Source organism: Zootoca vivipara, chromosome 6 (assembly GCF_963506605.1).
Source record: "Zootoca vivipara chromosome 6, rZooViv1.1, whole genome shotgun sequence".
Classification (NCBI taxonomy): Eukaryota; Metazoa; Chordata; class Lepidosauria; order Squamata; family Lacertidae; genus Zootoca; species Zootoca vivipara.
This window is the reverse complement of record NC_083281.1, coordinates 37,845,697-37,953,506: the sequence shown is the minus strand read 5'-3', so window position 1 is coordinate 37,953,506 and position 107,810 is coordinate 37,845,697. Positions and strand designations below refer to the sequence as shown.

Genomic DNA, 107,810 nt, shown 5'->3' with positions numbered 1-107,810 from the left:
GGGGGGGGATTTATATTTAATAAAAGGTGAAACTTCAATACTTGTCTATTCTCGCTACACATCCCTTCCAATCCCACTTCATGCAAACTCCTAAAACATCTGGATGTGTAAAAGTGCCGCTTTCACAAATGGCCAATGTTTCTTCCTCGAGGAGAAGGGGCATTTTATGTTATTACTGTATTGTCTTTTTAATGACAATACTGCGGGTTGTATCCTACCCAGAGCGGTCCCATTGAAACCAATGAGCATCACTAAGTTAGGTCCATTAATATCGGTGGCTGTCCTCTTGAGTATATTTGGTTGGTTACAACTTCAAATCCACTTCTGCATTTGTAAGGGGTTTGGCGACTTCTCCTTAAACTTCAAAGGAGCGACTGTGAAAGAGCGGGATGGATGGGAGAGAAGGACCCGAGCCCCACTAGAGCCTGCTGTGTCCCGGGTGGGCCGACATCTGGGGAACGCGCAGGGCAGAAGAGCGGCGTCCCCAAGACTCTCTTCTGGCTGTTGGTGGACGGGTGGGGAGAGCGGCGGCTTTCTACGTACAGCTCTTAGCTTTAATTTTATTAGGCCCAACAAGGTGATAATTCTGCCCCCACCTCCCCGCTCCCTTCCTGCTGCTTCTTCCGTATCAAAGACAGCAAGGAAAGCGAAGGCCCCGCAGCGATGGAAAAACATCGATCCGCCCAGCTAGCTCGCAGAAACTCTCAAGCGAAGCGCGACTTCCGCGGCTGCTGAAATGGACAAGGGCTTTGCTGCGCTTGGGAAAGCGCTCCAGTTTAGGACGCGTAGTAAGAGAGGTTGGGGGGGGGGAGTTGGAGCCTATTTATATTTATTTAAGGAAGGTTGGCTCCCTCTTGAAAACGAAGGGCGTTGGATAAACGGCATCCCGAGGAGAGAGAAGGGAGTTACCCTCCACTTTTAATCCACCCTGAAGTTGCTGCTGTTGGGTGGGTGTGTTTAAATCAGGCCATATTCCCTTTCACAGTCGTCCCCCCACAGCCAAAAGTTTGAAAAATTAACTCTCATCGCTGTTTTAATCGCATTGCACGTGGGAGCCAAGGCAACTGTTTTTTCACGTGACGCGTTTTCAGTCCAGGGATTCAGTCACGCAGACTCAAGCGCGCTATCCGCTAAGTTCAGTGTAATTAAGCAAAGGCTGGAGCTGCTGGGGGTATTTAGGATCGGAGCCTTGCAGCAAGTTTACTCGGAAGTAAATCCCGCGGGGTCAGTCCCCGGGGAAACGACCCATACACACGCAATTCAAGGCCCCAATTTGGATACTGAGACGCTCCTGCTATAGGATTGTGATGGGCTTAAACCTAGGGGCGCGCCTCCTTCTCCCGTCCTCTCCACTTTCGGAAATGAATTTTAACATCGTTTCTTTCTCAGGTGGGTGCGAAGGAAAGGGGTGAGGGGGAGGATTGGGGTGGGCAGTTAAGGGTGGGAGGGGGACTGGAGTCTTTGCACATTAATACAAAAAGCGACTGTGACAATTTAAGTGCTGTATGTAGGGTTTGCCTCTGGAATCTGTGCCCGCAGGATGACACCCTTACAGTGCAACATCTTCACTCAGAAGGAAGTCCCATTGAATTCAGTGGCACTTGCTCCCAAGTGAGTGTGCGCTGGATTGCAGCCTTAAGATTTTTCTTCATTGAGTCCGGATCTTGTCCTGTTTGCGCCATATATACAAAGGCAGGTTGTTTTGAAAAGCTGCCCATCCAGAGAGTTCCGAAACGGTGCTTACATTTCTGACCGGAAGAACAAAATCGATGCTAGAATAACATTGGAAGCGCAGTTCCCTGGACGCTCTTCGCCAGCCGGGCGCCCTCCAGATGTTGGCTGAGGCTGATGGGCATGGGCGTAGCCAAGGGGGGAAAGAGGGGCAGCTACCCCCTCCCCAAATCAAGTAAATCAATAAAAATACTTAACTAACTGAGGTTCTGCTCCCCTTAACATGAAGCCTGCCCCCACCACACATAAGTCCTGGCTACGCCCATGCTGATGTGAATTGTAGTCCAAAATATCTGGAGGCCGCCACGCTGGCGAGGTCGTCCTTAGTTCCCGAGGACAAATCTGGGGGAAGGCCCACGATGATTATTTCTTAAGGACCAAAAGAAAACAGGAGGGAGTCCCAGTAGATCCCCGCCTTCCGTTGCAGGTGGCTTGATTGGCCAGCTCATTTTTCAATCTTGCAAATACCTGAGAAAGCCCAACTAGCAAACAGAGCATTTCCCCGCGCGCTGGTTAAGAGTGTCTGCCTGAAATATCACTACCGGTAGTATCAAAGACGTATCGCAGCATGCAGAAATTATCTCCGCACAGAGCAGCTGGAGCCCGAATCCCAGAATCCTTGGAGACATCCCACCCTCTGTAGAATCTATGACGCTTCAGCTAGATACAAACGTGTTTTTGCACGCACACACCCGCACGGGGGACGCTCACAACGTTTTAGGAGTGCGCAAGCTGTGTACCTGTGCGTTCAAGAAGTGTCATGTACAGTCTGTGTGCCTAATAGCTAAGTGTGCAAATGTACAATTTCACACAAGCGCCTGCACACAGGTAGACAGCTTGTACCTCGTGTTTCGTGTAACGTGCGAACACGCTGCGTATGTAACTGAACGCACGCGTAACTCGCTGGTTAACAGCCGCCCTAATACAGCGTACCCAAGAGGCGAGTGCCTCAGCTCACACTCGCTCCTGAGTAAAACACCACCGAAGATAGAGGAGCTTACCATTGAGTAAACGTGAATGGGATCCCGCTTCACATGTACTTCAAAGAGACACAAACGTGTATTCTCTGTCCAGAAAAAAACTATTTGTGACTATGTAGGAATGAACGTGTTAACCAGGCATTATAGAGGGGCGCGAGGGAGAGAGCGCCACAATTAAGCTATACAATATTCAGAAGGAACCTGAAGTATACTACAGTGCGTGCAAATAATCTTCCCAGCGACCTGGCCCTTCAAAGGTCCCCCTCGTTACTATCTGTCTTCTTTTCTGTGCAAGATCCCGTTCTGATGTGCGCACAATTTGCTTATCTACTCATCTATTGTATAAGCTGAGACTGTGATGTGTCATTTCACTGGAGAACTGCCTAGCGCCTTCTTCAAGCCCATCCACCTCGCCCTCCGTTTAGTCTCCTCATCAACACACGCCCTGCTCCCTGGCCGGCCAGGCACCCATAGGTGCCTCCAGGAGGCGCAGAAAGTTAGTCTCCTTCAGCACCAAGTCTTTACATACCTCAACACACGCGTTAAAAAGTACGAGCACGAGTGAAAGGCGAACGAGCCTCTCTCCACAAGAGCCACCTTCGCAGGATGAGACCCAAAACCCATTGAGTGGAAAAGCAAGGGCGTTCGTTGCAAGAGCGGCCCGTTCCTGGCACTCGCGCACCATACATGTAAAGCACCTCCCTGTCCCCTCAAAAAGAATCATGGGAACTATAGTTTGCTCCCCACAGAGCACCCTTAAACTACATTTCCCAGGATAATTTTGAGATGTATGCTTTTAATGTGCGATATGGTGTGTGCACAAAGGAGGTGATGGGCAGTCGTGGCCTTCCTTGTCGTTTTGCCTCAGCAGCCTCCGACATTCAGAGGTATACTGGTCCTGTACATGCAGGCTCCATTGAGCTATCATAGTTTAACAGTCTTGATAGACTTCTGTATAAATCAGGGCTTCTCAGGTTAAGCATGTGCAGACTACCCTGGGACTAAGCCTCCTTGAACATAGCAGGATTTGCTTCTTGGTAAGCACGCTGAAAAGTTGGCGCTGTTGACTCACGCGTCTCTTCCCACTAAAAGAAAAAGCTGCAAATGTGACGATCTGAAGCGCAAGTCTTTCCTCGGCTAAAGGATGGTGTTCCGGCCCTTTGAACGTTTCTTCCCCACCCCTTTTCTGAAATTCCCCCCAAGATCTACAATATCCTCTCTGTCTCTTTTTGTGCTTTCTTTCAAAAACAAAGTGAAGAGGACCCCGGGATTTGTGGACAGTTGGAAGCAATCCGAAAAGACCTGGAGTCGACTCCACCCGCCTCCCTTTGAGCTGGAACAATGGAAACAACATCTGAAGGCGATGTTCAGATACTGCCACCGTTTATTTGGAAGTTCAAAGAGGAAAAGAGGAGAGCATAACTAGGCCGTGTGTCGCCGATTTGGAGGAGGAACACTGGACTGATACTCGCTTTTTATTCAGGTCTGCGAAAACAAGCTGAGGTGGAAGGATAGCATTTTAGGACCAGCTTATATTTGCGGATTTGTTTTCCACCACCGGCGTGGACAGAGCAATGAAGGGCTCGTCCTAAAGCCGGACAGGGAAAAGCAACTTTTCAAAAGGGAAAAAGGAAGTGGGGCGCACAGTTCTCTACATGTCCCTGCGAAGACTCGCTGACTCCAAAACTTCTCTGGACACGTTCCATCCCAAGGCGACCGCTTTGAAATCTCAACCATGTCATGGTGGGAGAAGCGGAGGCTGGCGATACAGGTTTCCTTGGGAGTGAGCCTCCGGTTGAAGAACCCATGCGAAGATTTGCTTCTTCTGACTAGGGAGGAAGAGGCCTGCTCAGGACAGCGCGGGGAAGAGCGCGAGGGGGATTCTGCTGTCGAAACCAAACAGGACTAGGCGAGCGAGTTTTTGCGCGTCGAAGGAACTGCAGCAGAGTGAAAGGGGGTCGTCTTGTAGCGCCTGCATGCTTTCTTGGAAGTACCGTAAGTCCTGTGCAAACGGAAGGAAACTTTCTCCTTGGTTGCTGTTATTTATTTATTTGCAAAGGTGCTTAATATATTTATTTGATAAGATTTATATACCGCTTATTTTTGGGGGGGAGAACCAAGCGGTTTGCAAAAAAGCATCTGTGTGTGTGAGAGAGAGAGAGAGAGAGAGGAGAGAGAGAGAGAGAGAGAGAATGAATGAATATCCCTGGGGCCGCAGGCGCATAATCTAATATCGACTTCCTGGCAATCATGTACAGGATGGGGCTGAACCCGCGCTGCACTGTGGATTGAATTGCGCCCACGCATACCCAATGGAGATACCTATTTGTATCTTTAAAAGGAGGGAGGCGGGAAAAAGAAACAGAAAAACACAGCAAGCGGCTCCTGCAGCAGGAACATAACACACACCCTCCCCGCTTCTTCCTCTGCCAGTTGCCACTCCCGCCACTTAAAGTGGGCTTCATTCATTTGATGTGGCTTCTGAATCTCTTAGAGACCGTTTCAATAAATCACTGCGAAGCCTTAGGACATGGTCGCGTGGCATTTCTTACAGCTGGTTCCTTTTATTTGGGCGAGGGGGTGGGGGAGAGATAGGGGCAGGTGCAGGGGAAGGGAGGGGAGACAGGGGGAGAGCCTTCAAGGGGGGAGGGGAGGAGAAGAAATAACAACCACCACCACCACCACCACCACAGGCTCCAGTCAAATTTAGAAACACTCATAGCTAAGGTGCAATGCTCAGCAAACTTGCTTAGAAAATGTGGAAGCCCCAGGGATTTTCGCTTTAGTGCACGAGGCTAGGATCAGGCACCAGGTCCCATGAATTTCACCCGGCTGCAATTTTAGGCATACTTACCTGGGACTAGGACGCACTCAGCACAGGAGGGAATTATTTCCAAGTAAGCAAAGATAGGCTCAGGAATAGGATGGGGGAAAGGAAGCCGGAGTTTGGCTGGATCATGGCCATAAATGACAAGAAAACGGCAATAAACAAACAAACCATATTTGTTCCAGGAGCCGGTGCTGCCTTCGAAGCCTTAAGGAAGCTAAATGGAGAGGTACAACTTTAAATAAACACTAAACTAAAAATAAAAAATAAAAATACAATGTATTCTTTTAGCATTTCGATCAGGGTTTTTCAGTAGGGGAATATTTTTCGATTTTTTAATATGTGCGTTTGGCTATTGCTTTAATTGTGATGAATGCCAAGACAGAGAATCTATAGTCTTTTTATTATTATTAATGGTTCGCTCTGCAGGCAAATCAGCGTCACGAGACCACTAATATAGACGAGGACAACGATACCCCTCTAGAAGACAACCAGCGAGGGAACGTTTTTTGCATGGGGAACTCACAATTCGGATTACCAGGGCTTGGGGTGGGTTGTTGGCGGTCAGGAGGAAATGTATCCTGCTCTGATTGAAGTCGGTTGCTTTTAGGTGAAATATTGAAAGGGAAGAGACTTAAGAGGTCTTAAAAGGACTGCCGGAGGGAAAGGAAAGTTCAGGAGTCCTCATCCGGTTCGCTTTCCCATCCCTGAGCTTGCTCCTAGTTGACGTGCAAAGGAATTCCTCTAGAGTAAAAGGCACGATCCAGGCAAGGCACTGGTCTTCTAAGGGAGCTCCACTGATCTCACTGGGAGATGTGAGCTTTTCCCTAGATGCCTTCCATTGAGTTCCCTCCGTGGAGCTGGTGTCTAACTTGTGCTGGATCGAGGCCTTTAAAGGGACGCCGTTTTGCGTCTGATAGCTGCAGCATTTCCATAGTTCAGCTCCAGCAACCCAAATACTTCCCGCGCACCATCTCATGATCTTAGCCCTGCAAATATTATGATGTCCAGGTTACAGATGGGGGGCTGAAGCAGAGAGAGTTTGGCCCGGCACCCCTTGGCAACTTACAGCGCCACGCACACCAGCTGTCTTATTAGTTCAATGGAAATAATTACTGAGCAAATAAAAATAAAACACTGTTTTAGCAACTTACATTAATTACGAATAAATACAATAAAATACATTTTTGTAACTCTATTCAATATCTCCCTCGATGCTTTGGGCTCACTTAAATTTAAGCGCCAGTGACTCTCGAGGAAGTCCATGGCAGGTTGCCGGGCCTCCATCCTTCATCCTATGCCCACTTACTTGTCAGAAAGTCCCCTTGAGCTCAGTGGACTTACTTCCGAGGAATCGTGCACAGGATCTGGAGCAGCAACCTGAGCCTGTGCATGTTTCCTCGGAAGTAAGTCCGTCTGACCTTAAGGGAATTTACTCCCGAGGGGTCGTGCCTACGCGTTGGCATCCTTACGTGGAAATAACCACCGCGAACATACGTGGAGCTGACTCCCAAGCAAAAACTCAGGGAAGAAACAGGAAAGCGAGCGTTAAATGAGAACGCCGCTGCAAAAAGAAGGAAAACCGCCAGCCTTAACAGCCACGATCCTCTGCTGCAGGTTTGCGCGGATACAAAGCCGACTTGCGTGCAGCGGCGCTTCCGAGGAAGCACGCGCACCTTATTTGCGAGGAAGCCGCTCACCTCTCGCACCGGCCGCTGGCGCGCTTGCCTGACATGTCCAGCCAGCGTGGCTGAGCTAGGCAAGGGAGGGCTTTGGACCCAGCCAGGATGCGTCCTGCTTGCTTACCTGCAGGTAGTAGCGCTCCTCTTTGATGTTGCCCGACTTCCAATGCATCCCTGCGGTGCAAAGGTGCGAAGCCAAAGCGGTGGAGACAGGACACCCCCGAGCCCAGCTCTCCTCTGCCTCCTTCCTTCCGTCTTGCCACTCCTGTGAGATTCAGGCGAGTGTCTCTCTCTCTCTCTCTCTCTCTCTCTCTCTCTCTCTCTCTCTCTCTCTCTCTCTCTGCGTGTGTGTCTGAGTGGGCAGGAAAGTTGCACCTTGGAGGCGATTCGGAGCAGCCCCCCACGAAAGGGGCTCAGAGTCCAAGAGGCTGCGCGGAGCCCTGAGGGGGCAGCAGCTGCTCTGGCACATCGGAGGCTTCTTCTTCTTAAGCCCTTCTTCCTGGGTGCTGCGGGGGGATATTTGCTCTTCCAGCCCAGCCAGCCGCCCCCCTCCCCAATTCGGAGCGACACTTGCGAGAGAGATTTATGGCTGCAAGGAGCAGAGAGACGAGTCGGCCTTCGTGGGGATCGTGCAATCCAGACTTTTCGCTCTCCTTACAATACCCTTTCTCTTGGGCTGTTGAGGCTGCTGTGGCTGCTGCTGCTGTGGAAGTTGAAAACAAACCCTAACAAAGCGAAGAGGAAGCCAAGAGGCTAGGAGTAGATGTATTGGGCGGTGGGGGTGGGCTTAGGTGGGTTTAGGTGCCTTCCAGGGGCCTTGTGCAAAAATGAGCAGAGCAATACATCTGAGTTCCCTAAGAGCAGGGGTCAGCAAACTTTTTCAGCAGGGGGCCGGTCCACTGTCCCTCAGACCTTGTGGGGGCCGGACTATATTTTGGGGGGAAAATATGAACAAATTCCTATGCCCCACAAATAACCCAGAGATGCATTTTAAATAAAAGGACAGATTCTACTCATGTAAAAACATGCTGATTCCCGGACCGTCCGTGGGCCGGATTTAGAAGGCGATTGGGCCGCATCCGGCCCCCGGGCCTTAGTTTGGGGACCCCTGCCTAAGAGCACAAGAAGAGCCTGCTGGGTCAAGCCAATGGCCCATCCAATCCAGCGTCCTGTTCTCACAGTGGCTGAACAGTCACCTGTGGGAAAAACGCAAGCAGGATTCGAACACAAGAGCCTCTATCCCCTGCTGTGGTTTCCAGCAACTGGTATTCAGAAGCATTGCTGTGCATGGCTGGTAGCCTTCGAAAGCCCCATGGGCGTAGCCAAGGGGGGCAGGGGAGCAGCTGCCCTTCCTAAATCAAGTAAATAAATATAACTAACTAACTGAGGTTCTGTTCCTCCCCACCCACCGAACATAAAGCCTCCTCCTCTGCTCCTTTCATGTTTGTATACTAGGCTAGTTTTGTTCACACTCCAGGGGTAATTGCGCAAGCAGTATCACAGGTTCCAAGGACACATTGCAGCAAGGCAACAATGCTCAAGGAGGGTGCAAGGCAGGACTGGGGAGGGATGTAGTTCTGTAGCTGCTGTGGCCTCCGCAGAGCCCTGAGGGCTAGATGGAGAGGCTTGGCTCCCTGCCTGTAGCTTCCCCATCTCTGCTATAGTGGTTGCTTAGAGAACAGCCCTCACTAGGGAAGCAGAGCTGACTCAGAATGGTCCGGAAGACACACCCACTAACTTCTTAGCCCCGCCTACAAATCCCAGACATAGAATCATAAATGGTAGAGTTGGAAGGGACCACGAGAGGATCATCTAGTCGTCCAGCCCCCTGCAATGCAGGAATCTTTTGCCCAGTGTTTCATCCCTAAATAAATAAATCCCTAAATAAATGTTCAAACCCGTGACCCTGTGATTAAGAGTCTCACACTCTACAAACTGAGCTACATGTGGATGACGTGTGCATACCAGCAGCAGTTCAACTTGCATTTTCAATTGACTGTAACCACCAGCGAGAGAGAGCAGAGACGTCTTCATCCGATGCACACCACCAGGGCTGGCCCCCTCAAGTATTTTATGGGGGGGGGGCTGAAGTGACATCGGACCCTAGGAGTTGGCTCCTATGCACACTACAGTACTGTACTTGCTCTGTTTGCCTGTGCCAAACTTCTGTTCAGTGAAGCTGTTATCTGCGCATGTGCAACAGCTGCAAGAAATGTACACACCTCATCTTAACCGTGCCAGAAACTGGGCAGAGGGCCAGTATTTCCATCAGTAGCAATCGTCAAGAAACTACAGCAATACTTAGGGATGGTACCGGTAGCTAGCAATCAAACAGAGCACCGGCAGTGGAATAAATGGTAAATGTGTCCACAGCCTTTGAATATGCTCAGAAGCACTCTTGCCTCTTCCAGAGATGTAGGCAATGCTAGTCTGCTGCAGCACTGTTCTGACACTCTAATAACTGTGCCACACTGTTTCTCTCTCTCTATGACCTAAATTAAATAAGGTGGATTGCTAAACTTCAATATCATTGATTGGAAGAAGCTGGGAGTGGGGCTAGATCAAGCATTTGCTCCCCCTTATGACCAGCTAAGGGACGCGGGTGGCACTGTGGTCTAAACCACAGAGCCTAGGGCTTGCCGATCAGAAGGTCAGCGGTTCAAATCTCCGCGACGGGGTGAGCTCCCATTGTTCGGTCCCAGCTCCTGCCAACCTAGCAGTTCAAAAGCACGTCAAAGTGCAAGTAGATAAATAGGTACCGCTCCGGCGGGAAGGCAAACGGCATTTCCATGCGCTGCTCTGGTTCACCAGAAGCAGCTTAGTCATACTGGCCACATGACCCGGAAGCTGTCTGCGGACAAACGCCTATAGAGCAAGATGAGCGCCACAACCCCAGAATCGTCCACGACTGGACCTAACAGTCAGGGGTACCTTATGACCAGCTAAATGCTGGCTGTTACAGTGCCCAGGCAGCTCAATGGACAAGACTAGGAATAGCATAAGCAGTCAGCTACTAGGATTGTATGCTGCCCTCCCCCAAGCTATATTGACACAATGATATAAATATAATACTAGTCATAATAAGTATTTGCTAGATTCCCAGCTCCACCACAATGTTTGCATGCCATCTTTACCAGGTGTTTCCCATTGGTCATAATTATCGCCAGTTCCCTTTCCTCCCACCTTTTCATCTTGTGTTTGTGTTTTGGTGGTAGTGATACAATATTTGGGGGTACAGTAAGGGTTCCATGGGATACAGACTCCAATGGAAGTAGCAACAGGAAAGTATCACCAAGAGGATTTTCTAAGGATTTTCAAGATGAGTCCACTTTAGGATTTGCATGGCTCTTATAAGATTACCTCTACAAGTCTACATGTACTCTGATCGGGATTTTTTTTTTAAAAAAAAAAATCTGCAGCAAGAAAAACTGAATTCTGCAACCTTTTGCAAATTAGATAAATCTGTATAACCATAGTTCACATTATGTATTCTGTTTCTGCTCGTTACAGGAAGGGAGAAGGAACTATGCAGGCCACTTGTTGACCACCGGAAAATTACTCAACTCTGTGGTTTTTGAGATTTAGCCAAGCATTGTCCATACACTCTCAAGCATATTATTGCAACCATGAGAGCTAGCTGGTTTTAAAAAGAAAAGAGCAAAAGCAGGAATTTTGCTCAGGAATTTCATACTGAATATGTGCTTGTGTGGAATGGGAACATCTACACAGCCTAGCCAAAAGCATACTTCCGCTGAAATTCTGATAACTGCAGCTTTCAATGGCTATGTTTTGCTTCTCATGTTGTTTTGGAAAGTGCAGATTTGATACATTCCACTTAAAATGCGAATATATGGTAATTTCCACACCATCCCTATTGGTGGGAGATGGGAGTCCAGCAGCACCAGAACCCACCATGTTTTGTGGACTTCTCTTTACACTACAGCAGATGTGGGGGGATCTATGGCCCTACAGTTGTTGCTGGACCCCAACTCTCTGCCAGCATGGCCGGTGGCCAAGGATGATGGGAGTTGTAGCCTAAGTCTAATAGGATCTGGAGGACCAAAGGTTCCCCAGCTCTGGTTTATAACAACAGCATGCCAAACTAGAGAGCTGATCAGAAATACTGATGCTTCTGAGAAATAATTGCAAGTGGTCTGAAACACTAGGAGTGGGGAGCCTTCCTAAAATAGTGCCACTTGCTACACAACTAAGGTCCATTAAAAATTACTCAGGTGTGGTCAAGAGATCAGTGCTCTCTTTCTAGGCCTCTCTGACTTCTGTTTTTTTGGGCAGGAGCTGCTGTTATACTAGCCTGTCCACTTCATTCCAGAAATCTGCCTGCTTGAAAAATGGGAGGGTGGGTCATTTGCGTGTGAAGAGAGTTGGGAGGGAGGAAACACTTTAGCTTAAACTGTAATACACTATGATGTGTGATAGACATTAACAAACAGAATCCCACATTAAATTTAATTTCATTCCACTCTTCCTGCCCGGAGCGATTGTTCCCTTCATTTTCATTTTTCCTCTGAATTCCCACAACTCAGGCCTCTTTGAATTCCAGGTTTAATTAACAATGCTCATTAAATGAATTTTTATTCCTTTCTTTTAATATTACTCTGCCACCTGTCTTTAGACATTGAGGGCTGACTGTTTATTCTAATTTATTTCTATTAAATATGGCATTAAAAGGAGCAATGAAAGCAGGGCGGGGGAGAGGCAGGGAAGGGGGGGAGGTAGAAGTGAAACCAGAGGAGCTATTCCTCCCTCCCTCCCCGGTTCCTGCTCTCTGCTCTGTCTCTAACAAAGACAACCCAAAATGAATTTCAAGGACACAGTGCCTGAAAGTTCTGTGGGATTGCATTTGTTTTCCACCAGATCTGTTTCATTTGCTAAAATTGGATCAGACATGCTATATTTTGTAGGGATTTTCCACCTAATTCTTAAAGCCCATTGCTCATCTAGTAGTCTGTGTATGATTCCAATTCTCTTTTTACAGGGAAAGAGTCAGAACAATGCAGTGGGGGCATAGCTGTCAACTTTTCCCTTTTCTCACGAGGAAGCCTATTCAGCATAAGGGAATTTCCCTAAAAAAAAGGGAGAACTTGACAGCTATGAGTGGGGAGGGTGTGGCAACTGTGGAGAAAGAAAGGTTGTGGAGATGTAGCAATGTGGTTTGTTTTGTTTAAAAAGCCAGAGGTGGACCATGAGAAGGAACAAAAGCTAATACTGTTCTCGGCTCATCCTGATTTGTCACCACTGCCCCCACTTGCAATGGATCTTCCATATACAGGGGGAGGATATCGCTGAACTGGGATGAACAACAGGAAGATGTTTTTGTTGTCGTCATCACCATCACCATCACCATCACCATCACCATCACCATCACCATCACCATTTATTATTTATACCCCACCCATCTGGCTGGGTTTCTTCAGCCATTCTGGGCAGCTTCCAATAAAATATAAAAAATACAATAAAACATCAAACATAAAAAACTTCCTCATACAGGACTGCCTTCAGATGTCTTCTAAAAAGTCTGGTAGTTGTTTTTCTCTTTGACATCTGGTGGGAGGGCGTTCCACAGGGCCGGTGCCACTACCGAGAAGGCCCTCTGCCTGGTTCCCTGTAACTTTGCTTCTCGCAGTGAGGGAACTGTCAGAAGGCCCTCGGAGCTGGACCTCAGTGTCCAGGGCAGAACAATGGGGGTGGAGACGCTCAACTTCATGTCCTACTTGTAAGTTTACAGAGACTGCTTGCTGACAGAAACTCAGTATTGGACTAGAATGATCTGTTGTTGTGTTCCATCTGAATACAGTGTTACAAAACATACTAGTGGAAAAGATGAGAAGCAGGATGATCCCATTAGTTCAACTAGTAGACTAGCTCCTCCTCTCCCAAACCCATTTCTATTTCAGTCATTCATTCATACATACATAGAGTAACTCTCATGTAATTTAAAGGATTGGTGCCTGAGTTGGCTCCCCCCCCTTCCTCTCTACCTCCTTTCCTTTTGTGTCATTTCCTTCAGGCTGTAAGCCAGCAGACAGGAAACTGTCTTCTTTGAATTAATTGCATGCAAGCCATTCTTGGAGCCTTTTGGCCTAAGGAGTAAGATTAAATATGCTCTTAACAAACATTCTTGGGGATGGCCCAGTCACATATTTCTAATAGGAGACAGGATTGGGTATTTGTTGTGCATGCTTATATAGCACATCTTCCAAATGCCCCACACTGAGCAAATCCTTCCCATGTAGTCTGTGCAGAGGTGGAGCTAGCTGCTCCGACACATGGAGCGGCGCACATGCTGCACACCCGGGGGCGGGGCTAGCCGCTCGTGGGGGCGGGGCTAGCATCCCAGGGGGGCACTGCCCGCAGCTAGTGGCAAGCGTCCCAGGAGGGCACTGCCCATGGCGAGCATCCCAGGGGGGCAGGAGGGTGATGTCAACCCCCCGGAATGACACTCGGGGCAGACCGCACCCCCGGCACCCCCTTCCTCCGCCAGTGAGTCTGTGACAACCACCAGTGCATCTGCCATACAAGTGTGTCCCATGGCAGTCTTGTGTTAACAGGGGTTAATGCTTTGCCACCTCAGCCATGATGTCCCCCCCCTTTCCTGACTGTGTTCATAAATGTAGCTGGGTGGCTGGGAGGCTTGTGCAGTTTCCCATGTAAGCGTCCATGTAAACATGTAAGCTGCTTTACAGAGAATCAGACAACTGCCTCAGGTGGACCATTGCTTTGAATCATTGAATCATAGAGTTGGTAAGGAGGAGCCCAACTGCCTGCAATGCAGGAATCTTTCACCCAACGTGGGGCTCGAACCCACAACCCTGAGATTAAGAGTATCAGGCTCCACCGACTGAGCTATAAGAAGCTTCAGGCAGAAACTCTCTACAGCCTGTCAGGAATAGAATTGGAGGTACTGATTCTGGTGAAACATGTGAGCTTTCTATATAATAATAATAATAATAATAATAATAATAATAATAATAATAATAATAATTGCCAGCAGTGCCCTTCAGCTCTCTATATTGGACAAAAGGGCCAAACCCTATGCCGAAGGATAAATGGACATAAATCTAACATCAGGAATCACAAGACAGAGAAACCAGTAGGTTTCAATCTCCCAGGACATTCAATACAGGATCTCAAAGCAGCTGTCTTATTACAAAAGAATTTCAATATAGACTTGAAAGAGAAGTTGCTGAATTACAACTTATTACTAAACTGGAAACTATGGAGAGACTTGGTCTGAATAGAGATATTGGATTATTGTCTCATTACACATGCTAAAGCTATTTTTGGTCATCTGCATACTGTACCTTGCTTTTTCCTGTAGGACTAATTGCAGTCTTTAACAGTCCTCTACAGGTTTACCATATCCATTGAGTCAATCACCCATCTCCTACTACCCTTCTGGGGGAAAACCCACCCCACTCTCCCACTATATATAAGGGTCTGGTGACTTCTGTTTCAGTGTATATAAAGAAGTGTGGATGCACATGAAAGCTTATACTTAGAACAAACTTAGTTGGTCTCTAAGGTGCTACTGGACAATTTTTTAATGTATTTCAATTTGTTGTTGTTGTTGTTGTTGTTGTTGTTGTTGTTGTTGTTATACCACCCTTCATCCATAGATCCCAACTTGAATATATGAGCAGGCAGGTTGCCCATCTAAATCATGAACTTGAGAGAAAAAATTCCTCAGGGAGGGCAAGCCCTTTTTTAACATAAGAGTGACCCCTAGTGGCACACCCTAAGAAGTACCCTATGTTTTCTTTCTCTACTGCCCAGCAGCACAATGCACCAACTATTCAGAGTAAAGCTTCTCTCTCTATGTCTCTCTGTCTCTATCTCTGTCCTTACCTGGGACTTAGCACCACAGAATTCAACAAGACTTAATTCCAAGCGGGGGATATGGGGGGAATTCGATTCAGTTCACAGTTAAAGGCAAACCTATCAAATTTGTACTTTCCAAAAACAATTTCTTTTGAAATTGGCACTTTGCTTGACTGGAGAGCTGTGCTTCCACATTTTGCCATTTGTGCAAAAATGCATATATTGGGGTAAAGAGTGGATATGAATGCATTATATTAGCAGGCATGGCTTGCGAAAATGTGTGTATTTGTCAAAATACAAAAATGTGCTTATTAGAAGAAATGCACACTAAAATGTTGACAAATTGTAATAAAGCGTTGTTGTTTTCTTAAGGCAGATTGCCGCAGAAATGTGGAGAACTGAATTTAAGACTGGAGAAATGAGAGAACCACAGACGGACAGATTCATCTATCCCTGCTTCTGAGCAGACCTGGTTAGGATTTCCCTGTTAAGTTTCCTTAACCTACTTGCTCTCACTCTGCTCTTCCCATTCCTCCTCATTATTAAAGTACTGTCCTACTCATGTGAAAATACTTCATGTGAAATACTCATCTCTGGTAACAGCTCTAGGGTGACTTGCCCAAGAGAACAAGAAAATAAGATGCGGAGAAATTATACTGTCAATGAGAAATGCCTTTAGTCCCAGAAATGTCTATAGCCGCAAACATTGACTGACATTGTGGCAGTGAGATGTCCTATGGAGAGATAGTGGGGGGCAAAAGAAGACAGCCTGAGACAGCAAAAATGTAAAGCAGGGATGGGGAACTTGTGCGCCTCTGAATGTCATTGGACTTCCCCAGGCTTCCCACCCATTCTGGACAGTAAAGGGTTACCAAGTAGTGGAATGACTCCATCACCCAAGCTTGCCATTGTTGTCCTGTAAAGGATGGCCAAGGCTTCCTGTAGGGCTGGGACTTTGCCTGGGCAATAGCAGCCTTTGTCATCTCTTGAATTGTTTTCCAGTTCTGCCCCCAGGGCGATACACCGCCTTACACATTAAACTGATTCAGAGCTTGTTCCTTCCCATAAATGAAATTACACCGCACGCCTAGAAAAGAAGGCAGCCTAAAAAGGTTATTATATGCATGACTGTGTGCAGCACTGTTCTCCTGAGCAGGAAGTGATATGAGAACAGGTATGTAGTAAAGATACACTTTGAGCTGGTTATTCGTGTAGAATCCTTCTTATGAACAAAATAAAAGCTGCTTTATAAAGCCATTCCGCCGGTCCACCCAGCTGCATTGTCTATTCTGACAGGCAGCAGCTCTCCTAGATCTCAGACGAAGGTGAACCCATCCTTTAAAGCCGGATCTCAAACCTGAGACGTTCTGAATGCAAAGCAGATGCTTAATCCCTAAGCTATGGCCCTTCTCCTCCATGCAAAGATCATGGAACAAGGATGCTCTTTGCCAGGTTGTACCAGTGCAGCACCTGGCACTGTGATGCTACATCCACCAGCTTGAGGAAGAGCTTAAATAAAGGCAGAGAAGTCAACTGAACCATTGTTGTTGGAATCCATCTGTCTCAAGAGACAATGGAATGCGCCTCCAGGGGTAGTCAAACCGCTGCCCTAGCAGTGCTGAAGTGACCAAACCTGGGAAGTGTGTATGAGGTCCTGGGCTGCCCAGATAACAAGACCACCACCCCTCAGCCTCGCTGATGTGGTCTAAAGGAAAGCAGAGCAATACACTTGGCACCAGCTTGGCTGAAGCAACTGCTAGGAGGTGGCGGACAAGGTGCCACTCAACAATCTTAGGGAACCCCACTCGAGATTTGTGTAGGGTTTACTCCTTAGCCTTAGCCTTCTTCTCCTGGAGTGTATTCCTTCTCCCAGATGAGCTACCTTCCCAGGCTGATCTGCCCCTTAGTTCCCTGTACAGCACATGAAGAAACTGCCTCCTTGACCGTTGGACTCACTATTGGGTCTTGTCCACTCTATCTGCCGGTGCCTGTCTTTGTTTGCAGGGGAAGTCCCTAACTCAGCATGGGTTTGAGACCCATTGGCTACCCTTACCTGCTTTAGCCGACCAGTCAAATCCATTCCCAGGCTGTGGATGCTGTCACATTGGACACCTGCTAGGAGCCACAGGTGAGAGCCAAGAGCACGGCGAGGACCAAAGGTGGCCAAACTACCCCAGGAGCATGACGTGTCCTCCACCAGAGGTACTACCCCTCTCCTAACACCCCATGAACCCGTCAGCTGAAACACAACTCCCACATTGCAATGCCTACTCAGAGCTCTGAACACATCGCATCCCCATAGGTGCTTCCTGGTACTGAAGCGAAATATTTAACTGGGAAATAAAGGACCTTGCATGAACTTCCCTCAATTTGGGGGGCAGAAAAGAGGCAGCACGGTGCTTCCTGAACTCACAAGTACACACAGGTCTGTGATTAGGAGCAAGAGCAATGCTATTTAAAAGGTTTTATAGGCTTGGATGGGAGATGGCCGCCTTCATCTGCCGCTGAGAAACTGCACGTCATCCTGGGGAGCCTAAGAGTGTCAATGGCCCCTTTGTCCCACTTCATTCCACCAGTGCATAAACAAGAAAGAAATAGTCTGTGACCAGAACACTGAGAAGACTGTACCTGCTTCTTAAAAGGACTTTTCTTCCCATAAAGTTGAATTGTGCTTGAAGAACCAACCAGCTTCATAAAATTGCTCAACTGGCACGAAGACAACGGCCAGATAGCCATACTTTTCTCCATCAAGTGCTGAGTGAGTTCTAATCACTCTGCCCTCTCTTTGTAGGTTCGCAGTAGGGAGCTGCTACCCGACAGATCGGATGGATCTGGATCAGGGCTTGTGGCCATCCATGGACTGGCTGGACTCCAACTCCCATCACCAAGCATGGCCAAAGGGTTAGGGACGATGGAAGTTGTAGTCCAAGCCAACCGTGTAGGCTCCCCAGTCACCCGACCCAAAGACACACCACAGAAAATTTTTAAAGATCCAGTAGCTAATATGTATTGGGAGAAGCCCATCAACGGCTACTAGCCATGTCCAGAATCACTGGGACTTGGAATATTTGCTGCTATGGATGAACTGCAAAGGGTTGAGACCTCCATGTCCTGCTTGTGAACTCTTCATAGGACATCTGGTTGGCCACTGCTGGAGACAAATACTGAACTAGAGGAACCTTTGATTTGACACAGTAGGGCTCTCCCTCCCTCTCCCTTCCGCTTCATAGGGATTACAGGAGTGAATGAGGGGAAAGGTGACGCTTGCTTCAAGCAGACATCCATTTGGTGAACAAGACCCACACATCAGTAAGAACCAGGCATTTATTACAAGACAAAGCACTTTTATTGACTGAACTGTAAACACCAAGATATTAAGCCAAGGCCACAGCTTCAGGGGCTAATCCAGCCTCCAACTCATGAACATAATATTTACTGGCTGCATGCAAGAGCCTACATGCTGAGTAATACAGAGAAGCGAAAAACAAGCAAACGTTTAACACTCCGGAGAGTACAGATCCCAATACTATATATTTGGCCCTGGAAATCCCTCTTCCTTGAAATGCAGTTGATTCAAAAGGGAGTCAATTCTTTTTAACAGCAAAATAGCTTGCACCCTCCCCCTCATTGCCTGCCCCATCTCCCCCCACAGGGCCATCCAATGCCAACAGCCATGTGGGAGCAGGTAGGCAAGCAAAGGAGACCTTGGATCCTGCTCCAACTGGGGATGTCATCACTCCAGTCCAGAGTGAACTTCCTCCCTCCCCAATGGTTTAAATCACATTCAAACTGTCCCTGCTTTTTTAAAAAAATTGTAAGCCACCTTGGTGTTTTGTTTTGTTTTGTCCAGAAAGGCAGGTACAAATTTATTAAATAAAGACATCAGCTACCATGTGGGAAGGATCCCAAAGGCTTGTATGTTATTCAATACTGTTTCACTGTGATTTTATCTTCAATGTTACGTGTAAGCTGCCTAGGAAGAATTTGTATCCTTAAAAATTGAATATTCAAATAAATAAATAAATAAATAGGTAAATAAATAGTATCCTCAAGAAAAGAGCTCCAACAATGGCACAGTCCTGAGGTAATCAATAATTAGATGGCCAGAAGTCTATCCAGTATGCCCTTCATAAGGGCATTACTTAAGTCTATCCTGAAGCCTGATTAAGGTAGCAAAAGGACACCTTGGAAACAATCACTATACATAGTTAAAAACATTCCTTCCCTTCCACGCTAGAATGCCACCAAAGTTCCTTTAGCATTTGTTTACTCTCCCCTCTAGAGGAAAACTAGCTTTTTCCACAGTGCATTAGAGTCAACTGAACAGCACTAACGTGCACTGGCATACATTTGTGCAATTGTTTCATGTTACTCTACGATATCACAGAGAGCTAGGACACATGCTTTATGAGACATCATATTTTGTTTTAAAACTTTGTGCAGCCTTCTGGGAAGAGGTGCCCGACACATCCCATGCCCTACTGATTAAGAGATCATCCATCTGCATGAAACAGGATGATAAAAAACTGCTTCAGGGAAAACATTTCCCCCCACCCGACCACAACGTGTTCTGAGCACTGCTCACTGCTCAGAGAGACATTGTTCCAAGGCAGCCATGCCATACAGGCTGGCCATTTCCAGACCCCGGTGCTGTTGGATCATCTCCAAACACGGCTGGCTAGCTCGGGCCAGCTCCACCAGGATGCCTTGGAAAGCACGGACAACTTCCAAGTCTACAGACGACGGCGCCACGCGGCCCAGCAAGGCCAGCAGCTCCTGAAGCCAGCCGGAGCGCAGGACATCCTGCGGCAGCCACAGGAAGAGGGGCACGCAGCTAGCGAAAGCCTGCATGCCCAGAAACCACAACTCACGGATGGCTGGCCAGGCTGCCTTATAGGTTGGAGAAACACTCATGGTCACCTTCTCCCCATCGAGGTCAGTCTGGGCTACGTGGGCTTCTGCCAGGAAGCGGATGGCAGCATCAAAGAAGCCCTCAGATTCCGCAGTCCCCTGCAGACCTGAGTGAAAAAGAAAGGAGGAGAAAGGGAGAAAAGAGAGAGAGAGAGAGAGAGAGAGAGAGGTAATGTGAGCATTCACCAACAACATATGCTTCCTTCCAAGGTCTGGGAAGGTACAGGAAGCAGTGATGGTCACCGACTTGGATGGCTTCAAAAGAGGATTAGGCAAATTCATGGAGGAGAGTGTTATCAATGGATACCATCCAGGATGGCTATACTCTGCCTCCACAGCTGGAGGCAGAAATGCTTCTGAATACCAGCTGATGGAAGCCGCAGGAAGGGAGAGGGCTCTTGTGCTTGAATTCTGCTTGCAGGATTCCCCACAGGTGCCTGGTCAGCCTCTGTGTGGCTTGGATGCTGGACTACTGGCCTGAGCCATCAGTCTCTTCTTAGGTTCTGACGGCATTGCCTTCCTACTGCTTCCTCAAGCTGAAACCCCTCTAGGAATATTTTAGCTTGAGCCAGGTCAGTACAAAGAAGAGACCCGAGTTCCCCCTTGACCCCTTCCTTGGTCAGTTTTCAAAACTGTGTTTCCTGAATAGGCCAAGAAGTGGTACACCACCCCCTCCCTTTTCAGCGTGCTAAAGGTGACACTAATCAGAACTGACTGCAGGAGTACATTCAGTGCCATAAGAGGGTTCACCATTGTAAGATGCAGTCCCAGCCTCTTGCCTGGGAGGCCTGGGGCCAGACTCAGCCATGACTCTCACTGGCTGACCTCAGGACTAGCCAGTGGCACTGGGTACAGGAGGAGGAGGGGGCTTCAGCTCCCCCAATATTGAGGGGGTCGGCACCCTCTACGCACCCCAGCCTCTGCCTGGCAGCCCAGCAGCCAGGAGGGGGGTGGGATGAGCAAGCGCAGAGATAGCCCTCCGCATGTCCCGCCTTCACCCGCTGCCTGCCGGGCGGCATCACCTCTGGGACAAGCTGCTCTTTTCCAGCTTAATCTACCTCACAGGGCTGCTGCAAGGACAGAATGGGCCAGCCCCTCCATGTGCATTATGCCTAGTTTTTAAGAGGAGGCAAAGACACAAGCTTAATACTTAAAATAAGTACATTTTAATTAGCCCAACTGGGATGGCTGTGTGGGCTTTGGGCCACTTGCTGTGCTGAGTGATCAGCGGCTTATTCTGAGGGAACTGCCTCTGTGATGCTTCTCTTTCTTGCACCCTCTCATCCCAGCTCTTTTCCTTCTCATTTGACTCCCCATATAATTAGAGCGCACTGTTTGTCAATTCCCAACTCGGGAGGGTGGTGGAGGAGGAAAGAGAGAGTCTCATGTTGGGCAACTCGAGAAAGAAAACGATACTATATGGAGTTGCCATGGAGATGGATGGTAATGAACCACTTGTCTGCCCACACAGGCCTAGCTTTCACTGAGCTAATAAACCTGTGCCTGGGCTATACCACTTCAGGCTACTGCGGGGGTGCTCACATGCTGTTCTATGCAAAAACAAAAAACTCAAAATAATCCCCACACAGTGAAAAATTAGTGCATCAGGGAGGAGGTTTGGCTAGAACCCTTGTCTTATATGTCCTGGTTTTCTACCTGAAAGGGTTTTGGCCTTTTGTTATGTAAGGAGAGCATTCAGGTCATGTGGGCACACACCTGCACTCTGAAGAGGTACAGCCTAGCAACAGATTTGCCGCTGAAGAAAAACTAGGGCATGGTTACATTTTGTTGACTTCCTACTCAGTTTTGGCAGTGGAAGCTGACAGCGCTATTTCTTGCCTGGGTAAGCAAACAGCCTCTTGGACATCATGAGTCCCAGTGTTGCCACATTGGCTGTCAGGCTGAGATGTTCTCTCTGTGGCAGCAGAGAAGGAAGGGACTTCAGCAATGTGTCCATCAAGGTCGCAAAGCAATCTTCTCGGCTGCAGGTGAGAGAGAGCGAGCAAAACAAGAGATGCTTTCTGAGTTAATCATATCTGCAGTCCACCCTTCACCCATGGTACTCAAGGTGATGTTCATAAACTTCTCTATTTTTGTTCCCACACCAGTTTGAGGGGTTGGCTAGGACCCCTTGAGCATCATAACTTGAGTGGGGATTTAAATCCTGGGTGAAGAATTAAACCATCATCTCCTCAGTCACGTGTGAATTCATTTGTTACATTTTTAGGTGTACATCTCTTACCAAAGAAATTCATTGAGCAAGAACTTGATGGATATTTTAAGTATTATATTTCATGCTCTGCATTTTGTATTGTATTACAAAAATTATTATACATATTAATATAACAACAACATATTTTCAAAAAGAATATGTGAATAAGAAGTCTGCATTTGGAAACAGAGGTTTGCCTCTGTAACATGTTAAGGTGTTGCTAACTCACTTGCATTCCTCCTCTACCCATTACCTGATTAAATCTGGAGCAGTCACAACCAAATTAAGGAAGATTTCACAACACGTCTGAAGGCTGGTTTCCACAGTGGTCGATGTAGTCAGGGTATCTGTATTTGAAATAAATATCTCCCACCGGTACAAGAAATATTGGCACAGGAGTACTGGCGCCCCCTCTGAAATGAGGATTCCACGGGGTCGATCCTCTGCAGTCAAGTGGCTTAAGCCAGGTAAGAGGAATCTGAAAGGGGACATGGAAGTGTTGGAACTAAGTTAAAGGCAGAGGGTTTTTTCCATTTATTTAAAGCATTTATATACCGCAGCTCTTAAGACAAAAGTCCCTCAAGCAGTTTACAACAATAACTAACTAGATAGTCCACGGTCTCAAGCTTTTTACAGCAAAGTTTAACAAGGAAGTTGTTATACCTGAAGGAGCATCTCCACCCCCATCGTTCTGCCCGGACACTGAGGTCCAGTACCGAGGGCCTTCCGGCGGTTCCCTCGTTGCGAGAAGCCAAGTTGCAGGGAACCAGGCAGAGAGCCCTCGTTGCGAGAAGCCAAGTTGCAGGGAACCAGGCAGAGAGCCCTCGTTGCGAGAAGCCAAGTTGCAGGGAACCAGGCAGAGAGCCTTCTTGGTAGTGGCGCCTGCCCTGTGGAATGCCCTCCCATCAGATGTCAAAGAGAAAAACAGCTACCAGATTTTTAGAAGACATCTGAAGGCAGCCCTGTTTAGGGAGGCTTTTAATGTTTAATCGATTATTTTATTTTTCTGTTGGAAGCCGCCCAGAGTGGCTGGGGAAACCCAGCCAGATGGGCGGGGTATAAATAATAAATAATATTTATTTTTATTATTATTATTATTATTATTATTATTATTATTATTATTATTATTATTATTATATTATGACCATGGTGAAATTAAAATGCATTTCAACCTGGAATATGGATTTTCTATAGTAAAAAACCCAAGCCAGTTACAAAAAATTTGCTACTGAAGAGCTGCCATGTAGGTCAGCTCAACAACCAGCCCAACTCCATACCCTAGCACTGGCTACAGCTGAATATATTTAAAAAAAGGCCCAATAATTTTTGCACAAAGTAATGAGACCTGCTGCACCTTCTGCCAATTTGGCCAATAATGAGGCCTCTCCCATTACCTTTGGAAAACATGATTGGGGGTGGGAAATTAAATATCAAATTAAGATCTGAAATGTTCAGACTGCTGACTATAAGGGGATCTGGGCATTTTGTCTTGTTTATCCCATAAAGTTTATTTCTTGAAAGCATTTGTACTCAATCTTTCCTAAGTCTTTCTTTTCTTTTCCGGGCAGCTCACAATGATTAAAGCATAATAACAGACCACAGGAGGACAGGTTTATAAAGTTAGCCTTAGATACCCCTGGCTCCTTTCTTACACTAGTCAAAGTCCTGATTTTTTTTTTAAAGGAGGAAATTATGTAAGTCCTAACAGAATGAAAGGAGAGGCAGTTGCATAGAACTAGGACAACTACCAGAGGCACCGCTCCATACCCCTGCCTCGCCACCTAAGCAGATGGCAGGTAGGTGTACTGTAGCTCGTGACATTGCAGCAGCTAGGCAGTATTACACTACACATAATAGCCTTATTGTAAAATGCAGGAGAGTGGGCCGGCTCCAAATAATTCAAACAGCCTTAGAATACAACCATACAAGGGAGCTCGGGAACCTGGTTAAAGGTTGTAGGTCACCCAGAATGAAGGCCAATATTGGAGGAGGGGACTGGGTATGCAGTAACTGTTGGGAAGCAGGCATACTTCAGCAGGACCTGTTTTAACAGTCAGGAAACATGACAAGGCTGCACATGGTTGGGTCTTCTCTCCCCTCCATTGATGCTAATTGGTAGGGACTCCATGCCCAATCCTAAACAGAGCCAGGACAACATTCTACCTTTGGTTTTCAAGAGACACAGCTGACCGCAGCTGAAGGGCTGGTTTCAACTCAAGAAACTTATTGCTCGTCTGGCCTTCCCACAGCTTTTATTACTGGTCCTACTAGAGTGGAAGTTGGTGATCATTGGGACCGATAGGATAGAAGGGAGGATAATCAACAGCAGGCGAGGCCAGAGCCAACTAATTCCAGGTTTGCCCCCTGCTGAAGTATATATGGTGTGACAGCACTGAGGCTAAGAAGGAGGAAGCCGACAACCAGTGCTGTTAAGTAAGAAGGCAGGCAGGCAGGCAGGCAGGCAGGCAGGCAGGGCTGGCTGAGGGGCAGGCTGAAGTTGGTGGGGCAGTGCCCCATTTGCCCTAATGAACCAGCCTTTGTTGCTTAAAAGATGGGAGCAAAGGAACTTGATGGAACTTTGCATGTTTAAAATCAAGGTGGATTTGCATCCTGGAAGCTGTTCATGGCTCCTGGAAGCTGTTCATGGCTCCTACATATCCAACAAAACCAACCTCAGAGCTGAGACACTGGTGAAAAGAGGAAGAAAAAAAGAAAAAGAAAAAGAAAACCAAGCAAGCAAGCAAGCAAGCAAGCAGAGAGAGTGAACTCAAAGTAAACTGAATCACAGGAGTCAATATTGATGAGTTGATTGTTCCAGACCCAAGCTTGTAATGCCATTCCACATCAGGAAGGTTGCAAAGAGTTCTCCAGGGAACACAGATGACTCACTTGGGAACCTTTGTGCTATAGTCAGGCGCCCACGAACAAATGCTGCTCCCACATGGTCTCGGGATTAGAAACCACCAGTAAGAGCTGTTGCATAAGCCTTTCTAGTGTTCATCATGCCATTGTTGATGGGTGGCCAGAAGCTGCCTTAGATAGACAAGAAGGCTTGGCAAGCAAGTAGCTTACCCTCAACAGCATCCTGGTCTAGGGTAGAGGGGAAGGGGGCAGCACTACTGAAGGAATCCTGTTAACTGCTAAGTTTTATACATTCTAATTGCAACAACAAGAAGTTTACTGCTATCAAATACTTGGGCTTCCAATCAGCACTTCTGTCTTGCCTGGAATTCAGCCTCATTTTGCTCACCTGTAGCCAACTGATCACAGCCTCTGTTGTTGCTCTTGGTTGCCTAGCTAAAATATACAGCGCTGCGAGTCATCAGCACTCTCCCCACAGTTTCATGTAAATGTTTAAAACAGAGCCCTGGTGGCAATATAAGACCCCTGTAAAAACACTACACCTCTTATCTCTGGAGGAGAGTAAGCTGCCACCCCAAGATGGAATCTATTGCAAGTTATTTCCACACTGATAACCAAGATGACAAAAGAAAACCTTCACATTATGCTTTAGTTGAGATTCTTGCATTGCAGGGGGTTGGACCAGATGACTCTTGGGGTCCCTTCCAAGTCTACAATTCTATTCTGTGAAGAACGTTTCCAAAAATGTAGTAGCGCAGAATTTTATCAGTGTATCAGTGAGGCAGAGGTTTGCCTAAGGCCCCTCAAGGACTTTAATGTCCAAGCTGAAACTCCAGCCAGAGTGTTCCTGATCCTCCGCTCATCACTTTGTTTAAGCAGAATAAACCTAAAGTGGTTCTGATTCCCAAACTGGAATCTAGAAGGGATAAAGCAGCAAAACAACATATTTCAACACCCAGTGCTGTAATTTACCTTATTGCATCTCCTTGCCAAACAGGAGGCTGGATGCTGCTTTGCCCAGCCTGCTCTGCCTCCTGCTGCAAACTACTTCTGACTCTCTTCTCCTCCTCAAACCGCATCTTGGCATAGTAGATGAGGAAAGGCAGAAGGTCACAGATCTCTTGCTTGAGGGAAGATGTCTCTTCAGCCAGCCAGGCCCCAAGGATTCGAACAGAGGCAAAGATGAAAGGGTCGTCCAGCTTCTTCCGCCCTACCTGTGGAACAGAGAAAGCAGTCACAAACATGTTGTAAATCAGTGAGGCTAGGATGAGTGACATTGTGAACCAGACAAAGGAAAGTGAGCATGTAACCATCTGTTAAATCCAAGCTGATAAGCCACAGAGCCTGCAGGACCACAAGCACTTCAGCTACTTGGCCAAAACAGCAATCTGGGGAAGCAGATTCTTCCCACCTTTTCCACCATCCTTGATGGATTTCAAAGGCCTTGACTGGCTCCCAGTTCAGTCTTCCCCAAATAAACAAAAGTCAAGGCAGCCCCTGTTTCAGAGCTCTTTGCCCTGTTGTGTTATTCAGAACTTCCACATTTTCTTTTAGTCCAGGCACACCATTTCTATCTCCCCCTTTCCTCCTCTGCTCCTTGTCCTGTACAATAATTCATTTCCCTCAATACTAGTTTGGGCTTCCTACCCACAAGAATTGCCTCACTTGGACACCAGATGACTCCTACAAACCTGGCACAGTTGACAGCCTTGGACCCGCATAAAGGTAAGACTATTAACTGCTTCCTGAACTCCTGAGGGAGGCAGGCTTATAAGATTGGAAGATTTTGGGAGTCTCACTATACCTGTCTCAAGTAGTGTATGACAGCCCCGAAGGCTTCCTCCAGGATCCCCACCAGCTGCACTTTCTGCGTCTCCAGCAGCAAAGAACCTTTCTCTTTTGTGCACTCCACAATCGCCGTCTCCATCAGAACGTAGCAAGCAGCCATCAGCTCCTGCTTCTTGTCCACCTCTGCCAGATCCAGCTCCTCCAGAGTCAGGCGGACTTCGACACATGCCAGGTTGGACAGCAAGGCAAAGAACTTGCTGCCAGTACCCCCTCCTTGGATCCACTCTGAGCCACAGGCTTGTGACAGGCAGGCTGCCAACTTCAAGGCAGGGTCCCGCTGGGAAGTACTCAGCTTACTGGTCAGGATGCTAGCCAGGCCTCGGTAGAGGGGCAGGAGGCATTCGGCGTTGGGCGAGATAAGGGAAGGGATGAAGCGGGGCAGCACTTCACACAGCTGGAATTTGGTCATGTCTTCAGCCTTCTGGAATTCTAGACTAAGTACATTCAGCACCCCCATGAGGTCAGCAGTGGCTCTCTGCCAGCACTTTGCTTCGGCTGAGATCAGAAGCCCCACAAGCAGCTTAAAGGCCTGATCAAAGCCATAGCCATGCTTCACATAAGCCCTGCACAGTGCTGGGACAGTGCCCCTGTTCACCAACTCTCTGGGACCCTTTGGAGTAGCCATGATAGCCCTGAGGCACTGATAAGCATCATCAATCAGGGCATTACAGGAAGCATCTCCTGGCTTGCAAGTTGAAATCACATCATTGAAAACCGGGATTTTGTTAAGGACCTGGGGATGCCGAGCTAAATCTGGATCGGTGCAGAAACAGGCCAACAGGGTGAGGCCCAGAGCTTGGATTGTGTGCTGTGTACAACCCTCAGGGGCATCCTTAGACGTCAGAAGCCTGTTTGGGAATGTGAAACCAACTGCGTCAAAGATCCTCCGGCGGGTTTTGGAATTGATTTCTCCAGCTTTTGCTGCTTTGGTCACCTGAAGGATAAAATCAGGAGGCATCAGAAGCATGCAGTTTTGTGACATGGCTTGACTGAGCTAGCCATTTCCCTTCCTCAGCTATAATTGCTTACTAGGCCTCCCCCTCACTCAAGTTCCTCTTGCATGCCACAGGCATGGAAGGCTTTGCTCTCTCCTTGTCACAAGGATCTGTGTCCATCTTTAGTCTACACTGGACAAGAGTGGATGCTATTATCTAACCCAAGTCCTTATCTTAAGCAATTATTAGTAATTATGACTCCCATTTTACAGGTAGAAGACTACTGATCACCCACCCAGTTAGCCAGTAATATGAATAGCTGGATTCAAAAAGCTTATCTTCATTCCCAAATTTGCTTCCAAAGCAGTCTATTCCTGTCAGTGCAAGGCCAGATTCTTACCAGAAGCAGAGCAGCAAACTGCTCGCTATCGTTGCTTGCATCTCTAAGCACATTGAGGCATCTCTCCAGTGTAGGATTCTTGCTGCTCTCACCATCATCAGGGACAATTCCCGAATTCGAAGCCATGATGTCAGCTCTGTACGTAAAGATCACCATTGTTTTCATACAACAGGATAGACAGAAGATCACCTATCACAGTGACATTGGATAGACCAAGATCCCCTACAACAGTGGCTGCTGTTACTGGCAAAGACACAATGCTCATGCCTAGAATTAATTGGCTAATGGCAAGGAAGAAGCTTTCAGGATTCCAAAGTTTTAAGGCAGCTAATGGTAGCACAGTGTAGTAGTTAAGAGAGACTGAGCTATGAAGCTTGATGCTTACTGGGATACCTCAGTAAGATCAGTAAAAGTGATGGGCGAGCTTCCTGAAAAAGCATCTTGCCTTCATGCTTTTACAGCAATAGGCAACTGGGGTAACGTGCACATTCTTAGCAGGCAATATCTAATGGGCCTAACCAGCACTCCAAATAAAGTCACTTTAGATTTGAGGTTGCCAGCATGACAGCGGTGCATGCAATGGAACCCTTGAGGCCATCGCTTAATATTCACAAAGAACCCAAGACCCCACCCTCTCATACTGCAACTTTTGTCCCGAGATAAGAGTATGGGCAATTACCTTATTTTCCTCTTTGAAAGGTACAGAGTTGAATGAGGAATCGAGACAAAGTGTCGCTCTTTCACCTCTTAAGTTCAGAACAGCACCTGGCCAGGTGAACAGAAAGCAGAGTGATGAAAATGGCTGGGGGAGGGGGCAGAGTCAAGGGAAGAAGGGGGAATGCTGCAGGAGTCCAGATGGGGTATGGATATAGAGCAGGCACCTGTTTTTGTGGTGCTTCCAAGCACCAGATCTGTGGTTTCTACTGTGCCAATGCAAACTTTAACTTGATGGTGGTTGGGGATGGGCGGACTCTGAGCAAAGCAATGCAAATTCAAGATGCGTTGCAGTTTTGCTTGATTTGACCGTACCCACACCCTATGTAAAAACAAATAACCTGTGTGCACTCTTGCTCTCTTTTATGTAGTGACCTCCAGGGGAGGGGAGAAGGAATGCAACTAAAAAAGATGGTGTCCATTCGAACAGCAAATGTGCCGGTGGGCTCAAAAAGGTAGGCAATGTCAGCTTTAGATCATGCCCAAAATAGGGATGAGGAACCTATGGTCTGCAACATGTTGCTGGGACTCCAACTCTCACCATTTTCAAAGGAAAACAGGAGGACATCCATCTTTGGGTTTGGACAGACAGATTTCCATAGTTATCTACTCTTGCCAAGTGCCAGGGTAGATTCTCTCAGATTTTTTTTTAATGGCAATCACTCTGAAATATTCATCTTCTCTCTCATGTGTGTGTAGGTTTAAGAAGGCAGTTAAAAACCCTAAAGTGCTCAAAAAGCAAGGCTGTGATATTTGGAAAGACACACCAGAAACTAACTGTAAATAGATGAGTAACTGATTGACCTAACAGGTGAATTTAAATGCCTAGAAATTCAGAATTCAGTTTAATGATACATTTTCTTGTAAAATTTGTAGAGATGTTTCAGCTTCTACAACTTTGGACACCATATTAAACTGCTGTTGTATAGAAAGTGGTGTTCTAATAGACCCTGCTTTAAAGTGGTTTCAAAACAAGGTAATGGCTCAGATTTTTTTTATAGGGCTGATTTTGTATAGGGCTGAAGTATCTATTGTTGACTGAAGAGTGGCTCCCTGCAAGGATAATGAGAGGCAATTTTTGTGTTGCTAGGAAATATGTGCACTTTAATTTTTAACCTCTATGAAAAAATGTTATGCTCTTTATTTGTTAGTACTGCCATGGACGGGGGGCTGGTTATATCATTGCTAATAATTGATTCCATTGGAAATGTTTATCCAAGCTTATTCTGGTTGATATATTTCAGCTTACTGATGTTAACTGATACATTTGTTTGATCATTTATTTTATAATTAGTTTAGAATGTTATAATATCCATATCATTAAAAGTGATCTATTTATTCGGATTGGCATATTCTGTTTTGAAATGAGTTAGCATTTAGACTGTTATAGTAATGATGCATTGTTTTGTGTTTTTTGCTGTCACATTGGGAGCTGCTTTGGGCTGCAGAAGCAGCATGCACAATGGAATAATAAATAAAGTACGGGGCTGGGATGCTTCCCAAATGTTGAAGCTGGAATCTTTACAGAACAGTTTCTTGAAGAAATTGTTGGCTCTGCCCTACTACTCCTAATTCATTCAGAAATACAACTTTCTTCAATCTTATCCAATAACCATAATGCTATAATTTATTGTTATAATTATAGACAATTCTTCAGGCTTTTAGTGTCGGCAGCTCCAGCTCTCTGGAACTGATGACCAGCTGAAATCACATAGAAGAAGTCATACAGATGCCTAGCATGAGACTGTGTAGATGCATTTTGAATACATTTTTGTTTAGGAAGCCTTTCCCCAATGTGTAACCCAGTCATTTATGAAAGATAAATTTTATACCTGGTAAAAGGTTTCTGTTGTTTTTAAGTTTATGTTTCTGTGTTTTGTTCTGTTTTTACCCTTTATGTCATGACACAGTCTATAAATTTGTTTACTAAAAATAAAATCTGTCTAAATTGATATTGAATTGCAAGGACTGGGTTTCCAGATATCAGAAGATACTCGGATCTTAATATGTTTCTACATACACTGGTCACCTCAACAGAGATGTCAATCTCGTCTGATAAAATTAATCCTCTGTAAAGAATGACCATGGTCGAGTTGCCAGTTTGGTTAAGTCTTATGTCTGCTAAACTCAGGCAAAGCTTTTCTGGCTCAATGTACCGTAGATGCTTTCATGCAATCACTGAGATAGAGGTTCTCTCACACTACTTTTAATTCTGTTCTTTATGCCTGGAATCCTGTAGAAAGATTTCCCTAGCCAGGGGAGGGCTCCCCCCCCCAACCCTGTCTTGACAAAACAAGCCAATTGAGAGAAATGCTGCCACCACCCTTTGCAAATAACTGCTCAAAGTAGATCCAGTGAAATTAATAAACTTAAATTAGCGATTTCCATTAACTTCAATAGGTCTGTTCTGAGTAGTAAAAGACTGCATACGACACATTTTGTTATTGTAGTTTTTGAACAACAACAACAACAACAACAATTTATTCTAGAGAATAATCTTTTGGAGAATATTCGATTAATGAGGTGTGCACATTTAAAGCAGCTGTGTAGTCAACGCAGAATTTACAGTTTGTGGAGAATATTCTCCGGAGAATTATCTAGCAGAGAATATTCTCATCTCACATCACTATGGACAAGGATAACTTACATTTGTTAATTTCAATTGGTCTACTCTGAGTAGGACTCTGCCAACTAGAATGTCAAAGGCCAGGGTAAAGAGCTATATTGTCAGCATTCAAAGATATATATTGTGTCTTTTTTATGTTTGGATCTTTGCAGCAGTGAGTGCAAATAGTGCTTTCAAAGACAGCTATAAATTGTCATGGTAATGCCATGATTTGATGATAGTTTTATTATTTTACTGCATTTTCATTCCTTGTTTTTACTGTTTGTTTTTCTTACTTTTTAAATAATTGATTCTGGCTCTCATTAAATATTTTTAGTACCTGCAGTGGCAAACATGATTTACTGTGCACTCGTCAGCCTGTTTGAATTTCTGCAAAGGCCTTTGGTGATAAGCAATAAAAGTTTAATTTGGCCAACTCTCATCAGCCCTGGTCAGTCATAAAGAATGATGAAAATTTTACTCCAGCAACATCTGCAGGGCCAAAGGCACCACATCTCTACCATAATGCATAAAGATTCTGTTCTGCAGTAGATTATATGGCAAACAAGTCAATTTTTGTAAACTGCTTTGAGTTTATTTGGTTGGTTCCCCCCATCAAGTGGTTTATTTATTTTTGTTTAATAAAATTCATATATGTGGCAATAAGGCACTATATAAATCACAAAGTTACATAAAATAGACAAATATTAGGTATTTAGACCATAAATGTTTCAAAACTACACTCCACAAAAACCCCACCCAAATTTTAAACGAATTTCACGTGGGGGCAGTTTTTTGCTTGCAATCCAGATTTCCTGGTTATTTTTGAAGACTTGGCTGTACCTCAGTGAAGAGAAGAGAACAAAAAGTCTTGTGACACTTTAACAAACCAACAGATTGTTTAAGTGGTAATAGTGACATCTGCTCATCAGTAACAATGTAGCACAAGACTTGGCGGTCACATTATGTCTGCCCCCAGTCCTGTTCCCCAAAAGACAGAAATGCATGCATGCGTCTTCTTGTGTGAAAAATAAATGAATTTTTCATTAGCTGCCCTGCAGACATTAACTGCAGTGGGCTAGGAATGATAAAATTTCCAATATTATTTTTCCCATCCCACAGTTGGGGTGTGTATACATATCCTGTAAGCCCTGTAAGGGCTGGAAGTGGGGGGTGGAAGAAGGAAAACCAATGACAAATCTGTAACATTGTCCACTGTTAGTATACCCAAATTGCAGATTGGGATGGGTGGGGAGGCAGGAAAATGGCTTACAATGACCCATTACTATTTTCTATGATTAGACCAATATAGCAAGGATTCTGAGGCAGGGACCCCTGTCCTAATAACACTGCACCCCTACTATTCTAACATCTATGGAGATTCATTACATTTATATCCCTTCTTTTCTCCAGGGTGACATGGTTTTCCCCACCCTACCATTTCATCCTCACAACAATCTTGTAATTAACATATTTCTATTCCCCCATGCAGAACAAGCACTCAGAAAGCCTAAAAATAAAAAAATTAAACAAAAACAACTTGTCAAACACGGGCAGCAATAAGATCTATAAAAAGCTTGGAAAAATAAGGGGACTACCTAAAAGCCATAATAGATCGGGGGGGGGGGGAGGCAATTTCATAAGTACGGTGCTTCCACTGAAAATGCATACTCCCTGATACAGACATCAGGCTGCTGGCCTGTTTGACCATAGTGATGGACCAGAATGCAGAACTGCTCTTAGCACCTGAGCAGGTTCGTATAGGAGTACGTGGTCTGTCAAATGCAATCCTTATCTGGATTTATGCCCCAGAGAAATCAACAGGGCATACTTCTAGGAAGGTGTACATACATACAACTGTGTGCAAGTTGAACCTTTAACCATATAAGTAACAATCTGTCTGCATTATCTGCAATTGTTTTGTGAATTACCATTGCCCATTATTTAATTATCAGCATATCTGTACTTTCTGCATTTCATTTCTCTCCAATCACACTGTGCACAATTCCTTCCTTAAACCATGTGGCTATATACCTGAATTTCAGATATGCATCTAATAAAGTAGTCTTGCATCTAATAAGTAGACCGCAGTCCACAAACACTTATGCCATAAGTGTTAGTCTTTGCCACAAGGTGTCACAAGACTCTGCTATTTTTACTGCAACAGGCTAACATGGCTAACCGTCTGGAAACGGGTAACCAACGCAACCAGTGAAAAATTGGCGAGATAAGATAAAACTGCAGAGCCCCTACAAGCATTCTGCTTCAGCTGAACTTTCTGTACTAAAAGCCCCCAGGAATTAATATGAAATAGCCTAGTCTCAGAGGAGATAGCTAAAAAGCTTTCACTAGGCCAGTCTTTGGCAGGTCCAAAAATATTTCACTGCTTGCCCTTCCAAGGCTGCTCACAACATATTCAAACAAAAAAAATGTTTGCAAGCTTAAAATATTTTCTGCAAACGCATCTAAAAAAATATTGAGAGCAGCCGCCGCAGAAGCAGTACCAGGAGCATAAAACAGATCGATGCTGCATTCCTAACCGCGCTTACCTTCATAGAATTCAGTGGGACTTACTGCCAAGCAAATACGATTAGGATCGCAGCTCTAGGCTCCTGCAAAAGCTGACCGGAAGTCTTCCCCAGGACACCAAACGGGAGATGCGAAATGCCACTAAAGACCCTGCGCGCGTGGCGCATGCTAGAACGCGCAGGCTCTGCGAGGTGCATTTGCTCCCTCCTTAATAGCGCACCCACAGACACCCACCCCAACCCTCAGCCCCCGCATACGTGACGCACTTCGGTTTTGCTCTCCTTAGAGACCCCCCATCTCCACCCCCCTCATCTCCGCAAACACCGACACTCACCCTTTTCCTCCACGCGGGAACCGTCACTGGCGCAAGAAAAACCACTATATTATATCCCCTTCTCTTCTTACCTCCGTCTCACCTCCTCTCAGCCCCCGCACTTACTAGCCTCACCAGCCCACGCACGCGCTCCTTAACCAATCAACCTCCCCCTTACTACCCCTTTCGCCAATAGCGCTTCGAGTTCATAAGACGTGCCCTAAGAAGCCACCGCCTCCATGTCAGATATGGGCATTTTCCACCTCCTCCACAACCTCCTCTCTTTAAAAAAACTAAATCGTGGTGGTTGGGGAGACGAAACACATTGTCCCCCGCGAAAACCTCGCAATCGTAACAACGGCGCACGGTCTTTTCCGTTTCCGGCCAACCGAGCCCTGATTGGCTGGCCGGCCTGGCCTGCAAGGCGTACCTTTTTGTATTTCCGGATGAGAGAGAGAGAGAGAGAGAGAGAGAGAGAGAGAGAGAGAGAGAGAGAGAGAGAGAGAGAGAGAGAGAGAGAGATATGGGGGCGGGGCTAGGCAGAGCCGAGTGAGGTGCTGCTGCTGCTGCTCTAGGAATGTCGCGCTGACGTGTAAGCGTCTGTAGGCGCGTGCTGAATAGCCTCCGACACTGAGGTGTGCTGTGCTTTTTTTTTTGACCTGGGGTCGGGGGCGGCTGCTGGTGAGGGAGCCTGAGGCCTACGTGGTTACCATGGTGAACGCGAGGCCTGCAGCCCAGACCTCCACCCTGAGGGGGGATGCTGACAGGGTGACGCCCCCTCCCCTTACCTGAGCCTGTCAAGCCTACGACGCCCTCCTCCGCTGCTCCTCGACCCTCCCCTCCATTCCCACTCGCGGGGCCTACGGACCCTTCGCCACCCCCAGTGGGCAACTGAAGAGGACTCCGCCATGCACCTCTGGTAAGTGCCGCTCTTACTGCGTTTCCTGAAAGTAGGGCGCGGGTGGAGAACGGCGGAGACCGAGGTGGGGCCTCCTGCCTTGTCCGTCTGCAGTATCCTTTCCTGTGACAGGCATGGTCAGCGCGGAGGGGAAGGGGTCTTGGCTGCCTGGACGGCGCCAAGTGCGCTGCAGTGGGGGGGTGGGGTGGGGTGGAAGCGGCGCGAGGGAAATCCTGTAACTAGATGACGTTGGAGGCTTCTGAAGCACTTGGAGCAGCTGGGCTCCACTCAAGAGTGGCGGTTTTCGTCCTGAACAGCGAGATCAAACTTTTATTGGGGCTGTAGGAAGTGCAGCTTCGGTTTAAATCCTTTAAGCAGAAAGAAAGAAAGAGAGGGGGACCTGCAACCTCATCTATGCAAAACAGGTACTCTTGAATTATAGCCTCTTCCTGCAAATAGAGATAAAAGTGGCACGGAGAGGGATTTGTGGCCTGAAGCTGAGCAAAATAGTACCAATAAGTGGCGAAACAATGCTCATAAGCTGGGAAACCATAGCTTATTTTTGTAGCAAGCCTTTGTAGGTGTGCCAGTGAGTGTGGCAACCTAGTTTTAAGGACCCTCTCCTAGCCCAATCCCTCAGTTAACCCCAAGATGAGCAGTTAAAGTGAAAGACTTGATTCTAGCCTTGGGCAAGGATTTGGTTTGTTGGTCCTCTCGGTACAAAAGTATCAAAATTGTCCCCCTGCAAGTCGTTTGCATTAGGTATTATCTTCCTACTAAGTTCTCTGGCAGGGTGTGTGTTTTAAATAAATTCTGTAAGCTTTTGTTCTTGTATTTTAAAAACTTCCATGATTCTCCAGAGGAGGAGGAAATCAACCTGATTTATCCTTATTTGTGAGCCTACTCATGCCCCATAAAAATTTTGAGGGGTAGAGATTAGTAACCCTATAGATATCAGTGGGATGCATTTTATTTATGTATGTTTTGAGGATTACAGGGGCACCCTCTGCATTTTAGTTTGGAAGTTTATGTCTAGATAAATAATAATAATAATATAATAATAATTTATTATTTATACCCCACCCATCTGGCTGGGTTTCCCCAGCCACTCTGGGCGGGTTCCAACAGAAATATTAGAATACAATAATTTCTTAAAGATTAAAAGCTTCCCTAAACAGGGCTGCCTTCAGATGTCCTCTAAATGCTAAGGAATCTTCCAGTACTAATTTTGTACCAGTTAATTCTACTTTGAATCTGCCTTTTCTCTTAGCCCGGTAGTTCCTATACTGTTTACTGGGATTGTTGTGAACCTAAAGTAACCACCTATAAAGGAGATTGTCCATTATATCTCTGTATTTTACTGGTGTTTTGATTTTGCCTCCTTCCAATCAGCTTCAGTTGGAGACAGGTATTCTTCATGTTGAGAAAGGATGGGATCATTTCTGATGTAAACACATATCAAAATTACCCAGCAAAGCTGTCTTTTGTGTGACTGTATGGGTTGTTACTCTGGTCTTGCCATTTTCCCATCAGGAGGCTCATGCAGAACTGTGACCTGCACAGACACATAGGAGATGGACATCTAAAGGATAGTGATTTTCATTCTAACTGTGAAAGTAGAAATTTTGAGATAAAAATGTGGCTCCAGTTTTAATTCTGAGAAAAAATCAACCTCAGGTAGCAAAAATTTGGAAAATAGTGTCTTGGCCTTTAAAGAAAGAAAGAAAGTCAGGAAGAATTGAGGAACCTTGTTGAAAACACCTCATCAATTCAAATGTTTTTTCTAATGCTGTATCTTATCTTTTGCAGCTCTAGTTAATCTGCTCGATCAAGAGCATAGTTGCAAAATAGAATTTTTAACTATACGAAGTAGCAAACATATCCAGATTGAGTCAAGTGAGCTACAGTGTGTCTAGTACACTTTTAGACATTGAGTGAAAGTTTTAAAAGTATGCATATAAAGCAGGGGTCAGCAAACTTTTTCAGCAAGGTCCCTCAGACCTTGTAGGGGGCCGGACTGCAGATATATATATGGGAGGGTGAATGAAATGAATTCCTATGCCCCACAAATAACCCAGAGATACATTTTAAATAAAAGCACACATTCTATTCATGTAAAAACACCAGGCAGGCCCCACAAATAACCCAGAGATACATTTTAAATAAAAGGACACATTCTACTCATGTAAAAACATGCTGATTCCCGGACTGTCTGCGGGCCGGATTGAGAAGGCGATTGGGTCACATCCGGCCCACGGGCCTTAGGTTGCCTACCCCTGATATAGTGGGAACAACAGCTTTCAGTACATGCACTTAAGTTGAATGGTTTAAATCTTATTTGTGTTGGAGAATGGAGAATGAAAGTACCTTTAAAAAGTATAAAGAAAGTTTTCTACTGAATATGAGTAAGTTGTAAATTCTGTAGGAATGCATTAGATTTTGAAAGCTCACTAAGAAGAAATATGTACCTTGTTAATAAACTATTTGAAATGCCATTCAGTAAGTGCATTTAATAACCTCTTTGATTTACGGTAGCACTGAGTACAATGGTTTGTGTCAAGGAACCCTTGGGGAGCACATAGTGATATAGAAGGCTATGCTTAATTTGCACTTTTAGGGGCAGCTAATTAATGTGTGTGTCATTTGTAAATCAGATGGAGGCAAAGCTGTAGCTACTAGGATCCTCATCTAATCTTGGAGCCAAACTATACAATGTGTCAAATGTGTGAAAGCATTTAATGTACTTGTTTTGTTCCCCTTTTTATGCATCACTGTTAGGGCTTGCATGAAAAGCTACAACTGCCAAAATTCCCTCTTCTACACAACTATTGAGGTTGGAGGAGCCCTGTCCACTTTTTCATCTTGCCACTCCAGTCATGATACCAATGAACTTAAGCTGCTATTTGCTCCAGAAGTGAAGCTGCCTTGGTGTCAATGTCAGCTTTCTTTTGGGGCCAACTTTAATTGAGAAAGCAGTGCAGGGTGAAAGGGCTAAATTCATGAAGGCATTCAAGAGGAAAATGTTTCTTTGGGTTCTCTTTGCAGTTTTATTCCCCTTTGGCACATTTTTTTACCATCACATTATATACGTACCCTTTTCTCCATTGTATTGAGAGCCAGACACTGAAATAAAATAAACCTAGCTGGATGTCTTACAGTTAGTCATAGCACAAGCTGGTGTTTAAACTTTAATTCTCATTGCTCAAAGTTTCCTGGATATTTGTTCACAGTTCATAATTACTATTGCCTACTTCATCCAATTTTTTGGGTAAGAACTCCTTATTATAGCAGTTGAATAACCTGCTTCACAGCTTCTTGATCAGAAAGCTATTCATTGTTCTATGGAAATGGACTTTCAGGCCTGTAGCTGACAGAATTGAACTTTGATCTGTTCCTGACTCCTCAAAGGGTGTTATTAAAGACTTGCACAACAGCAGCAATTTAATTTAATTTGTCATCCTACATAGGTGTTCAGAGCAAAACCTGAGATTAGATGCTACTCATAGGCTGATCTCAATGTCAGCCCAGTGGTACAGAGTGACTGGGCAGTTGACTGACACAATTTAGTTGGTGCTAGCCATGCTGGAGGTAGTGTAGGTCAGGCTGTCATGCTTCTTCCAGAGTTGCTGGCTCCCAATATGTTGTTGTTGTTGTTTAGTCGTTTAGTCGTGTCCGACTCTTCGTGACCCCATGGACCATAGCACGCCAGGCACTCCTGTCTTGCACTGCCTCCCGCAGTTTGGTCAAACTCATGTTCGTAGCTTCGAGAACACTGTCCAACCATCTCGTCCTCTGTCGTCCCCTTCTCCTAGTGCCTTCAATCTTTCCCAACATCAGGGTCTTTTCCAAGGATTCTTCTCTTCTCATGAGGTGGCCAAAGTATTGGAGCCTCAGCTTCACGATCTGTCCTTCCAGTGAGCACTCAGGGCTCCCAATATAACCTGGAAATATGCCCTTAGAATCCTTTGCAACATTATGAAGGGGTTTTTAGGTGTATCTTCTGTTTTTATACAGTATTGCAGAAGGTTGGGCTTTTGCATTGCTTCCTGCATGGCCAATTCCTTCCTTGTGCAATCTGAGGATATCCCTAGGATCCTCTTTGATGGAGTTATGTAACATATTTCCAGGTCATATGGGAACACCTTTATCTTTCCCTTCCTAGGATAATGCATGGCACTGAGAGAGTCCTGACCCCCACAGTCACTTGAATTTGTTGCTCTGTAGAGTCTTCAGGACTCACTAGGAGCACAGGAAATGCATAGCTTGATATCTGCTGGGCTAGTAGTATTGGTACTGGTGGCATGGTCCAAATGATAAAGTGTCTTGGGATTGTAATTGCTCCATGTAATTTGCACAACTTTTGTTTACATAATTGTTCCCTTGCTTCCCTTTTAGTTCCAATTCTTGGATGCATCCTGGAGTGACCTGTGCTAATTAGATTATAGAGAAGTAGACATTGCTATGAGGAATGGACATTGCTTTGGAGAATGGATAGATTCAGGTTACATCAAGAGGTTCTAGTTGCACTGCAGTTTGATTGACAACTGAACAGTTATCAAATTGAATGCTGCTGTCTGCATGGTGACAATTGCCAGGCAAATAGGCTTGCACCATAGAGGAGAGTACTGTATGTGCATGTCTGAGGGGCAGAACAACTCTCGCCCTCTGTCATGGTCTGTCTACTTTCAGTTTGTTATGTGAAATTCAGAGCTCTGGCCTTTTCTTCACTAGGGGTTATGCAAACTCTCTAGAGACATGAAAAACATACCCACTTGAGACTTTTAAGGGCTTTGTTCTGTTCGTGTGTCTCAGAACCCTTGATAAGACACAATAAGCAAGGGAAATCCCACCCGCCCCCAAACCCAACATATTGGTTGGAGATGATTTTTAGAAGTACACTACACAGAGAATCAGTTCTGTTCAAATTAAGTGAACCAGCCTAGAGTCACTGGGACTTTAAAAGGTGTGATCCTGTCCTCACTTATTTGGAAATAAATCCTTTTGAATTTTTGAGTAAAGAAGTAGAGACCTATGCTGTTAGTTACCTGGTCCTGTACACATTTACTTGGAATTACCGGTAAATGTCAGTGTGCTCAGTTGGGCTTACTCCAAGGTAAGTCCCCATAGGATTGCAGCTTTAAATTTATTCTCTATCTGAACATTTGTTTTCTTTCTCTTGGCAGAGCAAAACAGCTCAACAGCTTGTTACACCAATAACACTGGGCTGTGTGTCTATCAGAGCAAAGTGAATGGCTGCCTGAGAAGCTTCTCATTGGCTGTTTGTGTGGGCTGTGCAGCTCCTGTTCCCCTTTTGTTTTCTTACTGGTGCCAGGCAGTGCAAAAAAGCAATTGCTGATATTAGGTCCACCTGCTCAGCAGCTGGGCTGTATTTATTGGCGTTCAACACACCCTAGGTAGAACTGATTGTCACCTCTGCACTGGAGACTTTCAAACAGAGTGTCCAAAAGATCCACCTGTTTAAAATTCATCAGCTGAGCTCTGTTTGCTTGGAGTTTGGTTCATATTGAATTGAATCCTGGAAGCTGCTACAAATGTGAGCTTGCTTCTGAGCTGTCTGTTCTAATGTGTGAAAGCAGCTGGCCAACAGTAGACAAGTGCCAAGAAGGCAGCTTTTTAGGTTTGTGTGGGCAACTGCTGCGGATAAACGAGGTTTGCTCTCATCTCATTCTGTTCAAAGGCTAACTGACTTTATAACTCACAAAATTTATCCAGAAAATTGGCATATATTAAAAGTTGTGTACTAAGGTACAGTTGGGAGAATTTTGTGATAATTCAGTAACAAACTTTGAGGCTTAATGGTAAACTGTGGCAACTATTCGTTTCTGCTCTGTGTGCTTAATTTTACGTACCCGCATGAGAGATGTAATTGCTTTGCATAAAGTGGTCTCAATTCATCTTTCCTGAAGGTGAACTGTGTCTCTTGTGTATTTTATATTTAGAGAGTTCTGGGTCTTCCCACAAAGGCCATGGAGAAAAGGTTGGAAGACAATTTCAGCACCAGCTCTCTGAACATATTGGGAGACTTATTTAGAAAAGCTGCCAAGTGCCTGGGCCATCTCCATCTTCTCTACATGTGTGCCTGCCTCAATGCCGCCTGTTCATATGCAGGTAACCGTTCACAATTCTCTTTCTGATAATGTTTTTTAAAGATTGTGATGGTTGGGGTTACCATCTATCAGAGAAGCTGTAGCAGCAAGATTCCTGCACTGATCAGGGACTAGACTAGAATATGGTGCTTGCGGGGTGTTGCTCAGTCCCATGGAGTCTCTAATGTGGGGTTCCTGGGTTCAGTATTATCCCACATGCTTTTAAACATCAGCATTATTATTTCTTTTATGAATTGCTTCCTACAAATAATCTCAAAGCAATTTCAGAATAAAATAAAGATATGTAAAACACTTTCCGATATAAAATACTTATAAGAATTATATATAAAAAAACCCAGTTTTGAATCCAGGGCTGATACAGCCGTGACTGGCATCATCCAGAGTTTTGATGTATGTTGTCATCAGTATGCTGATGTCACACAACCTTTACATCTCAAGTGGGTGTGGTGGTGCATATGCTGGATCAGTGCCTAGCCTTTGTAATGGACTGGATGAGAACCAACAAACTGAAGCTCAATCTAGATAAAGCACAGGCACTATTGGTACCATTATTTGGATAGATGGAATGCATCCTGTTCTGGATGGAGTCACACTTCCCTTGAGATGGTTCACAGCCTGAGGCACTCTTGGATCCAACATTGTTACTGTTGTCACAACTAGTAACGGTGACAAGTGCTGATTTTGACCTTGTACTGCTTGAGACCTCTATACCAGGGGTCTCCAAACTTAGGGGGCTTCGGTCGGGGAAGGGAGCGCGCACCCAAACGCATGCAGGTATGCTATTTCTGGCACACTTCCGGGTTGCAGGAGCACCGGAAATAGCTTGTGCGCATGCACACAGGCCTCCTCCAACCCAAAAGTGCACTGGAAATGACGCTTGCGCATGCGCACAAGTTATTTCTGGTGCTCCTTGGATCTGGAAGTGGGCAGCCGCGCCGCGCCGCGCCGGTAAGAGTGGGCGGCAGCAGCAGGCGGCGGGGGGGGGGCATCGCAGGTCGGGTAAATGAGCCCTTCGGGCTGTATCCAGCCCTTCGCTCCGTAGTCTGGGGATGCCTGCTCTATACTTAAAGGACCACCCCCCCCCCCATTTGAACCCTGAGATGAAGCCCTTCTTTGTGTGCTTCCTCCAAGGGAGGTCCAGAGAGTGGTGATGAGAGAATGGGCCTGTTCTATAATAGCTTCCCATTTATGGAATTCTCCTACCAGGGAGGCAACCTGGTACCAAATTTGTCTAATTTCAGTGGCAGGTAAATCTATTTTCATTTTCCTTTGCATTTGGACAGCAGCAACAATTGGATTTATTTTTTTTACTCTGGCTACACTTTTAATTATGTTTATTACTACATTTTGTATTTTGCTCTAAATTATGTTGGGACTTTTATTGCGAGAAGCAATTTATAAATGTAATAAACTAAACTAAAATAACCAAGAACATTTGAAACAGGTGAAAGCAGGAAAGTGTAGTGGAGTAGTTTGTTAAGGCCTCTCAAAGAGTAATTTATTTCACAGATTTCTTCTCTCTTAATTCCCCGCTGCTTTTTGCCACTTAAAAAGTTTTTAAAAAATAACCTTTCCAGCTGGCAAACTTGTAACATTTACTCTTTTTTTAGAGAATAGAGGGATCACTTATACTGACTCAGTTGCATTTGATCTCAGTGGGTTAGTACTATAGTTAGCAAAATCTCTGCCTTCTGGACAGGACTGCTGCTGTAATCTCCATAATTACCCTGTGCTGTCTCTGACGTTCGGCAATTGGGAAATTTGATTAAGCTGATGTGCAGTAAGTGAACCGTTAATCTCCAGCTTGTCACACACAGTTGATTTAAAATTCATGTTTTATTATATTTTTAGTTGTAGAGAGTAAGTAGTAATCATTACATGTTTTAAGTTAGAATGGACCTGCTTTTTTTCCTTTTTTCTTTCCTTGAGATTAGTTTCCTGTTTCCTGAGCCTACCAGAGTCATGTTTCAAAAACCACTGCCCTTTTTCTTCTTTTTAACCATAGCTATTATATTTTGGGTGGGTGGGGGCACTTTGAGGCTTCTATGGTGGAAGGTATTGTGGCCTTGTTTGAATGTAATTCTTTACAAACCTACATTTTGCCAGTGAAATGCCTACTTCAGTGCATTCTGTTCCCACTTTTATACACAAAACAAAATAAGTCCCAAAGGTTTAGTAGTAGGATGATTTTGGACATTTTTAAAATAACTTAACGGAATTGCTTTATTGGAATCTAGAATTATTCTTCCAGCATACCGTGTTTCTCCTAAAATAAGACGTGCCTCTAAAATAAGCCATGGCACGATCTTTTAAAGGCAAAAATATATAAGACATCCCCCCAAAATAAGACATGTTGGGGGTACCGGTACCTACCCGACCCAGCGGGAGCCGGCAAACGCAGCAGCGCGTGCCGAGCCCCAGCCCAGCGGGAGCCCCAGCCCAGAGACGCGCCGAGCTCCGACTGAACGGGCCCCAGGACCCGGCAGCGGGCGGCGCACAAAGCCGCAGGACCCGGCAGGAGCCGGCAGCAGCCCCAGCCGCGCCGCGCCGCACCGCATGTAGCGCGAAGTCGCAGCAGCCGGCAGCAGCCGGCAGCAGCCCCAGCTGCGCCGCGCCGCACCGCGCGAAGCCCGGGGACCCGGCAGCGGGCTCAGCGGGCGGCGCAAGAAAGCCCTGTACCATACTTAACAATGCTGTACCATGCTCAATAAAAAAATAAGACATCCCCCGAAAATAAGCCGCAATGTGGTTTTTTAGAGAAAAAATAAATATAAGACGTGTCTTATTTTAGGAGAAACACGGTACTAAGCTGTCACAGTCTGTCTCTTCTTAACTCCCCCCTCCCACCTTCATAATGAATATTCACATAAGAATGAAATTCTTATTTGTTCCATACAGCTTTCTATTCAGTAGAAAGTGGATATTGTCTAGCTGTTACAAATACTATTTTTAAAAAGCCACCATTGTTTTCAAACAACAATGTAATTGCAAATTGTTGCAGTGAAATTTTCTTTCTTTCTTTCTTTCTTTCTTTCTTTCTTTCTTTCTTTCTTTCTTTCTTTCTTTCTTTCTTCCTTTTAGTTTGTTACCCTGTCAGAGTTAGTTGCAATCTCTTGAGAGAGAAAGATTCATGAATGTGGCAAAACTGAATTTTCTTTGTGCATAATGGATTTTATTCCAAATTGGAGGCAACATAAGTATAATATAACTTGCTGTGGTCAATCTGAAGTGAGCAACTGGTTCACTTCTGAGAGCTACATTGGAACATCAAAGATCTGTAACTGACTTCTATATTTTAAGCCTGTAATAAATATAAGGTAAATAGTGTGAGCTACAATAATCTGTGTTACTACATGTAACAAAAATAATGCTTAAACAGCATTTTTAAGGGCTCAAAGTACTGCTCATGGTAATGTTTACAACAACCTGATAAGGTTAGCCCAATATTGCATTACTCTATCTTACTAATGGAGGACAACCAGAGAGTTTAAAATGAAGACATCTCAGCCCATGTTCTTAGCTATTATGCTGATAAAAACCTATGGTCAATTCACAATATCTTGGAATTGCTTTCATTGTATGTTGACATTTTAATTATTTTAGAAATTCCAGAAACCACCTGGGGCATTTTTTGGCTGGGAGAAACTCCCATTATCCTCAGTGGTATCTTGTCTTCCTGTTCTGAATTGGGACAGCAGTAGGGGGCAAAGGGTTAAAGCCATACACCACAGCCTCAATCTGGATCCCCACTCTACAACTGCTGTTTGTGAAAGTAAAAATATTGCATTAGTGCTGCTCCATCATAAGCATCCAAGCAACTTTGACTTTTGTTCTGTGTGTAGAGAAGGCCTGTTTGATGACAATGATATGGGTCCTTAGCAGAGCACGCTTTCCCCCTACTCAGTTGCTGTTTAAGCAGTTCGGCTGGCTGTCATGCAGTCACAGTGCTTGTGTAAGAAAACTGCCTGAGCCATTTGTAAGGGTTACGAAACCTTTAATGAGTGTGTGTATTTGGATAAGAAAATAAATACTTTGCAGTTCTTGGGCTGGTGAATTGTTTGCTCTGTTGTTTTAATAGCAGTCCTCAGGTTTCTCTGGAAGGACCCACCCTACAAACTTTTGAGGAAGTAGCGGTAACTGAGGCACAACTGGGGCATGCTATTTACTTGGTTGATTCTACAGTATTTGTGTTCTACCTTTTTCAAAGGAGCTCAAAGCTGTGGTTGTTTCTCTCAGAGTCTAGCATACCCTCTCCATGTTAAAGAAAATTCTTCTTGTTGACTCAACAGTGTTGAGAATTCTCAAGGCTTTCCGCAAAAAGGCAGGAAAAGTTAGATAGAAAATTCCCTCTAACCCCCCCCCCCCTGAAAACTACTAATCCCCCTTCCTCTTGTGGTGAAACTACTCCTGGCTGCCTTTCCCCATCTTTTGTTTCTCTCCTTTACTCCCTTTGTGCTTATTTTCCTTGGGAATTGGGAGGGGAAGAAGCTGGGTAAATTAGCTATTAAGACAAGTGTCCACATGTCAGGCATTCCCAGTTCAAGCTCCAGAGTACCTTACACTTTGGATGCTATCTTTGTTTTAAAATTTTAAATGGCAATCTCAAGGGGTAGAAAGGGAACCAGAGTAGGATTAGAATCATGATATGTGGTGAGAGCAGCTAATCATTCCTCCTTCAATGAAGCACCAGTGACATCTCCCTCAAAGCTTCAGTTCATGCCAGGAAGGATACTTCTGTTAGCCCCAGTGGAGACATCTCTTCCAGGGATGTTAGCAGCTTCAGGGAAGCAATTTTCATTTGGGACCATGGCATAGGAAAGAAGGTTTAACAACCCACCCACCCCTTGGTAACATGGATATGGATGTTGGAAAATTGCAATGGAAGTGGGAGTGAAAATAACGAATGTTTGTTAATTTGTCTTATGTTCAGAATAGAAATGAGTTTGGCAAATATTTTCAATATTCACTGTTGTTTCCAGTCCACAAACAATACATGATTGATGACATTTTGCCCCTCTCATTTGCATTGTGTTTCCTTTGCATTGAATTGAATTGTGTGGAAAAGCATAATGAAATAATTTCGTAAAATTCAGTCACATCAGTCAGTGAGACGAATAACGTTTTTGTCGGAAGCGGAACTGCAGCAGAACAGAAATAGCGCAGCATGCAGAAAACCTAGGATGGAATGGAAATCAGTGCCTCACCCCTAGGCATGGCCTCAATCTCTCACTCCTAACATGGTTTCTATTTGATATGTAAATACCAGATACATGAAAGGCATTACATATCTCGTGTATGACCTAACTTGGCCCCTAGTTCTCTCTGAGACTGCTTCCTCCCCAGTGTCCCTTAAATCATTCAGCTCTATAAAAAGCTTAATGATGCTACCCTTGCTGCAAGAATGCACAAGGCCATTTCTGCTCCTTAATTATGTGGTTTCTTTCCCTTATATGTTTGCCAAAGCTTGGGCATTCTTAAGAAGCACAATGAGATGTCTGCTTTGGCTGACATTTGGTGACTAGGCAAAGCATTTAGAGGATTTATTTAATATATATGATAAGGAGGGAGACAAATGCAAATAAACAAAATGTAAGTACAGCTTGAATGTTTAATGGAAAGCAGCTGGCAAGAAAACATAATTAGGAATATTCATCTTTGCCCATCTGTTTTCAGGATTCAAAGACTCTTCCAACCATTTCCTCCCTCCCATTCCATCTCAAAGCTGGCAGGAATACTGTGCCACCTATTTTAATTATGCTGCAGTGAATTTTTATGGTGCTTGGCATTAATCAGCACACCAGACCAATACCAAACTCAGTAAGAATCTAAACTGTGCTTTGCTTCAAATTAAATTTAAAACATACACACACATGCTTGAGAACCTGTCTAAGAGATCTCCAGGGATCTGCTGAAATAAACCCAATAAAGTTAGCCACCAGCCCCCTTGATCCTGTTTATTTTTTCCCCTTTTAGGTGAACTTTGAGGAAAGCCTCAGTTGTTAAATCCACATTTTGTAAGACCAATCCAAACATAATTTTAATTTTTCTTTAAGGCTGCCAGCACTTCCAATTTGCTATGGAAAATGTATCACAGAAACATTTGCTTTATGGACCTCATACCCTTATTATGACACCTGTCCTTTCTCAGCCAGTGGTATTGGGTGCTCAGCCCCTTTGTTCCAAAATGAGGTCCAGCTGTGTGCTAAACATAGAATGATTTTTGGAATACAAGACTTTGCAATGCAGGATGTAATGAGGAACAAAATATTTAAAACACCCATGCTTTTCACTCCAAACCTCATACTATTCTCAGGATCCATTCATGCCAATATACACAAAGATGCCAGACTGTTCAGTGACCAGTTGTGATGTTAGTAACAAGCATATTAATTGCTGAGAACTCTTCTGATGGCAGATTTTCTTCTAGGTCCAGTAATAATATTTTGTAATATTTTTGTAGCTCTCTCAGCCAATAATGCGAGATGAGTGCCACAACCTCAGAGTCAGTCAGGACTGGACCTAATGGTCAGGGGTCCCTTTACCTTTACAGACACTATGACTGTGCTATAGAGAGAAGAAATGAAATCCAGAGTTGATATACAGAATAATGCCATATATTGTAAACCTACCATACCTTGATAAAGACTATTAGGGTAGGAAAGAGCTACATCAGGAACATGGAAGGAAAAGAAAGAGGTAAAATGAGGGTCAAAACATTTTAAAATAAGAGGAAGTGTATATGAAAGCCCAACCCAATTCTGTGGCCATTGAACTCCTAGGGAAATATAAAACCATTAAGCTTTCAAACAAAAGCACAACAAGCACATCTCAGATTTAGAGGGAATTATCAGTGTTTATTTAGAAGAAAAATATATGACATAAAAAGATCATGGGAGAAAAATAGTCTTCTTTGATGTGCAATAATTAATTCCTTATTTGATGTGATAGCTTTATTGTGTTCTTTACCTTCTCCCTATTGTTGAGTTTAAACTAAATTCACTTAAGGAATTGGTAACCTTTCTTTTAATGGCACTGTAGCAGCTAAGAACATACCATGTGAATCAAGGAGTTGCTTTAAGGGTCAGGGCAATATGACCTGGTTATAAATTAATCTTGCAGAGACCTATTTTCCCAGTCTAGTCATCTCGCAGAGGCTAGCTGTCTATTTTAAAGTGTGCTTAATCCCTGGAACTTTATATATAAGGCTCTGATCACTGGTGAAAGCAGGTGACAATTGTATTAAAATGAAATCCATTAGCATAGTAATCATAAGAAGCATTTCTAGACTACTTTTTTAAAAATGAGATTGCACTAAACACAAGAAATGTTTGGTATACCAGTTACAGAATTAATAAGATCAATCAACTTCAGTGCTGGAATACCATGCACAGTTTTATCCTATTGCAATGTAAATGATCCCTTTTCCTTCTCCACCTAATTTTATGTCTGCCTTAAACATTGTGACAACAGCTGCCCAACGTGGTTACAAAAAAACCTCAGCAGTTAGAAAATCTTGAAATCAGATTTTCTATTCCCTGGTATCCAAAAAAACCTCACCTATCGAATGAGCAGCCAGGCTGGTTCATTTTGCAGAAGAGTACCTGCACATTTTGTTTCATAACTTCCTTTGTAGGAGGGCCAGACAGTTGAGTTAAAAAAAAAAGTCTGTCTGTAAAACACTTATATGTAGAAGCTTTACATTCTCCATTTTTCAGCAGCATCTTGCCCCCATTCTCCCTCTGAAACCTGCCTTCAAAGGTTGAGCGAACCTCCAAAGTGATACTTCATGAGACATTCAGAGTTGCAATTGCAAAAGGAAATTGCAGACATACTCTTGTAGAAAAATTTTCTCCCACATGCACTGGGCTCCAGATATTATCCTTTGAGTTAGGATAGCTCAGATCTTCAAGAATACTTTGAAAAGGGCTTTGGTACTTTAAAATTATTATCCCCCCTCAATAAAAACTATTGCAACATCTTGAAAATGAGAGTGGGTGTGCGGATATGGCTATTTAAAAGTTAGGATAGAATCTCAGCCAATAATCTACTCCAGTGTCATGGGAGTAAAGCACACCTTATGTAGTTTCATAACTGCCCTTGGGTGGTGCTGTGCAGTTTTGGGCTCTTCAGGCCTGAACAGATGGTAGTTCCATCATTACCAGTGGTGTTAGATGTTTGCTCTGTTGTGTTTCCATTCAAAAACTCCTCTGTAAAAGTCAGTCATTAAAAAGCACTTTAGGCTAAAATTTGATAGGCAGGCACCTTGTGGTATTAGCCATTTTTTCCACCCATTGGGGAAATCTTGTAATCGTTTGAGCAGACTTTACTGTGGATGGTATTTGTATTGGAAATAGTCCTTTTCTGCTGTATGTTCTTGCAGAAGATCTTTGACCTTGGAGCTGTTAATACACAGGCACAGACTACAGGCCCCCAGACATAGTCATTTGGTTTTCAAGGTAGCTGTGTTTCCTTGCCAGACTCGGCACCTACCAAGGGAAGGGGGTGTTGTTGTTTAGTCGTTTAGTCATGTCCGACTCATCATGACCCCATGGACCAGATCACACCAGGCACTCCTGTCTTTCACTGCTTACCGCAGCTTGGTCAAACTCATGTTCATAGCTTCGAGTCCCCTTCTCCTAGTGCCCTCAATCTTTCCCAACATCAGGGTCTTTTCCAGGGAGTCTTCTCTTCTCATGAGGTGGCCAAAGTATTGGAGCCTCAGCTTCAGGATCTGTCCTTCCAGTGAGCACTCAGGGCTGATTTCCTTAAGAATGGATAGGTTTGATCTTCTTGCAGTCCATGGGACTCTCAAGAATCTCCTCTAGCACCGCAATTCAAAAGCATTAGGGAAGGGGGGTAAGGTCCTGGAATCCAGGCAAGGCTGGATGCAGTGAGGCAGAGGCAAAGAAGAAGAAAGACAGATCTGTGGCAAGGAGCAGCAGAAGAGTTCTTTCATTGTCTGGAGCACAGGTGGGAACCTTAGTCCAAGGACTGCATTCCCTCATGGGCAACCTTGCAATGGAGGCCACATGCCTGTATTGGCCTGGGCAAAACTGGGCAGAGCAATTGATGTGACTCTTTCCTTTGTACAGTAGACTACATTCTAGCCATGTAAAAGTCAGGGGTTTATATGCACGCACATAAAAACTTCTCCATTAAGGCAGGCAAGAGATGTTTCAGTCAGGCAAAAGCACTCAAGGAGGGTATGGAGCAGGACCGGTAAAGGGTGGGACATAGCCAGGGGAGAGTCACAAGGGCCACATTGACCCCTAGGACCAACCTTCCTCATCCCTGGTCTGACCTGGACGAGGTAGATTTGTTCTCCTCATAACAGATTTATTTGAGTGAAATAAATACTTTAACCAACATCCATTAATGAAGTTGCAACAAACAACTTGTTTCCTAAGTTTCTTGTAACTTCTCATTGTTCTGCACATCATAGTTATACAAGGCAGCTCTGGTTCAGAACTGTGTGCACTGTTGACTGCATGCTGCTGTTTTATAGGGCAAGGGAGCCTTCCCAGATTATAACAATGTAGAAAGAGAGAATCTTACAAACAATTGTGTGTGAATGAGTTGTTTGCCAGTACTCCTTTGCTTGTACTTCTGACCTAGCCAAGATGATTGTCTAGTCTTTGGCAACAAATGGTAATCGTTTTAAGATAAAAACACTTCTGATTAAACATATTAGTATTTAAGGCAGCCATTTAAAGCAGCCATTAGTATTTAAAGCAGTATTTAAAGTACTTCACATGATTCCTGTTTGTAGGGTGTTTAGTCTTCTATTTTTAGATCATAATCATCTAGCAATTTAGATTTGGGTGGGTGGGCAACTTCATGCTTGAAGGAAATAGATTTCTGTACTCATTTCATTCCAGCTTCAGGCCTGGATATTAGGATGGAAACTCCATTGATCACCCTGAGCAATGACCTGTTTCGGGAGAAGGACAGGAGGAGTGTGACTCTTGTTAATTCTCCTTGACTGCACCACAGCTTTTGATACCATTGACCATGGTATCCTTGTGGACTATCACATGATTTTGGGAGTTAGGGATAGTGCATTGCTATGGTTCTTATTTATTGAGGTCTGGCTCCAGAGACTATAATTGGGTGGCTACTGCTTGGCCCCATAGGAATTATTTTGTGGGGTTCTGCAGGCTCCAGTCCTGTAACCCATTTTGTTTAATACATTTTGAAGTTATTGGGAGCTGTCATTGGGGGATTTGGAGTGAAGTGCCTTCAAAATGCTGATGACTCCCACCTCTGATAAGTTATGTTTATTTCTAGAGAGTAGAAAAACAACAACAACCCAGATATAATTATTTCCTGGATTACATCTATGCTGTTGGATTCTTATTTAAAATTGTTATCATTTTATTTCTCTTTGCTCAGATGCAAGCTGGACTAGAGGCACTTGCCAGACAGGGAAGCCTCTCCAGGGAGGCCATTTGAGGTCACTGGATGGTGTTCACCTCCAGCTGCTGGAAGGATTTCACTCTGTCCAATCTTGTCAAGCTACTTGCTGTCAGAGCACTACCTGTGATGCCTTTTGGCTCAAGGGAAAGATGTGCATCCAGGTGAACTGTATCAAGCCTCATTGGTGTCAGGCAATCTGGACCAACACCACTGACTCGATCTTGGTGTTTGTAAAGAGATCTGAGCATACGATAAATGCCCAACCTGCAGCAGAGAGGAGAGGTTATCTTCCTAAATGGCTGGACTGGAGGGAAGGACATCAAAGTAAAACAAGGATGAGAAGGTCCTTCAAAGAGTTGCTGGCTTACAGAACACACTTGGCAGACATCAGGGGAAGCTTTCTTAAGAGGGACACAGGCTCCAACAGCGGAGGTCCTGTAGTCCATCCTGCTCCATCTCAGCCCTTGGATAGTAAATCCACCCATAATGGTCTGACAGAAGCTCCTTCTTCACATCAAGAAACAAACCTACCCAGAAACCACATTGATCCAGAAAAAAACCCGTTGCCAAACAGTGAAGACTTGAGAATAACCAAATTCAAAAGCTCATCTCCCCCCAGCAGCAATAATGTCAACAGACCAAGTGACCTTGCTGGGAGTGGCCTCATGAGGGTAAGTGCAAGATAATATTGTTAATGTCAACACTAATCCAAATTCTGTTATGTAAATGTTTTATAATCCTTTTTTATTGCACAATAGCAGCAACATACATGACATTGTTTGGAAATTCTAAGAAATAAAAAATCAAAACAGTTTTGAAAACAATGGTTAGAATCAGGGCAGTTTTAAAAGGTTCAGTCCACTGCCTTGATGAGAAATGGTACCCAAAGGTTCACTCTTGCATTTGTGGATCAATGAACTGATAGGTCTGACTTGCTTGAAAGCCCACTTCATTGATGAGGAACCTCAAGCCCAGAGACTGAATGCAGCCCTCCGTGCCTCTCTATACAGCCCTTGGGACTCTCCTCAAGTCACACTCCTCATTGGCTTTGCTCCATGCTCTTCTCAGACAATTTTGTCTGGCTGAAATATGTCCATGAATTGTGATGATGCCCCCTGCCTGAATGGAGAGATATGTCTGTTGAGTCAAAAAATGAAGTTGGAAGACCCCCCCCCCCAGCTTTTTCCTTAGGAAAGTTGGGAAGGGAAGAGAGCTTGTCAGCCGGGATGCCTCTGCCTGAAGTGTCCAAGGTACTTCAGACAGAGGGAAAGTCTGGCAGAGAAGGGAATACACTGCCTTGGACATTCCTGCTTGAAGGCAACTCAAGTGCCTTTTCTAAGAGGAGTGCTGGTGGAGAGGGGGACCATTACAGTTTAGACACAACTGCTGAAAGTCTGACCTCCCACACACCAGATTTTATGGTGGAGAGCATTCCAGCATGGGCACCATTAGGCAAAGCTGGTTGGATCACTTTTTCCTAGAGATTACCCCTCTGCCTGCACTGACCTTTCCTGTTCTGGAGCACAAAAGGCTACAAGTGCTGATTTAGCCTTGCATAGCCAAGGCTTTCCAGGCAACTTGGCCACAGAGCTGCCAAACATCTCCTAGTCTTTCCCCTTCATAGTTAGGAATAAAACTGGTTGCTTATAACTTCGTGACAAGTGCAGGGAACAGAATGGTTGAACTCAGCATATGTGTGGGATGTGTACCAAGTGGACTTTTTTACTCGCATCCAGGCAAGGGTGCAACAGAGAGTCTACTACAGCAGACAATTCAGTGATAGAACTCCTATCAGTGGGGTCTATCTCATTTTTAGAAATCCCTTGCTCAACTTAGTATGTTTTCAGTAGATTGTGGTTCTTGAAAGCTGTTACAGTGGTACCTTGGGTTGCAGACCCGATTAGTTCGCACCCCGAAAAGTCTGCAACCCGAGCAGCACTTTTGCGCATGTGCGAAAGTGCAATAGATAGCTTCTGTGTATGCGCAGTAGATAGCTTCTGCACATGCGTGCATGACGGAACCCGAAGTAAACACTTCCGGGTCCGCCGCGTTCACAGCACGAGAAAACCCAACCCGCAGCGGACGCAACATGAGGTATGACTGTATTCTCATGTACTGTTTGCAGATTTTGCAGTCCCAGGTTACATTGCAGCTGTGATATGAGAACTGCCAACCTGGTGGAACAGGATGTGGCTCAGAGCCAAAGGACACAGCTAGGAAACCTGGAGCTAGCCTAGTTAGCATGCAGAACAACCGCATGGTTTAACTTTGCCTTGCTGACTCAGCTGTCCCTCAGCCCTTGACTTCTTAACAGTCACTTAGGAACTGCTGTTTGGCTCCTCTGTCTCAGCAATACATCAATAATGATGCTTCCCTAAAACCGTAACCATCTGGCCTCTCACAAGAGACTGTCACTCAGGAAGTGATCCAGTGTGGTAGAGACTGCACTGCAATCCCTCTGCTAAGATTGATTTTTGCTTGCCCTAAGTGATAAATAGTAATGTGTCCCTAATTTCCCTGCTGATTTCAACAACAGGGTGTTGAGCTCTGAGCTATCAGATTCTCTTCTAATGCTCCAGCTGAGCAGAGAATGTAAAATTAAGGCTGTAAAAATAAATTCTCTGAAATCTGATGTTTTGCTGCCATTCCAGACCACTTCCCTAGGGTTACCACTAAAGACCCATCTGTGATTTCTCTCATGGTGAACTTACAATTTTGGATTTCCAAGTTATGGAAAGGCAGGTTTTGCAATAACTGAAGGTCGACCAAAGGACAAAAATCTTCATAAGAAAAAGAGAATATAATTTGCACAACAGCCATCTTAAGTTATCACAACCACAAGTAGTCCCACAACCCACGTCCTCCTACAAGATCTAAGTGTAGTTATGTACATTTAAAGATTGATGCAAGATGCTTATTTTGCTTCTTAGAGTAATTTAAAAGGGGGACTTGCAAGACAGTGTTGCTGTATATCCCCACCCTCTCAGGCATACTCCTGTTCAGGGCTCCAGTCAACCAGAAGCAGGAGCCTTGCAGTGCTTTTCAGGGTTGCGGTGGAGATATTCAGGAGTGGGAAAGGGATAGGGCACACACACTGCCGCCCAGCAACCTCCTGCATTGCTATAGAGCTCCCAGTCCCAACCTGGCATTCTCCCTTGGAAATGGCATATTTTTAGAATATTTTGCTTCTTATAGTTGTGTTGTAGCTTGATAGATAGATAGATAGATAGATAGATAGATAGATAGATAGATAGATAAATAGTGGATTTAAGACATATTCTCATAGGATCAAAAAATGTTCTGAGGGAAATGAAGTGAGAAAATGTTAACTAGAATTTGGTGTACCCCGGCTGTTGTCTAAGGCAAGCAAGGGGAAAATACCACATCTTATTCTTAGCACTACATTGCATTAAACATAAACTGTATCAGTGTACTGCCACATAATGAGACTGGGGCTGTGGAAGAAAGGGAAGCCGTGCTGTGTGTGAGATGCAATAATGATAGGGCAGGAATTATTAATTACTGGGGATGTCTAAGGATGTCAGAGAATTCCAAAGAAAGCAGAAAAGGGAGCAGGAATTATCAGCATTCACTTTTTTGTCCCGTGTCTGGAACAGAAATCAATCCAGTGAATATAATTGGTATTCACTGTTGTTGTTTTCAGTTGGCAACGGATACATAACTGATTATGCTCCTGCCACCCAGTTTGCATTGGGTTCCCTTTGCATTTAAATGAATGGGATGGAATAACATAATGGCAATGTAAATTATGTAATTATTTAAATACTTTACACAAGTTGTCAGGGGATTGTTGCGGCTACTCTTGAGTGAAGGCGCTCCAGTCTGCACTGTCTTTAAGTGTTTTATTGTGCATGCTATTTACAGTGCAGAAATAACAGAAAACATGACCGCCTAGTCCGATTCAGAGTCCGGCAATGGCTACCGCCAGCTTTTCGGCCAGCATAAAACCCTAGGCACCCCCAAAACACGCCCCTTCGCCCTACGTGTGGGTGGGCGCCGGAAGGAGAGCCCCCCCTCTTGCTGGCTGGGGCGGCGCCTGGGCTCCGACGTCTCGCTGAGTCCCTCATCTGCTGACCCTCGAACAGAGCAGAGACAGGGCTCTGACACATCTCTGAGCCCTTCCTGCACGCTCTGTTCTCCATAGCGTTGCCAGGGCTCAGACACCTCACTGAGCCCTCTCTCCAAACCGCTCCATTCCTCATTCCCTCCTCCTGACTCGCTGCTTGTGCTGTCTCTGGGCGAAGCGCTGGTCAGGATGAAGGGGGAGGCTCCCTGTAGGTAGACAAACTGCAGCAGAATAGAAACAGTACTGTATGCAACAAATACAGGGCAGAACAGAAACTAGTGTCATGTAATGTCCATAACGATGTTGCATGCACTTGTCTGTGGACCTGTCTGTGACATTCATGTATCTATTATCCAAACTGTTGTAACAAACACACTTGGTGGGGGAGAAGGAATTTCATTTTGCCAATACCAACACACTGCATTTCCCCTACAACAGAAGTACAATGTTGGGGGAAGATAGTCTCACATTTACTGCTCATGTTAAAAATGTTTGAAAGCCCCTCAGGAGGACAATTTGGCATATGCTCATGAGAGTGAGTGAGAGTCTGTCATGTGCCAAGTTGCAGCCTGGCTCCATTGCCAAATTAGTGCCTTTGTCTTCAAGTGTAATGCTGTGTATTTGAGTCAGACAGTGATTGACTAGTCAAGAGAAGTATTCAAGTACAGCACTGTTGATTAAGGGGTCTGTTGCTGCATCACTGTGGTATTCTTGCAGAAGCAACCCTATAAATAATGCACTTTTTTCAAATGAAATTCTTACAAGGTTAGTGTTTCTTGACTTCCACTTTGACTGTGGTGTAGCTGAAATGTCTTTATCCTTGGCCAGTGTTTGCTTGCCTTGGTTACTGATCATATTTGCTGCATTTGCACATTTAGGTCCTGTGACTTCTGCAGAGTGATCAGAGTTCAACATTGTTCTAGATATATTAGAATGTGACCCCCTATCCTAAAAACATAGGGATTGACACAGAAGGCTGTTCATCAGCAGAATATGTGGAGGAACCAAGAGGGAAGAAACCAGAATTTGCCAGTAACAAACCTTTGAATTTTGAGAACTGTTTCATAACAGTTACTTATGAAAAGGTTGCACATATTAAAAATGTATGTGCCTGTGTCTATTTCTAGACGATTGATGGGCAAACTACACTCCCTGGCTTGAATTGGCTCAGTGCAAGCTTTCTTGGTGATTGTCCTGAAACAGAGATCTGTTTTAAGAGAGTCCCAGATAGTTCTGTTAGCACATGTGCAGTGATGGTGCTGTGCAACGTGCACACAATTGTATATTACATCTTGAAAAATGCAGTTTGATCTCTCTTGCTGTGCACCCCAGCCCATTGAACATCAGCTATTGTGGAAAGGCCTCTCAATCTCTCACTAAAAAAAAAACCATGCAAGAGAAGAGAGGGTTTGGGGTCTGGATGGGGAGGCAACCACCACATAAAATCTTTGCAAGAAATAATTGAGATAATTGATTTACACAATTGGAGAAGTTGCTTGCCAACATGAGCCTGCTTGTTGGTTTGATGATTTGATCACATAGTTCACAACAGTAAATGAGAGTTCCTTACATATGAGGCAGCAATGTTGAAAGAACTTCTTTTCATATGCCTTTAAAGCAACTGGCTTTGTAGTTTTGCAACAATCAGCAAGCGTTTCATTGAGAGTCATGGGTTAACATTAAATAAAGTTTGTGTACATTGTGGTTTGGGGCACTTGGTCTCCGGGCTGTACACCTTCAGAATCTCATTTAACATTCCATACCAGAGAATAGCTTCTTGAGGAAACGAGGCTTGATCCAAAATGATATGAACATTACCAGCCTATCAAATTCATATACAGTACTAAACCAGATAACTAGTGCTGTCACCAACATTTCATAATCCAGATTGACTCAGTCCAATAGTATCCTGTGGTCTCTCTCCTCATCTATGAATTGAATGTGTGTTTTGATCATCCCTTTAAATTCAGCTGGCACCACATCTTGAACAGAACAGCACTGCAACCCAAAATTATTTTATAACAGGGGCCCTGAGCCCAGAGTTCAAATCCAGAGCTTTATGTGCTGATACTCACCTTCCCAAATTACATAATGTACATGATAACAGAAGTCATGAATTTCTCGCCCTTAGCTTGACCTTTTAAGTATTGCCATTTGACTGTGCCACAAGAAAGTGGACTATGATATTTTTGTTTGTTATGAAAATCAAGTCCAGGTTGTTGATATTTCTGTGTGCTGTGATTTAAATGTTCATCTTATGCTATACAAAGATCAACTGAGTAAAATATGTAGCATATACAGATAAGCCCAGTTAAAGCTGAAATGTCTGGTTCTGGCTGCCTCAGGCTAGCCACTGGAATGAGGAGGGCCTGGGGAAGGAATTTTCTTATGAAAGAAAGGAAATTGTTTTCGTCTGTTCCTTCGTCTTGTTTACATTGGTCTGATTAGTCTCTCACGGCACTCAAAAGTGGGAGAATTTTATAAGTGAGCAAAATGAGCTCGTCACCCAAGTTCTTGACCATAAAACCAGAAATTATGTTTGCACAATGTGCTCCTTTTGAACAGCATCTGAAATCCAGTTCTCTCATGTGGCAGAGGCTGTTAGTTAATTTACATCTGCATAATCCCATCATTTTTTTTGCCATTCAGGCCTATTATTATTATTTGCTCCCTTCACCAGCAGGTCCCAAGGCAGGTTACAACAATTTAAAACACACCTCTTGGGCAAGCAAAGGCCAGCATAAAGCGCTAGCTGAAAACTGTATAGTGAAGGTGCGACATGCACCTCTGTAGGGAAGGAATTTTACAATTTAGAGGAATGTAAACTAAGTGGTTAATGTGCATACCGGTAACAGCCAGCCACTGTGCATATTCAAGTGTATATAATCATTCCATGACGAAGGAATTATGCACATTTCCTAGTCAAGATACATAATCTGTAATAGGCCTTGGGAAATGTGCATATACTGACAGAATTTTATACCTTCTCTGGTCAGGATACCTGTTTAAAGTACAATGACAATAAAGTATCTATCTATCTATTTATCTATCTAACCTTCAACAGGCCCCTGGGAGTGTGCATATCTCAGTTGCATTTTGTACATTTTCCAGGCAGTATGCACTTTGTCCAGTCAGCATGCAGTCTCCAGAAATTTGATTTCCCCCGCTCTCTTTCTTGTCCAGAAATGTGCTATTTGTGCACGTGCACCCCCAGCTGTTTCTAACCAAACATGTTTTTCTCAAGTGATATGACACATACATTAATAATTCTGGTGATGATAAGAGTTAGGTTATAAATGCCATTTTGGATGTTGTGGTCAGTGAATGCTTTCTCGCGTTCTTGCTTTCACTAGGCCCCTGCTGGAGCCTCCACTTCAGAACCCTCTCTGGCAGCTGCATTCCCCAGTCCTGTTGCGAACGCTGAGAAAGTCGAGCCATCCAACAACACTTCTACCCAGCCTTTCTCGTTGGAGGATGCCATTCCAACTTCTAGCAGTCTTCATGGGAAGAGTATGGAGAAAACGCAGCTGGTTACTTCTGTTCCAACTGGCGCCCCCACCAATAATAGTAATCTTGTAGTCCCAACAAACCCTGCTGTGCAACCCAGCACTGCTGCCCCAACACCAGGTAAGAGCAACTGTCGGGTGAGGAAATGTTGTAAGCCTGCCTTTAAATGCTATTGGCATAGTTCCACCATCTCAGCTCTTAATCTGACTGTTCTTTTGCCAAACGTTTTGACAGAAGTTTTCTTCTAGTGCTTGTTTAAAACATCACATCTTGCTATCTTAGTTTGGAAGGGGGAAAAACATTTTGGTGATATTGTACAAGATCTAGGAACATATCATTCTGGTTTTGCACTTTTCCACAGCTACTCTTTTATGTTGTGCCATTGCTTGAATAAGTGAAATAAACGTTTTACAGGTGCTTGGCCTCGGATGAGAAATAATTACAAAAAACTATATACAGCTGCCTTTTCTGGGACCCACCTCTAACTTCAACCTTCAGTTTGAGATCTGCTTTTAATTTTTACATTTTACATCTCTGTTTTCTATGTTCTCATTCAAACTTTGTCATTCTCCTTCTCTGGCAGCCTGGCTGGGACTTTCATACCAACAGCTGGTGGCTAAGCCCCCAGAAGCATCAATTTCAGATTTCTCCCTTCCGCACACCTGTGCTATTCCTGGTTCTCCTCTTTCGCACCCAGTTCCTGTCAATCAGCAGCAAACAAAACAAAGCTCATTTTTTTTAAAGAAAAAAGAAAATGGTGGCTGTTGGTACCACTCAACTGTGCTCATCATTATAATAATTAGCATTTATCTAACACATTTCAAGTTTTCAAAGAACTTCACACTCATTTATCTTATGAACCTTTGTAACAGTCCTATAAAGGAGGCCAGTAGTCTTCTCCTCATGTGGAGTGTGTGTGACTGATAAAGTAATGGCTTGCTTACAGTCTCTTAGTGGGTTTGTGGTTGAGATGAGGTTATTTTGCAGTCGCTCAGTCTTCGCCTCCATGCTATACCTCTTTTCCAAGTGTATTTTGAGGGAAGGGCTCATGCTTTCTATACAGAGGCTCCAGGTTCCATCCCTTGTATCTCCAGGTAGGACTGGGGAAAAGCTCTTGTCTAAACACTAGAGAGCCACTGTCATGCAGTGCAGTGGTGGGGAACTTGTGGCCCTCCAGATGTTGTTGCACACCTGTTATTGGTCATGCTGGGCAGCACTGATGGGAGCTGCAGTCGAACATCTGAAGGGCCACAGAATCCCTATCACTAATTTGGGCAATACTGAGCTTGAGGGCCTAGTGTTCTAACTCTATATATGGTCTATGGTCATATATGTTTTTCTCCTCTCTCTGTTTTTTTTAAATATGAAGGTGTTCTACTGTTCCATCCTTCCCACCACCCCTTTTATTCTGAAGCTAAAGTGCCATGTTTGTTGCAAGGGGGCAATGAAGGGCTGGTCTGTTTGAGAAGAACTGGAGTGCTTCTAAAATTTAAACAAAGCATAAAGATCAATTTCAGTGATACCACCCCTTTTGCAAAGGTACAACAAGTACCAGAGATTTAAATTTTATGGGATCTGCATACTTACTTGGACCTTAAAATGCTTCTCAGTTTCCAGCTCAGAATAGTGTAAATTCTTGCCATGTTTGTAAAAGGCTAAGCTTACAGTTGAATAAATAGAGGCTCTTGTCCCTTTCAGTTTGAGAAAGAGCAGCTAGATTGTCTCCTGAAACATATCTGATTCAGCTCTTCTCATCTCTACTGCACCTGGCTGACATCTCCCTTCAGTACAGAGCACAAAGTGCATGTTGAATTTTCCAGAAAGATAGAAAAGAGTTTAATTTCTGTATGATTCTGTTGGTTTGTATTCACTTTCAGTTTAAAATCTCAAATGGCACCTAAGTTTAAAGGATGGGATGTTATAGTTTAATAATTTGTAGCTTGTTATTTCTAAAGCTTTGCAACTAAGGGCTTGTGGTGCACTTTAATTTTGAGACGTGGGATGATTTCTGCAAGCAATTTGTGTGCCCGGGGTTATTACGCACAGCTTGCTTCTCATCAAAAACATGCATTTCCGTATTCCAGGCTCCAGAATATTGAAAACTGCTGTAGTTAATTGAGAAGCATATGACTCATTCACACAATGGCTCCTTTTGGATGTAACAGGTTTAAAACTGTTGGTTAGCATGGCATGCACAACAAACAGCAGCAGCAACCCTTAAATTTAGTGTGGGTGAGGGAAGATTGGAAGCTTTCGCTTCTGGTTTAAAACAAACCAGAATTTCTCATTGTATCCAAACGGGTTGGGGTGGAAGACTCTAGTTTGTTCAAACATGTCAGGATCAAACCAGTTTAGACATAATCAGTGCCTTTTTCCTTGAGGGACGCAAGGGGATGCATATCCTTAAACATTTTGTGAATCTAAGTTTGGCTTCATTGAGGGGCTGTATTTCAATAGGAGTAGGAAAATGAGAGTACCCCAAAGCATTTTTTGTAGGAAAAAAGCACTGGACATAATGAGAATCTCTGGTTAGTTCAGAATGGAAAGTGGATGCTTTTGATCTCCTCCTACAGTCGTGCCTTGCTGCATCTCTGTGCTTTTAAAAATGAATACATAGTTCTCAGTGTGTTCTACTCTCTCATGCTTTCCCCTTCTTTTTGAAGTGACAATGTCATATCCTTTTTGGCTGCTGCAAGGAGGAAATGAAGGGCTGGCCTGCATGCAAAGTTCAACCATGAGTTACCATCACATCCAAACTGAGCCAATACTTCTTCCACAAGCATCTGGGTATATGAATGGAAAAATGTAACATGTGAAATGGCCTTGTCTTTTAATTTAAATTCTCTCTCTCTTACAGTTATTAAGAAACTGGCAGTTTCTGCTGGAGACAGTGTTGAAGTGACACTACCAAAGAATGAAGTGGAGCTGAATGCATACGTCTTGCCTCCACCACCTAAAGGTAGAACCCAGGGGGCTATGGCACATAGTACCGTATGTGGTAGCAAACCTGAGTTTGCCACCTTGATAGTTTTGCTGGAAGAGATGCATGCTCCTTTAATGTCAGCTCAAGATAGGCGATGAAGCTGGAAATGCTCAGTCAAACCTGCTTGGTAATCAACAGGTAAAGCCTGTTCACATGAGCATGGCAGGAAGAAGTTCATCTGGGCTAACTCCAAGATACACTGGCCAGTTCTGAGCCAGTTGTGTGTACACAGCCTCCACACACTGAATTCCGCTTTGAACAGCTTTTTATATACCTTGAGAGTGCAAATATTTGCAAGAGTCCAGGGGAGGCTCTTTCCTGAGCAGAGATGGTTGCTTAGATGGGCATAGAACTGACTCAACTTTATATATTTTGGGTGCAAACTGTTACCATTTTGTGAGAGGTATTAAAGCACATGCCAAATTAAGTTTTCACAATTAAGGTGGAATAAGTGCTCTGTTCATAGCTGCCAAGTTTTCCCTTTTCTCGCGAGGAAGCCTATTCAGCATAATGGAAAATCCCTGAAAAAAAGGGATAACTTGGCAGCTATGGCTCTGTTGCCCTAACATAACAAATCCACTTTAAAAAAAGTTTTACAGTTAGGTAAGTGCAAAATACACTGAAAAGTGTGGGATGAATGAATTATTAATAGGAAGATGTGTAAACTCCCCAAAATCAAATCAGAATGAATGCATGATGAATGGTCATTTTCATATAACTATCCTGTAAACAAATCGGAGCACATGCTCAACAGTCATAGTCTAACCACCGTGTTATCTTTGTAGAAGTAAATCAGGAGTAATGCTACATAAACAGGTCATCTGGAAGGGCTCTATAAATACTGTTATATATATTTGGTGTTAATTTCATTTTATTTATAAATAAATTGCCTTGCAAATAGAAATATAGATGGTTAGTTGGAATAAGCAACAATTTCTAGTCCGCTAAATAAGCATGTTATGCTGGTAAAAGTGTGCAGTGGTGAAGCTGCATGCTCCGCTACTGGGGGTGGAGAGCAAGCGGGGCCATGGTTGGCTCGCCTCCTGGGGGCGTAGCACGCCACCTGTGGGGGGCATGGTGCACGTTCTGGGGGCGTGGCATGCCACCTGAGGGGGCGCAACATGCGTTCTGGAGGTGTGGTGCCTGGTGCGGGGGGGGGGTGCCATGATGGCACCCTACCGGAATAGTGGTGCCGGGGGTGGTCCACTCCCTCTGCACCCCCGTTCCTCCGCCAGTGGAAGTGTGTGTTTTATTTTGCAGTATTCAATACATGCCTTACACTGCAAGGTTTTTTTGGATGGGATGTTTTAAGTGTATAGTCTCCCTTCTTTAATTCTGGTGCAGTTAATTAGATTTCATATACAGTAACAGGATATTCTTATATTTTACTTTCCCACTCTGCAGTGATGGGAATGGACATTCTTTCCCAAGATTTAGCATGACATATTCTGGCCATAATCAGTATGAAATTATTTACTTTTTTTGTTTTTCAAATCTCAGGTTATATGAGGAATCCTTTCTATTGCATCAGTTTCACTCCCAATATGTGCTGGACCCACCACATGTGGATATAACACAACTTAGTATTCTGAAGTGACATTAGTGTGAATCTTCAAGATAAGGCTTAAGCTTCTGAGATGCTTTGATCTTCTCATTCAGTTTCTTTTGATAGTGGGCTCTTCTAACCTCTGGTTTGTTTGTTTGTTTGTTTGTTTAGGGACTAGCTACTCCTATGACTGGAGGCTGATCACACACCCCACCGACTACAGTGGAGAAATGGAAGGACAGCACTCACAGATTCTCAAATTATCCAAGGTGAATCTCTTGCTTTTTGGCAACTCTTAAATCTAAAATCTCAGTTGTAGGCTTTTGCACTGTCATGCTGCAAGGTTAGGGGAAGCAAATGTTACAGTGTGTATTAATATATATACTGAAGCTGCTTTATGCTGTCAGACCATTGGCCCATCTAACTACTGTACATATTGTAGTTCTCTGGGGTGTCGGGTACAATGAAACTGTTAGTGGCTTTGAGTTCACATCCTCTCCTTGCTTTTGTTGAGTTGCTGAGACCACAGTAGACAAAAATAAAATAAAATAAAATATCCCCACTTCCCCCTTAGCACAAGGCCCAGGTAATGCAGGATGTTAAGGTCCAAATAGAGAAGGGGTTTATTCTCATCTGAGCAGATGGCATCAATGGCTCATGTCTCTCATAATTCAGTATATGTTAGTTGCTTGCTATGAGGTACTAACATCATTGTAGTGATCTAATTTTGGGGTGGGGGCAGGTAGACACAGCCTTGCCCATGTCTAATGTGCCCTGTTCATTTTCTTTGCTAGCTCACAGTTGGCCTGTATGAATTCAATGTGATAGTAGATGGTGATAATGCTCACGGAGAAGGAATGGTGAATGTGACAGTTAAACCAGGTATGATTAGCAGATACATTTACCAGCTTGTAGGTTATATATTTCCTTTTGTGAAAAGCAATCTCCACAAAAGCTTGAAAGCTTGAGATGCAAGACAGCTGGTGTGTGTTTGTCTTCTTCATTGCCTTGTTTTGTCTTCTTCATTGCCTTGTTTTGTCTTCTTCAACTTTTGTCTTCTTCGTTGCCTTGTTTTATGGTGGGTGGCAGCATCAGGAGTGCTCCTCTTAGTGCCTGCCATTTTCTTGCCTGTATGGCATAGCTTTGTGATTAGGCACACCTAACTAATTCACACTTCCCAAAACAAATTGTGAGCCAAAATTCACTCCAAATTGGGTTGCTACTACCAAGGCTGGACACGGCTAATGTTTTTTGGAAGGTCATAGGATAGAAAAGGGGTAGGCAACCTAAGGCCCGTGGGCCGGATGCAGCCCAATCGCCTTCTCAATCCGGCCCATGGTCAATCTAGGAATCAGCATGTTTTTACATGAGTAGAATGTGTGCTTTTATTTAAAATGCATCTCTGGGTTATTTGTGGGGCATAGGAATTCGTTCATATTTTTTTTTCAAAATATAGTCTGGCCCACCACATGGTCTGAAGGATGGTGGACCGGCCCATGGCTGAAAAAGGTTGCTGACCCCTGATCTAGTAGAATAGTAGATGGTCCTTGGAAGGATTAGCAGCCAGGTGCTGCTGCTCCCCAGGGAGTGGTAGGAATACCTTTACCAACACTGTTGCCTTCAGAATGTCACAATGGCATATAAACAAAGATAATTGATGAGAATGGCCATCCAAGTAAAAGAGCCTGTATTTCACTAGCCATAGATCTCTCAGATCTTCTTTGTCCATGAAAAGGGAGGAAGCAGGCCTAATGGTTTCTGATAGCCAGTGATTGACTTCTAGAATGAAAAGTACAGTGGTACCTCGGGTTACGAACGCGATCCGTTCCGGATCGCAGTTCGTAACCCAAAAAGTTTGTAACCCGAAAAGGGCGCCTTGCGCGTGCGCAAATGCGCACGTGCCGAAAATACTTCCGGGTTTGCGCAGTTCGTAACCCGGGTTGTTCGTAACCCGGGTTGTTCATAACCCGAGGTACGACTGTACCAAGATTCAGGTCTCTGCTAACTAAGAAACCCCTTTTCTCCCTAATTCCGGTTGTGTGAGAGCTGGTTTTGATTCCTCAGGCAAAGGTTTTGATTCCAAAGGCAAACTATGTATCATTATTCTTGGCATAGTTATTCCTCCAAATACCACTAGGTGCTGCTAGCAGGGCTTAATATGTTCCAAGGTTCCTCAGAGCTCTGTACTGTAGCAATAGAAGGAAGGCAGTGACTTCTATTGATTGTGTGGAAAGTGCCACTTCCTGTAAGCACTCAAAGCACTTCACCAGCTATATATCTGTGATCCTTACAATAATCCTGTAAAATAGGTTAGTGGTATTATTTCCATATTGCAAACAGGAAGGTTGAGGCTCAGTGAGTTCGCTTGCCTAAAGTCACCTAGGATGTCCCATTTCTAAGGCAAGTTTTAACCGCAAGTTCAATAATATATTAATATGTACAATTTAATATGTGCAATTTATGTAGCTGTTTGCGAGTGTTCAAAGTGCTTCTTGTTTATTGTTTTAAAATCCTTATCCCATGTTGCAAATTGAAAAGATGAGGGGTATTTGCTGAGGTTGGGAGAGACCATCTTTCCTTAAGGCCATTTAATGAGTTCATGGCAGAGGTGAGGTTTGAGCCCTGGACTTCCTGATTCACAGCTCCATCTCTTAGCTACAACGCTGCAGTTGACTAGGATGGTAACTTTCTATGGTGGCTGTCATAGTTCTGTTTTTCATCACAGAGCCTCGAGTGAATCAGCCCCCTGTGGCCATTGTGTTACCCCAGTTCCTGGAGATCTCACTACCAACTACCTCAACAGTCATTGATGGCAGCCGTAAGTACCTACTAAAACTACTGCAATCTATTCCTGCAAGCCTTAGATAAAAGTCATGGAGGAGACTGAGCAAGACTGTCTATTAAGGAATGGGATTCTAGAGCAATGTCGCTGATGTATCATTAGGATCAGTTCAAATCGGGCACTGACTGTTGATCAATTTGTGGGCACATGTAGATTTGTAGCTACTGGTCTTCACTGCCAAATGCATTAGTAAATTAGGGTAGCCCCAACTCAGTACAAGGAAAACATCTGCTCACTGGACTTGTTTAAACATATGAAGCTGCACCACAAAGATTCAGCCTTCTGGTCCCTTTAGCTCAGGGCTGGGGTATCTTTTTCAGCTCAAGATCTGAGCTTATTATTGTAATACTGATAGTCGCCCCCTAGAATCTCAGCCAAGGATCTTTCCCAGCCCTTCTACCTGAGATGTTTTTTGCTGAAGTGATGTGGGATATAATCTGGGACCTTCACATTAATGGTGCATGGATTCTACCAGTGTGTTCATTCTTATTTTCATTCAGCAATCACATTTCTGGGGACTAGTTACAGGTAGGTAGCCGTGTTGGTCTGAGTCGAAGCAAAATAAAAAAATTCCTTCAGTAGCACCTTAAAGACCAACTAAGTTTATATTTTGGTATGAGCTTTCGTGTGCATGCACACTTCTTCAGATACACTAGAAACGTGTATCTAGTGTATCTGAAGAAGTGTGCATGCACACAAAAGCTCATACCAAAATATAAACTTAGTTGGTCTTTAAGGTGCTACTGAAGGAATTTTTTTATTTTATTTCTGGGGACTATCATTCATATTTTAAATACTCTTTCTTTTATCACATGACACATTAAGCATAGCTTCACAGTTTAAAAAGAAAATTAACTCTTGTCCCTTGTGAAAGTTGCTATACTGGTAGTATGGCCTTAAGCTACTTTGTAAATAGATTTAAATTCCTCCTGAACTTACTGGGAATGTGGCTTTATCTGTTTTCATTGAATCAGACAGTACTGATGATGACAAAATAGTCAGTTACCACTGGGAAGAACTGAAGGGGCCTCTACGGGAGGAGAAGGTATCAGCAGACACTGCGATTCTGAAACTGACCAATCTGGTGCCAGGAAATTACACGTTCAGGTAAGACAAAGAACCTGGGATCATAACTCTGGTTTGGATTTTCTAGATCTAAAGCATAAGATAGGTGACACAAACCAATTAATGAAATCAGCCCTTAGTATGTTAAAGAGCCAGTTTAGCCTTTGTTCACGTGAGCCAAGGAAAACAATGTATCAGCTAACAATTTACAAAACAAACCAGCAACAACTTTTTGCTACCTAGTCACATTTTATAGTTTCCCTGACCGTGGAGGTTGAGGTTATTCATAAAATTGTAATCTCTCAATTTAAACTGTTATATGTGACTAGATAGCTAATGTGAAGGGTGGGGGGAATAGTGGAAGGAATGCATGTGCCATATAGCAGAGCTTATTTTGCCCCCAGCTCTAAACCATTTATTTTCACCCTCTCTCATTATAAAAATGGCATTGGATTTGGCATATAACTATTGAATATGTCACTGTGATTTTTAGTTGGGGATAAAAGGTCCAGGAATAAATTGATTATTCTAAGGCCCATCTGAAAAATGAATATATTGGGTAAGAATATGTTTAGATGAGTTTATAAAAGGTTCAAGGTAGCTCAAGTAGAGTTCTCCTGTAATAATTCAATTTTCTTTTGGTTTAGTGTAGCCGACCTCAGCTTTATAGTTATGGAATGAGGGTGATTCTGTGTGTGTCTGCCATTTGCTTCATACTTGAAATATTCAGTAGGTTGAAAAATGAAATTGTATTGCTGTAGAGGTGCCAATACTAAGCCTAGCAAAGAATCTTTTTTAGTATACAGTACTCCATGGTTAAACTGTGTGTCTCAGCTTTGTGTTCTCTCCCTGGAAATTGGGGAGCCAGTAAAGTGCTTTATCTTCATTCACACAAGTTCTTTGGGTACCCAGAGAGTAAATTGTGGTTAAGTTGGTCCTCCCCAATTCCCCTGCTGCCACACTAGCCAGAACTAAGCTGTGGTTTGGCTTAGTGTTATGTGTGAATTTGAGCTTGTGTATTGTCTTCTCAAATCACAAGTGGTTAGCCTTGGTTACTGCTTGTGTTTTGGTTGGGAGCAAGACAAACCAAGAGCTCAGGTGTGCATGTAATGCTCATCCAAACCATGGCTTAGCCCTGGGTTGTGCAGCAGTAGGAAGACCCGGAGAAAGGAAAAGCAGCTGCGAGTTTCCTTCTGGGTATCCACACACCTGCTTGTTCTTGCTAAGCCAGTGTGAACTGGGTTCTTTCCACCTCTAAAGGTCTGTTTCCTCTGTTGCTTTACCAATGATTTTAAATAATTAATGACTTGCACAGCCCCTATTACAAGCCTGTTTTTAGAAGGGGAAGAAGTTGGGAGTGTGCTGTACAGCAAATGATCCAAATTCTGGTTGTAAAGATTTTTGTGCTTTTACTTGTGAAGTCTGCACACGCATTTGATTATCTCAGTTGCTAAGCTCTCTCTCTCTTTTAATCCTTAGAAAGAGAGTTTTGTTAATGCATTTTGAGAGTTTTTTAAACAGATATTTTGGCTTCAACGGTGAATACCAGCTTTAAAATAAACTGTTTTAATTGCAAGCAGGACTTACAAATCTGTGGGTAGCCTCATTCTATTATTTTTAATGTTTTTTTTTCCAGCTTGCAGGTCCTGTATGGGTGACATTTGATGAGAGCAATTACAGAACCCACTAGCATATAATAGGAAATTGTCTGAACTGTAAATTATGTGTTTCCCTCCTGTCCACACACCCCCAGCAAATTATGACAGGCTATTCATGCATATTGACCTTATCAGCAGTAATGAGGCCAGGAGAGATACACATATGAAGTTGTCAGACTGTTGGTCTGTCTAGTGCTGCACTGCATACTTTGACCTGAGATCCTTTTAACTGTAGAGCTTGATGCTCATCCTGATTGGGACCCACTAGACACAAAGCATGGGCTCTGCTTCTGACCTATGACCCTGGTAAAAAGAGCTTCTGGATGAGGGGCTTTAGTGTTACCATTGCTGCTTCATTTCCAAGCCTTTTCCTTTCCATGTGGCTCCAACCTCCCCTTTCTCCCCATCTGTAAATGGAAATAAATGACAGAGAGACTCTGTGAAAATGTTTGTCACACAGTTGGCTAATTAACAGTGCTTTCCCAAGGAGCACTTAATACTTTACCGTAGGGCCACTTCTCATACAGCATGTTAGAGGTAAACAAAAGGAAGTACAGAGAAAACAACTTGGCCTGTGTAACTCATTGCCACAGGATGGTGTGATGATATCCATTAGCATACATGTTTTTTTAAAAAAGGGTTCAGTTGATTCATTAATTAGGAGCTATTAAATGTGAGTGGCAGAAGACTGAGATGACCTTTCAGAGCAGAATACTTCCAACAGTCAGACTTCAGCAGTAATGGGATAGATACAGCCATTCTTTGTTTTTGTGAACTTAGGCAGACAAAATGCAGTTTATTGGTCTGAGCCAGTTCTCTTATTTGTTTAGCCATTGCCCTAAGAGAGAGCTGGTTACACTCATCACTTGATCCCTGGCACATGTGAATGGGTTGCCTCAGATATAAACCACACATATAACTTTCAGTTCACCTGCTTTTCAATGGAATTAATTCATAATTTCAGCCACTAGTTATCCTGTGTAAAGAAATTTTATTATGTCATGTGTGATTTTGCCTGAATAACTTATCCATGTGAAAGCAGGCTCTTCAGAAAAGCCAAAAATGATATGCAGTCGTTAACAGTCGACAACAGGTTTACCACTCCTATCAGCCAATAACCCACTCCCACCACCCTTCTGAGTAATACCCCTCCCCACCCTCTGACTATACATAAGAGTCTAGTGACTTCTGTTTCAGTGTATCTGAAGAAGTGTGCATGCACACGAAAGCTCATACCTATGACAAACTTAGTTGGTCTCTAAGGTGCTACTGGAAGGATTTTTTTATTTTGTTTTGACTGCGTCAGACCAACACGGCTACCTACCTGTAAAAAATGATATGTGTTATCATTTATTTATTTTTAAATACAGTTTTTTGGGGGGAAAGTACATTATTCTTACATATGTAAAACCAGTGCTCTGTCAAAAATAGGTTTCTATTGGTGAATGAATTCTCACCTCAGCAAGAGTGAGAACACAAGATTTTTAAAAATAGACTTTTTGGATCTGTTTGACACAGTTTTGAGTTTATTTATTAAAGGTGATTTCTATACCACTTCATAAAATAATATTTTAAGGTATATGGCAAAATAAAATACACAAACATTACAAAAATCTACAATAAAATCATTATTTGTGAATAGACTTTGAGTCTGTAAATGTGTATCTGGCATTGTGATTTCTTTATTTTCTTGTTATAAATACGGACGTGTTTGAATGTAGCTTTAGTTCCATGTTGTACATTTGTTTAAAATAGCATCACATTTTGATATTTGCATGTTTCCCTCCTAGTTGTTCCAGGCATTCGTCTTTGCCCCCCCCCCCAAGTTTATACATATTTAGCTTAAGCCCTGTTCCTTTGGGGCTGGTGGGGGGAGATTACTACTCAGTCTCTGCCAGTGGCTCCCTTTGAGCTTTTCCCTTTGAATTATCTTCCTTCCTTCCTCTTCAGCCTCACTGTGGTGGACTCTGATGGTGCCAGCAACTCCACCACTGCCAGCCTGACTGTGAACAAAGCAGTGGATTACCCACCCGTAGCAAATGCAGGCCCTAACCAGGTTATCACTCTGCCCCAAAACTCCATCACCCTCTATGGGAACCAGAGCACAGATGACCACGGCATTATCAGCTATGAATGGTCCCTCAGCCCTAGCAGCAAAGGGAAAGTGGTAGAGATGCAGGTAAGATCTTGGGGCTCCGCCTTGAGAGGAGTCAACACACTTCAATAAACATTTCCTATTATGTTTAAGTTCATGTAAATCAATTTGTTTAATCACCGTTGTCACAGTGGCCGGAGTGGACTACTTCAGAGTAACGACGCTACGCAGCTCTGCATTTTTATTCTTTTATTGGTGCTGCGTATTTACAGTGCTGAAGTCATGCTATTTACACGGAGTGATGTGGTCAGTCGGTTTCAGAACCTCCAAGTGACTTTTGGCGCGTTTTTCCCCAGCACAAAAGTCTTGGAAGCCCCATCCTCTTTCCCCTCCTCTTCCGGCGTAATTCTGGAGTTGGGGGGATGGGTCTCCCCCCCTTACTTCCCCCTTCCTGTCCCACCTGGGACCCTGGCTCCGCTACCTTGCCTGAGCCTCGGACCCGACTTCCTGCTTCCCCACTGGAATCGGAGCTCCCTCTGCTTCCCCCTGTGGTCGGTGATGGGCTTGAACTCAGGAGGGGAGGGACTTCGCGATATCCCCTGTCCCTCACATCCACCCCCCTTCCAAGCTCCCCTTCTCCCCTCCCCAGGTCCCCCCCAGGTGTCGGTGACGACTGGAAGCCTAAGAACTCAGTGCTTTCCGAGCCCGTTGGTGTGAACACCTCCGCCCAGTCCTGCGAGGCTCCCCCTTCCGCCTGGGAGGACTGGAATCCCAAAAATTCCGTGGCGTCCGAGCTGGTGGGGGTAAAAATGTGCTGCCAATCTGCTTCTGCCTCTGACTGTGTGGATCTCGGTGACACCCATATCTCGTCTCCCGAATCCTCAAACTCCGCTTCCCAGCGCCATGGTGAGCTGCTCTCCCTTGCCTCCTCCTCCTCCCCCTCCCTTTCCATGTGCCAGGGCTTGGGTCTGTGGGGATAGAGGGCGTGAAATTCTTCCACCAAGAATTCCTCCTGTATCTGAGTGGCTGGGACCCATTCATTCTGGGACGGTGGAGCATCCTCCCATGCCATGAGGTACTCCAGGCCCCCCACCCCTCTCCGTGAATCAAGGATGGCCGTGGCCTCATTGAGTTGCTCCCTGCCTCCCCTCTCCCCCCCTCCCTCGGGGGTTTGTTCGCTGTCTCGGAGCCTGCTGCTTTCCCTGTACGGCGACAGCAGCGATCTATGAAACACTGGATGCACCCTCATATCCTCTGGCAGTGCCAGCCTGTATGCCACCGGGTTGACCTGTTGCGTGACCGTGAAGGGGCCCAGCCGTCTGGGTGCCAGCTTTTTGCACCTCCCTCTGGTGGGAAGGCCCTCCGAGGACAACCAAACCTTGTCCCCCACCCTGATGACCTCCCCTAGTCGCCTGTGGCGATCCGCCCCCTTTTTGTACGCTTCCTTGGCCCTCTCCAAGTGTTCTCTGAGCTGCTGGTGCACCGTCTCCAGTTCCTCTGCCCAATCCTCAGCCTGTGGGCCCTCCTCCTCCTCCTCCCCCTCCCTCTCTGGGAAAGATCTGAGGTCGCGCCCGTAATTGGCCTTAAAGGGCGACACCCCTGTGGAGACGTGCACTGCATTGTTGTAGGCAAATTCTGCCAGTGGCAGGCGATCCACCCAGTCCGTTTGCCGCTGGCTGACGTAGCATCTCAGGTACTGCTGCAGAATGGCGTTGACCCTCTCCGCCTGTCCATTGGTCTGCGGGTGTCTAGCCGTCGACAAGCTGACCTCCACCTGCAGGAGGTTCATGAGCCGCCGCCAGAACCTGGAAACAAATTGGCGGCCACGATCCGAAATAACCCTTAAAGGTAATCCATGCAGTCTGAATACGTGATCTACAAACAGTTTGGCTGTCTCTTCTGCAGAGACCGCCCTGGCACACGGTATAAAGTGGCACATTTTGGACATGAGGTCCACCACCACCAACACTGCGGTCTTGCCCCTGGAAGAAGGCAGATCTGTGATGAAGTCCATGGACACCACTTCCCACGGCCTGTGTGGTGTGGCTAAGGGCTCCAGCAATCCTGCTGGCGCTGCTCTGACCACCTTTGCCCTCTGGCAGGTGTCACAGCCCCGTACATAGTCTCGAACATCTTCCCTCACCCCTGGCCACCAGAAGTGTCTCATGACTAGGTGAGCGGTTTTGTCCCTTCCAAAATGACCCGCCGTTGGGTTGTCGTGCATCTGCTTGAGGACCGTACGTCTAAGCTGGGTGGTGGGCAGGTACAGTGCACCCTTGTAGAAAAGCAGCCCCCTGCGTTCTGCAAAGTCCTTTGCCTGCTCCCTCCCCCCTCTCAGTTCTCTGAAGATGCGGTTGGCAAATTCATCCGCTGCCGTCAGTGCTGTGAGTTCTGCCTCGCTCACCACTGCTGCTCCGCAGGACCATGCTGACGGGGGGAAAATGTGCCTTGGTGCCGGTGGCGCCTCCTCCTCCATGTACTCTGGCTTGCGGGAGAGGGCATCCGCCCTGACATTCTGCTCCCCCGGGATGTAGTGTATGGAGAAGTTGAAGTTCGAGAAGAACTCTGCCCACCGTATCTGCCGCTGGTTGAGCACCCTGGCCGTTCTCCAGAACTCCAGGTTCTTGTGGTCTGTGCACACCTGGATGGGGTGCTTGGCGCCCACCAGGAAGTGTCTCCAATGTTTGAACGCAGCGTGGATCGCAAGAAGTTCTTTGTCAAACACCGTGTAGTTGCGCTCGGGCTGTGTCAACTTCCTGGAGAAGAAGGCACAGGGTCTCCACTCCCTGTTGGCGTCCAGTTGCAACAAAATGGCGCCCACAGCTTTCTCAGAAGCATCTGTCTCAATGCGTAGGGGCGCGTCCTGAACCACGTGGAACAGGTTCTGGTCCGAGGCGAACACCCTTTTGAGGCTTTCGAACGCTGCTTGCGCCTCTGGTGTCCACCTGAACTTCTGCTTGCCTCTCAGGCAGTCAGTGATGGGAGCCGTAACGCGAGAGAAGTTCTTGATGAACTCCCTGTAGAAGTTGGCGAAGCCTAGTAGGCGTTGGGCATCTTTGCGCGTCCTGGGGCTGTGCCAGTCCAGGATGGCCTGCACCTTGTCCTTGTCCATCGCCAGCCCCTTGTCTGACAGCTTGTAGCCCAGGAAGTCCACCTCTTTGGTGTGAAACTTGCACTTCTCCAGCTTCACATACAGGTGGTTCTCCTTCAGGCGCTGCAACACTTCCCTGACATCTTTCACATGCTGCACTGGGTCATTGGAATAGATAAGGATGTCATCTAGGAAGACCAAGCAGTTCTTGAAGAGTAGGGACCCCAGGACGTGGTGCATGAAGGCCTGGAAGCATGCTGAGCCCCCTTGCAACCCGAAGGGCATCACCAGATATTCAAAAGAGCCCAGAGGCGTGAACATCGTGGTCTTCCACTCATCGCCTTCCCGGATCCTGATCAAGTTGTACGCCCCCCTCAGGTCGAGCTTGGTGAAGATCTTGCCCCTGCGTGCTGCTGTCAGCAGATCATCCACTCTGGGCATAGGGAAAGCCACCGGTTCCGTCATGCTGTTCAGCCGTCTGAAATCCACCACCAGGCGGCGCTGTTGTGTGTCTTTCTTGTCCACCCAGAAGACCGGGCTGCCCCCTGCTGCCTTGCTTTCTCTGATGAACCCCCGCTTGAGGTTCTTGTCGATGAAAGCGCGCAGATCCTCCAGTTCCTGGTCTGACATGGCGTACAGCTTGGCTGGGGGTATAGTTGCCCCGGGCACCAGGTTGATCTGGCAGTCAAAAGGCCTGTGTGGGGGTAGGTGGTCGGACTCCGCTTCGCTGAAGACCTCCTGCAGGTCCCAGTACGGCTTGGGTATCGCCTCACCCCCTTTGACATGCATGGTGGCCACCGTGGCTATCGGAGGCCCCTCCCCTGGTTGGTGCTGCATGCAATGTTCCAGGCAAAAGTCCGATCCAAAAGTGATGCATCTCTGGTGCCAACTGATGGAGGGGTCGTGGCGCGCCAGCCAGCTCATGCCCAAGACGATGGGGGGGTCTGAGATGGTGGTGACGTTGAATGCCAGTGTCTCTGAGTGCCTTCCCACCGTCATTCTCATGGGGGGGGGGTTTGATGAGTGATGGCCCCTCCCAGCAGCTCTCTGCCGTCAATGGTTGCCACGTGAAGGGGAAAATCCAGCTGCAGAAGCTGGATCTGGTGCTCTTCTGCAAAGTTTCTCGAGAAGAAGTTCGCTGAGGCACCACTGTCAATTAAGGCAAGGACTGTCAGGGGATAGCCATTTGGGAGCGTTAGCGTGACTTCTAGAACCACTCCTGCTCTGGGAGGGGTGGGCTGGCTCTGCTCCTCTCTGTGCGGGTGGGCGGGCTGGGGCTGTTCTCTGCTGACTGTGCCTGGCTGCTGCCCCTTGTCTCCTGCAGCCAGGCTTTCCCGTTTCCCTGCTGTGGTGCTGCGTCAGTGGGGGAGGGCACCACCGTTCCCGCCCTTCCTTGCCACTCCCTGCGATGTGGGCAGTCTCTGACGAGATGCTGGGGGGAGTTGCAGAGAAAGCAATTCCCGCCCTTTCCCTCCTTGCGTCTTGGCGCCGCTGGGGTTTGAAAAGCCCGCGCGCGCGCGCTATCAATCTGCATGGGTTCCTGGTCCTGGCTGGCCCCAGGCGTGGCTTGAAAGGGTTGTTGGGGGAGTGGTTTCTCCTGCGACCGTGGGAACCAAGCCCGCTTTGCGCGCGTTGCTTGTTTGTCGCTCCACCGGGATTCCTGTCTCACCCCCACCGCCAGAGCCGCTTTGCTCAGCTGATCCATATCACTGGGCTTTGGACCTCTCGAGAGCTCATCCTTCACGTCCTCATGCAACCCCAAGTAGAACGCCGCTTGCATAGGGGGTGACCCTAATTCCCACCCCAATCTGTGCACCAGCATGGTGAATTTCGCCCAGTACGCGCGAACTGTCATATTTCCTTGGCGTAAATTATGAAGTTCCTCCTTAGTCTGGTCCATATGACTATCGGACGAATACATCGTTCTCAAACCTTCTAGAAATAGTTTGACATCCTTCATGCAAGGATTCTTTGTTGCGATTAACGGTCTTAGCCATTCCCTGGCTGCCCCGGTAAGGTGCTCCACAATAAACGCTACTCTGTGCTCATCATCAGGGAACTCAGCGTGGTGTAGCTCAAGAGCATACACCATCTCAGTCTCAAAGCCCTGATATTCCTTCGGGTCTCCATTGAACTTGCTCACTAGGGTCCCGGCTCTCCTTCCTGGCAGCACTTGGACTTGGGGTGCCCCTCCCGCCTTGTTTTTCTCTGCATCCAGCTTGTTTTGGAGGTCTACCGCCACCGCCCTTAATTCCTGCTCTCTTTCCTGTAGTGCTCTCACCTGTTCCGCCAGTTGTAGCCGGTCGTCCTGGACCTTCTTAGTCTCTTCTTTAGCTGCCTTCAATTCCCCCTGCGCCTGCAGCGACAGCTGCTGCAGTTCTTGCTGGGCTTGCTCCGCGATCTGCCGCCATCTCTCCGCCTCTGACACGCTCATCCCGGCAACTCCAAAGTAGCCCCAAAAAAAAGACTTGGAGGTTGCTGTCACAGTGGCCGGAGTGGACTACTTCAGAGTAACGACGCTACGCAGCTCTGCATTTTTATTCTTTTATTGGTGCTGCGTATTTACAGTGCTGAAGTCATGCTATTTACACGGAGTGATGTGGTCAGTCGGTTTCAGAACCTCCAAGTGACTTTTGGCGCGTTTTCCCCCAGCACAAAAGTCTTGGAAGTCCCATCCTCTTTCCCCTCCTCTTCCGGCGTAATTCTGGAGTTGGGGGGATGGGTCTCCCCCCCTTACTTCCCCCTTCCTGTCCCACCTGGGACCCTGGCTCCGCTACCTTGCCTGAGCCTCGGACCCGACTTCCTGCTTCCCCACTGGAATCGGAGCTCCCTCTGCTTCCCCCTGTGGTCGGTGATGGGCTTGAACTCAGGAGGGGAGGGACTTCGCGATATCCCCTGTCCCTCACAACCGTAAACACCTTTGACCCAACAATTACTTATCTAATCAACATTTTAAAAATGCAACGTGTGTGCTCAAACATTGCACACCTAGTAATTTTGGAAGGGCATGTCCCTTCTGTCATGTCTGGCGGCTAATTTTGTTGCTGAGCTTAATTTACTGTATGCACTTTGGGTACATGCTCTTTCTATATGTCATTTATTAAATTCTGTGGGATTTCCAATATTATCCTTCTAGCCCACAGCAGTCAGCCTGATGTGGATCAAAAAGCTCACACACAGGACATGAGGGCAGTAGCACTCTCCCACCTGTGTCCCTCAGTATCTGATATTCAGGAGCAGGCTGCCTTTGATCCTGGAGGTGTTACGTAGACATAATGACTAGTAGTTCTTAGCATTTTTCTCGGTGAATTTGTCTAATCCCTCTTTTCCAACCTGGCAGCCACATCATGTGGCAGCGATTTCCCTATCTGCTATGTAAAAATAAATAAATGCATTTATATAAAGTTATATCACACTCTTCAAAGTCGTTTACAGTAAAACAATATTCCTGATTCCTGCATTGCAGGGGGTTTGACTAGGTGTCCCTCGGGGTCCCTTCCAATTCTACAATTCTGTGACGAAGAGTCAGTTTGATGTAGTGGTTTGCATGTTGGACTAAGACCTAGGAGACTAGGGTTCAAATCTCCATTTGGCCAGTGTCACCTTGGGCCCATCACTGCGTCTCAGCCTAACCTACCTCACAGGGTTGTTGTGGGGATTAAACGAGGGGGGGAGGAACCACGTACACCACTTGGACCTCCTTGGAGAAGAAGGTGGAGAATTGTAATAAACAAACAAACAAACAAACAAACAAAATGGGCACAAAAGTGTGATTAAAAGTTGTAACTGCTTTTCTAAACCCAAGCAGTGAAGAAGCAATGCCAGTGTCCTGGCCTGGAGTTCCAGAGGCAAGAGGCTGCCGTAGAAAAGGCTGTTTTGCATATTGGCACCTTAATAGCTATGGGGACAGTGAAGAGCTCAATTCTTAAACAGGATTGTATGGTGGATAGTAGTCCTTTATTAGATGATCATGGGCTCCAGTATTACAAAAAAGGGAGGAAAAACTCCCTATTCCAGGCATAGTAGCTAGCATGGTGCCTTCCAGATGTTGGTGGGGTACAACTCTCACTGGCTATGCTGCCTGGGACTCATGGGAGTTGTAGTTCAGCATCATGTGGGGGGAGGGAGCCATGTTGGCTATCTATGCCCCTATATTGACTTTCTCCTGGTTCTGCATGACTTACACATCTCTTTCTTGTCCCATCTTCTGTTTTTTTCAAAACCAAAAAACCCCCAAGCATCTCAAGGTAGATAAATTACTGGATGGTTCCAAGGCATGATTGGAGGGCACATAATGCAGCAACTTTGTGGAAGCTAACCACATCTGGGGCTGGTCAGTAGCTAGATAGGAGACCACAAGCACATGCCTCATGTATGCTCTAAATAATTTTATTTATTTCACAAAATGTATAAACCACTTGTTTAAAAAACTCCACCTGAAACTGTCTTATATAACTTTGCAATGAATGGTGCATTTCTTAAGCCCCCTTTTATTTTATTTCTTTGTGAATGGGAACTTAAATTCTTGGTATTTGTTGTTTCCAAGGGAGTGAGGACTTCAACTCTGCAGCTCTCTGCAATGCGTGAAGGTGACTACACCTACCTGCTGACGGTGACGGATTCTGCTGGCCACCAGTCCACTGCTGAGGTCACAGTGATTGTGCAACCCGGTACGCTTAGTAAGGGTTTTTGTGTGTAAAACTCCCCCCATTATATATGAGAAGCCCATATTTGGCATTAATATATGTGGGACTAGGGTTAAGGGGGGTGAAGAGATAGTGGCTGCATACACAAACATTTAAAGCACATGACTCCCCAACCTCAACCTCAACTCCCCAAAAATAATCATGAAGACTGTAGTTTACCCATCAAAGAGATATAGTTTCCAGACCCCTTAACAAACAGACCCCTTAACAAAGTTCCCAGGATTATTTAGGAGAAGTCATGTGTTTTAAGTATATGGTGTATGTGCAACCAGTGTGTGGGGCTGGTGGAGAGCAGCTGGTTTTCTCTTTAACCTAGATAAATGTCTGGTAGCTAATAATGTCCAACACTGGGACAATCTGAAAATAAGCCGCTGCTTATCCATGATCCAGACAATGGAACATACAGTACTTCTAGGTACCATTGATTTCAACCATTGAGACCAATGGGTACTCCAAAGCACATAACTTTGGATCATTCCCTTGATTTTTTTGTAAAGCCTATTTTCCCAAAATAGCAGTGCCACCCACTCCCTTCAATTTCAAACACAGCTTGCTGTACAGCACAGATAATTGCTATTCAGAAAAAAGCAAAAAGTCAAAGGCTCTGCTGGACCAAGCAGAAAGCTAGTCTTGCAGTTTTCTAGATTGTATGCCCTTTGATTTGTGTGGTGCCATGAAAATGTCGGCCTGATTTCTGAGTCCTGTGAGCTTCCATTTTGCGAAGAGACACAAACCTATTGTCAAACTGATCCAGAATGGAAGACACTGCAATTTTTAAGCTGGTGGGAATCTCTTGTGGTTAAGATCTCCACTGCCCCATGTCTTAACTAAATTTCCTGCTTAATCAGATTTCTTAAATACTGTTTGAATCTGGCAGAGAGCATATAAATCTGTGGCCCACTCACATTCTCTGTTGCATATGCATTGACCCTTAGTGTATGAGGCGTGTTAGGATGCTTCCAAGCTAGTGGTCGCTAGTACTACCTAATCCAGGTATGGGGAACCTTTGACCTTCCAGCTGCTCCTCAGATGGAACTCCCATCAGCCCCAGCAAGCATGCCCAGTGGCTGGGGTTGACAGAAGTTGTAGTTCAGTAACATCTGGAGGGCCAAAGATTCCCCATGCCTGGCCTAATAATTGCTCTTCTATTGTAAGCTTTATGTTTGACTTCCTTGTTTTATTTTGAAATCTTTAAGATAATGTTTTATCTTAAACCACTGTGATATTTTGTTCTTAAAAATATCTACAAAAGAAATGAAGAAATAGATCAGGCATCCCCAAACTGCAGCCCTCCAGATGTTTTGGCCTACAACTCCCATGATCCCTAGCTAAGAGGGATTATGGGAATTGTAGTCCAAAACATCTGGAGGGCCAAAGTTTGGGGATGCCTGAAATAGACAAATACGATACAAACACAATTGTAATTGGGTTCCCATAGTTTGTGAGCTGTGCATCTCCCTATGTTCCATCCACACTACTTGGTGTGATGAAGCCATGTAGATGGAGAAAGGACCGTTTAGTTGAGCATGCAGGGTTGTTGTGTTGTGGTTGGTTTTTTCATTTTTCTGCTAAGCTTTTCTTATTTAGGCTCTACTGTGTCGTTACTTTAATTTTTTTAAGGCTAAAAATTATCTTAATGCTAATTAAATGTGTTGGAGCCAGGGACACTGCTAAAACAATGCTGACCACAATGTTTTGAAGTTAATCTTGTATTAACGTTCTTTTCCATTAGTGTGGATATATAGGTAGGTAAGGTAGGTTGTTTTAGTGCATCTTAAAAAAATAAACATGCTGATAAAATGACACTGACTGAAAAGCTAATACTGTAGTGAAGATTTAGCAAAGTATGAATGCAGGGCAATCGGTTTTCCAGCCTGATGTGTTATTGCCCGAGTCAAAACCACACCCCTTAAAAAAAAATCCCTGAAGTCAGTCTATGCCTGTAGAGAATGTGGTGCTGTTGTAATCTTGGTACACACACTGATTAGATTTCCTGAAGTCTGGAAAAAAAGATAGGGAAAGTACAGGGGAAACACAGGACAACAACAATATAATGACTATATCATATATATATACCTCATAGAAAAGCATGGCATTTCCAGGGTATCTTCTAGTGTGGGAACATCCTTGGTTTTGTTTTACTGAGGGTTTATGAAGGATTTGTAGCTCAACGGTTAACATATGCTTGCATGTACTGTACAAGGTCCCAGATTCAGTTCCCAATCTCTGTGATTAAAGGCTCTCAGGTAGAAGCTGGAGAATGCCCCTGCCTGACATCTTGCAGAGTTGTTTCCAGTCAGAAGAGGTAACACTGGGCTAGATGGACTTGCTTCAAGGCTGCTTTGTATATTCATGTGAACTATGCTTGCCTGTCACCTTCCACATAAACATCCAGTTCATTTCAAGAGTGCCTTCATTTCTCTCTCATTTTGTGAACTTTTGCTTAGAAAACAACAAGCCTCCCAAGGCAGATGCTGGTCCAGACAAAGAACTAACTCTCCCTGTGGACAGCACCACTCTGGATGGCAGCAAGAGCTCAGATGATCAGAAGATTGCATCTTTCCTTTGGGAAAAAACACGGTACATTTCTCTGTCTCCCTCTTGCATACACATGGCCTTGCACATGATAATGCAGAACTATGTATCATACTCTAACATGCATAGTGCATGTAGAATCTTAAAAAACAAAACAAAACCACTATTATCCAGGCCAGCCTAACCCAGCAGGCAGTAGTTGTGCCTCCTTAGGATGGGAGAATTGCAAGGGCTCCCAACTAATCATATTTGGGGGGGGGGAGGAATTGTGCCCCCGCCTAGTTTTCCTGAATACACCTCATTTCCCCTGCATTCCATACAAGTGAATAGGGGGAAAGCTTTTTCATTCCATTCACTTATATGGAATAGAGAAGAGGGGCTGTAATCAGGAATAGGAATGGAATAGTCTCTCAATTTCAGTTTGCTCATTTTCCCACGTTTCTTCAGCAAGTTGTGAAATTTTGTTTTAAAAAAATCCTCATGAAACTAAAGCTAAATCCTCAGTATTTTAGCATGAATTTTCCCCTAAAAACCACATTTTTTGCATACAGTTTTGCATTTTTGTATGTTACTTTCACTAATTTATTGATTTTTATGTATACTGTCCCCATATATTTGCATCTTTGTGAACATTCTTTGGTTTGAGAACTAGGTTGCAAAATTTGAATGTGTGCGGATTTTGATGGATGTCTGTGTTTCACTTCCCATATTGTTTTGGAAAGTGTAAATTGGACAGATTTGGCATTACATGAGAACTGAATCAAATTTCTAGTCCACTCCTAGTCAGGAAAACCCTTGAAGAGAAAGCAATACCCCATCCCTGTAATATACAACAAGATACAGGGAAGAATAAAAAATACTTTGCCTACAGCACAAATTATCTTGGCCTAGCCCTGTGCACCTGGGAGCCTAGCATCTTGGCCGAGTGTTCAAAGAATATTCCTCTTCTTTTCTGTGCAAAAGTTTGACATCTGCATGCTGATTATTTGGGGGTTTTTGGCCAGGGGCCCAGATGGTGTGAAACTGGAAAATGGCAACAGCAGCATCGCCACAGTCACTGGGCTTGGGGTCGGGACGTACGAATTCACGCTGACTGTCAAAGATGAGCGGAACTTGCAGAGCCAGAGCTCCGTTAACGTCATTGTCAAGGAAGGTGGGTAGCTGGAGGGAACACAGCCTTTGGCTAAGAAGGTTCCACGCAAGGAAGCTCTTCTGTTCATTGCAATCCCTTGGTGATGAAACAGAAGGTAATATGGTCTGGGGTAATAAGCAGTGGTGGAGTAGGACGAGGGAGACATGGGCTGAAATTCCTTCTTGGGCCAGAAAGCTTACAGGGTGATGATGCGTCAGTAACAATATCTCAGCCTTCCCCAACCTGTTACAACTCCCATCGGCCCCAAACAGCATGGCTCTGCTGGCTGGAGTGATGGGTTGCAGTCCAAAACATCTTGAGAGCAACATGTTGGCCAAGGCAGGGCTAGCTTAACCTCACTGGATTGTTGTGAGGTTGTTGTGTGATAGCCCTTGTTTATCCCCTGAGCAACTTGACAAACAGACAGGAGGACATTATTCTTGTATTCCCTCTTCGGTCAGTCTTGGATTCCATCACTCCCCAAACCATGTGCCTCTGTGTCTCCAAACGGCCAGATGATCCCATTTTTTCCCCTGGGGCTTTCTGCAAGAGAATGAAATCCAAGCACTAATGCCTGTTAAAAAGCTTCTACTGTTCACTTGCAAAATTAAGCTTTTGAAAAGAGGCTCTACCTGAAGGCTTCAGGAATTTGATCATAATTGCCCCTCATTATTACTCATTGCTCCTTCACTACATTTCAGTGTATTAAAATCTGGTTTTTATCTTGGTTATTCCCATGACAACCCTGTGAGGCATGGTACAAATCTCCAGCCTGAAGCACACTTGGTTCTGTCATGCCTACATCCACTTCTCCCAGCACTAAAGTGGCAGGAAGCCTGAATCATTGAGCCATGTGATGCATTTGAATTTCCCTGCTATGCAGGTGAGGGTAGGCAGTCAAATGAATGTAAGAAGAATCCTGCTGGATCAGATGGAAGGCCCATGTAGTCCTGCTCTCGTCACACAGTGGCCAGCTTGATGCCTGTGGGAAGCCCACAAGCAGTACATGAGCATCATAGCACTTTCCCATTCATGTTCACCAGCAAATGGTACTCAGGCATGCTGCCTCTAATCCTGCAGGTGCCATATAGTAATAATGACTGGTAGCCATTGATAGCTTTATCCTCCAGGAATTTGCCTAATCCCCTTTTGAAGTCACCTAAGCTAGTAGCTGTCGCTCAGTCTTGTACCAAGTTCTGTCTTTTAACTATACATTGTGCAAAGTTCTTCCTTTTGTCTGTCCTGATCTCCTACCTTGCAGCTTCCTTGGATGCATGTGTGGGTGGGTGGTTGATATAAGTACCTTCATTTTAAGGTTCAGGGTATCCTGAGGAAGGCCTCAGATGTGGGGCAGGCACCTGTAGTGCGAGTGGAGCTCAACCCAGTGGGCTACACAGCCGAGCAGGACTTCTGGCCTGGATTTCCCAACCAGGTCACCTGGTATTATATTCTTCATTGATTTGTCCAGACATAACTAAGCGATTAGAGTTGATAAAGAATAATTAGTCAACTTTTCCTTAGTTATGGATGGGTTACAGTTTGCTGAAGCTCCTTTGTATTCTAATCCTTTGCTCTCATTTCATGCTCAGAGATCAATAAGCCACCCACAGCAAAGATAGCTGGGAACGTTGTCATCACCCTTCCTACCAACACAGCAGAGCTTGATGGTTCCAGATCCACAGATGACAAAGGAATTTTCACCTTCCTTTGGACTCGGGATGACATCAGCCCTGCGGCTGGGGTGAGTAATGCTGCTATCTATTCTGCAGTGTTTACTTGTGTGCAAGTGACTCATCGAGTTTCAGTGAAGCTTGGAAAGTGCTACATGAATTACTGCACTCAGCCAAGAAGAGAGAGACCATCCAATGTACTGAATTTTCTTTTTCTTCAGGGCCTGCTTAAATCTTTCTAAGTCCAGTTACACAGAGGTGCTTTTTGGAGCAAAATGTCACAGGGGAAAGCACGTTAGTTTATTATAGCAAATGCAAAGAAAGGGTTGGTATAATGAAAGCTATGCCTCTGAAATGCACTCAGTTTTGACTTAATTTTTAAACCTCTTCTTCTGACTCACGACCCTTTGAAATGTCCCTGATTTTTTTCACTATACCAACAAATGTGTCTTGTGACTAGGACTCCATGTACTTACTTTTTCTTCTTCAACATTCTGAATTGTGCTGCATGTTCTTAGAGTTCAGATGTTGAAAGTCACAATAGTCTCAGTGCTCCAAAGGCTAGTGATTCCTTCAAAGTCCTGCTTACAAAAGGGTATCTGGAAGAAGATGGCTTTTCTCTTAAGCTGTTGGCTTAAAAAACAGCCTAGCTTGCTTCTAACGCTCCTCTGCCTAGGGGAATCTGGTACTTGTTACAGTGAGGGAGGGTATGAAATGTTTCAGGAAAATGCAGCTCTAGAAGAGGTCACCCTAGACCAGAAGTGGGAACCTGTGGCCCTCCAGATGTTGGTAGACCCCAACTCACATTAGCCCAGCCAGCATGGTCAAGGAAGATGGGAGTTGGAGTCCAGTAACATATAGGAGGCTATAGGTTTCATACTCCTCCCCTAGGTCTCCCTGGGACCCTGCACTTCTGATATATTCTCTTGTATTTCACAGGATTGCAAGGTGCATCATCACCCTTGTATGTTTTTGTTAAATGCAGGAGGTGTTAAACAACTCAGACCACCATGCAGTGCTGTTCCTTTCCAACCTGGTAGAGGGGACATATTCATTCCATCTCAAAGTGACTGATACCAAAGGGGAGAGTGATATGGACAGAGCCACAGTGGAAGTCAAACCTGGTGAGCTACACATACACAAGCACACACTCATACACTCACATGAACTTGATCTTCTGGAAGAGAAACTTGCTAATTAATCATAATAATTAGCATTTATATGCACACTTTTAAAAGTATTCATTTATTGGTTTTCAATAATATATGCACATTCCTTGAGTGTTCAGAGCACTTCACAAACAGTGCCTTAGTAATAATGGTCTACATATTGTAAAGATTACTAACTCCATATTATAGATGTGGAGGTGGAGATAGAGACATAGAGAAGGGGGCACCCATAAGCCCTCCTTAATGGGTGAGGTGAGATTTGGACTGAGGACTTCCTAGTAGGGATGCAGGAGGCGGGGGTTGGTTTGGGTATGAAACTACCTTACTCTCACTCTCATTTCTTGAAACAGTATGTGATTGTGAACCAAAATGCAACTATCCTTCAAAATTCACACTTCTCCATATGTTGTGAATTTTGTACAAAAAACCACATGATTGGGGATATTGCTTGCAAAAATGTGTGTATTAGGAGAAATGCACACCAAAATGATGACACATATTCAGGATGACTTTTTAAGAAAGCAAACTGAAGGTAAATAGACTGGTCCTCCCATCCCTACTTCCCAGCTCATACTCTTAGACCTTACTTTACACTACCGGTAGCTCTCGAGACTAAGGCCCTGTATCAGTCTGAATACATGAGAAGTATGATTGATCCTCTACAAGTTTACTCGGAAGCAAATCCTGTTGTTAGACATGCAGTACACTGGTTAAACAATACCAGATCCCTCTATAGCTTCATATATGGCTCTCTTTATTTAATCTGTTGATATCTTTTTATAATCTTTTTTTATTGATTTTTGAAAATATAAACCATCAACCTAAATCAATACAAAATCCAAATACTGTATCGAGATTACTCTGAACCTTCTGACTTTCCCCCATCCCTTCCATGGGTCCTTTTGATTATATTTTCAACTGCATGTCAGTACTTCTCCAATTTTCCATCTTCCTAAGTTTACATCTGATGATATCTTGACACAGTTGTAAGAACTGGAATCCTGTTTGTAATTGGATGCAGTAATAATTGTTGCAATACATGCATGGGAAAGGTTTTGTGACTGCCGAACAGTGAGAAAATGGGTGTAGTATCTGTGGTACTCTTTTTTTTTCAATAGCCAGAGGGTGGTGCTAACAAAGACCTTTTTTGAGATGAGATTTGGAGGAGAGGTGTTAAGCAGAATCTGATGGGGAGCATCAGGAAATGGAAGAATTTGGGGGGGGGGGAAGAGGTCAGGAATTGGTTCAGCATGTGATTATAAAACAGTCTAGTTGCTAGAAGCTGTGCACTTCTCTTGGAGTTTTTCCAAAGTCTGAATCTCTTGGATGCTCTGCACAACCTGTCTACTTGGGTTGGCTTCTGTGCCAAGCTGGGGATGCAATGATTCACACAGCATGTACATTTGCTCATATTTCTATTTGAATAAGTGTTGTTGGGAATGGGGCAAGCCAAAATTTTCAAATCAGCTGGAATGCATCAATGAGATGGTACTTATGCATTCTTTTCAGATCCGAGGAAGAACAACCTTGTGGAGATGATACTAGATGTGAATGTCAGCCAGCTGACAGAACGGCAGAAGGGCATGTTCATCCGTCAGATAGCCGTTTTGCTGGGAGTCCTGGATTCAGACATCATCGTACAAAAGATTCAGCCTTACACAGAGGAGAGGTAGGAGTCCATGGAGGGGATCTTAACCTGTCTTAACTCAGACAACCTAGTTGTACTCTAGAAGGCACCACCTGCAATTTGCTCATTTAAAAACATAGGAAAGTGATAAAACACAGTACTCCCCTTTGAGCTGAGTGCTGGAGGTTGATTTTTAAGATTGGAATATTTTGTAGGTAAGTTTGTGTGCACTTGAAAAATAGTAATTCATAATGAGAATTTCATGGTGTGTACAGACATAGCTAGAATGCACTCAATGCATGCCTCATGTCAACTTCTCCACAGTATCAAGCTCAGAGGAAACCTGCTTTCCCCCAGGTTTGCAGCAGAAGCTGGGTTTGAACAGTGCTAGTTCTCTGACCTTCATATCTGCCATGAAGCCGCCACTCCTCTCTCCCCATCCTCCCCCACTTTCTTAGAACATTATTTAATAAAGTGTAAAAACCTGAAGAGAAAGTGCCAGGAATTTGAGCCACTGACCATGCAGTTGTTTGGAAACCAAAGCTAAGGGAGATAGCCCACATGGAGGAGAAGGAGCACCCCACATTCATTTGAGAGCCAGTTGCATATGTCCATTGAAGACAAAAGGTGGGGGAAGGGGCGCTTAACTACAGCCAAAAAAAAAAAGGCTGCACCTAAAACTGTTTTCAGCCTTAAAGTGCAAGTTCAAGCACCCTGTGTGTGGATATGTTTTCATAAGTTTATGTTGTCAACCTTGCTTCACTGCAAAGCAAACCTCTTCAGAGAATAAGGACTTAGGTTTGGGGGCAGGAGGACAAACCTTGGAGCCCTGGATTGCATTGTGGATCCTCATGCCCTAGGTCTTCATGCGTCAGGATGCTCTTGCCTAACACAGAGCTCTTGCCTAAGCTTGTGCTTGATTAACCCTGGTGCATTACCCTGTCCTTTCAGAAATCTGGGCATCTGCACTTCCTGCCAAGTCTATCCAGACTGAATCTTCTGGTACCTAACTGAAGTGTTCACTTTTCGTTAACCTTGAAAAAATTCTTTTGCTTAATGACTTGAGCCAAGAAACAGAGGTGCTCTGGGCTTTCAGTTCTAACCCCGTCTCCCCCACCTCACATCATCCCAGTCGCAGACCAGTCATTTACCGTTCTTCCTCCAAGCAGAAGAGGAAGAGGTTTGCTTCTGATCAATATATATTTGGCTGCAGTTAAGAAAGCATTAAGTAAATGGAATATGGCCGCATTTTCTTTTTTTATTTTCTTTTTTGTGCTCCTCCCTCTCTCTCTCTCTTAAGGAGCATTTTTATCTGTGCCAGGTGGACAGGATTGGGTTTTGCATGGCTGGATTCTGGTGCTGTTGCTTTGATTTGCTGTTAAGAGAGGGTTCCGGGGGGGGGGGCTGTTTCACATTTTGTCCTTTTTGAGCAGAGCCATGCATATTTTGCTCTGGGGAAAAAATCTGAAGTCTGCAATGGCAATAAATCATGCAAACAAAGCAGATATATGTGTGTCTGGTTCCTTGGTTTTGCATAATTATTTTGCTTCCAAGAACTGACTTCTCAAAGAACATAGATTCACTTCCAAAGAAACTTGAGGAATTAATGGAAAGGAAGGCTTGTAAGGGTGAGACCTGCTGAAGATTTTGTATTATGGAAATCTTTATGTTCTTGCCATTCACCCATCCCAACCCCCAGTAGTTGCAGTTTTCTGGAGAGAAACCTATTTATGCTTCTTGTATCCCCAATTTTCTTGTTAATTGCAGCACAAAGATGGTGTTCTACGTGCGGAATCAGCCTCCTCATCAGATCTTCAAAGGGCATGACATTGCTTGGTCACTCAAGAACGAGCTGCGGAAGCAGCAGCAGTCAGGTTTCCTCATCTTCCGAGTGCTGGAGATCAATACAGTCAGTAAGTCAGAGGAACAGCTGATGTGGCTGCTGACCATTTCTTGTCACCACCTCCTTCCAGTGAGAAGTTTCACTTTCCCTAAGGCCATTGCATCTGTAAGTGCACCATATCTGGGGTGCGGTTGAGGATCACAGTAAAAAAAATGACTGCTTCTGACAATGGCACCTAAAAAACAGCCTTATATGGAGCCTATCTCAATCAGATTTGTCAGCACTGAATGACAGTGGCGCTCCAGGGTTTCAGACTGGGAACATTCCCAGTTTCACCTGGAAATGCCAGGGATTGAATCTAGGGCATTCTGCCTGCAAGGCAGATGCTCTGCCACTGAACTATGACCATCGTAGTGGAGCCCAATTTTTCCATATAGATAAATCCCAGAGAGAATGAATGCTATGTTCCATCAACAGGCATCCTAACAATAATGTTTCTGCTAGAAACAGACAGTGATGGTTCTTTTCCTACCAAGCTGAAGAATGGGAGAAGATATGGTTGCTTATAGCAGCCTTCACTAACCTGGTGCCCTTCAAATGGTTTGGACTACAACTCCCTCAACCTCAGCCACCATGCCTGTTGTTCTGATCACTTCATGTACGTTATCTCAGGAATCATTGCAAACAGGAGCCCAGTAAATTAAACCAGAGTTATTCTCGTTTATTGCAGGTTGCAGGGTGGGGGTGGGATTACAAATCTGCCTAAAGCCACATAATTTGAATCTTTCCCTGGGCATTATCTCATTAAGATGTTGCTTTTTTTAAAAAAAAACTTATATGATTGCTTCTTACCTCCTTGAAATGTATATGATGCCTGCCCCCAGTTGTATTGGTACCACTATTGCTGATCCTTTCTTCTGGGAGTTCTTAGACTAGTTTTATGCCAAGTTTTCTGAGCTATTGCATTTTACTACCATGGTTCATGCCATACGAACCAGCAGCACAGTGCTATTACTGTTTTGATAGGAAGGGCTTCAGTCCTGCATAACCACTTTAGCACCCTTTTCATCGCCTTCCTTCTCCACCCTATATTTTGCAGTTGATCTATGGGAAGAAAGAAGGTTTTATCCTCCATTCTATTCCCATTATCAGTCTTTTTTCTTTTTCTTTTTGAAAGCTACTTCTCATTGTGCACTTCTAAAAGTTTTCAATTAATAATGCTGCTTTCTTGAACTGATGCAGGGTGCATGCTGAACTGCTCCCACTTCTGGGGATGGCACAAGAAAGAGGGAATTAGGCATAAACATGAGAAGCAATGCGGAGCTGTGTCTTTGTGAAGGAGAAGCCAAAAGCCTCTCGACAGCTGGCCGCCTCTGCCTTTGCCATTGTGACACAGACACCCACCCACCATCCTGCTAACTCTCAGTTGCATTATGGGATTTATGTTCTGCAGGGAGTTTACATTATGCACATTGACTGGGGTTTGGCATCTCCCTCAGGGGCCATTGAGGCTGAAACCAGAAGTTGACTGGGTGCTACTCATTGACCAAGAACAAACAGTGATGTTGTATAAGGAAAAGGCAGCCCTACTGACCATTATTATAGAGCTGGCACTCAAGCTTGGATTCAGCAAAAGAGATCACAAATGTATTTTTGAAACTTGGAAAGTGACAAGAAATGACATTGGGGGCAGGGGAAGCCCCCGGTGTTTGCACATAACTTTCTACACCAGTGTGCATATGTTCGTGCATGTATTTAGGGTTTGGGGGGGGGGCTTTCAAACATCACTAGATGTTTTTAGTGCACTTCTCAATGACATGTAGCACAGACTTGCCTTATGAACAAGGGCCTGCTGTCATGATATTGATCAGTGTCCCCCACAAGCAAATCCAGTACATCCAAGTGAGATGTGTGCATATTACCATGAGCCCAAGATAAGGAACAAAATGGAGCTCTGAACCGGGCTGTCTTGCGAATCTAAAGTCAGTGGGGAAATGTTTGAATCCTCATCCCTTCAAGTTTGACTGTGAAACTTAATTGTGGTGTCTGACTGGGCTCTCCCTCCTCCAGCCTGCCAGTTGAACTGTTCAGAACATGGGCACTGCAACTCCTTCACCAAGCGCTGTGTTTGTGACCCTTTCTGGATGGAGAACTTCATCAAAGTGCAGCTAGGTGATGGCGAGAGCAACTGTGGTAGGAACCACTCTCTCTTTCCTTTCATGGTTAATAAGGCAACAGCCCCTGCAAGAGGCTCAGTGCCTAAATGCAGAAAGTGTTTTGTTTCTGTGTCATGCCCCACTGTGGAGAAGGAGCCCTCAAAGGGAAAGAAGAACAGGCAAAGGGTATTGGGTGTTGGTTCGGTATAGCCAGGGAAGCGTATATGTTTGAGGGAGGGGATTAATGGCCTGATCACACTGAATCTCTGCAGAAATCAGCAGCTGTGCTATATCTAGTGTCTTAAATATTTAGCAGCTTCTGGCCTCATCTTAGGTGATTGGTAGGACAGGGCTTAGTGAGGGGATGTCAGCACCCCACTCCCACATTAGTGGCCAGTTGAGACATCAAAAGATGTATCCTGTATCTCATTCCACTATCCCACTTTGCTTATAGTCCCAGCAGAGGTACCTGAGCCAGCCTGGTGCAGCATGCAAATATAGAACTGTAGAGCCACTTCTTGAGGGACTCCTTAGCATAGGCGCCAACTATAGGGGCCCTGGAGGCAAGGGCACCCACAGTACGGGCACCGATGTGACTTCTGGTTTCTACTGAAAGTTGCGTCGCAGGCCCATTGCGACCCCCAAGGCGATGTTGGAGATCCTGCCAGACCTGATGTGACTTCTGGTACAAACCAGAAGTCACGTCAGAGGCCTCATATTTTTTTTATTTTTTTTTATTTCTATACCACCCTATACCTGAAGGTCTCAGGGCAGTTCATCTCCAAGGCCACACAAGGTCTTGGAGATCACCTCTGAGGTCCTGCCAGGCCTCAGAAGCACCAGTGCAGCACATTGATGTAACGTGACATCACGACGTCACATTATGTCACAGAAGCCATTGGGCACCCATAACCTGGAGCCCAAGTTGGCACCCCTGCTCCTTAGCAAATCCCTCGGGGGCCTGTGCCTGCCCTGCCCTGTCCTCAGTTCAGCCTGTTAATTGTTCAGTTATTTGTACCCTACTCTTCTACACATATGCACTCAGAGAAGCTGCCCCTATTTGGATTCCACCTCTGTCTCCCATGGCATCGGGAGCATAATTCAGCCTGCTATTATTCTAAATGTCCTAGTTCAGACGATCATCATGGTCAAATTGATCCAGGTTTGTTTTAACTAATTAGAATAAATGACAGTTCCCTCTATTGATTCAGAATAAGAAACTGTGGTTTGTTCTAAAATGAAAGAGAAACTTTAATTTTCAAGTGTGGGCGTCAAAGGCTTGATGTGAATCATTGATAATAATCTAAACTTTGGTTTCAATTATTGTCTAAACTGGGCCAGTGTCAGCTCAGCCAGGGCAGCATACAGTTATACCCCTAGGCAGACCTGAACTGTGAGGTCTACAACCCATAGTCCCTGAGATCAAGTTCTGAGAGCTGGAGACAGATCCAGGGCCTGCATTTCAGCCTGAAGTGTAGCAGGCAGAATGTGCTAATCTGTTCTTGGCCAGGCAAGGCAGAAGACCAGGTTTCAAGGCTTGGCCAATCCAGGCACTTTATATTTCCTGCCAGTCACAGAGACCAATGTCATATATATCTGTTCCTCTTTCTGGGCCTGTTGAAGACACTGGTCATAGCTCCCAGAAGCTGGATCCGAGCCCCAGCCCCAACTATGATGCTGAGATTCTATCTCTGTCCTTCTTACAGAATGGAGTGTGCTCTACGTTGTCATTGCATCGTTTGTTATCGTGGTCTCCTTGGGGATCTTTTCTTGGGTGGTGGTCTGCTGCTGCAAAAAGTGAGTAAGGCCCTGAGCCCTTTCCAGACCCCTCTTCCCTTAACAGTTAAGTTAACTACTCTTACTTTTGGGTTAGGTGCTCATTCTCTGTGAGGGCCTCACACTCCATCTAAGCTTCAATCTGTTTCTTTCTCCCCCCCCCCATTTTTTTTAAGACGTAAGGGAAAACCCAAAAGGAAGAGCAAATACAAGATGTTGGATGCCACAGATCAAGAGAGCCTGGAGTTAAAACCAAATCCCAAAGCAGGTAAGACACCAGAAAAGAGGTTAGCATTCACAGAATGCTGACACAGGCTGGTTTCTATTCTCAAGGGTTTTGAAATCACTGCATAGCATAGGGGAAGCTTGTAGCTCTGTGGGTGTTTACTTGAAAGCTGAGTTTTCAGTGACTCAGTTGTGTCTGTTCCCCTCAGAGTTGTGTCCAACAGGGCATGTCAAGATGCTTGCCACAAAAGCAGCAAAACGGGGGTCACCTTTCCCCCATGTGCTAGGAGCACTTTCGGCAGTAAGGGGTTTCCGAGAGGAATTCAGCATAACTTCTACATTATATCTGTCTTTCAGTTTGCCTTTTTAAAGTGCTCATTAGTTTTGTGTGATCTTCACAAATAGGGCCATAACTATTGTCTTATGGTAAGCATAAGGTTGTCAAGGCTGATTATCTCTATAATTCTGTCTTATGTTGTGCTATCCACGCAAGCCATTTTGGGTTAAGTCCCAACCCCAGCAATTTCCCAGAATTCAAAATTTGCCCACTGGTCTAAAAAGGTTGACAACCCCTGATCCATTCTTTTCCGTTTATCTCAATGGAGGTGGGACTAAGTCTCATTTTCCAGGTGGATTTTCAGTTAAAATCCACCTGGAAAATGAGACTTAAAGATATTTCTGGAAACACACATTGAAAAACACAGTTTAAAAAAGTACTAACAAGGCCATCAGAGGGTTGCATGCTGCCTTTGTTTCTGCCCCCCCCCCAAAATAGCTTGTTTCACCCCTACACAATTCTGCCACTGGAGTGATTGCTCCTAAGGTGGAGCTTGCTCTTATATTCATTCAAGGCACATCATGGCAGATAGCTTTGTTCAGGCTGTAGGCAGCTAGGAAAGAGATTCAAAGGGTTTTAAGGGGTTTTTTTAGACCAGGACAGAGCAAAACCCACCCACTGACTATTTGTGTTATGAAAGCGGCAGGAAACACACCTATTGCAAACAAAGCAGTATGGCCACCCCAAAACTTTTGCAGGCACAAATAGTATTGGAAGCAAGATTGTGTAAAACCGTCCAGACGCTCTGAAGTGTGGCCTCGCAGGCCAAAATGGGACCAGAACGGGACTGCCTGTGGACTAGAGTTGCTCCACCCCTGATTCTGAGCTAGGTGGACCAGCTTCTTATGCTGATATAAAATATGCAGCAGAAGTCTCTCTCTCTCACACACACACACACACTCAGAGAGAGAGAGAGATTCTTACTGAATAGGTTATCTTACTTTTTTTGTTTGTTTGTTTATATTTGAAGGCAGCAAGCAGAAAGCCCAGGCCCAGAACACTAGCCTGATGCATTCAGAATCTGAGCTAGACAGCGACGAAGCCATCTTTACATGGCCGGATCGGGAGAAGGGAAAGCTGCTGCACAACCAGAACGGTTTCCTGCGCAATGGGCAGGTGACGCCGAAGCCGAAGAACCAGCGGGAGGAAATCCTATAGCCATGGACTGGCACTCGCAAAGGGACCGCAAATGACGCAGAAGCCTGTTCTGCTCCTCAGTTGCACAAGGAGCCTCCAGAAACCTGCTGTGTTGTGGATAGCACTGCTAATGTATTACATGGACACTTTTGTTTACTGCAGATCTTTCTTTTCTTAAAAAAATATGAACTGCCTCTACTTGAATCTGGGCTTCAAGGGAAATTTGGCAAAAGAAGCTGTGAAACAAAAGACTGTGAAGGGTAGGCGCTGGTTCCGAAATGCTGCAGGATTTAAAACCACTCCTGTGAAACTGTGAAAAGTGCCATCTTGCCCAGGACTGCAATACAAACCCTATGCTACTCACCCCAAAATCTGCTTGCCTCGGGGATGGCCATCTTCTTCACATGCTCCCTCTTGTGGAGGGTGACAGTTCTGACTGCAAAAAACACAGCTTTGCTCTAGCCAGGATGCCTTGGACTGTGTTCTTTTCTAAAGCACTCACTTCAGCTGCAGAAAAGGACTGTTGGGTCCCTCTCCCCATCTCTCACGGACTGTATTTTATTTCCAAAAAGGAATAGGAGGCCGAGCTTGCAGAATGTGAAGCACTGCTGTCTCCAGGGCATGGGAAGAATTTACCCCATGGGTCACATTTACAATTGTAAAGTGTCCCCCTCCCCATTTTGTGTGTGTGTTTAAATTATTGTTAGTCTTGCCACTGGCGGGAACAGAAGTGATACCTCCACGTCTATGACTCCCCTTATCCCCCTGCATTGTTCAAGAGCACTCTACACATATACTGGAAGCCTTCCCTTTGTGTAGTCAGTAACACTGTAAGACAGCAAGTTTCTCTTCCACTTGAAAAAAAATACCTTTGATATGCTGTCTATCTTACAAAGAATATTTGCACAGTTTGAAAGCGGGGGTGGGGGAGGTATTGGAGACAAAGGCGGGGGTATCAGAGACAAAAAGATTATTCCCTCTGATCCCCAATTGATGAATGCCTCTTCTCACTCCCAATTCCCCTTCCCTTTATTTGTCGTTTGTTACATGTTCATTGTCTGTTTCTCACAAGAAACACCGGTTGTTCAGTCACCAAGGGGGTTCATAAACTTTTTGTTTATTGAAAGCAACCGCAGGAGCCTCCCTTGAGCACCTAATTTGATATAGAGATTAAGAGTTTCCACACTGTACAATCCAGCTCCCCACTCCCCTTTTTTTAGTATGATGGTAATGTTTGTGATTTACTTTCATTTGCCACCTGCATTGTTCTCTTCACCAACACTGTTAACCAGCTTCATACTTGGCAAACCTTGTCTCTCCCCCAAAGGTGAATACATCTTTGACAGACACTCCACCCCCCACCTCCGCTGCTACCATCATCTAACACTGAAGGGCAACTCTTCAAGACTTTTGACCTTTGATGATGAGGGCTTTGTTTTAATTTCCAAACTGGAATTTCAGGCTCTCCAAGTCAGGAGTGGCCAGTTGGCAATCCAGAGACCAGATCCAGCCTCAGGTTGGCAAACCAAAATCAAATAGCTTGCAATACTAATTGTGGTCTTTTATTATTGTAATTGGAGTGAGGGTAGCCAGATGAGAATGCTACACACTTAAGAGGTCATGAGCCACTCTTTAAGGTGGGTTGGTGGTGGCTACAATGGCCTCGGAGAATGTAGAAGCTGGCCATCCTTGATTCAAGTGTGTAACAAGTTTTCAAGTTCTCCTGAATTCTGTTTACATTGCTGCACTACTGATTTGTTGAAGGTGATGATTAAATATGCTGCTCAGCTTGTGGGGGCATCTCTCCCCCTTGAATTGTTGTTGATGGTACTGTTGTCGTCTTTTTTCACCCCTTCCCCTTCTGTCCAGCTGAATGACAGAAGTTGAGTGCTGGCTGCTGCTTGCTTAAATTGCAACCAGGAACTGAGTTGTTCCCCATCCCTTAGTGAAGCAACATGCCTAAATGACACCCTTGGAAGCAGGCCCAGAGGTGTAGGCTTGGGTCCTCAAGCCTTCCCAGCACTGTCATTGCAATGCTGCCATGTGACTGCAACAACAGTGCTGGTGGAAGTAGGGCTTTTCAGTTCCCCAGGTGTGAGGAACCTTTGGCCCTCCAGATGTTGCTGAACTCCAATTCCCAACACCCCTGGTTGGTGGCCATGCTTTTGGGGGCTGATGGAGGGCTAAAGGCTCCAAATCTGTGCTACTGAATCAGAGCCCATGCTCTTCATAATCCCAGTGGGCATGAGAAGCCACAAACTGTGGTCACATCCACACCATACATTTAAAACACATTTATATCACTTTGAACTTTCCCCAAAGAATCCTGGGAATACTAGTCCCCCCCACACACAGAGCTACAATTCCCAGCACCCTTTACACCAGGCATTCCCAAACTTCGGCCCTCCAGATGTTTTGGACTACAATTCCCATCATCCCTGACCACTGGTCCGGTTAGCTAGGGATCATGGGAGTTGTAGGCCAAAACATCTGGAGGGCTGCAGTTTGGGGATGCCTGCTTTACACATTATAGTTCCCAGAAATCTATGGCACGTTCCCGGGGGAATGGGGAGTTTGTGTGTCTCAGAGGGAGAGAACAGGCCTATTACCAGCATGCAGCAACATACTTTGCCATAGAACTTGCCCCAATCAGAAACCTATTGTGTCCACTGCTTCTGTGACTACCCTGACACTTGCTTGCCCATGACACCAGGTGGTGGGGACTGGGGTAGGGGCATTGATTGGAGCTTGAGGCTGCACAGCCAGTCTTGCCAACCCCACGTCAGTCTCTGTATGTTGAGATCAGGTCAGCAGAATTAAAATGGGCTCACCAAGTTTGTGTGTGTGGCCCAGAGCTCAGATTGGTGTCACTGCCAAACCACAACTAGACAGAAAGACAGGCTGTCTCCTTCTGGGCAGTTGGGACAGAGTGGGTAGCCTGATTGTGGCACTGATTGTCGGAGCTCTAGGTCACACACCTAAACTCCCTGGGGCCACCAACTTATTTATGCTGTGCTCCCTAACATAAATGCCTTGGGGGTGCAGCCTGTGTAATTCAGAAGGCAGGGCTGGCAGGTTGTGGGAAGCAGCTTAGAAGTTAGAGCTACCATTACAGGAGGAGCCCACCCATAAGATAGCTGGGGGGTGGGCACTAAGGAAGCCTCTACTCCCTGGAGCCAGGCCTATGCAGCTAGTTAGCTGTTCCCTCTAGTTTTACGCAGGACGTGGATAGGAAGGCTGTCAGTGACTAATCTAGGGATGAGGGAGAAATTCAGTTTTGTTTGCCTTTAAATGTGAACCTGCCTAACCCACCCTTCCTAATGTAATGCACAAAGTGAGACACACATACCCTTCAAAATCCACCGTTCAGATTTTTGCCATGCAGTTTTCCAGCCAAGTAATGGGTACAAAATTCATATTCCAGGATAACGTGCATAAACGTGCAAAATGAAACCAACATACAAAATGCATTCTGTTAAGGGAAACTGCATGCAAAAATGTGTAGATTAGGACAAATGCATACTAAAATGCACACACATGAAAATATGGAGAACTGAGCTGACTGGAAAAAATTGAAACTGACAATTGCATCCATCTGTAGTGGCTACTAGTCATGATACCTGTGTACTACTGCGGCCAGTGTCAGATATGGTATTCCTCTGAGTACCACATGCTGGAAACTGCAGGAGGAGAAAATGCTGTTGTGCTTAGGTCCTGCTTGCAGGCTTTCTAAAGGCATCTGGTTTTCAACTCTTGAGAACAATAAGCTGAACTAGATGGGCCTTTGGTCTGATGCACGCATCCCCAAACTGCAGCCCTCCAGATGTTTTGGCCTACAAATCCCATGATCCCTAGCTAACAGGACCAGTGATCAGGGATGATGGAGATTGTAGTCCAAAACATCTGGAGGGCCGAAATTTGGGGTTCCTGGTCTGATGCACCGGGGCTCTTGTGTTCCTTTCACAATAGATATTTTTTCTTACACTTTCCAGTTCTTAATGCAACAGTTCTTAATGCAACAGTTTAAAAAACAATTGTAACCCCCCAAATGTTCCACTAGGGTCCGAACTAGTAGTTCAGCAGCTACCTGATCCTGAGCCTAATTCAGAATACAGTGGTAGCTCACTAGATGAACGCTTCGCGGCACACAAAAAATCGCAAGACAACATTTTGCGATTTTTTGGTAGACTCGGAAGACTGGTTGGGCGCGAGGGTCCGGCTGCTGGGGAAGGAGGGAGGGAGCCTCTCCCTGGCCCTCTTCCTGCTTCCCCCTCCCCAGAGCCTTAAAAACTTCCGGAGCGGCCATGGCGGGTGAGTCGGCGCCTTTTTTGCACTCCCCCCCCCATAGGAAGCCATTGATTAAATTTCAATGCATACCTATGGGAAACCGCACTTCGCAAGACGAAATTGGAGGAGGAGAAATCTGGCTTCAAGGTAGGTTAAAATAAACACTGGTATATAGAGCCTTTTAAAACTTCAAAGAGGGATATTTCTTATACTGTAACAAAGAGGACTGATACCTGACCACCTAAGCATTATTGCACACTTCCACTACACACATTTTTCAGGAGGTCCATGAACACAAAAAATACGTTTGCTTTTAAGATGCTATTAAACTCCCCCCCCCCAGCAATATAAACACCTTATGGTTACCAAAAGCAATAGTATAGGGGTGGAAGACCTGTGGCCTCCCAGATTTTGCTGGACTACAACTCCCCTCACCACTGGCCAGGCTGGCTGGGGATGCTTGGAGTTGGGCACCCAACATCTGGAAGGCTGCAGGTTCCTCTTCCCTGCATTAGTGTTAGGTCTACCAGTCCCCTCCTCCTCCCTCATAGACTTTTGTATCCTTATTCCTTTGCTATGCAAGCACCTTGAGCCTCTTTTGACCTTGAGTCCTGTTCTGCATGGCTATGCATTGTGATTTCCCAATTAGAGACTCTGTGGTTGCAATTTCCCCATGTGTGGAAACTAAAACGTAAGAGACAACTGCTTTGGTAAGCTGTGCCATCCTTGGTCAGAAATCTCTTTTGCTTCACCACAGTTCCCAGAGTTTGCTTGTTCTTAAGCCACTCAGAGAATTGTAGCTCATGAGGGTGGAGGAATAGGGGTCTCCTAACAATTCTCAGCACCCTTAATAGGCTACATTTCCTGTGATTCATTGAGGGAAGCCATGACCGTCTGAAGTGATATGATATTGCTTCAAATGTGTAGTGCAGATGGGGCCTGAGACAAATGGGCACACAAGCATTGGCAAAGGGCTTTGAGTGAGGTGTGGGGTGCTGAATTGTCCACCTGCTAACACACACACACACACACACACACTATTCTGAATGATTTTTTCATCAGTCAGGCTCTAGTAGCTAACATGAGCATGGCTGGAAGGGATTGAAAGATCGGGGACCATGTCCCTCTTGGGTGTGTGTTAAAGCACCCACTGATAGGGATGGGGGAGGCATTCAGTTCAGTTGGCAGTGTGGTGTAATGGTTAGGTTGCAGGGTTTAAGCTAAATAAGTCTAAAACGAAGGTTTTAGGGGGGAAAACCTTACATCAGAGGAGAAAAATAAGATACAGGAAATTACTGGCTTGAGTTTCGTAAAGAAGGTGAAGTACCTGGGTGTTAACATGACTGCAAAAAAATTAAGCTTATATAAAGAGAACTATGACAAAATGTGGAATGAGATTAAGAGAGATTTGGATATATGGAATAAGTTGAAGCTGTCTCTGATGGGTAGAATATCAGTTATTAAGATGAATGTATTGCCGAGAATGTTATTTTTATTCCAAGCATTACCGATAATTGACAACACAAAGTGTTTTAAAGAGTGGCAAAAGGTTTTATCTAAATTTATCTGGCAGGGGAAAAAACCCAGAATAAAATATAAGATTCTAACACAGTGTTTCTCAACCAGTGTGCCTCCAGATGTTTTGGGACTACAACTCCCATCATCCCTAGCTAGCAAGACCAGTGGTCAGGAATGATGGGAGTTGTAGTCCCAAAACATCTGGAGGCACACTGGTTGAGAAACACTGTTCTAACAGATAAGAAAGAGAGAGGGGGATTCTCCCTGCCAGATTTGAAACTTTATTTTGAAGCTGCAGCTTTATGTTGGATGAAAGAATGGTTTTTGTTGGACAATACAGATATATTAGATTTGGAAGGATTTGACAACGCTTTCGGTTGGCATGCATATATATGGTATGATAAGATAAAACTACACAAAGGTTTTTAAAATCATATAATTAGAAAACCACTGTTTAATGTATGGACCAGATATAAGGATCTGTTAGAACACGGGTGTCAAACACAAGGCCCGGGGGCCTAATCCGGCCCGCCAGACCTCGTCATGTGGCCCGCGTAGCCGCCGCCGACAATAGCCGCTGACAGTAGTTCTGGAGCCTGCGATTGGCCGAGGGTCAAAACCGGGGGCAGGGCTGCAGGCGGAGGCCAGGGCGGTGGAGCCGCGCTGACTGCCTTGGCCAGGGAATTTCAATTTCGAATGAGGCTGAGGGAGGCGGTGGCACAGCGGCCAGACGGGGAAGTGAGATGCAGGCGGAGGAGGAGGAAGCCCGTTGAGGAGGTAGGAAAGCCCTACAGGCGGCGCCGGCAAAGTTGGTGCCGGGACGGAGCAGCGCTGGATTTTTTTTTTGCGGGCTTTGCTGTTGTCTCCGAGAGCGAGTGAGGCGGCACTGGGGAGCCGCCGCCCGCCGCTTCCCTTCCTCTCCTCGGCTGCATCCGGGAGGTGTGCGAGCGAGCGGGCGAAAGGGACGCGGAGTGAGCCTGAGGGGGAAGTAGGTGAAGCGCAACAGTTGCTCTCTTGATGGAGCCGGGTTTCTCTTCCCTCTTCCCCCGTTTTCTCCTCATAGACACTCGGGAGGGTGCCTGGCTTTTGCTCTGCCCCCCACCCCCGAGCCGCCCTTTGGCTTCTCAGTTCCAGCGGAGCTGCTCCCGGGGGGCGGCTGGGAGGGAGGCGGCAATGACGGCACGGGTTCCTGCTCTTCCCGCTCTGCCGCCGCCTCCTCTCAGCCCCTCGTGATGTAGGGCTCCAGATGGAGTCGCCTCGCGGTTTGAGTAGGTGGGAGGGGAATTTTTTTGGGGGGGGGGAGGTTTTCAAGCCTCCTCTGCCTGCAGTCCCGGTAGGGAGAGGCGGCGGCGAAGACGACAACAGTGCGGGTGGGGGGAAGAGCAGCTCTGAGGCGAAGATGCACGTCCGCTGGGGCTGCCACCGCCTTCCTCCTCGGGAAATCCGCTGCCCTCCCTCAGCGCGAGGGGAAGGGACTCTGGCGCTGAGGAGGGAGGATGCAAAAGCAAGGCAGGGAGTTGGCGCTGCACCGCATGTTCCTGCTCCTCTCCAAAGCATGGGGTGGGTTGCAGCATGTGGAATCCTGCCTAGCGGGGTTTGGGTGTGCGCAGGGCGGGAGAGGGAAGCCCTCTTTCCATCTGCAGGTTTTTAATCCCAGCAGTGGCTTTCTCCTTCCTGCCGAAGGTTTAGTTGAGCCCCCCCCCCGGAAGCCGTCGATCCCCACCTTTTGTTCAAATTTCCCTCGTTTACATCCCCTCCCACACACGCGCCACGACGCAGGAATGTGATCCGCGTGGGGGCGGGAATGAGCTTACATTATTACAAAAAACAGTAATAATTGAATGCAGTGACAATAATTTATGATAATAAAGAGTGGACACATAGTCCTACAGACACAACCGGCCCTTTGAGGGTGAGCAAACTGCTGATGCGGCCCCCGATGGAGCCCTACATCACGAGGGACTTAGTGATTGGCTCCAATACCATAAGATTAATGAGGTTTTTAAAAATGATTAAAAAATAGATTTTCAATTGGAAGAATCCAAATTGGAAACGCTGCTATTGAATTCGAGATCAAAAAATCTTTCCAAGATGTATAACTTGTTGCTGGAGTGGCAAACAAAAGATGAGCTAACGAAATCAGCAATGATTGAATGGGCTAAAGATGTTGGGCATAATATAATGATGGAGGATTGGAAAAGGCTGTGGAAAAAATCTATTAAATTTACTGCATGTAATGTATTGAAAGAAAATGTTATGAAAATGATGTATAGATGGTATTTAACTCCAGTAAAATTAGCCAAAATGTATCATACATATGATAATAAGTGTTAGAAATGTAAAGCAGTGGAAGGAACCTTCTATCATATGTGGTGGACTTGTCCCAAGATAAAGGACTTCTGGGAAAGAATTTATAATGAATTGAAAAAAGTGTTGAAAAACACTTTCATAAAGAAACCAGAGGCCTTCCTATTGGGACTAGTCGGGAGCGAAATACCTAAAAAGGATACTACATTCTTTTTATATGCCACAACAGCAGCGAGAATCTTGATAGCGAAATATTGGAAGATGAAAGAAATACCGACGGTGGAAGAATGGCAGATGAAGATGATGGAATACATGGAACTAGCTGACCTGACCGGGAGACTTCGAGACCAGCGAGAAAAAACGGTGGAAGACGACTGGAAGAGCTTCAAAGACTATTTGAAAAAGAACAATATTGAAATAGAGTAATAAGAAAGGGTTTTTGATAGATATAGGGAGCTGTAGCTTACGAAAATAGATTCGTGTTGAAGGAAAATTGTAATATCTATTAAGGTTTTGGATGGAGTAAGGTATAAATATATGGGAATCAAAGTTAAAAAGGGACATGAAGTAGAAATTGCTAACAGATAAATATGTAATGAATCGCAGTAAGGAGGAACCGAGGAAGTCTAAATACAATGATTAGGGACGAGGTTAAGATCATGAAATTCTTGTCTGTGTGTGTGAGGGTTTTGTTTTGTTAATGTTGGGTTTTTTTGTTTTGTTTTTTTGAAATGTAATTATTGTTTACAGTGTTTGGTTATTTCATATTTTATATGTGTTTAATTAAAAATAAAATAAAAATCGAAAAAAAAGGTTGCTGGATTGGAGCTGGGAGACCAGGGTTCAAATCCCCATTCAGTCATCGGAAGCTGCCTGGTGACCTTGGGCCAGTCATCATCTCCTAACTGAACCTACCTCACACTGTTGTGAGGATAATATGGAGGAGGGAGAGCCATGTCTGCCACCTGAAGCTCCGTGGAGGAAAGGTGGGATATAAAAGGCAAAGCCAAATAAATAAATCGAATGCAAACCCATTGAATTCATACTTCCTGAAAATGGCCCTCACACATTAGCCCCAATGATGAAAGTAGGTGTGTGTGTGTGTGTGTGTGTGTGTGTGTGTGTGTGTGTGTCCTCCACCTGCCAGAACTATCACATCTGCAGACAGAGTATTTGGCCAGAATTCCTTAAGAACTAATATGGGACCTCTTCCCTTTCTCCATTCATATATGCTAACATCATACCTTAACATGCAAATAGCACCAAAGGAAGGGAAGCGATGTACCATGCTCATGCGGGGCTCAGCACATCTTTTTGACTGACCAACTGTTTTAAATTATATATAGATAACTACAGTGCTTTTTTCTGGGGGGATGCAGGGGTACGCATACCCCTAAACATTTTGTGGATCTAAGTTTGGCCTCATTGAGGGGCAGTATTTCAATATGAGTAGGAAAATGAGGGTACCCCTAAACATTTTTTAAGGGGAGGAGCACTAGATAACTACAACTCCCCAAACATCTGGAGGGCATCAGGTTAGGGCAAAGAAAGATATAGATATGTCCTACCTTATCCCCATAGCCTTGGGCTAGGCAGTTAAACCTTTTCAGCAGAATGGAACGAAATGTAACCAAGTTCAGTGTCTGGTTTCTAACTTGAGTCATCAACCCAGAGTTCAGGTGGGACTCACAGCAGTTGTGAAAGAGTCTTTGGACTGGACTGGACTTTGGCTTATCTGCCTGCTCAGAGACAGTATCATTAAGAGTATAGCCCTGGTGAACCTTTTAGGACTCCAAAGTGGGCAGAAGCGAAAGAGGGATTCTCTGCAGTATGTTCAGCCTAACCAGTTTAGAAATGCAGATTTGCCTGGGCCATCGTGCAGACTAGATCAGAGCGAGCAGCATTGCAGGTGTTGTGTAGGTTGCAGAGTTAAAGGTATGCTGCATACCCAGGGGGCACACCCAGATTCTGCGAGGCTCATCGGAGGCCTTCCTCATGTGCCCCTTCCATGGGAGGTCCAGAGGGTAGCAACATAAGAAACAGACTTTTTCAGTTGTGACTTGAAGCTTGCAAAATGCTTTCCCTAGGGAGGCTTGCCTGACGCCACCATTACGAATCTTTAGGTGCCAGGCAAAAACATTCCTTTTTAACCACACCCTTGGCTTTTAACTATGTATGGTCTTTTTGCGTGGGTAGGATGCTTTAATGTAGAGGTTTTTTATTATTATCATTTAACGCTGGCTTTCATGTGTGCATGTGTTTTCTTTTTGCTTAAAATATTGCAAGTCGCTTTGAGTTGCTGTGGCAAAAAAGGAATTAATACATTTAAATGATAATAACAAGAACTGTAATTAATAATGCGAGCCCTGCAGCAGGGGTGGGGAGCCTATGCCCTTCCAGGCGGGTCTTGGACTCCCAACTCCCGTCATGCCTCTTAGTTTTTGCCCCTTTACAATCTCAAAGATCGAACCAGCTACACTCCTAACCATACCATCTACCCCTGCCCTATGGTGTAGCTTTGCACTCCATCTACTATGTGGGGCTACCCTTGAGATTGGCTCAGAAACTGCAGCTAGTGCAGAATGCCGCAGTCCGGTTTCGGGCCAGGGCTGTTCCACATCAGCATATTACACCAGTGCTGAAAGTTCTGCATTGGCTGCCAGGACATTACCAAGCTAACATCAAGTTATTACTATGGGTGGGTAAAGCCCTGCATGGCCTAGGACCAGGTTACTGGACATCAGGAATCACAGAGAAACCAGTAGAACACTTCAATCTCCCAGGACATTCTATACAAGATCTCAAAGTAGCTGTCTTATTACAAAAGAATTTCAGAAATAGACTGGAAAGAGAAGTTGCTGAATTGCAACTTATTACCAAACTTAAAACCATGGAGAGACCTGGTCTGAATAGAGACATTGGATTCTTATCTCATTAGATAAAGATAAATTTTAGTCATCTCACCCCTTGCTTTTTCCTGTAAGACCAATTGCAGTCGTTAACAGTCATCAACAGGTTTACCACACCTATCAGCCAATCACCCATTCCATAGCTGCCAAGTTATCCCTTTTTTTACAGGGATTTTCCCTTATGCTGAATAGGCTTCCTCGCGAGAAAAGGGAAAACTTGGCAGCTATGCCATTCCCACCACCCTTCTGAGTAATACCCCTCCCCACCCTCTCACTATATATAAGGGTCTGGTGACTTCTGTTTCAGTGTATCTGAAGAAGTATTTTGTAATGAGTTGGTGGTTTATTAAAAAAATGTTAGTCTGTGACTGATGAGAGCTCTAAGCCTGATGAGGAATGGTTGAGGGAGTCTATCTATCTATCTATCTATCTATCTATCTATCTATCTATCATCTATCTATCTATCATCTATCTATCTAAAAATGTAAAAATCTTGAAAGTGTCGGCCGAACTTTTCTCCGTAACCGCTTGACCAATCGTCCTGAAATTTTGACACAACGATCCAGGCCACTCCCCGACCGTTTTGGAGACAAAAATCCCTGACATCTCACATCTGGGCAGGTAGAAACCTGGTTTTCCACCAAGTCAAACAGCGCCCTCAAGTGGCGTTCCTGCCAACAGTTCCAGGGACAACAGAGGGAAGGGTATCCTACCAAAACACAGGGATGAGGGGCAGGATACGTCATGGATCGGGACAGGGTGGGGGGGATCACAGGAAAGAACCACAGCAATGTGTGGCCGGGTCAGCTAGTAGATTCATAGAACAGTTCACAGATTCATAGAAACATAGAGTTGGAAGGGACCCTGAGGTAACCCTCAGGGTCTAAGGCAGGGGTGTCAAACTCAAATTCATCGGGGGCCGCATCAGCAGTTTGGTCACCCTCAAAGGGCCGGTTGTATCTGTAGGACTATGTGTCCACTCTTTATTATCATAAATTATTGTCACTGCATTCAATTATTACTGTTTTTTGTAATAATGTAAGTAATAACTAGCTCTGAAAGCAGAAACAGTCAGAATAATGGCAAGTAGGTATTCAAATGTACAATTATTGTACAATTTATTGAAAAATGATTTTTGGTAACTGCACTGGGTGGTGGAGGCTCGCTAGGGTTTCATGCAGGACCTTTGCAGAGCTACTAGTACCTGGAGATGCTGGGGTCCTTCTGCATGCAGGACAGATGTTCTGCCAGTGAGCCACCAAAGGCTGAGGTTGACTCACCGGAGCTGCTCTCCTGGTCATGGGCGTACCCAGGATCAAAACTAGGGGGGGCAAGGGGAGGAGCCAAGGCACGGAAGGGGAGGGGCCACAAAGTGGGCGGGAACGGCGAACTCGCGCTCCGCCGGGCTGTGCCCCTCCCTAGAAGCAGGGCTGGTGGGCGGAGGCAGAGCCCAGCCCAGCGGAGCGCGAGTTCAGCGTTCCCGCCCGCCGCGCCGCGCTCTCTGGTTCCCCGCCGCGCTTGGCCTTGCCAGAGGGCGCGACGGGGAGCTGGAGGGAGGGCGCAGCGCGGTGGGCGGGAACGGCGAACTCGCGCTCCGCCGGGCTGTGCCCCTCCCTAGAAGCAGGGCTGGTGGGCGGAGGCGGAGCCCAGCCCAGCGGAGCGCGAGTTCGATGTTCCCGCCCACCGCGCCGCACTCCCTGGTTCCCCGCCGTGCTTGGCCTTGCCTGAGGGCGCGCCGGGGAGCTGGAGGGAGGGTGCGGCGCGGCGCGGCG

General features: G+C 45.1%; 2 protein-coding genes across 6 annotated transcripts; one reads left to right on the top strand and one right to left on the bottom strand.

The window, feature by feature from the left end:
• Positions 1 to 15,412: 15,412 nt before the first annotated feature.
• NCDN (neurochondrin) lies at positions 15,413 to 35,415 on the bottom strand. 4 transcript variants are annotated; one of them, XM_060275815.1, is made up of 8 exons: positions 35,303 to 35,415; positions 28,907 to 28,992; positions 28,228 to 28,363; positions 26,849 to 27,826; positions 26,017 to 26,258; positions 22,436 to 22,660; positions 21,810 to 21,952; positions 15,413 to 20,077 (listed from the first exon to the last, which is right to left on the bottom strand). In XM_060275815.1, the coding sequence occupies exons 3-8, from the start codon at positions 28,351 to 28,353 to the stop codon at positions 19,641 to 19,643; spliced, it is 2,151 nt and encodes a 716-aa protein (XP_060131798.1). In that variant the 5' UTR covers positions 28,354 to 28,363; positions 28,907 to 28,992; positions 35,303 to 35,415; the 3' UTR covers positions 15,413 to 19,640. The 4 variants fall into 4 exon arrangements, with proteins under 4 accessions (XP_060131798.1, XP_034976864.2, XP_034976866.2 ...); XM_035120973.2 differs by lacking the exon at positions 35,303 to 35,415 and adding an exon at positions 34,410 to 34,791; XM_035120975.2 differs by lacking the exon at positions 35,303 to 35,415 and adding an exon at positions 34,481 to 34,791.
• KIAA0319L (KIAA0319 like) lies at positions 34,901 to 96,837 on the top strand. 2 transcript variants are annotated; one of them, XM_035120970.2, is made up of 21 exons: positions 34,901 to 35,307; positions 41,247 to 41,415; positions 51,807 to 52,501; positions 59,271 to 59,544; positions 62,282 to 62,383; positions 64,125 to 64,222; positions 64,748 to 64,835; positions 66,679 to 66,771; positions 67,770 to 67,902; positions 71,469 to 71,697; positions 79,251 to 79,374; positions 81,858 to 81,990; positions 82,950 to 83,098; positions 84,667 to 84,818; positions 85,733 to 85,871; positions 87,426 to 87,585; positions 89,311 to 89,456; positions 91,457 to 91,579; positions 93,249 to 93,339; positions 93,495 to 93,586; positions 94,851 to 96,837. In XM_035120970.2, exons 2-21 carry the CDS (start codon positions 41,274 to 41,276, stop codon positions 95,036 to 95,038), a joined length of 3,351 nt encoding a protein of 1,116 aa, XP_034976861.2. In that variant the 5' UTR covers positions 34,901 to 35,307; positions 41,247 to 41,273; the 3' UTR covers positions 95,039 to 96,837. The 2 variants fall into 2 exon arrangements, with proteins under 2 accessions (XP_034976861.2, XP_060131797.1); XM_060275814.1 differs by lacking the exon at positions 34,901 to 35,307 and adding an exon at positions 35,485 to 35,711.
• The last annotated feature ends 10,973 nt before the right edge of the window (positions 96,838 to 107,810 follow it).

Coding starts and splice junctions, on each gene's coding strand:
- NCDN (XM_060275815.1), bottom strand. CDS start 28,353: ATGGCTTCGAATTCGGGAATTGTCCCTGATGATGGTGAGAGCAGCAAG. Junction 27,827..28,227: donor AGTTTGCTGCTCTGCTTCTG/GTAAGAATCTGG, acceptor TTTATCCTTCAG/GTGACCAAAGCAGCAAAAGC. Junction 22,661..26,016: donor TGGCAAGGAGATGCAATAAG/GTAAATTACAGC, acceptor GTCCCCTTTCAG/ATTCCTCTTACCTGGCTTAA.
- KIAA0319L (XM_035120970.2), top strand. CDS start 41,274: ATGGAGAAAAGGTTGGAAGACAATTTCAGCACCAGCTCTCTGAACATA. Junction 62,384..64,124: donor CTTGCCTCCACCACCTAAAG/GTAGAACCCAGG, acceptor TTGTTTGTTTAG/GGACTAGCTACTCCTATGAC. Junction 64,223..64,747: donor AGATTCTCAAATTATCCAAG/GTGAATCTCTTG, acceptor TTTCTTTGCTAG/CTCACAGTTGGCCTGTATGA.